The sequence below is a fragment of the Hyperolius riggenbachi genome, chromosome 4 (genome assembly GCF_040937935.1).
Source record: "Hyperolius riggenbachi isolate aHypRig1 chromosome 4, aHypRig1.pri, whole genome shotgun sequence".
NCBI classification, from domain to species: domain Eukaryota; kingdom Metazoa; phylum Chordata; class Amphibia; order Anura; family Hyperoliidae; genus Hyperolius; species Hyperolius riggenbachi.
Genome location: NC_090649.1, coordinates 62131976 through 62276154, shown reverse-complemented (window position 1 = coordinate 62276154; position 144179 = coordinate 62131976). Strand labels below are relative to the sequence as shown.

The 144179-nt window shown below is 44.7% G+C and overlaps 2 protein-coding genes and 1 pseudogene across 3 annotated transcripts in view; 1 reads left to right on the top strand and 2 right to left on the bottom strand.

Moving 5' to 3' along the window:
- LOC137570370 (cytochrome P450 2K6-like) overlaps nt 1–15699 on the top strand; it is a 126588-nt gene extending 110889 nt beyond the window's left edge. The window contains exon 10 of one of the 2 annotated variants that reach the window (XM_068279029.1): nt 15368–15699. In XM_068279029.1, the coding sequence (XP_068135130.1) occupies nt 15368–15573 (206 nt within the window). In that variant the 3' untranslated portion in view covers nt 15574–15699. Of the gene's footprint in view, nt 1–15348 lie in introns of both variants that reach the window. The other variant, XM_068279033.1, reaches the window with a different exon arrangement.
- Nucleotides 6789–28919, bottom strand: LOC137570371 (cytochrome P450 2K6-like). Its single transcript, XM_068279034.1, has 9 exons — nt 28737–28919; nt 24839–25001; nt 23102–23251; nt 20491–20651; nt 18207–18386; nt 12327–12468; nt 10925–11109; nt 8514–8655; nt 6789–6993 (listed from the first exon to the last, which is right to left on the bottom strand). Exons 1-9 carry the CDS (start codon nt 28917–28919, stop codon nt 6815–6817), a joined length of 1485 nt encoding a protein of 494 aa, XP_068135135.1. The 3' UTR covers nt 6789–6814.
- Nucleotides 28920–55829: 26910 nt separating this feature from the next.
- On the bottom strand, nt 55830–121371 carry LOC137570369 (cytochrome P450 2K6-like; annotated as a pseudogene).
- Nucleotides 121372–144179: the final 22808 nt, after the last annotated feature.

Sequence of the window (144179 nt, the reverse complement as noted above, 5' to 3'; positions counted from 1 at the left end):
AATTAAGATGTTCACCAAAATTTTGCACAGCGGTTTTGCATTGTAATTGTGAATTATGATGCAAAATTATGTGAAATTCATGCTCACTAGGTGCAATACTCTTTATCTAGCAAACAAGCTACCTACGTTTTACGTAGTGTCAATACACACAGTTCTACCTATATTCACTTCAGCACACAATAAATACTATAAAGCACAGTTCTGCACACAATAAATCCTAGTGCAATCGCATTCAAGTTGCTAACTACCAGCTATCTCTCCCTGCAGGCATACAGTTCACTCCCCCTGGCCCATATGCAATTAGCTTTTTCTCCTGAAATCATTTTCACATTCTCTTTAAAATAACTTTTCAGCTGTTTACAATTGAGAAAGTACCCAAAAGTTACAGAAAAAGTACTATCTACATTCATTTAAAGGAACTCCGAGCAGTGCAGAAACTATGGAAAGATGCATATCATTTTAAGGCTCTCTTTCTCCTCTTTCCAATGATATATAAACCAACAGCCTATGCCTTTTAGTTTTCGCTATTTTTGCGATTGAAATTGCCACGGCCGCGATTTCGATCGCAAAAATCGAGAAAACTAAAAGGCGTAGGGCGACGATTTAAGGGTCGTCAGAAAGAGGAGAAAGAAAGCTTTAAAATGATATCCATCTTTCCATAGTTACATTGTATTACACAGGGCGACTTTTTCCTAAATTCTGCTGAATGGAGCTGCTGACTTTGAGAAAAAGTCGCCCTGTATAATACAATGTAACTATGGAAATATGGATATCATTTTAAAGCTCTCTTTCTCCTCTTTCTGACGACCCCTAAATCGTCGCCCTACGCCGCTGCAATTTTAACCGCGAAAATAGCGAAAACTAAAAGGCGTAGGGTGGCGGTGTATATATCATTGGAAAGAGGAGAAAGAGAGCTTTAAAATGATATGCATCTTTCCATAGTTTTTGCGCTGCTCGGAGTCCCTTTAAGTATTTTCTTGCTTTCTGGTGGTTTAAAAGGAATTTTATGACAAAGTGTGAAGATATCACCTATAAGAAAACTCAGGAGAAAAAGTGAATTGCATATGGGCCCCTGTCTTTTTGCTTCTGAACTGAAGGTGCGTACACACATGCGACTATAGTCGTTTGAAACGATCGTTCCCCGATCCTTTCAAATGACGATCGTTTGAAAAAAAGCAACGACCATGAAGTCTTACGACGGACGAGCTAGATCGTTCGAAACGAATGATCTAGCTTGGCGGATTTTTCCCAACGATGATCGTTTGCAAAAGTAGTACATCGTTGGAAAACGGTCGTTCGTACTAGGCTTGACATGCGCATTTCACTATTTCTCCATGGAACTTTTCATTTTTATGCGCAGGCGCAATAGTTACTTTTACGTGATGTAACGTTCGTTCTAACGATCAGATCGTTACACACCTTTTAAAACTAACTTTACTTAGGTCGTTCTTTCATCAATTAAAAGTTTGTTCGTCGTTGATAACGAACGATCGTTGTCGCATGTGTGTACATAGCTTAAGGCCCATATGCAATTCACTTTTTCTCCTGAGTTTTCTCCTGGGTGATATTTTTAAACTTGTCAATAAAATGCCTTTTAAGCCACCAGACAGCAAGAAAATGCTCAAAATAATTTTGTTAGAACCTTTTCACCTCAGTTTTGGTACTTTTTAAGTTGAAAAGTGCTGGAAAATTATTTAAAATTAAAGATGAAAAATTATCTCCTAGGAAAAAACTCATTTGAAAAAATGAATTGCATATGGGCCTAAAATTGCAAGATGGAGTGAAAAAAAAAAACCTCCACCCTCATTTATATCTGTTGTGCTGGGGACTGCTGTGCATCCTGAAAGCAAATGATTCAGAGTAGATTCCCATTCTGCAATTCCCAACAAAATGGTGTAGTAATGCCCCCTACGCTTTGCCCTCGGACATTTTGTGAGAAAGCGACCTCATGGTTAATCACTGGGCCTTCCTTCCTTCCTTGTGGAAAAGTTCAGTTAGGCCTTGTTCACATTGCGTTGTGCTATTGCCCGCGCTGAGCGTGCGTTTATTTTTCTCCTAATCGCTCTGCTTGTTATAAGCACTTTTGTAAGCGCTTTAGCAAAGTAAATATTTAAATCACTTCCTGACATCAGTCAGGAAGTGATGACTTTGCCCCAGAAATGAATAAATACAATGGGCTTGATTCACAAAGCCGCAATAACTCTTATCACGGTCGCGCTAGCGTTATAGCGCACGTAATGTTTTTTGCATGAAATCGCAGCCATTTTCGCACAAAATTGCTAATTTTCTCGTGAAAAAAGTCGTGATTTTGTGCGCAAATTTGCATTTGCGTGCAAAAACATTATGCGCGTTATAGTGCACACAAAACGCTAGCGCGACCGTGATAAGAGTTATCACGGCTTTTTGAATCAAGCCCAATGTATTTATTCATGAAAGCGCTGGGAATTCGCTATACAAAGCGCTTTTTCAAGCGCTTTGCGATTTCCCTATACCTTCCATTCAGGGCAAATCACCCTGAAAATGGTCCATGCAGGGCTTTTGTCAGCGGCAAGCAAACGGAACGCCCCAATGAGAACTATCGCATTGCAAAGCATAGTGTAAGCTCTTTTAGGGGCTCAAAAATTCCAAAAAGCGTCTCTAGTGTGAACGAACCCTAAGTGAGAAGGTTAATATTCGCACTCACTCATCCTTAGGGCTTGATTCACTAAGCCATGATAACCCTTATCACGGTCGCGCTAGCGCTATAATGCGTGTAACTTTTTTGCGTGCAAACGCGTTTTTGCGCACAAAATCGCGTCCGTTTTTGTGCAAAAATTTGCGATTGTGTGCGCTAATTTACGTTTGCGCATAAAAAACATTACGCACCGTATAGCGCGAGCAAAAACACTAGCGACCATGATAAGAGTTATCACGGATTTGTGAATCAAGCCCTTAGCCTTTAAGTGGCTGAATGGTGTAATGGTTAAGGGTTCTGCCTCTGACACGGGAAACCAGGGTTCGAATCTTGGCTCTGCCTGTTCAGTAAGCCAGCACCTATTCAGTAGGAGACCTTGGGCAAGTCTCCCTAACATGGCTACTGCCTTTAGAGCGGGTCCTAGTGGCTGCAGCTCTGGCGCTTTGAGTCTGCCAGGAGAAAAGCGCGATATAAGTGTTCTGTGTTTGTTTGTTTGTTAACCCCCAGGGGCTATATCGCAATTACACTGATATGAAGCATGTCAGAAGGTTGGGCTCAATAGTTATTCCCGATGCTATAAAATCACTATAAAAGAGAATCTGCATGATGATGCTCAGCAGTACAAGCACTGTTAGATTTATACTTTTTCCACAACTAAGCCAAGTATGTTGGGGCACCCCTTCCATGTGCAGCAGCCCCTTAGCATTTCATGTGCAACTCCCCCTTCCATGTGTATCATCCATGTCCTGAAGCCCATTTCTTTTATGTACAGCTCTCTTGGGCTTCAGCTCCCATTTTTTATTGCTTCCCATATTTTTCATGCGAGGGCCCATGCCTTTTTGGCTATTCCACAAATTTGTCGCTGCCTGAAAGGCAAAGGAGTGTGTCTGACACCAGGCTTAACCAGTTCAGCACTGAGGGTTTTTTCCCTTTATGTACCAGAGCAATGTTCACCTGTCGGAGCTCCTCCCTTTCATTCACCAATGAAATTATCTATATCTTGTTTTTTTTTGCCACTAATTACACTTTCTTTGGGTGATACATTTTGCTAAGAATTATTTTATTCTATTCTAAATGCATATTAACAGGAATAATAATAATAAATTGTTAAAAAATAATTATTTCTTAGTTGTCGCCCATTATAGTTTAAAAATAAAACGTTGTACTATGAATAAAACCCACACATTTTATTTGCCCATTTGTCCTGGTTATTGCAAAATATTTCCCTAGTACACTGTAAGGCAGAAAAATTTTATTTGGAAATAAAGGTGTTTTTTTTCTGTTTTGCGTCCATCACTTATTACAAGCACATGTATGCAAAAATAACAGTGATATACCCTCAAGACATGAATATTAAAAAAAAAGTTTAGTTCCTAAGGTAACTATTTATGCATTTTTTTATTTGTCTTTGCTTTTATTAATATGCAAATCATTTATTTGTGTAACTATGGGAATGTGGGGGAGGTAAGGGGTTCATTTTAATGGTATATGTAGGTGTTTTATTAAATAAAATGCATGTAGGTGTAATTTTACTATTTGGCCACTTTTATTTCCTATGCGAACAGAAAGTAATGCCTGCATGTGTTATTGCTTTTTGTTACAATGACCGTGGGCATCTCACTGATGCCGGCAATCATTGACACAGGGAGTGAGATTAATGAATAGGAACGCAGTTCCCATTCATTGATCTCCCTACTAACCAGCGGGACAAGAACGAGCATGGGAGTGCGCCAGGGAGACAACGGGGAGCGCGCTCATCGGCAATGTGGCGAGGTATGTTTATCTATGCCCCTGAAATGGGAACAGTCCTCCTGTGGGATGTAGATATACTGCCTCAATACCAGCAAGTGTTTATAGGATACCTTAGTCCTTATTAAAATCCTAAAAAGACTGTGTGTGTGTGTGTGTGTGTGTGTGTGTACAGTGTGTGTGTGTGTGTGTGTGTACATACATGCGCATAGGCTTACCACACCTCCAGTGCCCTGGCATCTGCCTACATTCCCTCTGTTCACCTGCTATTACTGCCATTGTTCAGGTCCAGGTTGGAGCAGTCAGCATCATTTGTCCCCCACATACTAACCCGTACATGTGCAGTATGTTCTCTTGGGCGGCTCGTGAGCGCGCCAAATACATCATTGTGTGGGCATGTGTATGTACAGCACACTTGGTCCCCAGTGAGCGCGATCCCAAGCCCCCCAAGTGAACATACTGAGCATGTGCAATGTAGTATATCTGGGTCAAAGAGTCCCGACACGCTGACCAGGACCTGGACAATAGCAGCAATAGAGGGTGAACGGAGGCAGAGGCTGGGCTATGGGAGGTGTGGTAAGCCTATGCGCACCTCCCAGTACACACAGGGTGTAATTTGTGTGTTTTATTTAGGACTAAGGTATCCTTTAAGGGGCTGCAGAGCAAAGAGTGTGGTCTCATGATTGACAAGAACAGTTCTAATGGATGATTATTATTATTACTATTACAGGGAGTGCAGAATTATTAGGCAAGTGGTATTTTTGAGGAATAATTTTATTATTGAACAACAACCATGTTCTCAATTAACCCAAAAAAACGCAATAATATCATAGCTGAATATTTTTTAAAGTAGTTTTTAGTTTTTTTTAGTTTTAGCTATTTTAGGGGGATATCTGTGTGTGCAGGTGACTATTACTGTGCATAATTATTAGGCAACTTAACAAAAAACAAATATATACCCATTTCAATTATTTATTTTTACCAGTGAAACCAATATAAAATCTCAACAGTCATAAATATACATTTCTGACATTCAAAAACAAAACAAACAAATCAGTGACCAATATAGCCACCTTTCTTTGCAAGGACACCCAAAAGCCTGCCATCCATGGATTCTGTCAATGTTTTGATCTGTTCACCATCAACATTGCGTGCAGCAGCAACCACAGCCTCCCAGACACTGTTCAGAGAGGTGTACTGTTTTCCCTCCTTGTAAATCTCACATTTTATGATGGACCACAGGTTCTCAATGGGGTTCAGATCAGGTGAACAAGGAGGCCATGTCATTAGTTTTTCTTCTTTTATACCCTTTCTTGCCAGCCACGCTGTGGAGTACTTGGACGCGTGTGATGGAGCATTGTCCTGCATGAAAATCATGTTTTTCTTGAAGGATGCAGACTTCTTCCTGTACCACTGCTTGAAGAAGGTGTCTTCCAGAAACTGGTAGTAGGACTGGGAGTTGAGCTTGACTCCATCCTCAACCCGAAAAGGCCCCACAAGCTCATCTTTGATGATACCAGCCCAAACCAGTACTCCACCTCCACCTTGCTGGCATCTGAGTTGGACTGGAGCTCTCTGCCCTTTACCAATCCAGCCACGGGCCCATCCATCTGGCCCATCAAGACTCACTCTCATTTCATTAGTCCATAAAACCTTAGAAAAATCAGTCTTGAGATATTTCTTGGCTCAGTCTTGACGTTTCAGCTTGTGTGCCTTGTTCAGTGGTGGTCGTCTTTCAGCCTTTCTTACCTTGGCCATGTCTCTGAGTATTGCACACCTTGTGCTTTTGGACACTCCAGTGACGTTGCAGCCCTGAAATATGGCCAAACTGGTGGCAAGTGGCATCTTGGCAGCTGCACGCTTGACTTTTCTCAGTTCATGGGCAGTTATTTTGCGCCTTGGTTTTTCCACACGCTTCTTGCGACCCTGTTGACTATTTTGAATGAAACGCTTGATTGTTCGATGATCACGCTTCAGAAGCTTTGCAATTTTAAGAGTGCTGCATCCATTTGCAAGATATCTCACTATTTTTGACTTTTTTGAGCCTGTCAAGTCCTTATTTTGACCCATTTTGCCAAAGGAAAGGAAGTTGCCTAATAATTATGCACACCTGATATAGGGTGTTGATGTCATTGGACCACACCCCTTCTCATTACAGAGATGCACATCACCTAATATGCTTAATTGGTAGTAGGCTTTCGAGCCTATACAGCTTAGAGTAAGACAACATGCATAAAGAGGATGATGTGGTCAAAATACTCATTTGCCTAATAATTCTGCACTCCCTGTATTATTATAAAATAAGGCAGAAGACAACAATGCTTAAAAATTACAATTACATTCTTAGTTAAAAACCACTTTGAATATTTGTATGCGAATGGATACTTTGAGTCAGCTACGAGAAACTGCACAAATTTCATGTTTTAGTGGATGAGCTGTTAAGCCAACGGCAGGCGTGAGGTCCAGTGTAGCTCCGGGTGGTGGCTGGAAGGTAAAGTTTTGCAGCAATGTTGTAAAAAAGAGGAACAATTCCATTTTAGCCAAGTTCTCTCCAACACAAATTCTCTTACCTTACAGAGACAAAGAAAGTAAAGTATAAAAATAAATGTTGAAATGGAAAAAAATGCATAAACAAGCTGAGGCTGACATTTTCCTAGGTTAATATCACTGTAGTTAATTTTGGGACAGCATCCCCTGGGGTCAGAGGCATAAGAGCAGTGCTGCTCAGATACCCCTTCTCAAAATCCGAATTTCTATCTCTCTCTCTCTCTCTCTCTCTCTCTCTCTCTCTCCGTAAGAGGGGAGCAGCTCCTGTGATCGCATGGGGGTCCCAGACCCAGAGCTGTGGGGGTGCCCAACTACTAACCTACCCTTTCTCCGATACAGGGGACTATACATTAGATCAGTTGTTTTGTGGCTACGCTTGTTATGGGTGTGACGATCATGATAGCCACACTTCTTTTATGACCCTTGTGAGATGGGCCTCAAGGCTGTGAAGAGCACTAAGGGGAGGCAAAGAAAGGGGTGTGAATATTGTAGAGGTCACATTAAAGTTTCACTTGGGGTACCATGAATTGAAGTTACGCCTTGGTTAGTTAACAAACTCTGTATTCAGTGTTCCTTAAAGTGAACCTCCGGACTAAAAATCGACCCAGCAGAGCTAAAAAGGCTTGGTGTTTCTTTAACAGTTTCACAGCATCAGAACTTTGTTTCTCTTATACAAACCTCATTTTTAGCTGCACAGAAGAAAACTGCCTTGTTTTTTTTCCCCTGATGCTGTGCAAAGCATGATGGGATTTCTGATGTTGTTGTTCTCTTTCTGCTGTTTTGGTGCAATTTTTTTTTTTTTACATTTTTAATTTGACATTTGAAGCCTAGCGTGTGCAGCTGGGAGGGATAACCAGGACACAGGATCGTTGGAACTGTGTCTCCTGCTCCTTGTCACCTCCTTTCAACCAAAAATATGGCTGCCCCCATGACAAAGATGGCAGCCCCCATGAATCACAAACATTTGCCTGTTCTTTTAAAACAGGGTGGGTAAGAGATTGTATTACCTATCTATTCTAAATAACATAACTAGTGTAACTTGATGACAGTATGTTTGTTTAGGCTGAAGTTCCCCTTTAAAGTATACCTGACCCAAGACAAGGCTACCTGAGGTTAGCATGGAGGTGTGTTCTTGCTGGAGCCACATACCTCTGGAAATAGTCTGTTCCTCTCCTCGTTCTTCCCAGTCACTGTAATCAATCCTTGAAAAATGTGACTTTTGGCTAAAGCTGAATATTCACACAGGAAGAAGGCGGCTTGTGGCGATGTTCCTACCTATCACCCTCCCATTTCCTCCTCTTCCCCACTCCATTTAATTACTGCTAATAAATACAACTGGCTGGACAGCAATGTGCAGTGAACTAATGGCTGCCGCGCCTTCTGCAGAGACCACTCGCTCACTCGTTCCCCACACATCACTGTTGTTCACTGAGCTACAGTCTATGTCCCTTATTGTTTCCCCCTATTAACTCAGTCTTTCCTTTTTTTGGAAAAAGTTGTATTGGACCCGGAATATGTTTATAGTACTGCTTGAGTTACTCACCAGCAGAAAATGGTAGAAATGCTTCATTCTTTACAAAGTTCCCATCTGAATCCAAGAAGTGCTGAGGGTAAAACTCATCCGGTTTCTCAAAGTATTTTCTGTCTCGAAGGACTGAATGCAGTAATGGGATGATATGAGTCCCCTGTGTAGCATAAACAAAGTAACTTCTTGGAGGAAAGTTTGACCACAGTTATTAGTTGTGAAAACTTGTTCATGGAAAACTGGCACAGATCTATGCTGTAACAACGAAGTATGCAATGAGGCCGATTGATTAAGCCTTGGCATACGATTTTGTAATCTTGGCTGTATTCAGTACAGTAGAAATAAAGAACGTCAGGGACGTAGCAATAGGGGTTGCAGAGGTTGCAACTGCATTGGGGCCCTTGGGCCAGAGGGGCCCCGAAGGGCCTTCCCTCAACTGCTGTATTAGCTCTCTATTGATCCTGTGCTCATAATAATCACTTCTATAGTTACTTTGAATAGTGGTAATCATTAACAAACTGTTCCCCATCCCCTTCTTGCACCTCTGACACTGTAGTTACCATTGGCAGGTTTTGGTGTGCCGTATCAATTGTTATGTTGAGAGTGCTTAGGGGGCTCCATTGTAAAACTTGCATCGGGGCCCACAGCTCCTTAGCTATGCCACTGAAGAAGGTCTTCAGGTAAGTTCACTCCCGAACTTTATTGTCCACATAGATATGTGTCCTGCTGTGTATGGGCTTGATTCACAAAAGCGTGGTAAGTGTTATTACGTCAGTGAAAAGACACTTAGCACATGCAAACTGGCTCTTCACGCGCTAATATGCGGATAAGAGTTTACGCATTTTGCACGCAAACTTTTTTGCGTGCAAAATCAGCTGCTTCATGTGCCAAGTAGCGTCATAAGCAATGACTTCACATGCTAAGGAGACTTAGCACACCAAGTCACAGCTTATCATGCGAACGGAGCATAGCGCGCACCGCGTAACGCCGTAAGCGCGCTAAAATAGCACATGAACAGCAACAGCTTTGCCCCTGGAAACTACTTAGCACCCTAGTTTGCACGTGCAAAGCCTTAACACGTGCTAACTGAGTTAGCACTAGTTAGTGAATCAAGCCCAATGTCTCCCTCGCTGTTTCTGTAGGAAGGAAATGTTTGGTTCCACTGCTAATGTAGGGACATCTGAATGAGATTGATCTTGCAACACCACTTTAAGTACTGTATGTAGAACCAGCAATTTCTGCTTTATTGGAATTAAATGTATCCACTGGCTTCATGGAAGTTTCAGTTGAAGCATCTTTAATCCTTTCTCTTAGAAAATAAATAAAGATCTTGGGCTGTTGGTTCCATAATGCTAAAAGTGAAAAAGAATGTTTTTTAGTGCTTGGTTAACCTCCTTGGCGGTTCAATTTTTCCGCCAAGGAGGCTGCATTGCACTTTTTTTGAATTTTTGTTTTTGTTTCATGTAGCTACCTGAGTGGTAGCTACATAAAACACCACTAGAGGGCGCATGTGTCCCTCTAGTCCGATCGCCGCCGGCAACAAAAGTAAACAGGAGATTGCGTATAGAACGCGATCTCCTGTTTGGCTTCTCCTGTCGCCATGGCTACGATCGGAATGACGTCATGGACGTCAGCCGACGTCCTGACGTCAGACCCATCCGATCCAGCCCTTTGCGCTGCCCGGGACTGATTGGTCCGGGCTGCGCAGGGCTCTGGCCGGGGGGCCGTCTTCCGCAGCTGCGTGCGGACGATCACCGCAGAGCGGCGGCGATCGAGCTGGACGTGCAGCTAGCAAAGTGCTAGTTGCGCGTACAGCACTTTACAAAACAGAAATCGCCCCACCAGGGGCTGAGATATCCTCCGCGGCGGCTTACCCCGAGCTCAGCTCGGGGTTACCGCTAAGGAGGTTAAGGAGGAGCTTGAATGGCTGATGAGGTACAGGTACTGTATTCATTCTTTCTGCTATGTCTTCAGAATAGCCAAATGTGAAACTTTGATCAAAACGGGTAATTCCGGCACAAGCCAGGTCAAGACCACTAGAAATGTTAAATTACTCAGATGTGAATAAGGGCTACAGCCGGTGGCACCCCCTATTTTAATAGCAGCTACAGCAATGGCGCCTGAAGCTACCTATACTGGGGGCACCTATGCCTGGCTAAAAAAACTGGGGGCATCTGTGCAGCCTCCATATACCTCTCATTGTTGTCCTTTTAAGGCTTTACTTTCTTTATGTGTTAAAGAATACTTTGTTAAAGAAGTAAGGACTCTTTATTTTTCAATTATAAGAATAAGGAGTTTGGATTACTAAGTTTCTTACGTGAGATTTGAGATTCACAAGGTTTGAGATATTTGAGAACCTTTTTGGATTCAGATTTAAAGAAATTGTGGTTTCACCCCACCTTTAATATATTACATTAAGCAATACTTACTTTGGGTATTAAAAATCCCTTCAAAGTCACATCTTCATTGGTGCAGTGTGGCGTACCCATTGGTACAAGGTCGACAAACCTTTGAATTTCATGGATGACGGCATTAGTGTAGGGCATATGTTTCTGGTGGGGTAAACAAGGTTCTCCTGAGCCAATGACTTTTTCAATTTCATTCTGAACATTTTCTGTTAGCGAGGCAAAGAAATACAGGCTTTAAAAAGAGAGAATCTCCACTTTACCTTAAGATATATTTAAAGCAAATCTAGTATTGGACATTGACAAGTTATCACCCTGTTGTCTCCAGCTGAAAAAAAAAGGTACAGAGGGGAACATCTTATGGAGAGCTTTGTATGATAGGGTTAGAGGGGAACTTTGGGTGGATTAGCAGAGAGGGGCAGCATCAGAGAAATTGGAGGAATGGTGGATTAGACAGGCAACAGAGTTCAGGAGAGATTGTAGAGGTGTCAGTTTTTTTTTTTTTTCCCGATAGGCTGTAGCGCCATAGAGTAGGATGTTGCAATATTTGAGATTTGAAATAAGGAACACAAACCGATGTATGCTCTTTTAAACTTATAGGCCTTAACTCACAGAGCAAAATATACACAAATGCTGCAGACACCTTCTGGAAAGATACTTAAACCTGAATGCACTTAATTGTGGTAAGATTGCAATGCATAGGGAGCACACTGCAATTCTACTATTTTTATCAATTATAGCGTAGCCAGAGTTGCCTAAGTAGCATGATCAAGGTTACCTAAGTTGCTAGGATAACACAAACTACAACACATGTTGGGCTATCTTCGCCTATTCTCAAACTTATTCTCCCCCCCATTAGACCTCATCTACAGCTGGAGGGCCAAGTTTGCCCATGCCTGCTCTAGAGCAATGAAAATTGCTGGTGACCACTAGTGTTGGGCGAACAGTGTTTGCCACTGTTCGGGTTCTGCAGAACATCACCCTGTTCGGGTGATGATCGAGTTCGGCCGAACACCTGATGGTGTTCGGCCAAACCGTTCGGCCACATGGCCGAACTAAGAGCGCATGGCCGAACGTTCCCCGAACGTTTGGCTAGCGCTGTGATTGGCCGAACGGGTCACGTGGTTCGGACCCGAACGCGCTCTGATTGGCCCGAACTGTCACGTGGTTCGGGTAAATAAATACCCGAACCACGTCATATCTCCGCCATTTGTCTGTGGGTTTAGCTTTGGGTAGGCAGGCAGGGTAGTTCGTGCTCCAGCCATGCTAGCCAGGGTCCCCCCAGTCATTGTGTCGCTGCTGGGAATAGTAGTACACTTCACCGCTGTCCCCGCTCCTGTTTTAGCCACTACTTTAGCTAGATAAGTGGGAGGTTTGAAGTGAGTGACCCATGCCAAGAGGAAATTGCATAAGATGGTAAACTTACTCTGGATTTCAGGGTATTTCATCATTAGCAGAATAGCCCATTGGAGGGTGGCTGAGGTGGTCTCTATTCCAGCAATGAACAAGTCCGCCACAAGAGTTGTCAAGTTTGCATCATGGAAATATAACTCAGGATTTGGCCTCTCCTGCAATTAATACAACACACAATATTTTTGCTATAGAATTGGTATGGTAATTACCAACTTAAGAATCACATTAAAACACAAAAATTACTCTTAATCCAAAAGCGAGTCTGGAAAAATAATTCTCAGTGTTATCTTTGCAATTTAAAGGATATTCCATTCTCTATTGAACTGTGCTTTAAAACTGTACTCCTAGATATTGGCCTACAGGCTGTTCAATATCCTACCAGATTTGGTTGCAATGGACCAGGTGAGGTTTACCAAGGTCCAACAAGCGGCCGATGGAATTAGACGGGTAATCAGTATACTTCATTGGGCTCGACTTGAAGGTCTTCTCTGCTTTTGGCTTTGGATGCAGAGAATGCCTTCAATAGAGTCCACTGGGGATTCCTGAACGAGGTCCTTTTAAAATTTGGAATTACTGAGAGGTTCCACCAGGCAGTAATGGCCCTTTATAAATCAACCTCAGCCAAGGTAAATGTGTCAGGGTTCCCATCAAAACCAATTCGCTATCACCAATGGCACACGCCAAGGCTGTCCACTCTCTCCCTTAATCTTTGTCCTATTGATGGAAACTCTGGCTGAGAGGATACGCTTTAATACATGTATCAAAGGTAAAAATATAGCTTCTTCTAACCCTAAAAAAAAAAGATCTACCAATAAAACTGATATTGAAAATATACCAAGTGTGCCTATATTAACCATCCTAAGAGCAAAGATGCCTTGAAGTGCTTGCAAATACATCCTATCACGCTTGGTATAAGACAGATACACAAGAGTCTAGATAAATTGTAGTCAAAACGTAAGCTTGGGTCATACACGAGTAATCAAATAGCTACGGTGCAATGGGCTGAGACAAAGGCTAGATCGTTTAACAGGCTAGGATCATACACGGGTGGTCAGATGGTTGAGGTACAGATAGGCTGAGACAAAAACTAGGTCGTTTAACAGGATAAGATCATACACGGGTGGTCAGATGGCTGCAGTACAATAGTATGAGACAAAAGTTGTGGTCAAGGAGTAGCAAAAGTTATACACAGTATATCAGGAACATAACAAAGCTAGTCTAAAGGATAGATATATATATATATATATAGCAAACACTGCATATATATCTATCAGAGCAACTAAGCTATGTATACCAGTACAATATAATCACAAAATGACAAAGTGCCCAGCACCAGCGGGCACTTGAAGGCTATCACGGACAAGGACTGAATGAGAAGCAGGGATTTAATATCCAAGAGCCCGCCCAAAGCCGTCCCCCAGCAATCAATCATGGTGTCAGCTGACAGTGTGTCAGCTGACACTAAACCCTATGACGTTTCAATGTGTAGGACGGGCGTCCGCCGGCAGACGCCCACCTACTGATGTCAGCAGGGACTCCCCTAGCATCATGATTGCTATGGATGCTGGGGGGGGGGGAGGAAGCGCGTCATCCTGAAGAGGAAGTGCCAGGACACAAGAGCAAGGGAGCAGAGGACGGAACATCGCGGGATCCAGCAGGTGAGTTCCTTGCACATCCATTACTGTTCAAATCAGTTTCTTCCTATGTGGGTGGAGCCTTATTCACACCATACAAGTAAGCCTGGTAGGATTGGCAAAGGACAGGCAAAGGTGGTCAGGCGACAGATTAGGGTAGGGTGGAAGCAGACGGAGTTGGGAATTACAAATTAACTACTTACCGCACCAAGTGCAGTATAATCACAGCCTGGGAAAACGTAAATTGAGGTCACAGGGCCATGAATACACATCCTCAGCGTTAATAGGGAGATGAATGAATGGGAACGCAATGAACGCTGGCATCTATTAGATGCCTGCATCATTGTATCTTCTTGGAGTTACAGTGCCACGCATTACTTCCAATTCACGTACTTACTTACGTCAATGAGAAATGATGAGTAAAACTACATCGAAAGACATTTTATTAAATAAAAATACCAACACTTGCCATCTAAAATTAACTATTTCCCTCCCACACTCTCCCATAGTACCCAAACATTTTTTTTATTTTTTGTATAGGAAAAAAATGACATTAAAAAAATACATAAATCGTTACCTTAGGGTCTGAACTTTTTTAATAGGCATGTCAAGAGGGTATATTACTGTTATTTTTTTATTTTTTATTTATGGACTTGTAATTAGTGATGGACGTAAAAACTGAAAAAAATGAACCTTTACATAAAATATTGGTGCCATACTTTGTACTAGGGAAAAATTTTAAACGTTGCAATAACTGGGAAAAGATGGGCAAATAAAATGTTTGGGTTTTATCCACAGTAGAACTTTTTATTTTAAAACTATAATGGCCAAAAACGGAGAAATATTTTTTTGGGTGTGCATGGATGGAGGGCCCTGTAAGTGTGTGGGCATCTATTCCGGCTCATTTGTATAAAAATATGGGGGGTAAGGGTAGTATGGGCCTATAGAAGGTGAGGGGGAGGGGTGTGTGAGGAGGGTAAATAAGGATTTTGGAGGTTTTTTTGAGGTTGTGCTGGAATGGATGCGCTCATACAGAGATAAAATATATGTTATGCATAGAGGTACACTTAATGTCTGTGTGAGTATGAAGAGTCAAAGTAAATAAGGTGGTAAGAACATACAAGTGTTGCTGATTGGTAGTGTAGCTTTAAATTATATATTAATTTGATAGGGATATAGAAAGTATAATGGATGGTACATAACCTAGTGGGAGTAATCTCCCTAATAGGAAGAACTCCCAATGAGTGATTATATAGATACACGGAAGGAGTGAGGGTGTGCAGTGTATAGGCTAGCACATTAGTGCACATGCAAATTGTTTATATAATGTGAAAATTATGTGGATTGATATAGGTTAGGCATAAGATTTTAGATTGATATTTTTTAATAACAGACATGCAGTGTGATTCTATTTTGATAGTATGGCTTCTGATAATCTGTAAGGGTGATGTCCTTCTGATGGCGGAACTACAGACTGCGGAGGGGAGGCGGGTTAACGATGACGCGGGTGGAGAGAGGATGTACTTATATTACGTCAGATGCACCAGACTCCGTGCCCCTGATGAGTCACTTGTGACGAAATCGATTGGGCGGAGTCTGATGCGGAAGCAGCAACAGCGTTCCTGAGCAGCGGTGAGGCGGGCACGGACGGTACACATCCCCAACCGAGCGCGCAGCGGAGGTGGAGTGGAACCATACGGAAGCCCGGAGCCTGCCAACCTGGCCGTCAGTACAGGGGAGAGCCCGTTGAATAAATTACTCTAGGCGTACTTACTATCGAGGAGCATGTGAGTGAATCAGTATTTTAACAATAAACTTTTTAAAGCGATATTGCACTATATGGAGCTTTTTTATTGAGGTTTGGTGACAAAAACAAAAGGGAAGTAGAAGGCTATCTGGAGGAATGAAACTCTGATACTTGTTGCCTGAGAGGTGGGGGACGACCCGGGAACGGTCCCAAGGCTCATTTAGACCACTCAGTTGATCTAGACTTGCGGTGAGTGGCACACAAAGGGTGTTGGTGGTGGCCTATCCCTATATGAAGAATAGCAGGCATATAACTCTGGATATATTGATTGATGAAGACCAGCCTCTTATTTGGACTTTTATGATTGATTTTTAAATATTTTAATGTCATTCTATTGCCTATATTATTAATGTATTAATGATGTTTTGACCCACTGTGAGCGCTGCCTCTTAAAGAGACACTGAAGCGAAAAAAAAATTATGATATTATGATTTGTATGTGTAGTACAGCTAAGAAATAAAACATTAAGATCAGATACATCAGTCTAATTGTTTCCAGTACAGGAAGAGTTGAGAAACTCCAGTTGTTATCTCTATGCAAAAAAGCTATTAAGCTCACCGACTAAGTTAGTCGTGGAGAGGGCTGTTATCTGACTTTTATTATCTCAACTGTAATTGAACTGTTTACTTTTCCTCTGCCAGAGGAGAGTTCATTACTTCACAGACTGCTCTGAAAGACTCATTTTGAATGCTGAGTGTTGTGTAATCTGCACATATTATAGTATGATGCAATGTTAGAAAAAACACTATATACCTGAAAATAAAAGTATGAGAATATTTTCTTTGCTGCTAATCTTCTAGTAATTATTCATAGTACACAACCAATTCATTATATCATATTTTTTTTTTCGCTTCAGTGTCTCTTTAAAGAGACTCTGTAACATTCAAAAGATCCCCTGGGGGGTACTCACCTCGGGTGGGGGAAGCCTCCGGATCCTAATGAGGCTCCCCACGCCGTCCTCTGTCCCACGGGGGTCTCTCCGCAGCCCTCCGAACAGCCGGCGACTGTGCCGACTGTCATTTCAATATTTACCTTTGCTGGCTCCAGCGGGGGCGCTGTGGCGGCTTTCCATTCCGAACTACACGGAAATACCCGATCTCATTCGGGTCCGCTCTACTGCGCAGGCGCAGGAAACTTGCGCCTGCGCAGTAGAGCGGACCCGACGGCGATCGGGTATTTCCGTGTAGTTCGGAGCCGACAGCCGTCAGAGCGCCTGCGCAGGAGCCAGGAAGGTAAATAATGACGTCACCGCTGCCCGGACTCCACGGAGGGCTGCAGCGAGACCCCTGACGGATGGAGGACGGCGTGGGAAGCCTCATTAGGATCCGGAGGCTTCCCCCACCCGAGGTGAGTACCCCCCAGGGGATCTTTTTATGTTACAGTTCCTCTTTAAGTTTGTATTTCTTTTATGTGGAGGAGGCGAACCGGTGTTTTAGAACATATGTTGTGTGGACACTGAGGTGTCATCACGTGTGCTGAGAGCGCAGACCTCTTGTGGATGATATTCTACAAATGCCTAGCGATTTTTGGAGCATTTTGGTGTAGCGTTTTTTATATTTTGTTACAGTAGAGCTGTAACTGAACAGCTTCTGTAACGAAAATGCTTGGAAAACCGCTCTGATCTAGCACTTTTCAGGGAAAGTTTCCTCATTCCTATACTTAACATAGAGGCTGAATCACCTCAGAAAACCACAAAAATGCTGCAGGACCCGAGTTTGCGTTTGGGGAAAAAACAAATCGCTCTGGTGTGCTCCATCCCGTTGAAATACATTAGCCAATCGCTTTTCAAAGCGCACACATTTTTAACAACGCTCAGAACCACTCTTTGCGTGCACCAGCCCATATTCTGAGTAATTTTTTTTTTCGTTTTTGTTTGCTTGTGGCTTAAAAGGCATTTTATTGTTAAGCTGTGAAAATATCACCAAGGAGAAAACATAAGTGAATTGAATAAAGGCCATAGGCCCATATGCAATTCACTTTTTCTCCTGAGTTTTCTCCTAGGTGATATTTTTACAACTTGCCATAAAATGTTTTTTAAGCCACCAGCAAGCAAGAAATTACTAAAAATAAATTTGATAGTACATTTTCACCAACTTTTGGCTATTTTTTCAATTGTAAAATGCTGAAAATTTAGTTTATAGAGAAGATGAAAATTATCTCCTAGGAGATAACTCAGGTGAAAAAATTAATTGCATATGGGCCATAGTGTGTATCAAGAAGACAGCAAACTGTTACCTCATCTGCCACTTATTTATCGAACACATGTGGGAGGCGGGGCTTTTTTGGGGGTGAGTCTTTATTTGCGACAGGGCTTTGCTTGGGGCGGGGCTTTATCCAAGGGCATGGCGCCCCCAGGACCAATTGCACTCCAGGCAATGGCCTGAAATGCCTTTTCCTAAAAGCAGCCTTTATCATAACAAACAGTTAGATTACATAAACAATACAAGTCTACCTCTTTCTGTTTGACAAGGAAAATATCAATTAAATTCCTCTGATGATCATTAACATCCAGCTGATTTCTCTGTTTGGTGAATGTTTCTCTAATAAAGTCATGCAACTCTCTGGCATTTGCAGAAATGTCTTTGTGACTTCCAGGCAGCCATTGAAGAAGAGATGGAAAAGCACTGTACAGCTGAAAGAGAAACATGAGCCTGTTTCATTATATGGTAACCTGGACTTTATCATCTGCCAGCCAAATCTGCACGTAGAAAATGCATTTTACAATAAAAACAGAAATTTGCAGTACAAAGAAATCTTAATTACTGAGGTGTTGTGAGTAGGGATGGCCTTGATTAGGAGAACTCATGGAGAAGCATGTGATCAGTTTGATCAGCTGATAGATTTGCAAGGTTCTGATTTGCTGTGAGGACTTCTTGGTTTAACACATGATCAGGACCAGCAAATCAGAACCTTACAAATCTATCAGCTGATCAAACTGATTACAAGCTTCTCCATGAGTTATCCAAAGCAGGGCCATCCCTAGTTGTGAGCAGGGCCGGAATTTACCATAAGGCACTGTAGTGCCTGATGATGGAAAGGCGGCTACCGTAGTGCCTCTATCCCTCCATCCCTATGCATAGTACTGATGTAAATGAGAGGTTACTCACCCAGCTCTTGGCATTCCACTTATGAGATCTCCCTTCAGTCATAGACATCTCCAGATACTTAATATTGAGATTCCTCTAGGTACATAATAATTGGGGACACCTCTAGCTACTCAATATCAAAGGTACTTCTAGCTGCCTAATACTAAGGGGCTCCTGTAGCTACCTATGATGGGCAAGGCAATTAAGGGAGAAATGACACTTCGGACAGCCAACACAATTGCAGCGCAGTCTGGTGGGGCTTTTTAGGTCCATGAAGGGTGAAATCTAGGGTGCCAGGACATATGTGCCTATAGGCTGCTGTGAGGTAAATCTGGGCCTGGTTGTGTGCATTTTCTGGCTTACTGTGTGAATTGTTTATATAGCAGTTTATTGGCTTGTAATCTGTGAGTTCCTCATGCCTGAATTTAGGCTGGTTCATATGGGCATTAAATGATGGGCACAGCGCTCATCAATTAAGCACTGTCCGATACCATCATTTACCAGAGTTTTAAAATAATTTCCCTTATACATTTTTTTTTTAATACCATATATACTCAAGTATAAGCCGACCAGAGTATAAGCCGACCCCTCAACTTTTGCCTTAAAAAAACTGGAAAGAATGTTTGACCCGAGTATAAGCTGAGGTGGCAAAAGCCCCAACCACAACATCACTCAAAGCCATGGCCGGCCACAGCCATATATTAGAAAAGCAGCATAAATTCAGCAGGTTGCAATAATAAGCCAGGATTTAGGACTACAATGGAGATGTACATGCAAAGAACTCCTGTTGTAAAGTTAAAGCTGGCATAAAGATAAAGCAAGGAATGCAGATCCACATAGTCATGCATCTAAATCTTGATATAGGAATGCAAGGATTCTCACCACTCAGTAGACACTGTCCAAAGCTACAACTCGAGATTAAGTTAGCTGGGACCTCCCATGGAAATGTCAAGCATGTGGTCTCCCTCAGATGATGCACCACTGTGCATATAGTGGTGGTTACTCAAAAAGTAGTGACTCGAGTATAAGCAGAAACCCCCACTTTTGGGCCACTTTTTTGGCCCAAAATTAGACTTATACTCGAACATAGGCAGTAGTTATTTTTTTTAAAAAACTTTTATTTTTGGCACATTTGGCACATTTCCACTATTGACGCTAAGACCTGGTACCCTATTGAAGCACTTTTCTGAGCCTTTTCTGAGTGGTTGTGATTTGAAAAGCTCTTGCTAATATAATGTTGTGTGTTTGATCCCACTTGAGGGATGTGATTTTATAAAAAAAAAAAAACATAGCATTGCATTAGCATTAGCTTTACAAATCACAAACACTTAGAACTATGCTGCTAGTGGGTCCCAGGGCAAATGATCAAATATCAATTCCCAGTTTAGTCTGCCTTGGGCTTCTTGCACCTACCTAAAGCTGGCACGAAATTACGTGTGGATTACACAAAATCAGTTTAATTTCGAAATTGTAATTACATGTGGCCGTAAATGCAAAATGTTACATACAATTTTGCAACTTTTTCTAATCGTAATTAGCAGATTATACTCATTACTGTTGATAGTGCTGACAATGATGAATGCCTGAATATCCAGAAGCTTTTTTTTCTCAATAGTTTTCCTTTAGAATACAGCAATAAAATTAGCTCACCATTCCCATAGGGGTGCCAGTAAGTCTGAAAGTCCCGTTGGCCAATACCATAAGCCTGTGAAGTTTTGGATCATTGTAGTCAAAGCGATGGTCAAGCAATATGGACACAATGATATTGGCCACAGCTGCATTGATGATTTTCTTGTTTTCAAATGGATTTCCTACAATCAAAGGCAAACATCTGTAAGAATTATTAAAGTGGACCTAAAATCTTGCACAGGACAGAAGGAAAACCTACTCCCCCGACCTGTCTGAAATCAGTCGGTCATCAAATGCGCATCTAACTTCCCTCTAGGCTAGTGATGTGTCTCTACATAACTTGGACCTAAACTGCATCTTGAAGGACGGAGTTTCAGTTCCAATGGTCAACAGTCCTTGTAGAACTAGTATGTGTGTACAAGCCTAGTTTAAGCTAGTCACACAAGGCTCGCTTATAAGCCAATATGCTTGTCTGATCTATCACTCTCCAAACCATGACAAACAGATCGCCCATGAGACAGATCTCTCTTTGATTGAATTGAAATTGGGGGACAGTGACTAGAGGGTTTGTCATGACAGTCAACACAGTATCACCACCATTACTGCCACACACCTGATTGTGCACTTTCCACCGAGATTTTTCAGCATGTTCGATCAATGATTTCAACTGATTTTGGCTCAAATGTTGCAATCTTTGATTTTCCTCCAATTCGGAAAAATCTAATTGGTTGGTCATTTGGCCCGCAAAATCATTGGATGAGGGGCCACCTTTAGATGCACCATATACACACCAGTCTCCTAGACAACTAAAGACATAAACCCTACATGTTTCACCTCCAATTTGAGAGCTCTATCAAGTGTGAAATGTGTATTAAGACAAGTGGCTCCACGCTCCATGTATAATTTAAAAATCAAGATAAACATTCCATTTAAATAGTTTAGTTTAGAATGGCTTCTATCCAAAAGCTAATGGGAAGGAGACAGAAAAGAAAAGCCCTCTTCCTTTAGTATTGAAAATTGATAGAAATTCCAGAAGACATTTTTTTTATGTTCTTTTTCAGCTCATTATTCACAAAAAAAGACACTAGATATGTGAGTGTTCCCGTATCAAATCAAAGTCAATATAACAGCAACTCACATGAAAACCCCGCCTATTCTGCATCTAATGGCATACCTTACAGCATTTTTAACCACTTCCCACCCGTGGGATGAGTAACTATATCCCTAAAAATGTAATTTAAGCTCCCAGGGACGTAGACACTAATCTCTTCCTCTTTATGAGTGCCATGCGGCAATGCATAGGTTGGTGAATGGGAACATGTGTTCCCAAAGCCAATCAAAATGTCTATTGATTTAAAGTTCATTGGTGCAATGAGTAACAGTGTGATGATTCAATGTACACAATACAAACTGTCACTTCCTGCCAGTGTACAATGCTGTGATTCAGCATTCTAAGTAAACAGGAGACTGTGCGGGGACATCTAGACAAAATATTGCTAAATAAATTGTCCATACCTGTAATATGCTCATTAACCTCTTCTGCCCCCTCCCTCGCCCCAATATAACACCCTTGTAAAAAAAAAGCCAAAGTCACAGAATTTAAAAGACAATGCATACACTGTTACCTTAGGGACTTCGCTTTTTAAATCTGCTTGAATAACAGTAATACATGAGGCTGTATTATTATTTTTGCAAATAAGTACGAGAAAACAAAAATCATAAAATGAAAAAAATAAAATATTGTCACCATGCATTGCAATAGGGACACAAATTAAATGTTTTAATAACCAAGACAAATTGGCAAATAAAATGTGTGGGATTTATCTACAGTAGCATGTTTTATTTTAAAATTATAATGGCTGAAAAATGAAAAATAAGGATTTTTTTCCGTTTTTTTTCCTATTCATCTTAAATGCATACCAAATAAAATAATTCTTAGCAAAAAGTACCACCTCTCCCCCCCCCTCCCCCCCTCATGTATAGATCATTTGGATGTGATACAGTAAGTAGTGATAAAGTTACTGTCAAAAGTATGGAAGCAGCGCTGAAATGCGAAAAGAGCTCTGCATTTTAAGGGAAGAAACCCTTAGTGGTGAAGGCAGAGAGAGATGGCCATGGCAACTGGCCTGGATTTGTACATTTTACCGCCCAAGGCCCACAATAACAAGCTGACCCGAGACTGACAGCATTCTAAATACCACCACCACCACCGCAAATAGCAGAGATTAGATTTTAGGTCCCTCTGAGGACAGTTAATGACGTGATGGCAGGGATTAGTTTGTAAACTTCTGCGCGAGTGGCTCATTCGGTGAGTGACAGCTCAGAGAACACTGTAAGTTTCTGTTCATTGCCCCTTCATTGTCCCTTCGTTGCCCCTTCATCCCCCGAGTGTCAGATCCGGCTGTTGGTAGCCGCTGACCACTATGTGAAGACTCTATGTAGCAGGACAAATGTAACTACTGCCACCCTCCTGCCCATAGCCTGCCCCTTGCTTTCCGGTTGTCATAGATCATGGCCTTTGTGGCCTTGCCAGAAATCCGTCCTTGCATGACAAGGAGATGTTACACATAAACATCCAATATGAATCCATGATCCTACAGTGGAAGTTTAAATGTCAAATTACAGTACTAACCTTTGTAGACTTTGAATGCTTTTACCAGATTTTTGCCTTCTTCAATAATTCTATCTTCTAATATTCTCTTTCCCACCCCTAAGTCTTTAAAGGCAGTCATAGTGAAACGCCTCATAGCTTTCCAGTTATCGCCATTGGAAAAAGCGAGACCTAAAGAAAAAATACATGCATTATTTTTGTGTATTACCTTTTAACAATCTTTTCCTTCTTGGAAACAAAGGCATTGCAAGTGATACTGATTTACATGGATGGGTTAGAACATGTCACTACAAGTCTGTTATTATTTTAGAAGAGTAGTTTGATATGCCTAAACCTCCTCCTCCTTATTCTGCCTCGTAATTTTGAAATTTGTGCAGAATTTCACTTTATCCTTAAAAATTCCGCCATTTTACATTAACCTCCCTGCCGTTCTGATTCCGCGGGAGGTTTCTTTTTTCTAATTTTTTTTTTTAGCATGTAGCTAGCCTAGCGCTAGGTACATGCTTCCCCCCTCCCTTCGCTATCCCACCCACCCCTCCGATCCCCACCGGCGCAAAATCCCAACAGGAATTCCTGTTCTGAACGGGATTTCCTGTATGGGCTTCCCCCGTCGCCATGGCGACGATCGGACTGACGTCATTGACGTCATTGACGTCATGACGTCAGAGGGAGTACCGATCCACCCCATAGCGCAGCCTGGCGGTGATTGGCCAAGCTGCGCAAGGGGTCTGCAGGGGGGGAGCGGTGCGGCGGGTAGCGGCGAATCGGCGGCGGCGATCAAATAATACACGCAGCTAGCAAAGTGCTAGCTGCGTGTATAAAAAAAATTATGCTAACCTGAGGAATCCTCCGCGGTGGCTTACCCCGAGCTCAGCTCGGGATAACCGGCAAGGAGATTAATAGTAGAGGATAGTAAGAACATGTGCAATAAAATGTTTTAAAAAGACCTTTTTAACCGATTGACGGGCTCACATTGATCAGGCGATCAGGAGGCGGTAACTAAAGGGGAAAAAAAGAGTTTTACTTGCCTGTGCCCACGCCATCCTTGGACGATCCTCTGGTGCCCTGCAGTGGCTAAGTTTGGTTTTCAGTGACTGGCCAGTCACCGAGCCACTGCACCTGCGTTGCCCTGGCCGTGCATGTCCTTGCGTGCATGTGCAGGATGGCGATAATGGCGATGGCGACGTGAATGAGGGACACAGTGGCTTAACAACTGGCCAGTTCCCGAAAGAGAAACTTAGCTGCTGCAGGGCACCAGAGGATTGTTCCAGAATGCCTCGGGCACTGGGTGGCTGCAGGGGCTGGTCAAAGCTCCAGGTAAGTGAAACTTTTTTTTTAAGTTAAGGTGCCTTGTGCCTGCACCGGTACTCAACAATCCTTTAGTCCCCCACCGCGGCTCAGTTTAACTTTCGCCGACTTGTAAGTCGACGGCCACTGCGCCTGCGCAGCCCTATCCATGTGCATCCTTGTTTTCCCTCCCTTCGCCAGGAGGCACAATAGAGATTTTGTCATACTGTGTCTGTGCAGGACAATCCTGACGGTGGGAGGAAATATGGGGTTGAGCGCGGCCAGGGCCACGCAGGCGCAATGGCCGGTGACTGAAGAAAGCAAAACCAAGCAAAACTGAGCCCTGGCAGAGGATCGTTGAGTACAAGGGTAGCTGCAGGGGTCTGGCAGAAGCACAAGGTAAGTGATTTTTTTTTTTAATCATTACTGGTTTCCTGTACGGTAACCATCAAAAAAGTCCCATGCACCTACCATATCCTTTGGTCAAATCCATAAAAGCTCTCACATTTGGTCTGTCTCTAAATTCCTCAGCATGATTGACAAGAGCCTTTTTCACAGTCTCATAGCCACACAGGACAACCATCTCCTGGGTCCCAAGCTGTAGGCTGTATATTGGACCATATGCATCAGCAAGCTGCAAAATAAACAAACATGATGATGATTTATGGAAAGCCACCCAGACATATATGCTGAAAGGTAAAGTAAAGCAAAGTGAAAGTCGTTGACTTTTTAAGCTATGCAGCCGTCAAAGAATCAGTGCGGATGTCAAATTCTGCTAACAAGGAATCTGTACAAGTGTCCTAAAGCCCCATGCCCAGAATTTGTTTCATCTAGATAATCTTTTCCACCTTTAACAGTTTAACAGTCCAAACCCACCCCTACCGCCACCAACTTCCCAAAATAACCTCATACTTATTTACCAGGTAATAGCAACAAATTACCAGGTTCACTTCCTGCTCTAAACATTATCTCTGTGCCTTAGGTCATGCTCCTTTTCTTTGTCTTACACTGGAGAGAACATGAGTGGAAGACATAGTCCTTCATTCACCACCTTAAGGCTCGTACTTACCTCGCAATTCTTTGCGAGATTCTTCCGTCGACCAACTCTTTTTTGAGTGATCATTTCCGCAAGGTGAGTACGAGTGTGCAGTCAGGCAAATGAGGCTTAGCAACATGTGGTGATAATGACCGTCGCAGCAAATCGAATCTTTAAGATCCCCGATTGCTCCTGCACAAAGTGCCGCAATCGTTTGAACTCTCAATCGCGCCAGTTGTGTGCCGTCATGTGACGTCACATATTCCTGCAGGCACTGAAGATGGATTGGGGGACCTCGTTCATCAGGAGGTGTGACAACTCGGAAATCGGAAAACATAAATCAGTAATCTGAATTGTCGGAAATAGGAATGTCCACGGAATCGAAAAATCTACATTTCCAACCGTCCCTTCTTGTCACACACTTTTGCTTGATGGCAAAGCAGTTAACATTCTGATAAACAAAGTTGTGATTTGGGAATACATTAGCACCACTTATGTACATTTTATGAGTTTTGACAGCAATGTGTGGGTGGATTTATTATTCTATCTATAATGCACAGTTTTTCAATGCCAGATGCAGTAAAAGATGGTCAAATCAAGCACCCTGATGAAGGTCCACGTGACTAAAAATGCATTGGTGGGAGTGACCAGTGCACGCTAATGCTCAGATGCCACCACCGGATTCCCCATGTTCTGCACAAGTGTTGAATGCCTTCTCGCTCAAGTGCTTCGCGTATTCAGATTCTGGAAGGTTTAAAGTTATCTGCTAGCCAATAGGGATGGTCGGAAATGCCAATGTCCGATTCCACGGTAAATCCGCATTCTGCCATTGGCAATTACCGATTCCGATTTCCGCTACCTATTTCCGCATTCCGATGCGGAATTTCCGCTGGAAAACGTGGAAATTCCACCGGACTTTGACATCGATATTCTCAAAAACTATAAGGTCTTTTTGAAAACTTTTTTTACATCTTGTTCACAAGATTCTGTTTAATTAACCAAAACCTGAAAATTTGGTGTTTCTAGGACTTACGGCGGCTTTGCTGTTGACCGCTAAAGTCTGCAGATTTTTACTGTAATGTAAAATGCAGAAAACGGCAGATGTTTACATTACAGTAAACATCTGCCGTTTTTAGCTGTTAATAGCAAAGCCCCCCTAAGTCCTAGAAACACCAAATTTTCAGGGTTTATTAATCTGAATCGTGTGAACAAGATGCAAAAAAGTTTTCAAAAAGACCTTATAGTGTTTGAGAAAATCTATGTTAAAGTCAGCAGAAATTTCCGCGATTTCTGGCGGAAATCCGCCTACTGCACTTGCATTACTGATTTCTGCATTCCGATGTGGAAATGCAATTTCCGATCGGAATTTCGGAAGTTGTATTTCCGCGGAATCCAAACTGAGAGAAAGGTGAAATGAGGGACAGTTGAATCAAAATCACAGATTCATAAACAAGTGAGATAGTTATTTAGAATGCTAAAGTAAACATTGAGTCCTGTTTGCCTTCTATTGAGCAAGATTATTATCCTCACTTTAAAGGTTTTCTATTGCTCCACATACCTTAACAATCTCGTCATTCAAACATTCTGCACTACAGCCATTGTGACCGAGTGTCAAAGTCTATGTTGCTCCCAGATTGCAACACTTAAAGTGGCCATACATCTGTAGACTTGGTGGTCGATAAGATTTGGTGCTGCCAAGAGCATGCCTGATCAGCCATGCAACCAATTTCAGTCCGAAATTGGTCGCATGTATTGATTGGACATGCTGGAGAATCTCGGCAGTCTAGTGCGCAGTAGAAACGGCGTGTGCGATAACTGCAAACGACGAACACGACAGAAACCCCAGGTCGCTGTCCCCCCTAATTTTTTATGTAAAATATAAAAATAAAGAATTGATTTTTGATTTTATGCCTGCCAGTTACTGTTTAAGCATTGTCATCCCTATCAGGCAGCAAGCAGAGGCCTAGCAGAACTGAAGTTTTGGCAACTTCCGTGTAAGCGCAGGGTCTTAAATTAGCAGTTCCGAGCTGCTGCAGGATTAATACTGGAAAGCAATGTTGCTCAAATCCAATTTTTGGGTGAATCCGGATAGCTGTTATCCGGATTTCACCCTGTTAATGGCAATCCCCTGTGCAGGCTGGGCGGGGGGGAGGGGGGGGGGTGTCAATCTCACCTCTCTGATGTCTTCTTCGGTCCGTCCCTCGGCACCTCCCGCGTTGCGTTCCACTCGCGTCACCTGAGTACAAACACTTACTCCTTCAACCCGGAAGGAGGAAGTGTTTGTAATCACGTGACCGCCGTGTGGAACACATCGTGGGAGGCGCCAAGGGATAAACCAAAGAAGACGTCAGAGAGATAAGATTGAACCTTCCTCCCCCCCCCCCCCCCCGCCCAGCCTGCACAGGTGATTGCCATTAACAGGGTGAAATCCAGATAACAACTATCTGGATTCACCCAAAGTTCAGATTTGAGCATCTCTGCTGGAAAGTACTGCTGAGTACACCTGGTGTTGGTCAGTGAAAGGCCAAGGTAGTCTAAGTCCAATATACCACCCACAGGTAAAACACAGAATTAAAGTCTTCCATGACAGCCTCAGGAGTGTCTCCTACTGTTGAGCCAAAATCCTAAAGTACTTTAAAGTGAACCCAAATTAAAAATACAAGATTTCAGAAATAACATGTATTTTCTAACTTATAATAATAAATAGCAGCCTGCATGATGACAAATATAAAATATTTTACATTTATTGGAGGAACCCCTCCCTTCCTTTCATATTGCCGGGGCAGAATCCTGCAGACTTGTGGAGGAGATAAAAGACAAAAACAAAACACAGGCTGCTACTGATGATGTCACAGGGGAGGTGATCTCAGCTTGTTTGAGATTTCACAGACGACACCCCTGTGAGGGAGGGTAGCTGATGACAAACACACCCATGATCTAAAACCTCCTACTAAGCTCAGAAGTAATGGCTGCCACCTGTATAACCCTAGTTATGAAAAGAGAAGGGTGAAAAGCATGCACTGAAATGCTCATAGGCTTGAAGGAGTGTTTATTTATCTTTGTATGTGTCAGAGTGGTGCAACTAAATATTTTGAATTTAAAAAATGTTTGGTTTGGGTTCGCTTTAAATGTCCAATGCTGCCAGCAGGTAAGACAGGGAGTTGCAGGATTCCTAACAGACACAACCTGTCATACCACACATGAATTTTGTGGAATTTTTCTTGCCAGTCTTTAAATAAGACCCTTCATGTTACTTCATAGAAGGGGGCTGTCAGCTTCTTTCAATTCCAAGAGTTTTCTATCAACTACACAGCTAAATGATCAGCACTTTACCTTGTGCAATGTCAGGTAAGGTCTCTTCACATCTAGCATGTGCATATTCCCAATGATCGGCCAGCGTGGTGGTCCAGGAGGATAGTTTGGATGGACTTTTCTCTTCCTTCCATATAAAACAATAGCCATTAAAACACAGGTCACGATGGAGAGGACAGTGGTGACCAGATCAGTAAAACACATGCCTGTGGGTAAAGCTAGAGAAGTAAATGGAAGATAGAACAATTATATAAGCATATTACACAAAGAAATTTGGGACAGGTTAGTGGAAACAAAGTTGGATGACTTGAAGACTTGAAATATGTTATCATTTTAGAAGCTTGCAACATTATAGTTTTTGTCATATTATTTCGTTTGTATGTACAGATGTTGCATTATCAAAGATATTTATTGTTTCTATGAGTAAAAGGGTGTTTATGCAGAGGGATTGGTTAGGGTTAGGCACCACCCGGGATGCGGTTAGTTTTTTGCAGCCCCGGGGTGGGGGCTTTGCTGTTGGTGGTTAGAGTTAGGTACCACCAGGGGGTGGTTAGGGTTAGGTACCACCAGGGGGGTTAGGGTTAGACACCTCTTAGGGGAGTGGTTAGTTTTAGGCACCGCCAGGGAAGAGTTCTGTGTGAGAGTAGGGTTGGGTTAAGAACTAGCTGGCAGCGGGGGACCGGAGGAGCCATGAGTGACTGCGAGGGCACAGGATGGCTGCAGGGGGCTGGTAGATGCCCCAGGTAACTCATGGGTTTGTTTTGAGTTAAGGTTCCCTTTAAAGCAGACACAAAAACTGTCAATTTCAACAAGCATAAATGTATTGATATACTCTCCAAAGTGTTGCTAGCAACACTTTGTGGAGTATATAAATACATTTATGCTTCTTGAAATTGACAGTTTTTGTGTCTGCTTTAAGGAGGTAAGTCCACCACTGCCTTCCAAGCATTTTTAACTATTTTAGCCTTTTTATACTTCTGGAGCCTCTGTTTAAATCACAGAACACGTGTATCCACCACAGGTGGAGGGGTATACCCCCTTTCTTCCAATCTACAGAGAGTTACCATGGAGGATGTCGGCGGGGCAGCAGCGCGTAATTACCGCAAGGCTGCCATCTGCAGTGAAGACGATCTGGCGGCTGGGACACTGAAGAGCCGGGATTCTGGATGGGATGGCTGGGACCCTCAGATGACCACAGCTGCAGCTGGGACCCTCAGATGACCACAGCTGCAGCTGGGACCCTTGGATGACCACAGCTGGGACCCTCGGATGACCCTCGGATGGCAGCAGTCAGGCGGAGGAGGATAGGATCGCAGCGGCAGGATCCGGCAGAGCCGGGACAAGGTCCTCCAGCACCCAAGGCTGAGACACCAAAGTGCGCCCCCCCATCCCTGCCACCCCAGTCGTCACACACTTATTGCTATTAGACTAAGAGGCGCCACAGGGCCCACAACCTCCCCAACACCTTAATCTCTAGTTATCTGGCTTGCAGTCACTGCCATGTATCCCCTTTTCTTATTTCTTTCTGCTTCAAACACAATTAGGAATGATAGCTGAATGAATTCTGCGCCCCCTCCTACACTGTGCCCTGAGGCTGGAGCCTCTCCAGCCTATGCCTCGGCCCGGCCCTGGGATCCGGTAAGTATGTTTTGGGGCTCAAATACCGTATCTTTAGAATATAAGATGCACCCACTTTTTCCCCCTAGTTTTGGGGAAGAAAATGTGCGTCTTATATTCCGAAAAATATGGTACTATTTTTCCCCAAATTTCACATTACAATTTCGTATCGTAATTGCTAATTTTGATGCAGAATTACGTCTGTGAAAAATTGTGCTAATTTAAGTTGCAGAATAATTCTGTATGTCAACTCACTGCCCATACAACTCAAGGGGGCTGTTCTCACAGTACTGCATTGTAGCTGATTACGTTATTCTCGCTGCATGCAGGCTTTGCATTTGTATTCACACTACAAGAGCTTTTTAAGCGCTAGAGATTTTAAAAGCTCTTGCTAATGCAATGCTATGGGAACTTTTTGCAAAATCACATCATTTCAGTGTGAACTCACACATAAGATAACACTAACAAGAACATTTAAAATAAAATAGAGCTTAGAAAAGCTCTTGTAATGGGAAGGGTCCGGAAAAGTGTATATCCAGTCTCCATTGCAGGTCACACTTATTATAAAGCATTATAACACACGTGTAATGCATCTAACCACTGTGAACCTAGCCTATCACATTGATCGCTGTGCAGTGTGGTGCATCACAGTGCAGGGGGGAGGGGGGTACATGCAATGCATTAACAGTGGGACATGTGTGTTTATCAGATAAGTGAGGCATACTTTTATTGTACTGTGTGTCTCACTGTATGGTTGCCCCGCAGCGGCAACATGCGGCAACGTTTTTGGACCATTGAGGTGCGATTGTTAGGTATGCTCATTCGGATTCCGTAGCACATAAGTTATCCCCCCCCCCCTTCCTTTTATGCCCACCAAGCTTATTGCTCCCCATCTTTATTTTTTTCATACATATTTTTTTTTAATTATTATTATTAAATATGTCTATTTTTTTATACCTCCCTCCCCCCGCCAGCCAATCAGCACGATCGGCTGTCATAGGCTTCAGCCTATGAAAGCGGACCCCAGTACAGCGCTGCCATAGATCGCAGCACTGTACATACTAAATAGACAGTGGTTTCACCGGGACTGGATTTACATCACAGGAGCCTATAGGCACAGATGTCCTGGCACCCTAGACCTCGCCTCCCATGAATCTACAAACCCCTGCCGAACCGCACCACAAGTGTGCTGGCTGGCCCAGCTGTCACTTCTCCATTACTTCCCATGCCTGTCATAGGTAGCTACAGGTACCCCTTAGCATTAGGAAGCCAGAAGTACCTCTCATTTATGCTCTGCTCAGGACTCTGCATAGGGAATGAGGGAGGAAGGCACTAGGGGATAAGAGTAAGCCGCCTTTCCATCATCAGGCGCCTATAGGCATGTGCCTACAGTGCCTTATGGTAAATTTGGCCCTGGGTTTAACCATTTAACAGTCTCCTGGGGAGACTGATAGCGGAGCAGAGCTCCGTCATTCATGCGGAGATGCGCGCGATCTCCTGCAATCCCCACCCCTAGCACTTCGTGCAGAGAAGCGCGTGATCTCCTGCAATCCCCACCCCTAGCACGTGATGCCAATTGGTGTGGAGTGGTCCTGGAGCTACCGCACTGCTCATGCCAATAAGCGTGGAGCAGTCATTAGTCAGTTAGAAACCGCCACCTGCTGTAGCACATGCATTTGCATGCTCCCGCGTGTACTGTAAACAATTGTTGCTAGCTAAAAACAAAAATCATTCAGTAGAGTTAGGGGGAAAAAAAAGTATTAACCCTCCTGGCGGTCTAATGTTTTCCACCTGGAGGCAACGCAGCAGTTGTTTTTTTTTTTTTTTTAAATCATGTAGCGAGCCGAAGGCTCGCTTCATGATAGCCGCTGCTCAGCGGCATCCCCCTGCCCGCTTCGATCAGGAAATCCCGTTCAAAGAACGGGATTTCCTGGAGGGCTTCCCCCGTCGCCATGGCGACGGGGCGGGATGATGTCACTGACGTCAGCGACGTCTTTGGGAGTCCCGATCCACCCCTCAGCGCTGCCTGGCACTGATTGGCGATCGGTGTGCTGACGCAGCTAGCAAAGTGCTAGCTGCATTCAGCAAAAAAAAAATTGAGCAAATCGGCCCAGTAGGGCCTGAGAAAACCTCCTGCGCGGCTTACCCCGAACTACATTCGGGGTTACCGCCAGGAAGGTTAAAAAAAATTAAAGTGGCATGGTGCCGATATTTTTTTTTATTCACCAGTTAATTTTTAACCCCAACCTAGCCTAACCCATCATTAAAGGGAACCTGAGGTGAGAGGGATACGGAGGTTGCCATATTTATTTTTTTGTAAACATTGCTAGTTGCCTAGTAGCACTGTTGATCTTCTGGCTTAAGTAGTGTCTGAGTCAAAACCCTGGAGCATATGGCTATTCAGTAAAAACCTGAGTCACACCTGATCTGCTGCATGCTTGTTCGCGGTCTACTATGGCTAAAAGTAATAGAGGCAGAGGATCAGCAGGGCTGCCTGGCAATGTGCACAAAATAAATATGGCAGCCTCCATGTTCCTCTCACCTCAGGTTCCCTTTAACCCCTACAATACCTATACCTGTTAGTAAACTCTGAATAACTGCCCCCTGTATCAGATGTGATTTCTAGTGTGAAAGTTTGGGGCCCAATGTTTTACAGATGTATTGCTCTGCCGTTGCCTAGCGATGCATCTGTACAGCACTATAGCCCCTGAACTGTCACCCTAGCAAACGCATCTGATTGCCACAAACGTGCAGGCTGAGGATAACAGTCCACCACATGCTCAGCTAGAAATAAAATATGGTCTACGGGGTAATATTTTAATTGGGAAGGGCCAAATAATTCATTTTTATGTGATTTATAACTCTGGGATGTGTCATGTGAAAATGAGGAAGGGTGAAAATGAATTTTTCCCTAATAAAATAAAATAGTTTTGGGACAAAAATATTACCTAAAGAACCTAGATTGTACTGAAAATAAACAAAATATATCACTAAGATGGCATAAGTAATAAAAAAATAACAGCTGTATCAAAACGACACAACTAAAGTGTCAAAAATGTCAGGAACCTTAAGGAGTAAAATCCATGGAACACAAAACAGTTAATCAATAGGATCCATTCACATTACTCCACTAGAATGTATCTGTTTGCCCTGTTCTGCCGACCAGACTGCAAGTTTGAGGTAAGAGCAATTTTTCAGATTGACGTGCCTGTCGCCAGGGCTGGATTTTTACTCTTTACCGCCCAAGCAGTGCCCCCCCCCCCCTAAATATAGGTAACCAGATCTCCCCTCCCCCCTCCAATTTAGGTATCCAGATGACCCTTTCCCCTCCCTCCACTATAAGTAGCTAGTGTTGGGCGAACAGTGTTCGCCACTGTTCGGGTTCTGCAGAACATCACCCTGTTCGGGTGATGTTCGAGTTCGGCCGAACACCTGACGGTGCTCGGCCAAACCGTTCGGCCATATGGCCGAACTAAGAGCGCATGGCCGAACGTTCCCCGAACGTTCGGCTAGCGCTGTGATTGGCCGAACGGGTCACGTGGTTCGGACCCGAACGCGCTCTGATTGGCCGAACTGTCACGTGGTTCGGGTAAATAAATACCCGAACCACGTCATATCTCCGCCATTTGTCTGTGGGTTTAGCTTTGGGTAGGCAGGCAGGGTAGTTCGCGCTCCAGCCACGCTAGCCAGGGTCCCCCCCAGTCATTGTGTGTCGCTGCTGGGAATAGTAGTACACCGCTCGCTCAGCATTCTGTTTACTGCCACTCTGTGTACCTCGCTCAGCCACACTATATAGCATTCTGTTTACTGCCACTCTGTGTCTGCTGGGAATAGTAGTACACCGCTTGCACAGCCACACTATATAGCATTCTGTTTACTGCCACTCTGTGTACCTCGCTCAGCCACACTATATAGCATTCTGTTTACTGCCACTCTGTGTCTGCTGGGAATAGTGGTACACCGCTCGCTCAGCCACACTATATAGCATTCTGTTCACTGTTCTGTGTCTGCTTGGAATAGTGGTACACCGCTCGTTCAGCCACACTATATAGCATTCTGTGTACTGTTCTGTGTCTGCTGGGAACAGTAGTACACCGCTCGTTCAGCCACACTATATAGCATTCTGTGTACTGTTCTGTGTCTGCTGGGAACAGTAGTACACCGCTCGCTCAGCCACACTATATAGCATTCTGTTCACTGTTCTGTGTCTGCTGGGAATAGTGGTACACCGCTCGCTCAGCCACACTATATAGCATTCTGTTCACTGTTCTGTGTCTGCTGGGAATAGTGGTACACCGCTCGCTCAGCCACACTATATAGCATTCTGTTTACTGTTCTGTGTCTGCTGGGAATAGTGGTACACCGCTCGCTCATCCACACTATATAGCATTCTGTTCACTGTTCTGTGTCTGCTGGGAATAGTGGTACACCGCTCGCTCAGCCACACTATATAGCATTCTGTTCACTGTTCTGTGTCTGCTGGGAATAGTGGTACACCGCTCGCTCAGCCACACTATATAGCATTCTGTTTACTGCCACTCTGTGTACCTCGCTCAGCCACACTATATAGCATTGCGTACTCTGCCAGTCAGTGTGTATATTGCTGGGATCAGTAATACTCCACTCACCGTCAACCACTATATGAGCTCAACATGAGTTCCCCAGAGACCTCCGCTGTGAGCAGCACTCCCAACAACAGCAACAGCCAACGCCCCACGCAAGCTATAACATCCACCCCAGCAGCCAGTGGTCAGCAGCAGCCCTCCCCGGAGGAGAACGTTGTGTCCATCAGTCCGTCGCCAGAGCGATTAATGAGGGCTGCCATTGAGGAGATGATGGGGCCTGATGTGGAGGAGGAGGTCTGGCTCAGGCCAGCATCCCAAGTTAATGTTGAGGACGATGAGGGGTCTGTGTCTGGGGATGTTGGGGTGGCAGAGGTGGTGGGTGGGTCAGACTCAGGAGAAGAGTTGTATGATGAGGATGATGATCGGGACCATCTGTATGTGCCTCAGAGTCCGACCCCGGAAAACATGTTGTATCGTGTGTTTAGGTACTAAAATCTGCGTTCCCTCCCAGTAGTGTTGGGCGAACAGTGTTTGCCACTGTTCGGGTTCTGCAGAACATCACCCTGTTCGGGGTGACTATATAGCAGACTATATAGCATTGTGTTTAATGCCACTCTGTGTACACGGCTCAGCCACACTATATAGCATTGTGTTTACTTCCACTCTGTGTCTGCTGGGAACAGTAGTACACCGCTCACCCGCCACTGTATAGCATTGTGCTCTGTGTCACTGCTGACAATAGTGGTACACCGCTCACCCACCACTGTATAGCATTTCTGTACTGCCACTGTACTGCTGCCAGTCAGCGTGTACTTTAAGGATAAGTGAAATGAGGAAGAAATCCGGTGAAAGAGGGAGGGGCAAGGGAAGAGGTGTTTCCCCTGACGGTTCACGTACAGGCCACAGGGGAGCACCCAAGAAAACCCACTCAATACTGCCCATGTTGTCCAGGACAACAACCCTCACAGATCCAAAAGAACAGGACCAGATAATTACTTGGATGACCTCTCAAGCGTCCAGCAGTGGGTTAAGCAGCACCAGCACATCACGCACGAGGTCCGAGTCCTCAGCCAGTTAAAGTCTGGGCTTTCTTTGAAGACTGCACTGAGGATGTTACCATGGCGATTTGCAAGGTGTGCAAGACCCGCCTGAGCAGGGGGAAAAGTATTAACAACCTCTCCACCACCAGCATGAGCCGCCACATTCTATCCAAACATCCCACTCTGTGGGCAAACGCGGCAGGACAGGGTACCACCAGCAACACTGCCTCCCTTGGGTTCACCAGACTCACCACCAGACCCGCCTCAGCAGCAGCAGTAGCCCAGCCATTGCGTGGTTCACAACATTCACAAACATCAGACGATGCTGACACTGTCACTTTCCGGACTAGTGCTCTTGAGGTCTCCCAGTGTTCATCAAACACAACAACCAACAGCCCTTCGGTGTGCAGCGCTACGGTTGAGTTGTCTGTTTCTGAGATGTTTGAGCACAAGAGGAAATTGCCAGCAAATGACCCCCGGGCCGTGGCAGTAACAGCCAGCCAGCATAGCCAAGCTTCTGGCCTGCGAAATGCTGCCATATCGAGTGGTGGAGACAAACAGCTTCAAGGGCATGATGTCAGTGGCCATCCCACGTTACGTGGTTCCCAGCCGCTACCACTTTGCGCGCTCTGCAGTGCCTGAGTTGCATGAGCACGTGGTCAGCTAAATAACCCGAAGCTTGAAGAATGCCGTTGCCTGCAAGGTTCACCTCACCACTGACACCTGGACGAGTGCGTTCGGCCAGGGTCGATACATCTCCCTTACCGCGCACTGGGTGAACCTTGTGGAGCCTGGCAGCGATTCCTCACCTGCTACGGCGCGGGTGTTGCCCACGCCGCAAACAGCTGGATAACAACAGCAGCACCTACCTCTCTGACTCCTTCTCCTCCAACGCATCTCAAAGCTGTACCTCATCCGGAAATGCTAACCCAGCACCAGCAGCAGTAGGATCGTGGAAGCAGTGCAGCACAGCTGTTGGCATGCGTCAGCAAGCGTTGCTGAAGCTGATCTGCCTTGGGGATAAGCAGCACACAGGGGAGGAAATTTGGAGGGGAATAAAGGAACAGACGGATTTGTGGCTGGCACCGCTGGACCTGAAACCGGGCATGAAGCTAGACACCTGGCACGAACTGGCAATGTACGCAATAGAGGTGCTGGCTTGCCCGGCAGCCAGCGTTATGTCGGAACGCTGTTTCAGTGCTGCCGGAGGCATCATCACAGATCGGCGTATCCGCCTCTCCACAGAAAATGCAGACCGTCTGACTCAAATTAAAATGAATCAATCCTGGATTGGAAACGACTACGCAACACTCCTGGACCCCAACCAAGTAACATGACCGATGAACATCTGGGATGGTTTAGCGTTTCCGGTCCCTGTTTATTGAACCTCTCATCTGTATTACATTTATGACTGCATGGCGGCAAAAAGCATTGCTGCTATATCCGCACGCTTTTTGTCCTCATGCAAGGCCTGGGTTGTTGTGTCTCACAAAGCGTGGCCTTCTCCTCCTGCGCCTCCTCCTGTTCCATCACGTGTGCTGCTGCTGCTGCTGGGTTACCGTTGCCGCGTGGTCCCTGTTTATTGAACCTCTTATCTTTATTACATTTATGACTACATGGCGGTACAAAGCATGCTATCCGCACGCTTTTTGTCCTCATGCAAGGCCTGGGTTGTTGTGTCTCACAAAGCGTGGCCTTCTCCTCCTGCGCCTCCTCCTGTTCCATCACGTGTGCTGCTGCTGCTGCTGCTGCTGCTGGGTTACCGTTGCCGCGTGGTCCCTGTTTATTGAACCTCTTATCTTTATTACATTTATGACTACATGGCGGTACAAAGCATGCTATCCGCACGCTTTTTGTCCTCATGCAAGGCCTGGGTTGTTGTGTCTCACAAAGCGTGGCCTTCTCCTCCTGCGCCTCCTCCTGTTCCATCACGTGTGCTGCTGCTGCTGCCGGGTTACCGTTGCCGCGTGGTCACTGTTTATTGAACCTCTTATCTTTATTACATTTATGACTACATGGCGGTACAAAGCATGCTATCCGCACGCTTTTTGTCCTCATGCAAGGCCTGGGTTGTTGTGTCTCACAAAGCGTGGCCTTCTCCTCCTGCGCCTCCTCCTGTTCCATCACGTGTGCTGCTGCTGCTGCTGGGTTACCGTTGCCGCGTGGTCACTGTTTATTGAACCTCTTATCTTTATTACATTTATGACTACATGGCGGTACAAAGCATGCTATCCGCACGCTTTTTGTCCTCATGCAAGGCCTGGGTTGTTGTGTCTCACAAAGCGTGGCCTTCTCCTCCTGCGCCTCCTCCTGTTCCATCACGTGTGCTGCTGCTGGGTTAGCGTTGCCGCGTGGTCCCTGTTTATTGAACCACTTATCTTTATTACATTTATGACTGCATGGTGGTACAAAGCATGCTATCCGCACGCTTCTTGTCCTCATGCAAGGCCTGGGTTGTTGTGTCTCAAAGCGTGGCCTTCTCCTCCTGCGCCACCCTCCTCCTGTTCCATCACGTGTGCTGCTGCTGGGTTAGCATTACCGGTCCCTTTTCCTGGAACCTCTTATATGTATTACATTTATGACTGCATGCCGACAAAAAGCATGTTACCTGTGCAAAGAAAACAGACATTTCCCGCATTTAAAAGACAGTTTTCCCTTTGAAACTTTAAAATCGATTTTCTCAAAAACTATAAGCTCTTTTTGCTAAATTTTTTTTTCCTCTTGTACCCACTCCCAAGGTGCACATACCCTGTAAATTTGGGGTATGTAGCATATAAGGAGGCTTTACAAAGCACAAAAGTTCGGGTCCCCATTGACTTCCATTATGTTCGGAGTTCGGGTCGAACACCCGAACATCGCGGCCATGTTCGGCCTGTTCGGCCCGAACCCGAACATCTAGATGTTCGCCCAACACTATAAGTAGCCCATTGACCCTTCCCTCTATTGTAGATATCCAGATGACCCTTTCCCCCCACAATTCAAGTTAAGGTAGCCTGATGACCCTCCCCCCTCCCCTTTAATATAAGAAGCCCAATGACTCTCCCCCGTCCATAAAGTTGACCTGATAATCACCCCTCCCTCAAATATAGGTAGCCAGGTGACCCTTCTTTTCTTCCCCAGTTTAGCCTGCTGCCCACCCGCCCCTTGATCTTGTGGTGCCCTAGGCCATGGCCTATGTGGCCTTGGCTTAAATCCGGCCCTGCCTGTCGCATTGACCGCGCGCTAACCGGATGGAGGGTTATGCATGAAAAACTGATGCCTTTTCAAAACAGATCAGTTTGCAAGGATCCATTTTTAATCCTGTAGTGTGAACCACCCCTGGATGAAAAAAATCATATGACAATATTTCTGCTAATACAGACAGCAAATGGAACATAGTATATCTAAGGTAATCCATGGGTGAGATTATCTGCTTCTGCATGAATCCTAATGCTGGCTTACCTTTCACAGTATGATCCCAGTTGTCAGTCAGTCCTCTAGATAAAAATAGACAGTTCACGTCGATTACAGTTATATACCTTACATTGAATGCCGGGAAGCTCCACCCACATATGTTGAAAGCAACAACAGAGACATCATGTTTCATTAATGCATGACCTAACCTTGAAAAACCTTGTATGACCTGAGTTTAGAAAGAAAAGGTGCATAAGCCAAGTTAGAAAAATACAGAACAAAATAAAATAAAACAAAAACTCAAGAACCTGGAGAAACTTAAAAAGAAATGTTAGCTTTATACATTTTATTATGTTGATATTTTACACTAGACAGCCCATTAAGCCTCGTTCACATCTAAAAATGAAAATGCAAATGCAAGTGTTTTGTGTTTTTGTGCGTGTTTTTTTAGCGCCTCCTTGCACTCCACTGCGTGCTGCGCTTTTGTTAAAAGCGCTTTTCTAAGCGATTTTCCAGAGCGTTTTTTTTCACTGACCTCCCAGGTAAGTGAAACTTTTTTTTTTTTTTTTTTTTATCCAAGGTTAAGGTTCCCTTTAAGAGTTACTTCTGGACACTGAAATTTGCCTGCTGGCCACTGCAATCCACCTATCACTACCTGGCTGCAGGCCACTTCAGTCTACCTTTAGGTGGCCACTAATGATACAATTTTCCAAACAATTAATTACGAACGACTTTTTGTATGAACGATCATAAATGATCAATTGGGACCACTAGTGGACATAAATCTCATAACCAATCTGATCAGAATGATGGGATCGAACCGAAATTCGGATCGATTTAATTAATCTGATCAGATTGGCTAGGAGTTTCTTGTCCATTAGTGGTCTCAAACGATCATTTACAGTCTTTCTTACAAAGAATCGTTCATAATCAATCGTTTAGGAAATTGTTTCATTAGTGGCCACCTTATCACTACCTGATGGTCAGTGAAATCTCCTATAACTGCCTGCCACTGCAATCTACCTATCACTACCTGCTGGCCACTGCAGTCTACCCATCATTACCTGCCGGCCACTGCAGTCTACCCATCACTACCTGCTAGCCACTGCAGTCTACCCATCACTACCTGCTGGCCACTGCAGTATACCCATCACTACCTGCCGGCCACTGCAGTATACCCATCACTACCTGCTGGCCACTGCAGTCTACCCATCACTACCTGCCGGCCACTGCAGTCTACCTATCACTACCAACTGACCACTGCAGTCTACCTATCACTACCTGCTGGCCACTGCAGTCTACCCATCACTACCTGCCAGCCACTGCAGTCTACCCATCACTACCTGCCGGCCACTGCAGTCTACCTATCACTACCTGCTGGCCAATGCAGTCTACCCATTACTACCTGCTGGTCACTACAGTCTACCTATCACTACCAACTGGCCACTACAGTCTACCCACCACCTGCCTACTACTACAACAATCTATTGTGATTTGGCATGCTGGGTCAAAGTTTAGTGGGGTTGTTGGGGGGCCCATAGATTTGCCCAGTATGGGGCCCAGGAAATTGAAGCCTGCCCTGACAGCGGCTATCATGTAGCGAGCCCTGGGCTCGCTACATGATTTAAAAACTAAAAAAATTTAAAAAACTGCTGCGCTGCCCCCTGGCGGTTTTTAATAGACTGCCAGCAGAGTTAAGCCATCTGCTTATGGATGCCTCCACTCCAAATTTTCATCTTTGTATTCATATTTGAATGCTTCTTTCAGGTGAGTCCTTATATTTACAGCTGTCGGAATTCACCATTACATCAAATGTCTGCCCACAGCCCATGTGCACCAACAACCAATTAGCTTTCGCAAACAGAAGAATATCCCACTGCACCAAATGATACAGTGAAGTAGAAAAACGTTATTCTTTTAATTCAACATCACGGCATACAGATAAAAGCTCACGTTTATCAGAGCGAATGGCTCCTTAATCATAATTATTATTTATCGTACAGCGCTGCGTAATATGTTAGCGCTATATAAATCCAATAAATAATAATATAATTAACCTCCTTAGTGGTACAGTGGCTTGCAAAAGTATTCGGCCCCCTTTAAGTTTGCCACATTTTGTCACAATACTGTCACAAACATGAATCAATTATATTGGAATGCCATGTGAAAGACCAATACAAAGTGGTGTACACGTGAGAAGTGGAACGAAAATCATACATGATTCCAAACATTTTTTACAAATCAATAACTGCAAAGTGGGGTGTGCGTAATTATTCAGCCCCCTTTTGTCTGAGTGTAGTCAGTTGTCCATAGACATTGCCTGATGAGTGCTAATGACTAAATTGAGTGTGTAATCTAATGTCAGTACAAATACAGCTGCTCTGTGATGGCCTCAGAGGTTGTCTAAGAGAATCTTGGGAGCAACAACACCATGAAGTCCAAAAAACACACCAAACAGGTCAGGGATAAAGTTATTGAGAAATTTAAAGCAGGCTTAGGCTGCAAAAAGATTTCCAAAGCCTTGAATATTCCACGGAGCACTGTTCAAGCAATCATTCAGAAATGGAAGGACTTTGGCACAACTGTAAACTTACCAAGACAAGGTCGTCCACCTAAACTCACAGGCCGAACAAGGAGAGCGCTGATCAGAAATGCAGAGGCCCATGGTGACTCTGGATGAGTTGCAGAGATCTATAGCTCAGGTGGAGGAATCTGTCCATAGAACAACTATTAGTTGTGCACTGCACAAAGTTGGCCTTTATGGAAGAGTGGCAAGAAGAAAGCTGTTGTTAACAGAAAGCATAAGAAGTCCCGTTTGCAGTTTGCCACAAGCCATGTGGGGGACACAGCAAACATGTGGAAGAAGGTGCTCTGGTCAGAACAGACTAAAATTGAACTTTTTGGCCAAAATGCAAAACGCTCTGTGTGGCGGAAAACTAACACTGCACATCACTCTGAACACACCATCCTCACTGTCAAATATGGTGGTGGCAGCATCATGCTCTGGGGGTGCATCTCTTCAGCAGAGGCAGGGAAGCTGGTCAGAATTGATGGGAAGATGGATGGAGCCAAATACAGGGCAATCTTGAAAGAAAACTTCTTGGAGTCTGCAAAAGACTTGAGACTGGGGCGGAGATTCACCTTCCAGCAGGACAACAACCCTAAACATAAAGTCAGGGCAACAATGGAATGGTTTAAAACAAAACATATCTATGTGTTAGAATCAGGGTTGCTCGTAAACTACGCCAGCGCGAATCTACGCGTTGTAGTACGCAACTACGCATCGTAGTTCGTAGGCGAAGTTTAAGAACTACACGTACGCATTTCCGCGTAGTCGTAGTCCCGCTATGCGAAGCTTCGCCCGCTACGCGTAGTTGACGTATGTATTGCGAAGTCAACTACGCGTGCGGTAACTGCATCTATATGAATCATTGCGCATGCGCAGAAATATTATTGCCCTTTTATCCATATACAATTCTGCATTGGAAGGTGGAATGTACGCTTATAGTAGTTTATATATGCACATAGGTAGCAAATTATTGCGGAAATTTTTTCCGCATAAGGGCATAAGCGGTCGCATCAACTACACTTTGCACTACGCGCAGCTTGCGTATTTTAGCGCGTAGTCTACGGAATGCAAACGTAGTGAAGTTTCTGATTACCTAGCCGTAGATTGCGAAGCGTATTTGCGTAAAAATACGCGTAGTTCCAGCGTAGCGAAGTTGGCTGACTACGACCATCCCTGGTTAGAATGGCTAAGTCAAAGTCCAGATCTAAATCCAATAGAGAATCTGTGCCAAGATCTGAAAACTGCTGTTCACAAACGCTGTCTATCTAATCTGACTGAGCTGGAGCTGTTTTGCAAAGAAGAATGGGCAAGGATTTCAGTCTCTAGATGTGCAAAGCTGGTAGAGACATACCCTAAAATACTGGCAGCTGTAATTGCAGCAAAAGGTGGTTCTACAAAGTATTGACTCAGGGGGCTGAATAATTATGCACACCCCACTTTGCAGTTATTGATTTGTAACAAAAATTTGGAATCATGTATGATTTTCGTTCCACTTCTCACATGTACACCACTTTGTATTGGTCTTTCACGTGGCATTCCAATAAAATTGATTCATGTTTGTGGCAGTAATGTGACAAAATGTGGAAAACTTCAAGGGGGCTGAATACTTTTGCAAGCCACTGTATGCCCGACACTGTGTTGGGCATACCGCTCTGTGGCCCCAGGAGTCCCCCGTGCAGAAAAAATGGATCCAATGGTTGTAAATCCTCTAGCTAGCACTAGGCTAGCTAGTAAGAGTATCCGGCACCCTCCGCTCCCCGCCGATCCCCCGCGATCCCCCTATTTATACGTTACCCCCCTGGATCAAGCGATCGAGCAGCCTCCCGGCCCTGCTCCGGTATCTCTATGGGGAGGATTGGGTTTGCGCATGACATCATGACGTCAACGACGTCATGACGTCATCTGCTATCCTCCCTATAGTGAAGACCGGAGCTGTGCAGGGAGGCTGCGCCGATCGCTGGACCCAGGGGGGGTAACGTATGAACGGGGGAGTGGCGGAGATCGGGGGGTGCCAGAGACTTCTTCTAGCTAGCCTAGTGATGGCTAGAGGATTTACAGACATTTAGCACAATTATTGTAAAATCGGGAGGTTAAGGAGCCATTCGCTCTGATACGCGTGAGCTTTTATCTGTATGCCTTGATGTTGGATTAAAAGAATAAAGTTTTTCTACTTCACCGTATCATCTGGTGCAGCGGGATATTCTTCTGTTTGTGATTGGACATTGAGATATGGTCTTCCTGCTCCCATTTGCTGGGTGAGTGTGTGTGTAGTGTTGTTTTTTTTCTGCTCTAAACCAATCTATATATATAATAGACTAAGTGCCTCAACCTTCAAACAAGAAGAAGAAGTACTTTGCATGAGAAAATGTATGCGTGCTCAAACACCAAGTTTAAGGCCTCTTTTCCACGGACTGTTGAGGTGTGTGCTCAGCAAGCAGTTACCAGGCAGCAGTGAGCAGATACCAGGCAGCAACAAGCAGTTACCAGGCAGCAGCAAGCAGTTACCAGGCAGCAGTGAGCAGATACCAGGCAGCAACAAGCAGTTACCAGGCAGCAGCAAGCAGTTACCAGGCAGCAGCAAGCAGTTACCAGGCAGCAGTGAGCAGATACCAGGCAGCAACAAACAGTTACCAGGCAGCAACAAGCAGTTACCAGGCAGCAGTGAGCAGTTACCAGGCAGCAGTGAGCAGATACCAGGCAGCAGCAAGCAGTTACCAGGCAGCAGCAAGCAGTTACCAGGCAGCAGCAAGCAGTTACCAGGCAGCAGCAAGCAGTTACCAGGCAGCAGTGAGCAGTTACCAGGCAGCAGTGAGCAGTTGTGAGAGTTTGAGAGCCATTTCACTGCCTATTCACAGTCCATGGAAAAGAGGCCTTACCCTAGCAAGTCTGACATTGCAAATCTGGCCTAATTGGCTATTCATGAGGCAATGCTCATGCAAATGCATGCACAAACCAATACCACAAAGCAGTCACCCTGCTACATTTGCACTATCCGGCTTAGTGCACACCAGAGCGGTTCGGCAGCGTTTTGCGATCCACTTGCGGCTGCGGATACGCTTGGGTAATGTATTTCAATGGGCTGGTGCACACCAGAGCGGGAGGCGTTTTGCTGAAATGCATACTCCCGAGGTGAGGCATTTTTTGGATTGCGAAGGCGTTTCTGCCTCCAATGTAAAGTATAGGAAAAACGCAAACCGCTCTGAAAAACGGCAGTTCAGAGCGGTTTTGCAGGCGTTTTTGTTACAGAAGCTGTTCAGTAACAGCTTTACTGTAACAATATATGAAATCTACTACACCAAAAACGCTTTACAAAACCGCAAAATGCTAGGTGAAATGCTACAGAAAAATAAGAAAAAGCGTTTCAAAATCTGCTAGCATTTTGCGGATCTGCTAGCAGTTTTTGGTGTGCTCCAGGCCTCCAGGAGCGCCACGGGGAGGATTCCCAACTGGTGGGACCACAGGGTCCCAGGCTCTCTCACTGCCTGGAAACCACAGCGGCACCCCGAAGGGGGAGGCTGGGTGGCGTGGACGACCCCCCCCAAGTGTGGCCAGCGTCTGGGAGAGCCGTCTGCACCCACCTCCCAATATTAAAAACAGGCACTTGCCTCATGAATAGCCAATAAGGCCGGATTTGTAAAGCCAGACTTGCTAGGGTTAAACTTGGTGTTTGAGCACGCATACATTTTCTCATGGAAAGCCTACTTCTTCTTGCTTCAAGGTTGAGGCACGTACTCTATTAGATAGATAGATGCGGCATATGCTACGACGCGGGTTGGCTAGTTAGCTTTAATTGGGAAGGTAAATGACAGTGAAAGGGAAAGAAAATGAACTGTTCTGAAATATGTGCACCTCCAGACTAAAAATGTACTTAGCAGCACTGAAAAGGCTTGATGTTTCTTTAACAGTTTCACAGCATTAGAACTTTGTTTTTCTTATCTAAAACTCATTTTTAGCTGCACAGAAGAAAACTGCCCGGGCATTTTCCCCCTGATGCTGTGCAAAGCATGATGGGATTTCTGATATTGTTGTTCTCGTTCTGCTGTTTTGGTGCACATTTTTTTAAAATTTTTTTTTAATTTGAAATTTGAAGCCTAGTGTGCGCAGCTGGGAGGGGTGATCAGGACACAGGACAGTTGGAACTGTGTCATATGCTCCGTGTTACCTCCTTTCAACCAAAAAGATGGCTGCCCCCTTGAACAAGATGGCTGCCCCCATTAATCACAAACATTTGCCTATTTTTTTTTTAAACAGGGTGGATAAGAGATTTTATTACCTATCTATTTTAATTAATCTAGCTAATGTAACTTAATGACAGTATGTTTGTTTAGGCTGAAGTTCCCCTTTAATCTTTCAGTGCATATCTATAGTCATGGTGGAAATGGTTTTATTCTTTTCATAAAAGTTTAGCAGCACTTACATGAATTATGTGAACTGAATAATATCTATTAGGCTTATTAGAATATTATCGTTACCTCAATATCATTGTTACCTAATTAATTGATTAAACATGTAAATTGTGAACATTTATTTATTTATTAAGTACTAGCTGATGGCCCGGCGTTGCCCATGTATGTATTTGGCTGGTGTTGGCTCCGCCCACTTTTTCTAACCCTAACACACAATTACTTAGTTACTCAATGACCAAGTTTGTGAGCTTTGGGATCTTTGGCATCAATAATTTGCACCGAAATGAAACAAATCTGATTGGCTGTTTATGGCTCCACCCCCTTTTTTGAACCCCAGTCACCCAATGACCAACTGTACCAGGTTTGAGGTTTGTACCATTAACAGTGCAAGAATGGCAGCAATGAAATATTCCCCTTGAAAATCAATAGGTGAATTTTGATTGGATTTTGAAGGCTCCACCCACTTTTCTGAATATTAATCCCAGTCACCCAGTGACCAACTGTGCAGTTTGAGAACCCTGACATTAACAGTGTAAGGATGGCTAAAGTTTACATTTCCCCAGTAAAATTTGTATTTATCTCTGCCCACTTTTTGGCTATGGGTTTAAAATGTATCCTATATGTTGTTCCAGGTAATGTACTATGTGTGTGCCAAATGTCATTCAAATCCATTCAGCCATTGTTGCATGATTGAGTAACAAACATCCAAACTTTCACATGTATAATATTAGTGTAAGGCCTGGTAGATTGTTCACCAGCAGATCAGCCCCTATGTCCCAATCTAACACCACCTTCTTCACCCTATGCGGTGTGTCCCTGCTTGAATGGGAGGTGAGGAAGCAACACCTGCCCGACTTTGGTTACACCCAGGTCTTGTAGGTGCAAAATATAGGAGCTGGTCGTAGAGCCGGCAAAGCAACAGACCAGGACCCCACTGAGCAAGTCCAGGAGCACAGGAGTACTGATATGAATATCACGGTACAGAAGGGTTAGGCAGAAATCGAGGTCAGGCAGTCCAAAGGTCAGGGCAGGCAGCAAACAGGCAGAGTCCAGTAACAAGCAATAGGTCGGTTCAGGCAGCAAACAGGCAGAGCCCAGTAAAAGTCAATTGGTCAGTTCAGGCAGCAAACAGGCAGTAACCAGTAACGAGCAATAGGTCAAAGTCCAGAAAGACAATCCACAAGTTCAAAGAGCACCCAGCAGTAGGCAGAAGCATACGCTAACACAGGCAAAGTCATAGTGCACTCAGCAAGCTAAAATATATCAGTCATCCAACCAGTGGCCAGCCACATGCACACAACAGCCAATCACATGCAGGCATTAATCTTGTTTAGGTGTAAGCTGACGAGAGATCAGCTGACACAGGTGGCAGTACATGTCAGCTGACTAACCAGTACTGACCAGCAAAACATCCTGACTGAGTGTCAGCCATAGCATACTGGTTAAGGGCTCTTTCACACTAGAGGCTGCAGTAGAAAAGGCTGAAAGTCAGCCTTTTGCTTAACGCCAATACATAGCATTTTCAAAGCATTTTCAAAGCGTGTTGAAAGCGTTTTACAGCTCATATGAAAACGTCCTTTTTTTTTTTTCTAGAAAAATAAGTGAACAAGTCAGCTGTAAAACGCTTTGAAAAAGCTTTGAAAACGCTGAAGTTGGCGTTTTCCATTGACTATCATTGAAACGCCAACAGCCAACTTCGGCTGTAAACAGCCCTGAAAAAGCTCCTGAGAGCGTTGAAACGCAACGCTCCAAAACGCCGAGTTAGATGTGAAAGGTAAAATAAAAGTCTATGGACTTTCATTTTACCTTAGAAAACGCCAACTTCGGCTGTGGCGTTAAAACGCCGAAAAAGTCCTCTGGTGTGAAAGGGCCCTAAGAGCATCGCCAGTGATGTGAGAGACCAGGGTTTAATCCTAGCCAGGATCATCATCCGCTATTTTATATTTATAAACGAAACCCCTGCCTAAGTGTCAGCTGACTCTACCTCTGTCACCGCCTCAGACCATACTGCGGCCGGAGAGGATGCTGCGTCCGCCCACCAGTGACGTCACGCGCACGCTGGTTAGCAGCCGGCACACTATGCAGAGCGGGCGGCTGAGACCCGGAAGTGTGGCGATTATCGCAGGCACGATCGGAAGGGGAGTTTATTACAATTAGTAAGATTAGATTAGATACATAGACAGATGGACGGATGGATAGATAGATAGACATATTGATAGATAGAAAGACAGACAGACATATAGCTAGAATGAGAGAGAGAGAGAGAGAGATAGTAGATAGATAGATAGATAGATAGATAGATAGATAGATAGATAGATAGATAGATAGATAGATATCAAACTGTAATCAAAAATGTCTTTCAAGTTACTGCACTTGTAATGCTTAATTTAGCCGGACTACTCATACAATCATTCATTGTGCCTGCAAATGTCATGGACTGGCTAAAGCAAAGGACAATGACAGCTGCCAACCAGATTATTTCTTCTTTTGCCCTGCAAGGATCATGCTTCCTATTTCTTAAGCCCAATCTACACGATACGATTCTTTGTGCGATTCGATTATGATTCTATTTACGATCCAATTAAATCTGACATGTCCGATCGGGATTCGATTCGATTCAATTCGATTTGCCATTGCAAAACAATGACAAATCGAATTGAATCGAATCAAATTCCGATCGGACAAGTCGGATTTAATCGTAAATAGAATCGTAATCGAATTGCACAAAGAATCGTATTGTGTAGATGGGGCTTTACATCATTGATTTCTTTTCTAATGCCGGGAATACACGGTTCGCTTTGAATCGTGTAATTGAGTGCTGATGGCAGCACTGATAATTTCAGACCTGTCCGATACCCACGGGGATCGATTCCCTGCTTGATACCACGGGCAGGACAATGGTCAGAAACAAAGAGAAGATAAAGAACTGCCTGCGGGAACGAGCGGGAATGGATCTGGCCGTGCGCGGGCACGAGTTAGGAAGCGCTGCAATCTATTGTGCAGCTCGATACACGGTTCAAAACAAACCGTGTATCCCCAGCATAAGGGCTAGTTCAAACTCGGCACTTGGAGCGCCGCTTGCCCGTGATCGCGTTTGGCTCCGCAATTCGTGGGCAAAATCTTGCGATTCAGCGCAAACAGTGCAGTGTGAATGTATCCATAGGGATACATTAGTAGCAGCGCTTTGCTGATCATCGGCGATCAGCAAAGCGCTGAAAAATTGCCAGGTTTGAACCAGCCCTTATTCCTGCTTTGAAAAGCTGACTGTATCACTCTTTCTGTGTTCTGTGATTGCTGCAACCACAGTTCTTTTTTTCAGCATCTGGTTATCGGCTCTGCTTTCCTCTTTCTTCTGCTTTAAGATCTCCACCTTCAACACTATCTTTTTCTTACATCTGAAGATCATCATATCTTAGAGAGTCATCTGTCTGGTTATGGCTTCTGTGCTTTTGTCCTTTGGATATCCTATGGCCAGTACTTTAAAGGAATACTTAAGGCAAAAAAAATGATATTTACTCACCCGACAGGCTGGGAACGCGGCTGATATATATATACGCTATAGCAGCATAGAGGGTGATATAGCGGCTGGGAACGCGGAGAAACAGCCGCGTTCCCAGCCTGTCGGCGGCTGTCGCCGGACCCGGAAGTAGCCGCCGGCGGGGACAGGACGATCGGAGCGGGGCTGCGAGAGCACCATCCAGCTTCAGGGAGCTGAGGGATGCCCCGGGTGAGTAAATATCAATTTTTTTTTTTTGCCTTAAGTATTCCTTTAATCAATCTTCCTTAAAGCTTTGGCAAGTCAGCTGAAGATGATGCTTCAGGCTATACTCAAACTGTTTATATCATGTCAGTAGCAAACCTAGGATTTTTTTTTGGGGGGGGGGGGGGGGGGATTCCTGAAAGGTCTCCCTTAGCCATGCACGATCCAGTATAATAATATGGTAGGACATCATGCTGTGTACACATAATGCAATTTCCTGTCCGACTGACAGGATCTGACAATTATTTCCCAAATGTCCGATCTGCTCCTGATCGACAACGGGATTAATCAGGAGCAGCTTGGATACAGATAATAATGAGGACAGCTGAAACTACTAATGAAGGGGAAAGTAAAGCATGCACACAGCAGGGCACAGGGCTGTGCTTATACCTGACTCTGTTTAAGCTCCCCAGAGCTGCTCCATGCTCTGTACACACTCTGCTGCTTCATGTCTGTACACACGCTGCTGCTCCATGCTCTGTGCACATGCTGCTGCTCCATGCTCTGTACACATGCTGCTGCTCTATGCTCTGTACACACACTGTTGCTCCATGCTCTGTACACACACTGCTGCTCCATGCTCTGTACACACTCTGCTGCTCTATGCTCTGTACACACACTGTTGCTCCATGCTCTGTACACACACTGTTGCTCCATGCTCTGTACACACACTGTTGCTCCATGCTCTGTACACACACTGCTGCTCCATGCTCTGTACACACGCTGCTGCTCTATGGTCTGTACACACACTGTTGCTCCATGCTCTGTACACACACTGTTGCTCCATGCTCTGTACACACACTGCTGCTCCATGCTCTGTACACACACTGCTGCTCCATGCTGTACTCACACTTCTGTAGCAGGGAAAGCGAGAAGGCAGTCCTGTGAGCTGCAGGATGCCTGTAGATATTCTGGTGTCTCAACTTGTTCCTGTCCCCAGACACTGCATCGGCCCTGGTCTGAGGGGGGATTCTGGGCAGCTGTAATCCCCCCATGCGTTTGCCTATTCATGTGGACTCTTTAATGCACTGGGGAGTATTTTTCCTCTGCTTGCATTCTTCATATCTTCGGTTCTTTTTACTTTTTCCCTCAGCTTCCACATAAGCAGAATGAAGTCTCATAGAAACGTGATGAGCAGTGCAGGCACCTACTTGAAAACCATAACATTCACCATTGTCTTGTTCATGACCTGTTTTTTTCTGTGTAACAGTGGATGTAATTAGAGTTTGTGAAATTAATATAATTGAGATTGCATACTTTGCTTTTAGTATTTTTCCAGTTCTCTCTCTTTGATTTAAAGCGAACCTTAAGTCTACTAAAAAAAATGAGATTTACTCACCTGGGGCTTCCCTCAGCCCCCAGCAGCCGATCAGTGCCCTCGCAGCTCCGCTCCGATGTCCCAGGACCCGCCGGCGAGCACTTCCGGTTTGGCCGTCACCGGCCGACAGGCATGGGAACGCGAGTGATTGGCCAGGAGGTCGCAATAGCAGCATAGGGGGCGATATACAGGCTGGGAACGCCAACAATCACTCGCGTTCCCATGCCTGTCGGTCGGTGACAGCCAAACCGGAAGTGCTCGCCGGCGGGTCCTGGGACATCGGAGCGGAGCTGCGAGGGCACCGATTGGCTGCTGGGGGCTGAGGGAAGCCCCAGGTGAGTAAATCTCATTTTTTTTAGTAGACTTAAGGTTCGCTTTAAGTTACATCTCATTAAAGAAATAAGTTATTTCAGATTGTCTGTTGGGGAAATGAATGTTTATTCAACATAAAAGCGTATGCGCCTAATGCTAGAGTGCAGCAGGTGGAGATGATCCAAGAATGATGAGTTTACATTATAGGACAATTATTTAGACACAGACCTTAAAGTGTAACCTGAGACAAACGGAGGAAAGCATTTTTACTTACCTGGGGCTTCCACAAGCCCCCTGTAGTCCATATGCTTTCTCCCCATCCTCACGGTCCCTTCTGTTGTGTTGCTGAAAGCCTTGCAAAGTCCATGACTCGGGCCGAGGCAGAGGCGAGAGAGGCTGCAGCCTCAGGGCGCAGTGTAGGAGAGGGCGCACAGCTCACTCAGCTATCGTTCCCCTATTGTGTTTGAAGCAGAGAGAAACAAGAATAGGGAATACATGGCAGTGACTTCAAGCCAGGTATTAAGAGATTAAGGTGTTGGGGGCCCTGGGGTGCCTCTTAGTCTAATAGCAATCAGCGTGTGACGGCTGGGGTGGGAGGGATGGAAGGGTGCACTTTGGTGTCTCAGCCTTGGGTGCTGGAGGACTTTGTCCCGGCTCTGGCCAGCTCCGTTCTATAGATGCACAGTTTGTTAAGACTGTAGTGGTGTGCAGATGGTGCTTATGACCAGGATCACCCACGCGCGGTAGTCCGTGACCCAGCTGGATAGCACAGGAGCACCCCAGGTAAGTAAAAACAATTTCCTCCCTTTTGTCTTAGGTTTACTTTAATGCACCAAACTTTTTATCTTACGTTACTACTCATCTCTTTCTCACAGCCAATATCATTCATAAAGGGGTGTTCGGTAAATAAAATCAGTGCGGGAAAACACAGCATTCAGTAGTTTAGACTAGAAAGCAAAACAGAAGTCCATATTGAACCAAAAAATCAGCGCAACTCCAAGCAAGATCAATAATAAGTTTTATTTAAGGAACACTAATAAAAGCAATTAAAAACATACAGAGCCCAACACTCTGCGTACAGCAGACGAATAATAAGTACTGTGAAATGAATTGTAATACAAATATATTACATGCATCATGGGAAATGTTCACATCATGAATATGTACAGGAAACCAAAGTGGGCTACCTTAAAATTGTGTATCCATAATGCATGGCAGCTCGTGGGAAATACCCTATCTAATAGATCCACTTACCCCCAAAGATGCCACCATCTGCTGAGCGAGGCTGGGCTCAAAAAGCTGTCTAACGCGTGTCGGACTTCCGTCCTTCGTCAGAGCTCCGACGAAGGACGGAAGTCCGACACGCGTTAGACAGCTTTTTGAGCCCAGCCTCGCTCAGCAGATGGTGGCATCTTTGGGGGTAAGTGGATCTATTAGATAGGGTATTTCCCACGAGCTGCCATGCATTATGGATACACAATTTTAAGGTAGCCCACTTTGGTTTCCTGTACATATTCATGATGTGAACATTTCCCATGATGCATGTAATATATTTGTATTACAATTCATTTCACAGTACTTATTATTCGTCTGCTGTACGCAGAGTGTTGGGCTCTGTATGTTTTTAATTGCTTTTATTAGTGTTCCTTAAATAAAACTTATTATTGATCTTGCTTGGAGTTGCGCAGATTTTTTGGTTCAATATGGACTTCTGTTTTGCTTTCTAGTACTTTGTTGGTCCATGAACATGGATTTTTTGCATTATATTCTTATTGTGCTCAAATTGTTGTTGTATTCGGTAGTTTAGACTTCTGGGTGCTCATTCATAAAAATGTTTACAGTTGCGCTAGCACTGCAGTGATTTCCCGAACTAGGCTGGCTCTAGGCTGTCGGTAGGCTGGCGTAACAGGAGAAGCTGCCTGAGTCCCTCCGTGCGCTGCTCTCACTGGTGCTGCTTGGGAGGTCTGTCCATTAACTTAAATGTAATCCGCATGCTTATCGCTACTTCCAAGGGAGCGGTATTCCCCGTCCGCATACCGCTTGCTCTAATCTTTATGAATTGACATTTAGGAACATTTGTTAACAAAATCACTGCACACGGTGGTAATTTATCGCTCTGCTCGGGAATGTCAACTTTTGCTGCGGAAACAGCCTTTATGAATAGACATTTTGCTATGTGCTCGGTAAAGTCACCTGTTTTCAGCATTTCTGCATGCGGAAATGCTTTATGAATGATAGCCATTATGTATATAATACCTTTCAGGGGCGTAGCAGTCGGGATTACAGAGGTTGCGACCGCATTGGGGCCCTTGAGCCAGAGAGGCCCCAAAGGGCCCTCTCTCAACTGCAGTATTAGCTCTCTATTGGTCCTGTGCTCATAATAATCACTTCTATAGATAGTTTGAATAGTGGTAATCAGTAACAAGCTATTTCCCATCCCCTTCTTGCACCTCTGACACTGTAGTTGCCATTGACAGATTTTGGTGCGCTGTATCAATTGTTATGTATAGAGTGCTTGGGGGGCCCCAATGTAAAACCTGCATCGGGGCCCACAGCTCCTTAGCTACGCCACTGATACCTTTCAATAATTAGCAAGTAATATATGCTAAAATAAGTTTTAAAATTAATATCCAACATTTGTTAGTCCGAGGGAACTTATTTTTCACAATGTTTTTGTTTGCTTTGTTTTGGATTTGTCATTGTATAGATGAGGTGAGAAGTAAATAAAATGGCATAACTCACTGGATAGTAAGATAATAAATGAGCCTTGATGTTCATAATGCATCAGTGCTAAATATGGAAATAATCTATTTGTAACCACTACTACATGCAGAACTGCTGCAGTGCAAAGTGTGCCTGTGTGGCATGTATTCATGAAAAGAAGAGAGACAAAAAAACTAAAATGTATACATACCTGGTTCTTCCTCCGGCCCCCTTCAGGCTGATTGGTCCCTCACCCTCCTCCCGGGCTGCCTGGATCTTCTTGATGCCCTGGTAACTCCACAAACCGGGGCATACTGCACACGTGCAGCCTGGCTCTGCTCATGTGTCCCATTGGCGGAAGCGTTCTGAACAATCCCAACCATGGAAGCTCGATAGGGGTATGGTGTGGCTGGACTGCACCTGCACCGCCTGGCCCTGACTGGTGGAATTACCAGCCCGTCTAGCAGATGATCCAGGGCTAGGGCCTAGGCATTTGTGACCATTACAGAAATGTGTCTCTGCCTGTAAGGCAAAGGATTGATGTGTGGATAGTAAGTTGAGGCCTACACCAAACGCTCAAGCTGGCGACCTAGCTAGCTGTCCACTCCTCTGGATGTGCACTCGCAATAGAAACAATGTGCAGAGTAGATAACAGGCGAGGCATCAATCTATGCAATTAAGAATTTATTGTGTACTTTTAATATTGTGTAATTAACTGTGCACACTGTAAGGCAAAGGGGTGTGTCTGTCTCCAGGCTCAAGGGACTGCAGAGCAAGGAAAGTGGTCTCCTGATAGACAAAAACAGTTCCAACAAGTGTTCTACAACCATTCATGCAAAACTGCAGGAATGCTGGGTAATTATTATTTTCTAAGGTGAAAACAGATAACCATGATTAAAGTGAACCTTAAGCCAGAAAAAAAAATGAGTTTTACTGACCTGGGGCTTCTACCAGCCTCCTGCAGCAGTCCTCTGCCCTCGCAGCCACTCACTAATCATCTGGTCCCCCTCCGTCAGCTAGTTTCGTTTTTGCTGACAGGCCTGTCAGGACTGGCCACTCGTAGCTTTTTTCGCATTCCCAACTGTAATTAGCGCTATTGCGGGCCGCAACGCGTACAAAAATACTCGTTGCCGCATTACGAACGCATAGATATGCGGCAACGCGTATTTTTGTACGCGTTGCGGCCCGCAATAGCGCTAATTACAGTCGGGAATGCGGAAAAAGCTACGGAAAAATCTACACGTGGCCAGTACTGACGGGCCTGTTGGCAAAAATGAAACTAGCTGGTGGCGAGGGACCGGAGGATCCATGAGTGGCTGCGAGGGCACAGGACTGCTGCAGGGGGCTGGTAGAAGCCCCAGGTGAGTAAAACTCATTTTTTTCTGGCTTAAGTGTCTCTTTAAAAACTTCAATTGCATTCTTGCTTAAAATTCAGTTTGAGTATTTGTATGCAGATGGATACTTTAAATTAGTTAGCTACGAGAAACTGCACATGTTTCATGTTTTAGTGGAAGAGCTGTGAAGCCCACGGCAGGCATGAGGTCCAGTGTAGTTCCGGGTGGTGGCTGGAAGGTGAAGTTCTGCAGCAATGTCGTAAAAAGGTGGAACAATTCCATTTTAGCCAAGTTCTCTCCGGCACAAATTCTCTTACCTTATAAAAAAAGTAAAATATTAAAGTAAATTTTGTAAACAGAAAAAATTGCCTAAACAGTATACAGTACTGCACTTCCTAAGCTCTCAGGCTGACATCTTCCTAAGTTGATACCACTGTAGCTTATTTTGGGACAGCACCCCATGGGTTAGGCAGCAAGCTCTGTGTTCACTGTTCCTTAAAGTAAACCTTAACTAAGTAAATATAAAAAAAGTTTCATTTACCTGGGGCTTCCACCAGCCCCCTGCAGACGTCCTGTGCCCTCACTGGTACAAAATGATCCGCCGGTCCCCCGCAGCCAGCTAGTTTTATATTTGGGGCCACTGCGTCTGAGCGGCCCTGGCCGTATGCATCCTCGATTGTGCTCCCGTCACCATTGGCTGACCTGGCCAGTACATGTACTACATATATACATACACAAAGTAAGCATACTGGGCATGCGCAGGATGGCCACAGCGATGGGAACGCAATTGAGGGTGCGTGTGGCCAGGGCCACGCAGGCAAAGACCGAAGGATCGGTTTGTCTCTGCGCAGGCACAGGACATCTGCAGGGGGCTGGTGGTCTTTGAAGCCCCAGGCAGAGGCGTCTGAGCCATTAGGCAGGTATAAATTCTTGCCTAGAGCGACAGGAGGAGGGAAGGGCGCTGCTGCACTGAGTAGTGAGAGAAAAAATGCCTCTCAGCTCACTCAGGTATCAGTTTACACAGCAGCAGCTAACAGCAGCGCCTGACTTGACTCATAACTGATTCACTGATTCATTCATTTCCTTTATCTCAATGATTCAAAGAACCACAGTAATGAATGAGTCAGTGAGAGAAGGCACTTATCCTAGTCAGGGATCTGAGTACAGCATCAGCTCCTGAGTCCTGAGATTCATTCAGTCCCTCTCTCTCTTCTACTGGTAACTGCGTGGAAGTAGAGACTGTGTAGCAGCCAGGCATGGACTGCCCCCCAGGCCGCCTTTTATTCAGTGATTTAGGGTTGGTCCAGTGTCTGGTGTATTCAGGTTTGTTGATGTAAGGCAATGTGAAACACTAGGCTAGCTGATAAAAGTGCAATTAGAGGGCAGGCAAGCTGGTAAATATACACAGCATGATGCAGAGGAGGGTCTGTGGGAAAAAATCTGTCTGGTCTCTCCCCATTGTTAAAATGACTGCATGTGCAGATAAGGTGTTAAACAGGTTGAAAAATTTTGACAGTCCCTAGACTCCAGAAGGGCTGCTTTCTGACTTGTGTGAGAGACCAGCAGGGACAGCAGTCCTATTACCGGCAACTAGCCTCTGTGTAATGTGGGATTGCAATACAGATTAGCTCTCTGCTCCATCTCAGGCTATTCTCAGTCTCACTCCATTCTTCCTCTTTCTGGGCTAGTGCACAACAAAATCGCAATAGAAATCGCTAGCAATTCGCAAATGCAACTTTGTGAAGCGATTTTTGAAAGAATCGCTCCAATAAATGCTACCTGCAGCATGTTTGCGATTTTAAAAAATCACAACGCTGCTGTGGGAACACCCTCATAGGGTAACATTAGCCCAGAGCTTTTCAAATTGCTGTAAATTTGAAAGGCGCTCAGAAGCACTCTTGGTATGCACCAGCCTCCTTCATTCACCTTTGTTTCCCCCTTTCCCTAGTGCTGGGTGTCTGTTTCTTCTTGTCATACAGGAAAGCTAAATAAAAGTGCAATCCTGAGGAGGCAAATTTCTTCTTCCTTCTCTTTCAGCTTATCTCTCCTCATTATTTCTCTGCATAAGGGATCAGACACACTATAAGGTAGTGAAAACCGGGATTAGTAGAGATGGTGGTGAAGGGGAGGACATAGGTAGGTGTATGTGGGGGGTGGGGGGGGGGGGGAGTGGGGGGATTGGCCTTGAGGGAAAGGGAATTACAGTGGCCATACTTCTGTTGACTCGACAGCCGATCGACCAACCGTTTTGATATTAGCAAATTGGCAAAAAAATTTGGGGTGGAAATTGGTTGAATGTATCAATCTGAGATGTTGGGAAATATTGGGCCAATGTGGTTGTCAGTAGTGTTGGGTGAACACCTAGATGTTCGGGTTCGCGAACGTTCACTGAACATCGCCGCGATGTTCGCGTGTTCGCGCCGAACTCCGAACATAATGGAAGTCAATGGGGACCCGAACTTTCGTGCTTTGTAAAGCTTCCTTACATGCTACATACCCCAAATTAGCAGGGTATGTGCACCTTGGGAGTGGGTACAAGAGGGAAAATTTTTTTTGAAAAAGAGCTTATAGTTTTTGAGAAAATTGATTGTAAAGTTTAAAAGGAAAAACTGTCTTTTAAATGTGGAAAATGTCATGTTTCTTTGCACAGGTAACATGCTTTTTGTACAGAGAAGAGGTTCCAGGAAAAGGGACCGGTAACGCTAACCCAGCAGCAGCAGCAGCAGCACACGTGATGGAACAGGAGGAGGCGCAGGAGGAGAAGGCCACGCTTTTTGAGACACAACAACCCAGGCCTTGCATGAGGACAAGAAGCGTGCGGATAGCATGCTTTTTACCGCCATGCAGTCATAAATGTAATAAAGATGAGAAGAGGTTCAATAAACAGGGACCGGCAACGCTAACCCAGCAGCAGCAGCACACGTGATGGAACAGGAGGAGGCGCAGGAGGAGAAGGCCACGCTTTGTGAGACACAACAACCCAGGCCTTGCATGAGGACAAGAAGCGTGCGGATATAGCAATGCTTTTTGCCGCCATGCAGTCATAAGTGTAATACAGATGAGAGGTTTAATAAACAGGGACCGGCAACGCTAACCCAGCAGCAGCAGCAGCACACGTGATGGAACAGAAGGAGGCGCAGGAGGAGAAGGCCACGCTTTTTGAGACACAACAACCCAGGCCTTGCATGAGGACAAAAAGCGTGCGGATATAGCAGCAATGCTTTTTGCCGCCATGCAGTCATAAATGTAATACAGATAAGAGGTTCCATAAACAGGGACTGGCAACGCTAACCCAGCAGCAGCAGCCCACGTGATGGAACAGGAGCAGGCGCAGGAGGAGAAGGCCACGCTTTGTGAGACACAACAACCCAGGCCTTGCATGAGGACAAAAAGCGTGCGGATATAGCAGCAATGCTTTTTACCGCCATGCAGTCATAAATGTAATACAGATAAGAGGTTCCATAAACAGGGACCGGCAACGCTAACCCAGCAGCAGCAGCACACATGATGGAACAGGAGCAGGCGCAGGAGGAGAAGGCCATGCTTTTTGAGACACAACAACACAGGCCTTGCATGAGGACAAAAAGCGTGCGGATATAGCAGCAATGCTTTTTGCCGCCATGCAGTCATAAATGTAATACAGATGAGAGGTTCAATAAACAGGGACCGGAAACGCTAAACCATCCCAGATGTTCATTGGTCATGTTACTTGGTTGGGGTCCTGGAGTGTTGCGTAGTTGTTTCCAATCCAGGATTGATTCATTTTAATTTGAGTCAGACGGTCTGCATTTTCTGTGGAGAGGCGGATACGCCGATCTGTGACGATGCCTCCGGCAGCACTGAAACAGCGTTCCGACATAACGCTGGCTGCCGGGCAAGCCAGCACCTCTATTGCGTACATTGCCAGTTCGTGCCAGGTGTCTAGCTTCGATACCCAATAGTTGAAGGGTGCAGATGGATTGTTAGACACAGCTATGCCATCTGACATGTAGTCCTTGACCATCTTCTCCAGGCGATCGGTGTTGGAGGTGGATCTGCACGCTTGCTGTTCTGTGGGCTGCTGCTGCATGGGTGTCAGAAAATTTTCCCACTCCAAGGACACTGCCGATACCATTCCCTTTTGGGCACTAGCTGCGGCATGTGTTGTTTGCTGCCCTCCTGGTCGTCCTGGGTTTGCGGAAGTCAGTCTGTCGGCGTACAACTGGCTAGAGGAGGGGGAGGATGTCAATCTCCTCTCTAAAGTCTCCACAAGGGCCTGCTGGTATTCTTCCATTTTGACCTGTCTGACTCTTTCTTCAAGCAGTTTTGGAACATTGTGTTTGTACCGTGGATCCAGAAGAGTATAAACCCAGTAATTGGTGTTGTCCAGAATGCGCACAATGCGTGGGTCGCGTTCAATGCAGTCTAGCATGAATTGAGCCATGTGTGCCAGAGTCCTACCAGAATCCTCATCATCCTCTTGTGAGCGTTGTGATAGTTGTTGTGATGCATCATAGTCGTCACCTTCTTCCTGGTCTGCTTCTGCTGACCATTCGCGCTGAATTGTGGAAGTCCAACGTGCACCGCTCTGGCCCTCGTCAGTGGTGGCAGGAAATTCCTGCTCCAACTCCAGCTGTTCCTCCTCCTCTTCTTCGTCATAGCTGCTGGGGCCAGCGTTTCCTGATGCGGATGGCCTGATGTTGGTACCATCACGCTGATAGTTTTCTCCTTCAGATTCCCCCAGTTGCATCATGACAGCTGTTTCCTTGATTTTCAACATTGACCTCTTCAGTAAACACAGCAGTGGTATGGTAATGCTGACTGAAGAGTTGTCACTGCTCACAAGCAACGTGGATTGCTCAAAATTTTGGAGGACTTGGCAGAGGTCCAACATGTTGGCCCAATCAGATCCACAGAAGCTTGGCAGCTGGCCGGATGCGCCTCGGTACTGCGCCGTCATGTACTGGACCACTGCACTCTTCTGCTCGCAAAAGCGGGCTAGCATGTGCAGCGTAGAATTCCAGCGCGTAGGGACATCACACAGCAAGCGATGGTGGGGGAGATTGAAGCGCTCCTGCATCTTGGCGAGTGCCCCCGAAGCAGTACTGGAATTTCTACAATGTTTGGCCACTCGTCGCACCTTCAACAGAAGATCGGCCACGCCCGGGTATGTCCTCAGGAACCGCTGAACTACTAGGTTCATCACGTGCGCCAGGCAAGGGATGTGTGTCAGCTTAGCCAACCTTAAAGCGCGAATGAGATTACTCCCATTATCACACACAACCATGCCCGGTTTCAGGTCCAGCGGTGCCAGCCACAAATCCGTCTGTTCCTTTATTCCCCTCCAAATTCCCTCCCCTGTGTGCTGCTTATCCCCAAGGCAGATCAGCTTCAGCAACGCTTGCTGACGCATGCCAACAGCTGTGCTGCACTGCTTCCACGATCCTACTGCTGCTGGTGCTGGGTTAGCGTTTCCGGATGAGGTACAGCTTTAAGATGCGTTGGAGGAGAAGAAGTCAGAGAGGTAGGTGCTGCTGTTGTTATCCAGTGGGAGGGACGGCAGTGCAGCTGTTTGCGGCGTGGGCAACACCTGCGCCGTAGCAGGCGAGGAATCGCTGCCAGGCTCCACAAGGTTCACCCAGTGCGCGGTAAGGGAGATGTATCGACCCTGGCCGAACGCACTCGTCCAGGTGTCAGTGGTGAGGTGAACCTTGCAGGCAACGGCATTCTTCAAGCTTCGGGTTATTTTGCTGACCACGTGCTCATGCAACTCAGGCACTGCAGAGCGCGCAAAGTGGTAGCGGCTGGGAACCACGTAACGTGGGATGGCCACTGACATCATGCCCTTGAAGCTGTTTGTCTCCACCACTCGATATGGCAGCATTTCGCAGGCCAGAAGCTTGGCTATGCTGGCTGTTACTGCCACGGCCCGGGGGTCATTTGCTGGCAATTTCCTCTTGCGCTCAAACATCTCCGAGACAGACAACTGAACCGTAGGGCTGCACACTGAAGGGCTGTTGGTTGTTGTGTTTGATGAACACTGGGGGACCTCAAGAGCACTAGTCCGGAAAGTGACAGTGTCAGCGTCGTCTGATGTTTGTTAATGTTGTGAACCACGCAATGGCTGGGCTACTGCTGCTGCTGAGGCGGGTCTGGTGGTGAGTCTGGTGAACCCAAGGGAGGCAGTGTTGCTGGTACCCTGTCCTGCCGCGTTTGCCCACAGAGTGGGATGTTTGGATAGCATGTGGAGGCTCATGCTGGTGGTGGAGAGGTTGTTAATACTTTTCCCCCTGCTCAGGCGGGTCTTGCACACCTTGCAAATCGCCATGGTAACATCCTCAGTGCAGTCTTCAAAGACAGCCCAGACTTTGGAGCACCTGCCTTGCTGTCGATTTCTGTTTGCGCCTCTTTTGCCTCTCACTTGAACTTCCACGCTTGTGGTGTCTGAAATTGCGCGCCGCCTACCTTGTGGCACAAGGCGAACTCGTGCAGCAGTGGGTTCTTCAACAGACTCATCTGTGCTGCTGCTACGACGGCGATGTTCTCGTTCACAAACAAAATCTGGGTCTATGTCCACATTGTCCATACCCTCCTCTTCCATCTCCTCAAACTCGTCATATGTCATTGTGGGGGGCCGCCGCCGTGGAGTAGAGCTCCCCAGAACAACCTCTGCGCAGCTCACTCCAACGTCGTCTTCCAGAGCTTCTCGGCCGACCTCCTGCAATTGCAACCCCTCCTGCCCAACTTGCTCTGGAATTTGGGTTTCAAAGTCCTCGGACTCGCCTTGTATTTCAGTGCCCGGTGCATTTTCCACAGTTAATGGTTGTGAATCCGGGCACAACATTTCTGGCTGTTCCTCCATTGACCTTTCAAAGGTGGAAGTTTGTTGGCCTGGGAATAGCTCCTGCGAATACCCCATTGTGTCCTGAGGTAATTCATCGGACTGGTTATATGGCAGTTGTGTGCGTGGTGTCGCTGCCGGTTGTGTCAGCTTTGTGCCCACTGGCTCCTTGTAACTGGCTGAGGACTCGGACCTCGTGCGTGATGTGCTGGTGCTGCTTAACCCACTGCTGGACGCTTGAGAGGTCATCCAAGTAATTATCTGGTCCTGTTCTTTTGGATCTGTGAGGGTTGTTGTCCTGGACAACATGGGCGGTATTTAGTGGGTTTTCTTGGGTGCTCCCCTGTGGCCTGTACGTGAACCGTCAGGGGAAACACCTCTTCCCTTGCCCCTCCCTCTTTCACCGGATTTCTTCCTCATTTCACTTATCAGTACACGCTGACTGGCAGCAGTACAGTGGCAGTACAGAAATGCTATACAGTGGTGGGTGAGCGGTGTACCACTATTGCCAGCAGCGACACAGAGCACAATGCTATACAGTGGCGGGTGAGCGGTGTACACAGAGTGGCAGTACACACAATGCTATATAGTCTGGCTGAGCGGTGTACACAGAGTGGCAGTACACACAATGCTATATAGTCTGGCTGAGCGGTGTACACAGAGTGGCAGTACACACAATGCTATATAGTCTGGCTGAGCCGTGTACACAGAGTGGCAGTACACACAATGCTATATAGTCTGGCTGAGCGGTGTACACAGAGTGGCAGTAAACACAATGCTATATAGTGTGGCTGAGCTGTGTACACAGAGTGGCAGTAAACACAATGCTATATAGTGTGGCTGAGCGAGCGGTGTACTACTGTTCCCAGCAGACACAGAGTGGCAGTAAACACAATGCTATATAGTGTGGCTGAGCGGTGTACACAGAGTGGCAGTAAACACAATGCTATATAGTGTGGCTGAGCGAGCGGTGTACTACTGTTCCCAGCAGACACAGATTGGCAGTAAACACAATGCTATATAGTGTGGCTGAGTCGTGTACACAGAGTGGCAGTAAACACAATGCTATATAGTGTGGCTGAGCGAGCGGTGTACTACTGTTCCCAGCAGACACAGAGTGGCAGTAAACACAATGCTATATAGTGTAGCTGAGCGGTGTGCACAGAGTGGCAGTAAACACAATGCTATATAGTCTGGCTGAGAAGTGTACACAGAGTGGCAGTAAACAATGCTATATAGTGTGGCTGAGCCGTGTACACAGAGTGGCAGTAAACACAATGCTAAATAGTCTGGCTGAGCGGTGTGCACAGAGTGGCAGTAAACATAATGCTATATAGTCTGGCTGAGAAGTGTACACAGAGTGGCAGTAAACAATGCTATATAGTGTGGCTGAGCCGTGTACACAGAGTGGCAGTAAACACAATGCTATATAGTCTGGCTGAGCGGTGTACACAGAGTGGCAGTAAACACAATGCTATATAGTGTGGCTGAGCCGTGTACACAGAGTGGCAGTAAACACAATGCTATATAGTCTGGCTGAGTGGTGTACACAGAGTGGCAGTAAACACAATGCTATATAGTGTGGCTGAGCCGTGTACACAGAGTGGCAGTAAACACAATGCTATATAGTGTGGCTGAGCCGTGTACACAGAGTGGCAGTAAACAATGCTATATAGTCTGGCTGAGCCGTGTACACAGAGTGGCAGTAAACAATGCTATATAGTCTGGCTGAGCCGTGTACACAGAGTGGCAGTAAACACAATGCTATATAGTGTGGCTGAGTCGTGTACACAGAGTGGCAGTAAACACAATGTTATATAGTCTGGCTGAGCGGTGTACACAGAGTGGCAGTAAACACAATGCTATATAGTGTGGCTGAGCCGTGTACACAGAGTGGCAGTAAACAATGCTATATAGTCTGGCTGAGCCGTGTACACAGAGTGGCAGTAAACACAATGCTATATAGTGTGGCTGAGCCGTGTACACAGAGTGGCAGTAAACAATGCTATATAGTCTGGCTGAGCCGTGTACACAGAGTGGCAGTAAACAATGCTATATAGTCTGGCTGAGCCATGTACACAGAGTGGCAGTAAACACAATGCTATATAGTCTGGCTGAGCGGTGTACACAGAGTGGCAGTAAACACAATGCTTTATAGTGTGGCTGAGCCGTGTACACAGAGTGGCAGTAAACACTATGCTATATAGTCTGGCTGATCGGTGTACACAGAGTGGCAGTAAACACAATGCTATATAGTGTGGCTGAGCCGTGTACACAGAGTGGCAGTAAACAATGCTATATAGTCTGGCTGGGCCGTGTACACAGAGTGGCAGTAAACACAATGCTATATAGTGTGGCTGAGCCGTGTACACAGAGTGGCAGTAAACAATGCTATATAGTCTGGCTGAGCCGTGTACACAGAGTGGCAGTAAACAATGCTATATAGTCTGGCTGAGCCGTGTACACAGAGTGGCAGTAAACACAATGCTATATAGTCTGGCTGAGCGGTGTACACAGAGTGGCAGTAAACACAATGCTATATAGTGTGGCTGAGCGAGCGGTGTACTACTGTTCCCAGCAGCGACACACAATGACTGGGGGGACCCTGGCTAGCCTGGCTGGAGAGAGAACTACCCTGCCTGCCTACCCAAAGCTAAACCCACAGACAAATGGCGGAGATATGAAGTGGTTCGGGTATTTATTTACCCGAACCACATGACCGTTCGGCCAATCAGAGCGCGTTCGGGTCCGAACCACGTGACCTGTTCGGCCAATCACAGCGCTAGCCGAACGTTCGGGGAATGTTCGGCCATGCGCTCTTAGTTCGGCCATGCGGCCGAACGGTTTGGCCGAACACCATCAGGTGTTCGGCCGAACTCGAACATCACCCGAACAGGGTGATGTTCTGCAGAACCCGAACAGTGGCGAACACTGTTCGCCCAACACTAGTTGTCAGGTGCGATAATCATGGAGTGCCATAACCACGAATTATAGACAAGACGGAAACCCCGGCCATTGTCCCTCAAAATGTATTGTGCCTCCCTGATGCCTGTACTTTTCCTGTCACACTGTTCGCAGAGTGTCCTTGCTGTATTTCCGCATTGACACTCCACGTGATTACTGGCATATACGACATGGGGTGAGTGTGTGACATAATTTGGGCTGAGGCTGCCATGATAACGGGAATATAGTCTGTGTTTCCCCCCAGGCCAGAAGGTCCCAGTCCTCCCCTGGTAGCAGCATAGTGTGTGTGCTGTGTAGTGTTGGGCGAACATCTAGATGTTCGGGTTCGGGCCGAACAGGCCGAACATGGCCGCGATGTTCGGCTGTTCGACCCGAACTCCGAACATAATGGAAGTCAATGGGGACCCGAACTTTTGTGGTTTGTAAAGCCTCCTTACATGCTACATACCCCAAATTTACAGGGTATGTGCACCTTGGGAGTGGGTACAAGAGGAAAAAAATTTTTAGCAAAAAGAGCTTATAGTTTTTGAGAAAATCGATTTTAAAGTTTCAAAGGGAAAACTGTCTTTTAAATGCGGGAAATGTCTGTTTTCTTTGCACAGGTAACATGCTTTTTGTCGGCATGCAGTCATAAATGTAATACATATAAGAGGTTCCAGGAAAAGGGACCGGTAATGCTAACCCAGCAGCAGCACACGTGATGGAACAGGAGGAGGGTGGCGCAGGAGGAGAAGGCCACGCTTTGAGACACAACAACCCAGGCCTTGCATGAGGACAAGAAGCGTGCGGATAGCATGCTTTGTACCACCATGCAGTCATAAATGTAATAAAGATAAGTGGTTCAATAAACAGGGACCACGCGGCAACGCTAACCCAGCAGCAGCACACGTGATGGAACAGGAGGAGGCGCAGGAGGAGAAGGCCACGCTTTGTGAGACACAACAACCCAGGCCTTGCATGAGGACAAAAAGCGTGCGGATAGCATGCTTTGTACCGCCATGTAGTCATAAATGTAATAAAGATAAGAGGTTCCATAAACAGGGACCGGCAACGGTAACCCAGCAGCAGCAGCAGCAGCAGCAGCAGCAGCAGCACACGTGATGGAACAGGAGGAGGCGCAGGAGGAGAAGGCCACGCTTTGTGAGACACAACAACCCAGGCCTTGCATGAGGACAAAAAGCGTGCGGATAGCATGCTTTGTACCGCCATGTAGTCATAAATGTAATAAAGATAAGAGGTTCCATAAACAGGGACCGGCAACGGTAACCCAGCAGCAGCAGCAGCAGCAGCAGCAGCACACGTGATGGAACAGGAGGAGGCGCAGGAGGAGAAGGCCACGCTTTGTGAGACACAACAACCCAGGCCTTGCATGAGGACAAAAAGCGTGCGGATAGCATGCTTTGTACCGCCATGTAGTCATAAATGTAATAAAGATAAGAGGTTCCATAAACAGGGACCGGCAACGGTAACCCAGCAGCAGCAGCAGCAGCACACGTGATGGAACAGGAGGAGGCGCAGGAGGAGAAGGCCACGCTTTGTGAGACACAACAACCCAGGCCTTGCATGAGGACAAAAAGCGTGCGGATATAGCAGCAATGCTTTTTGCCGCCATGCAGTCATAAATGTAATACAGATGAGAGGTTCAATAAACAGGGACCGGAAACGCTAAACCATCCCAGATGTTCATCGGTCATGTTACTTGGTTGGGGTCCAGGAGTGTTGCGTAGTCGTTTCCAATCCAGGATTGATTCATTTTAATTTGAGTCAGACGGTCTGCATTTTCTGTGGAGAGGCGGATACGCCGATCTGTGATGATGCCTCCGGCAGCACTGAAACAGCGTTCCGACATAACGCTGGCTGCCGGGCAAGCCAGCACCTCTATTGTGTACATTGCCAGTTCGTGCCAGGTGTCTAGCTTCATGCCCGGTTTCAGGTCCAGCGGTGCCAGCCACAAATCCGTCTGTTCCTTTATTCCCCTCCAAATTTCCTCCCCTGTGTGCTGCTTATCCCCAAGGCAGATCAGCTTCAGCAACGCTTGCTGACGCATGCCAACAGCTGTGCTGCACTGCTTCCACGATCCTACTGCTGCTGGTGCTGGGTTAGCATTTCCGGATGAGGTACAGCTTTGAGATGCGTTGGAGGAGAAGGAGTCAGAGAGGTAGGTGCTGCTGTTGTTATCCAGCTGTTTGCGGCGTGGGCAACACCCGCGCCGTAGCAGGTGAGGAATCGCTGCCAGGCTCCACAAGGTTCACCCAGTGCGCGGTAAGGGAGATGTATCGACCCTGGCCGAACGCACTCGTCCAGGTGTCAGTGGTGAGGTGAACCTTGCAGGCAACGGCATTCTTCAAGCTTCGGGTTATTTAGCTGACCACGTGCTCATGCAACTCAGGCACTGCAGAGCGCGCAAAGTGGTAGCGGCTGGGAACCACGTAACGTGGGATGGCCACTGACATCATGCCCTTGAAGCTGTTTGTCTCCACCACTCGATATGGCAGCATTTCGCAGGCCAGAAGCTTGGCTATGCTGGCTGGCTGTTACTGCCACGGCCCGGGGGTCATTTGCTGGCAATTTCCTCTTGTGCTCAAACATCTCAGAGACAGACAACTCAACCGTAGCGCTGCACACCGAAGGGCTGTTGGTTGTTGTGTTTGATGAACACTGGGAGACCTCAAGAGCACTAGTCCGGAAAGTGACAGTGTCAGCATCGTCTGATGTTTGTGAATGTTGTGAACCACGCAATGGCTGGGCTACTGCTGCTGCTGAGGCGGGTCTGGTGGTGAGTCTGGTGAACCCAAGGGAGGCAGTGTTGCTGGTGGTACCCTGTCCTGCCGCGTTTGCCCACAGAGTGGGATGTTTGGATAGAATGTGGCGGCTCATGCTGGTGGTGGAGAGGTTGTTAATACTTTTCCCCCTGCTCAGGCGGGTCTTGCACACCTTGCAAATCGCCATGGTAACATCCTCAGTGCAGTCTTCAAAGAAAGCCCAGACTTTAACTGGCTGAGGACTCGGACCTCGTGCGTGATGTGCTGGTGCTGCTTAACCCACTGCTGGACGCTTGAGAGGTCATCCAAGTAATTATCTGGTCCTGTTCTTTTGGATCTGTGAGGGTTGTTGTCCTGGACAACATGGGCAGTATTGAGTGGGTTTTCTTGGGTGCTCCCCTGTGGCCTGTACGTGAACCGTCAACGGAAACACCTCTTCCCTTGCCCCTCCCTCTTTCACCGGATTTCTTCCTCATTTCACTTATCCTTAAAGTACACGCTGACTGGCAGCAGTACAGTGGCAGTACAGAAATGCTATACAGTGGTGGGTGAGCGGTGTACCACTATTGTCAGCAGTGACACAGAGCACAATGCTATACAGTGGCGGGTGAGCGGTGTACTACTGTTCCCAGCAGACACAGAGTGGAAGTAAACACAATGCTATATAGTGTGGCTGAGCCGTGTACACAGAGTGGCATTAAACACAATGCTATATAGTCTGCTATATAGTCACCCCGAACAGGGTGATGTTCTGCAGAACCCGAACAGTGGCAAACACTGTTCGCCCAACACTACTGGGAGGGAACGCAGATTTTAGTACCTAAACACACGATACAACATGTTTTCCGGGGTCGGACTCTGAGGCACATACAGATGGTCCCGATCATCATCCTCATCATACAACTCTTCTCCTGAGTCTGACCCACCCACCACCTCTGCCACCCCAACATCCCCAGACACAGACCCCTCATCGTCCTCAACATTAACTTGGGATGCTGGCCTGAGCCAGACCTCCTCCTCCACATCAGGCCCCATCATCTCCTCAATGGCAGCCCTCATTAATCGCTCTGGCGACGGACTGATGGACACAACGTTCTCCTCCGGGGAGGGCTGCTGCTGACCACTGGCTGCTGGGGTGGATGTTATAGCTTGCGTGGGGCGTTGGCTGTTGCTGTTGTTGGGAGTGCTGCTCACAGCGGAGGTCTCTGGGGAACTCATGTTGAGCTCATATAGTGGTTGACGGTGAGTGGAGTATTACTGATCCCAGCAATATACACACTGACTGGCAGAGTACGCAATGCTATATAGTGTGGCTGAGCGGTGTACACAGAGTGGCAGTAAACACAATGCTATATAGTCTGGCTGAGCGAGCGGTGTACTACTGTTCCCAGCAGAATCAGAGTGGCAGTAAACAATGGTATATAGTCTGGCTGAGCGGTGTACACAGAGTGTCAGTAAACAATGGTATATAGTCTGGCTGAGCGAGCGGTGTACTACTGTTCCCAGCAGAATCAGAGTGGCAGTAAACAATGGTATATAGTCTGGCTGAGCGGTGTACACAGAGTGTCAGTAAACAATGGTATATAGTCTGGCTGAGCGGTGTACACACAATGCTATATAGTCTGCTATATAGTGTCAGTAAACAATGGTATATAGTCTGGCTGAGCGAGCGGTGTACTACTGTTCCCAGCAGAATCAGAGTGGCAGTAAACAATGGTATATAGTCTGGCTGAGCGGTGTACACAGAGTGTCAGTAAACAATGGTATATAGTCTGGCTGAGCGAGCGGTGTACTACTGTTCCCAGCAGAATCAGAGTGGCAGTAAACAATGGTATATAGTCTGGCTGAGCGGTGTACACAGAGTGTCAGTAAACAATGGTATATAGTCTGGCTGAGCGGTGTACACAGAGTGTCAGTAAACAATGGTATATAGTCTGGCTGAGCGGTGTACACAGAGTGGCAGTAAACACAATGCTATATACTCTGGCTGAGCGAGCGGTGTACTACTGTTCCCAGCAGACACAGAACAGTAAACAGAATGCTATATAGTGTGGCTGAGCGAGCGGTGTACCACTATTCCCAGCAGACACAGAACAGTAAACAGAATGCTATATAGTGTGGCTGAGCGAGCGGTGTACCACTATTCCCAGCAGACACAGAACAGTGAACAGAATGCTATATAGTGTGGCTGAGCGAGCGGTGTACCACTATTCCCAACAGACACAGAACAGTGAACAGAATGCTATATAGTGTGGCTGAGCGAGCGGTGTACCACTATTCCCAGCAGACACAGAACAGTAAACAGAATGCTATATAGTGTGGCTGAGCGAGCGGTGTACCACTATTCCCAGCAGACACAGAACAGTAAACAGAATGCTATATAGTGTGGCTGAGCGAGCGGTGTACCACTATTCCAAGCAGACACAGAACAGTGAACAGAATGCTATATAGTGTGGCTGAGCGAGCGGTGTACCACTATTCCCAGCAGACACAGAGTGGCAGTAAACAGAATGCTATATAGTGTGGCTGAGCGAGGTACACAGAGTGGCAGTAAACAGAATGCTATATAGTGTGGCTGAGCAAGCGGTGTACTACTATTCCCAGCAGACACAGAGTGGCAGTAAACAGAATGCTATATAGTGTGGCTGAGCGAGGTACACAGAGTGGCAGTAAACAGAATGCTATATAGTGTGGCTGAGCAAGCGGTGTACTACTGTTCCCAGCAGTGACACAATGACAGGGGGGACCCTGGCTAGCGTGGCTGGAGCGCGAACTACCCTGCCTGCCTACCCAAAGCTAAACCCACAGACAAATGGCGGAGATATGACGTGGTTCGGGTATTTATTTACCCGAACCACGTGACAGTTCGGCCAATCAGAGCGCGTTCGGGTCCGAACCACGTGACCCGTTCGGCCAATCACAGCGCTAGCCGAACGTTCGGGGAACGTTCGGCCATGCGCTCTTAGTTCGGCCATATGGCCGAACGGTTTGGCCGAGCACCGTCAGGTGTTCGGCCGAACTCGAACATCACCCGAACAGGGTGATGTTCTGCAGAACCCGAACAGTGGCGAACACTGTTCGCCCAACACTAGTGCTGTGTATAGTGTGCTCTGTGTGTGCGTGTGTATAGTGTGTGTGTGTATAGTGTAATGTGTGTGTATGTATAGTGTGTATAGTGTGTGTGTGTGTGTGCGTGTGTACTGTGCGTGTCTATAGTGTGTGTGTGTGTGTGTGTGTACTGTGTATAGTGTGTATGTTGTGTGCGGTGTGTGTGTGTGTACTGTGTGCGTGTGTATAGTGTGTGTGTGTGTGGTGTGTGTGTACTGTGTGTGGTGTGTGTGAGTGCATGCCGCAATAAGTATTCTTTAAGGTGAAACGCTCTGCTGCATTACAACTATGTTCTGGTGAACCCATGCCGCAATAAGTGTATTTTCTGGTGAAACGTAGCTGCATTATGATTTTCAAGGGTCTTGGGGGTGGGGTTCACAGGGGGTGGGGGCGCCACAGGATTTCGCGCCTGGAGTGACAAAATGGCTAGAGACGCCCCTGGCCCCAGGTATATGAAACTTTTTGTTATTTTTACTCAGTTAAAGTTTACTTTAAAGTATACCTGACCCAAGACAAAGCTACAAGGTGAGCACTTAGGTGTGTTCTTGCTGGATCCACAAAGCTTTGTGCATTGTCTCCTTGTTCCTTCCAGTCACTCAGGGGGAGATTTATCAATGCATTACCAACAGTTTTTTTCTTCCTAATCTGTTCTAACCAGCAGGGAGAACAGTTCTGCATGATAATAAGAACCTTCTTAAATCCTAGTTAATAGTGGCAATTTAGCATGAATTTCTAGAGCTGCACTACAGTTAAGAAAAGTGCAAATCCATCCCTAAACTGGCGCAGATTAAGAAGTGCTTGATAGCAGTTCTACAGATGTAGAACTGCAGGCTAGACATGATTGCAGAGTGCAGACTAGACATGGTTTGTGGTGCTCCTCCCCCTTGCTGAATTCCTCCTCAGAGCCTGCTGGTATCAATACAGCAGGTGTGTTGGTTACCTCAGCAACAGCAATTCCCCTCACATACTGCACTGTCTGAGAGACCTTCCTAGCTCCTCCTATTTTACAACATCTATAAAGGTTTGTATGGATATCCTGCGCCTATGGACAATTGCAGCAGCTGAGTGGACCAGGCAAATCCTCCAATACCTGACTCTGTAAAATTGTAAATTGAAGGTCCACAGCGCTAAGTTTAAAATTAAACACCTTTAATAATACAAATTGTGTTGGCATTGATCTTAAGCTCACTTAGAGCACCTTCCCCTTTAAACACCCCTGTCGCACACAAACACTCACACAATATCACTGCAGTGAGCACTCGCACAAAAATGTAAAAAAGGGATCCCAGTAAAAGATCAAGGATGAGGATATAAAAAGCTTTTGTTGATAGAGCTAATGATGGGCATAAAACTTTTTGTGCCGCTCAATAAAGTCCGCAATAAATGGAGTTTCCGTTAGGATTAAATTCATGCATGCATCAATGGCAACTTCTGCTTGTATATATGATACTGCACCAGTTCCTCCGGCGTGGGTGAATCCTCGCTCCGCTGTCTCCCCTCACCGTATGATCTGACACTGGCCTTGTGTATACGGGCACGGAGTCAGCTGATGCCGCCAGGAGTAGGTATTACTTCCGTAGACGCCGCTTCCGTCCTCTGCAGATGGACGGTTCCGTAGGCGGCTTGTTAGTTACTTGCTGGCTTGGGCAATCCCACAGTGACGTCACTGATAGCGTATGTGCGTAGGACGCTGACGTTTCAGGAGGTAACGCCTCCCTTCTTCAGAGCTGCCCAACGATCGCTTCCCCCAGCTTATAAACATTCCTCTTATTCTTAGGATCCACCCACTTCTCCTTGGAAACCAGTGCTGCCGTTTATCTTCCTCCAATTTTCACAACAGCAAGCATACATGTCAGAGTTCATCCACAGCAATTGCTGTGGCTTTTCCACTTCTCATATTTTTGTCATAATAGAGAAAAATAGTTGTCTCCAGATCTTTTTATATTTATCCGAGAATAAAAATGAAAAAATTAAAATAAAAATATGAATAATGTATATGAAAATTCCCCACATATCAATGTGTTTTATTCTATTTTAAAAAAGCATAAAACTCAAAATCACAATTTAACCCTTTGGGGGTCATAGTGTCCAGTGCATATATCCAAAATGATTCCGTACGAGATAGTTTACTTATAAAGTCTCCTCCCCTCCAGTCTTTCTCTACTTTCTGTAGTCCACAAAATGTGGTACCCCGTACTGAGCATTTGTGAAATTTCTTGTAATGTGCAGATAAGGGATGTTTTTCATTTCCTTTTTCTATATTATATAGATGTTCCCCTAATCTTTTTTTCAGAGATCTTTTTGTCCTCCCCACATATTGCTTTTGACATGGGCAGCATATCACATATACTATCCCTTTGGTGGAACAAGTAAAGTTACCTCTTATGGGGAATATTTCACCATTGCAAGAGGAGACAACCTCCTGCATCACTCTGTCACCTTTAGTAGCCGCACACATTCCACAATCACCACATCTTCTAAATTTGTTTCCCCTTTTCACCCTTAGCACCCACTATTACAGATCCTTGCCCAGTGAAAAGGGGAAACAAATTTAGAAGATGTGGTGATTGTGGAATGTGTGCGGCTACTAAAGGTGACAGAGTGATGCAGGAGGTTGTCTCCTCTTGCAATGGTGAAATATTCCCCATAAGAGGTAACTTTACTTGTTCCACCAAAGGGATAGTATATGTGATATGCTGCCCATGTCAAAAGCAATATGTGGGGAGGACAAAAAGATCTCTGAAAAAAAGATTAGGGGAACATCTATATAATATAGAAAAAGGAAATGAAAAACATCCCTTATCTGCACATTACAAGAAATTTCACAAATGCTCAGTACGGGGTACCACATTTTGTGGACTACAGAAAGTAGAGAAAGACTGGAGGGGAGGAGACTTTATAAGTAAACTATCTCGTACGGAATCATTTTGGATATATGCACTGGACAGTATGACCCCCAAAGGGTTAAATTGTGATTTTGAGTTTTATGCTTTTTTAAAATAGAATAAAACACATTGATATGTGGGGAATTTTCATATACATTATTCATATTTTTATTTTAATTTTTTCATTTTTATTCTCGGATAAATATAAAAAGATCTGGAGACAACTATTTTTCTCTATTATGACAAAAATATGAGAAGTGGAAAAGCCACAGCAATTGCTGTGGATGAACTCTGACATGTATGCTTGCTGTTGTGAAAATTGGAGGAAGATAAACGGCAGCACTGGTTTCCAAGGAGAAGTGGGTGGATCCTAAGAATAAGAGGAATGTTTATAAGCTGGGGGAAGCGATCGTTGGGCAGCTCTGAAGAAGGGAGGCGTTACCTCCTGAAACGTCAGCGTCCTACGCACATACGCTATCAGTGACGTCACTGTGGGATTGCCCAAGCCAGCAAGTAACTAACAAGCCGCCTACGGAACCGTCCATCTGCAGAGGACGGAAGCGGCGTCTACGGAAGTAATACCTACTCCTGGCGGCATCAGCTGACTCCGTGCCCGTATACACAAGGCCAGTGTCAGATCATACGGTGAGGGGAGACAGCGGAGCGAGGATTCACCCACGCCGGAGGAACTGGTGCAGTATCATATATACAAGCAGAAGTTGCCATTGATGCATGCATGAATTTAATCCTAACGGAAACTCCATTTATTGCGGACTTTATTGAGCGGCACAAAAAGTTTTATGCCCATCATTAGCTCTATCAACAAAAGCTTTTTATATCCTCATCCTTGATCTTTTACTGGGATCCCTTTTTTACATTTTTGTGCGAGTGCTCACTGCAGTGATATTGTGTGAGTGTTTGTGTGCGACAGGGGTGTTTAAAGGGGAAGGTGCTCTAAGTGAGCTTAAGATCAATGCCAACACAATTTGTATTATTAAAGGTGTTTAATTTTAAACTTAGCGCTGTGGACCTTCAATTTACTATTTTACAACAGTTTGATTTCTTAAGATGCCTATGACAGTTCTGCACGGATTTCTAAAAACCCACCAATATTTTGTCTCAGACACTCTTGATAAATGTCCCTCCTGTCACCCTCCCATTCCTTACTCTTCCCCACACCATTCACTAACTGCTAATAAATACAACTGGCTAGACAGCGATGTGCGGTAAACGAGTGACTGCTGCGCCTTCCACAGAATAGTGATGAGCACACATTTTTCATAATTGTAATTTTGCATCGTAATTCGCAATTATAATGTAAATTCTTCATGCAAATTTTTGGAAAAAAATTGTAATTAATTATGCATGTAAACGTAATCCATCTGCAATTTTGCGTAATTATGCGGTAGTAGCAAAAAAGTTTCTGTACGTACATAAATAAATTATTTAGGTAGAAAAAACTGTTTTCTAAAAACTTGTTTTTGCTACCTGCGTAATTACGCAAAATGTTGCATAATTTTGTGGCAAATTTAGCAGTTAACAGCAAAGCCCCCATACATGCTATCATCACCAAAATTGCAACGTATGTTAAGACGAATAGTGGGAACAAGTGGGAAAAAGTCAAACATTTTTTTGCAAACAGACCTTGCAGTTTCTGAGATAATCGATTTTGAATATGCAAAGGAAGAATGGTTTTTAAACTCAGAAAAATGACAGTTTAATAGCATTTTTTCCTTTGCATTTTCAAAATTGATTATCTTAAAAACTACAAGGTCTTTTTTGAAAAATTATGTTTTTGACTTGTTTACACTATTCCCCTTAAAGTGGATCTGAGGTGAACTTTTACTCATTGCATAATTGTGTTCCTTTCCTATTGTTTATAGGGCATTCCTCAAGCCAAATACTTTTTTGCTTTTGTTTTAATACTCTAATTCCCTATAAAGTTAATAAACCACGCCCACAGGTTTTCAGAGAGCCTTGGCAGTAGCAAGGGCTCATGGGAGCTCAATCTGGGCAGGGGGAGGAGGAGGTGTTACTAGCCAGAGATTTCAGAGGCAGAGGGAGGAGGAAGGGGGGATTAGGTTTTTTTCACAGTCTGAGTGCTGATGGTGCAGATAAGCCTGCCTCTGTGTAATGTTTACAAACAACATGGCTGCTGTCATTGTATCACAGGAATAAATAATCATTTTCTATTAAAGCTGTTTGCAGCTAGATTTGCGGTGTAAACCATCTAAACTTTAGATAAGATATATAGACAAGTTACTTGTTATAGTTTGTTTTTCATCTTGGATCTGCTTTAATATTCATACCACATTTTATGATGATAACATGTATGGGAGCTTTGCTATTAACCGCTTATGTAAGCACACAATTACATCATTACCAAAATTAGGGATGGATTACGCAAAATCAATTAAATGTCCAAATTGCAATTACAAAAAATTACATGTAATTTTGCGTAATCATAATTAGCAGATTACGATCATCACTACTGTAGAGGCCATTCATTCAACACGCATCACTGTTCACAGAGCCACAGTCTATGTCCCCTATTGGTCCCCTCTGTTAACTCAGTCTTTCCTTTTCTGGTAACAGTTGTGTTGGACCCGGGATATGTGCTGCTTTTGGAACTACTCACCAGCAGAAAATGGTAGAAATGCTTAATTCTTTACAAAGTTCCCATCTGAGTCCAGGAAGTGCTGAGGGTAAAACTCATCCGGCTTCTCAAAGTATTCCTTGTCTCGAAGGACTGAATGCAGTAATGGGATGACATGAGTACCCTGCAGAGGACAAACAAAGTGAGAACTGTTCACGGAAAGTTGTCAGATCTATGCTGTAAAAACTAAGCATGCAATGAGCCCGTTAGGTTGAAACATTAGGCAAGCTTTGGCATAACATTTTGTAATCTTGGCTGTACTGTAATCAGTACGGTAGAAATAAAGAAGATCTTCATTGAAGTTCACTCTCGAACTTTATTTTCCACATACATATGTGTCCTGCTGTGTATGTCCTCCTCACTGTTTGTGTAGAAAGTGTTTGGTTCCACTGCTGGTGTAGGGACTGCTGAATGGAGGAAGGCAATTTGGATGCCTGCTTGCGGTGGAAGTTAGGAACCCGGCATAGGCGCCTATAGAAATATTGGCATTGAGACGTTATTTGGGTGCCTATAGAATTATCGGCAATGTGCCATAATCTGGTACAGTGCCCGCTATATGTCAGGAACCGTGGACACCTAAATTATGGTTCAATGCCAATAATTCCATAGATGCCTATGGCAGCAGCTGAAAACTGGTTAGCGGTGGGGGAAGTTAAGGTTAGGCATGGGGGTGTGGGAAGTTAGAACTAGGTGTCAGGTAGGTAGTTTGCGCAGGGAAGGGGGTGGGGGTCGATGTTTGCTCCAGGGGGAAGGTTCTGTGTAAGAGTAGGCTTAGGTTTAGTGTAACGATCGGTGTAACACAGAGAGGATCTGATTACCGGCGATCTGCAGTATCACCGAGAATACAGATATATACCCGATTATTGATGATCTGCAGTATCACCGATAATCAGATATATCACTAACCTCTGGACACCAGGGAGATATGAGTGTAGGATGTAACAGGAATACTTTAAGGATTGCACCTGAGGAGCAGGTGCCAGCAGTAAAGATTACTGCACAGTAACACGTTCCTTCCACAGGCCTGAGACTCTCCCGAGGGAGGAGTCAGGCTGAGAGTAGGAAGGACAGAGTGGGAGTGACACCAAGACAGGGTGTCACTCTCAGGTCTGTGAGCTATCTCTAAGCAGAGGAGATAGCTCTCGAGGTCGGACAAGCCGGGTCGGCAACAGACAGACAAATCAGGGACAGAGACAGGAGACAGAAACGGAATCCTAAGACAGGCTGAGTTCGGCAACAGAGTATCAGATATAGCGAAGTACCTAATCAGCGATCAGAAGAATAGTCAGGAAAGCAGAAGGTCATAACAAATATACGACAATGCCTAGTCTTGGGTGTGAGCTCCTTGATCATCAACACCCTGGAACTAGTCTAGATAATAACAGGCTGGTAAACTGTATCCTAGTCTTGGGTGTGAGCTCCGTAGTCATCAATGCCCTGGAACTAGTCTAGATAATAACACAATAATATTCAGGTTTCCCTAGACTGAGGTGTGCGGTCCTTGGTCATCAACACCCTGGAACTAGTCTAGATAATAACACAGATAGATCACAGATTCTGACAAGGTCTGAGTGCTACCACGTAGTGATCACAACGCCCGACACCAGAGAAATGACCAGCACCCAGTATATATACACTAGCACTCTCCAGCGCCTCCCCTAAGTGCTGGACCAATAAAACCTGAAAGAATCGTCAGCTGATCGGCTGGATCAGCTGACATCCTTCTGACTGCCATAAAGGCTCTGCCTCTTAGCGCGCGCGTGCGTCATCCTGAACCTATGCGGACTATCTGTCCCAGCCACACCAGACATGTGTTGCAATGTCTCTGCTGACTTGAACGCGGGGCAAGCCGCACCGCTGTCAGGACATGCGGCGGTTTCCCCGCGTTCGGCCATCCCACTAGCGGCAGGTCCCTGTGTGCAAACTTCCTTGTCGGACGTGGAATCCGCCGCTTTGTCGACTAAGCATGCGGCGGTTTCTCCGCGTTCCGCCAAGCTAGTGGATGCAGGCCCATGCGCACAAGTAGTCATGCTGAACGCGGAATCAGCCGCCCTCCTAGCGGCGGTTTTTCCGCGTTTTCTCACATTTAGCCATAGTAAAATATTGTTATTCAATTTCTATATTTTACATGTTAATAGTAAAATATTGGTATTAAATACTGATATTTTACTACTGGCATTACTGGGCGTCCAAATTTCCGTGTGCCTTTTTTTGACAGACACCCTCTGAATGAAATTGGCCTTGCAACACCACTGCAAGTACTGCATGTGGAACCAGCAATTTCTGCTTTATTGGAATTAAATGTATCCACTGGCTTCATGGAAGTGTCATTTGAAGCATCTTTCATTTGTTCTCTTAGAAAATGAAGAAAGATCCTGGGCTGTTGGTTCCACAATGCTAAAAGTGAAAATCGTTTTTAAGGGCTTGGTTAAGGAGGATTTTGGATGGCTGATGAGGTACAGATACTGTATTCAATGGCGTAACTAGACCTCACTGTGCCCCTTTACGAAACTCTGGATGCCTTCCCCCTCGACACTGCTGAACACTGAATAGGGAATGCCTACAAATCTTTGTCTGCAAAACTTTGTATGATTCCTTTCAGTGGTGGAGCAGATGCAGTCATTAGAACAATTGTGCATAGAGCAGAACGTTTTTTTCTCTCCATGCCCTTAGTTGTCAGTCTCCAAGGACAGGGAAAAGCAACTTTTCCCCCCACAGGGCCCTCGATCAGGCTGCATTAGTTATGTCTGAGGGGAAAAGGGGAGGAAAGTAAAGAAGAAAAAAAAAACAGCATACACTGCAACTTTTTTTTTGTGCCAGATGTATCAAATAAGAGCCAGGGGACCTGGTAAATGATATTCTGCTGAGAAGAAAAAAAAGAATGATTTTTAACTTTTGGATTGCATGGTTAGCATCCTTATTACTTGTTTACTAGATAAAAATAGAGAATTGATTTTTGATTTTATGCCCGAGAGTTACTCTTTAACCACCCAACCCCCAATGCCTAACCTTAATCTTCACACAACTAACCTTAACCACCCCCTACCCATGCCTAGCCTTATCCCTTCCTCTCCTTAACCTTTCACCCAGCCCACATCTAACCTTATCTGTCAAAAAGAGGTAAGCGCTCACAGCTAGACAAATATGATACACAGCACCTGTTCGCCTCCTCTTCTAAATAGTAAGCATATACACTAAGAGGTAGCGCTCAAGGTGTCTAAGTTTTCAGCACAGCATTGTGTCAGAATTCAATAGTGCTCATAAATAATTTCACCTAAACAGAATAAAGACCTCTAAAAAACAGTCTAAAAAAGTCATTGTGCCAACACATTAAAAGTCCAAGTGCCAAGGCCCTAATGTTGCAAATTGTTGCTACTGGTTAATTTCCTTCTCCATAAGGGGATTGTGATGATCCGCTCAGCTGGCTGCACAGGCAGACAGCTGTTTGTCCATTGCTCTAGTCTGTGGGCTGCAGGTCTCTGGAACAGAGACCTGTCTTTCCATTGCAAGTTTCTGGTCTGTTCTCTTGCTGGGGAATTTGCATACATTCGTTATGCAAATCCCCTACCTGCCTTCTTTGATGACTGGCACTATAAGAGCTTTATGTTTCCCAGAAGGCTTTGCTGGTCATTTCCCTTCCATGGTCTGTTCCTGATGGACACTGCTGGAGTGTCAGCCGTTGCTATCTAGTATAGTTAAGTCCTGGGGGTTGCTTTAGGCTCCCCTTCTAGCCCAGTCAGGTTGTATTATCTGTTTGTTTGTTCTGTTGCCATTGTCCTGTCCCAACGGTGGTCGACAGGAAATGGTTCTGATCTCTGTTCTTGGAGTATAGCTGGTGCAGCGGTTGCTACCAGCTATCTCTTCTGTTCTGTCTCCTGGGATCGCGCTAGCTACTTTTCGCTAGCGCTGGGGATCCTTCTGTTCTGTCTTCTGGGATCGCGCTAGCCACTTTTCGCTAGCGCTGGGGATCCTTCTGTTCTGCTACTCTGTACCTGGATCGCGCTAGCCACTTTTCGCTAGTGCTGTGGATCCTATCTCTCGCTTGTCCCTGTTTTCGTGTGTCTGTTTTGTCTGCTACGCTTGCTGGAGGCTCGGTGAGGTAACCGTTAAGCAAGCGCTCGCGTCCTCTGTTTCATGTTTGTCTGTTAATGGTTAGTTAGGCGTGCTTGTCTCTATTGTGCTTATCACGTGTAGACCGCGCATAACCGCGTGCACTGTTGCGAATGAGTGCGGTGTTCGCGGTTAGCTAGCGTTTGTTATTTTCCGTATCTCCTCATTGTATTATTTGCTCTGCCTTTGCTACCCTCGTGCCCTGTTTTGCTCAGTCTTGTGTCTCTGTCGGCAATCGCCATTCTTGCGATTGCATTCCCACTTCGTTTCCGCCGTTGTGTGTTCACCGTCGCTGGGTGGCGACTAGTTTGGTGGACACACATTGGTTCCGTACCTTTGCTCTGTTTCTTGTGGGCTATCCAGCCCTGCCTGATCGTACCTTGTCCTGGATCTGTACAATTCCCGTCTGGCATCTGTGGCTGTGCAGCGACTGTGTTCGCCTGCACTCCACAGCGCCATCTGCCGGAGGGAATTGCCCTCTGCGGGTGCATAGCACCTAGCCTGGGTGTCCTCAAATATACGCTTGTGGAGGAAATCCGCCGTGTCAGCGCACGTCTGTTGCGTTGACCGCGAATACGATTCCACAATCGTTACAGGGATGCAGTGTTCAACCTTTACATCTGCTTGCTGATCACATACACAGACCTCCACCAACACCCTTTGTAGTCCAGTCACCGCTGGCCTAGACCAACCAATGGTCTATATGCGCCTTGGGACCGTTTCCGGGTCGTCCCCCACCTCTCCAGCAAAGACCTTCACAGATCACCCCAGATTCTTCATAAATCTTGTTCACACCTCATTGAAAAAGAACTACCATAGCGTAATACTGCTAAAATATGTTTATTGTTAAAACGCAATTGCACTCACATGTTCCTCATAAAACTATCGCATGGAGTAATTTGTTAGACGGGCTCTCCCCCGTTCAGGTAGCCAGGCTGGCAGGCTCGTCTGCACGTCTGTCCCCAAAACTTCCGCTGCGCATACGGAATGAAGAGACACCGCACGTGTCCTCCTGTCGCCGCTCACACTAGCTTGTACCAATCCGCTTCCGCATTGAACTCCGCCCTATCGATTTCGTCACACAGTGACTCATCAGTGTGAGCGGCGACAGGAGGACACGTGCGGCGTCTCTTCATTCCGTATGCGCAGCGGAAGTTTTGGGGACAGACGTGCAGACAAGCCTGCCAGCCAGGCCACCTGAACGGGGGAGAGCCCGTCTAACAAATTACTCCATGCGATGGTTTTATGAGGAACATGTGAGTGCAATTGCGTTTTAACAATAAACATATTTTAGCAGTATTACTCTATGGTAGTTCTTTTTCAAAGAGGTGTGAACAAGATTTATGAAGAATCTGGGGTGATCTGTGAAGGTCTTTGCTGGAGAGGTGGGGGACGACCCGGAAACGGTCCCAAGGCGCATATAGACCATTGGTTGGTCTAGGCCAGCGGTGAGTGGACTACAAAGGGTGTTGGTGGAGGTCTGTGTATGTGATCAGCAAGCAGATGTAAAGGTTGAACACTGCATCCCCTTATGGAGAAGGAAATTAACCAGTAGCAACAATTTGCAACATTAGGGCCTTGGCACTTGGACTTTTAATGTGTTGGCACAAGGACTTTTTTAGACTGTTTTTAGAGGTCTTTATTCTGTTTAGGTGAAATTATTTATGAGCACTATTGAATTCTGACACAATGCTGTGCTGAAAACTTAGACACCTTGAGCGCTACCTCTTAGTGTATATGCCCACATCTAACCTTAACCACTCTTCCAAGGTTAACCTAAACCCTCCTCCCTATGCCTAAACTTACCCCCCCCACCCTGACTTAACAAAAGTTGGCAGCCTTTTACTAACCTGGAGCCTGTAATCTGTAGCCAGATAAGGTTAGGAGCGGCACACCTTACCGTGTGTATTCAGGGTGCAGAACCTTGGATGCAAAGCCAACATCCCATTCAGTTCTATAAAGTCCAAGGATAGGTTCGCACACCGACTTTTCAATAAGCATAAGTGTTGTTTATTTCTTTATCATATGTCAAACACTATGTATGACAATTGTTTCGGGGCCACATGGGTCCCCTTCATCAGATACGTGCAGACAAACCTCTGCACTTGTCTGGTTTGTCTGCACTTATCTGATGAAGGGGACCCATGTGGCCCCGAAACAATTGTCATACATAGTGTTTGACATATGATGAAGAAATAAACAACACTTACCGTATATACTCGGATACAAGTCGACCTCATGTATAAGTCGACCCCAATATTTGACCCTCTTAAACAGGAATTTATTAATTACTCAAATATAAGTCGGTGCAGCAAAGTTAAGGGCTGTGTGGCCCTTCTAGCAGTGTGGCCCCTTTGTCCCCCTGGCTGTGTGGCCCCTCTAGTTGTGTGTCATCTGTGTCCCACTGGCTGTGTGGCCCGTTTCCCCTGGCTGTGTGGCCCCTGTTTCCCCTGGCTGTGTGGCTTCTGCTGTGTGGCCCCTGTTTCCCCTGGCTGTGTGGCTTCTGCTGTGTGGCCCCTGTTTCCCCTGGCTGTGTGGCCCCTGTTTCCCCTGGCTGTGTGGCTTCTGTGTCCCCCAGGCTGTGTGGCCTCTGTGTCCGCCTGGCTGTGTGGCTCCTGCTGTGAGGCCCCTGTGTCCCCCTGCCTGTGCAGTCACTGGTGGGCAATAGCTATTCCCCTGTGTCCCCTTCCCAGCAGTGTTAGCAGACAGCTTGCTAAAAAGCCCCCCTCCCTCCCACCACCATGCAAAGAGGCCTCTTCTCTCTACCTCTCCCCCCTCTGTGTGATCACTGAAGCCAGCAATCACTCACTGAGCTATCCCGCGCTGCAAAGCAGACAGTTTACTGAAAATCCCTCTCCCTCCCACCAGCCACAACCACGCAAAGGAGCCTCTTATCTCTATCTCTCCCCCGTGTAATTGCTAAAGTGGAAGCTTCAAACTCACACTAATTCATCCGAGCACAGCTCTCTTCTGCCTGTAGTCACGCTGACTGGGCTGTATGCATAAGCTACAGCTCCCGATGTAATGTGATACATGAAGTCACATGACATCGGGGCTCGTAGCTGTGAGCTGATGCACACACAGCCCAGCCAGCGTGACTACAGGGAGAAGAGCGCTGTGCTCCGATGGATTAGTGAGTGAGAAGCTTCCACTTTAGCGATTACACAGGGGGGAGAAATAGTGACAAGAGGCTCCTTTGCATGGTGGTGGGAGGGAGGGGGATTTTCAATAAACTGTCTGCTTAACATTACAGGAAGGGGGAGAGAAAGAGGTGCCTCCCCATTCCTGGCTATAAGTGGGGAAATTTTGGACTATCTCGAGTATAAGGCGACCCCCCCACTTTTATACTTTGAGTCAGTCCAAAATTTCTCGACTTATAGCCGAGTATATACGGTATGCTTATTGAAAAGCTGGTGTGCGAACCTATCCTTGGACTTTATGGGGCCTGTAATCTGTGAAGTCCCTCAGCATCCTTTTGGACCCCTCCATTCTCACGGGTTGTGACGACTGTATGGCCCCATCTGTGCACCTAGCTCAATCATGCTCCTGGCGCCTTGAGTGCTCTGCACATGCGTGGTTCATTCTTAAGAGAACCACACATATGCAGAGCACTCCTCGCACTGGGAGCGGGTAACAGGAAAAAAGGGCGCAGGCAGCTAGTAGACAAAAAGGGTGCCACCATTCACTCCTATAGTAAATATTGTTTAATGGGCGCTGAACAGGAAAAAATGGCGCCTGAGATTAATAACGTTTTATAAACGGCGCCCAGAGATTTTTTAATGTTTTATAACTGTGCTTGTGATGATTTACGTTTAGAAAATGCACCCGGGACGAATAACGTTTATAAAAATACTAAACATATTTATCCTATTTAACTAAAACATTATCTAAAATTTTATCCCTTACTGTTTGTAAAACATTATTATTCACAAAATAAAGCGATCAGTACGTGACGTAAATTGCAATATATTTTTTACAGTCACTATTTGTAAAACATTATTATCCACATAATAAAGCGATCACTAAGGGGGGTGGTTAGAGTAAGGCACCACCAGGGGGGGTCTTAGGTTTAGGCACCACCAGGGGGGTCTTAGGGTTAGGCACCACCAGGAGGGTCTTAGGGTTAGGCACCACCAGGGGGGTCTTAGGTTTAGGGTCTTAGGTTTAGACACCACCAGGGGGGTCTTAGAGTTAGGCACCACCAGGGGGGTCTTAGGTTTAGGCACCACCAGGGGGGTCTTAGGGTTAGGCACCTTCAGGGGGGTCTTAGGGTTAGGCACCACCAGGGGGGTCTTAGATTTAGGCACCACCAGGGGGTTCTTAGGTTTAGGCACCACCAGGGGGGTCTAGGGGTTAGGGATAGGTACAGGGAGGGTTCTGTATGAGAGTAGGGTTGAGTATAGTTTTAGTAACATTTTAGTAATACTTACTAATATTTTACAACACTTATTACGAACATACTTATATTTATATAATCGTAATAAATAATATTTTCAGATTTTATTATAAGAAGAAACGATAAATGAAGGTTATTCACAATAATATACAATTATAACGATTAAACATATATTACCGTTTTTTTAAGAAACGTAATTATAAGTTTCACTTTTGAAACAGGGAAGATTAACGTTTTCACAATGGCCGATTTCATACACATTATTTAATGATTTATAAATTTGTAAAACATTATTTGTAAACAAAATACAGTACAATATTTTATCATTTTCACCCCGCGCCCTTTTTTCCTGACGCCCTTTTTTAACGTATGCCTGGGAGCATGATTGTACCAAGTGTGCAGTCAGGGCCACACAGGCGAAGTTGCTGCAACCCACATTTAGGTCACACATGTAAAACACACATGTATCAAAAAAGGGCGCCTGGAAAAAAGGGCGCGGGGTATAGCCGAAATTGTAAGTTTTAATGCAAAACCATATTTTCCGTTTAAGAGGTTGTAAATGAAAATGTTGTGCTAAATAGGTTAAATAAACAGAAATGAAATGTCAAAATACCGTCTATAACAACAAATGAATTCGGAAAAGGAACGTCAAATAGCGTCTATAACAAAAACGATATTAACACTTGTATGAAGCATAGCAATGCAATGGTAGGTTTTACAGATATTTTACTGTAATTATACCTAACTGTAGGCTCACACAGATCTCTCCCTATCCCTATCCCTAACCCCTAGACCCCCTCTTTGTTTATATATACATAATTTAATAAATTGTATATATTACATATATTGTGCTGTAACTATACTTAAAGAGACACTGAAGCGAAAAAAAAATTATGATATTATGATTTGTATGTGTAGCACAGCTAAGAAATAAAACATTAAGATCAGATACATCAGTGTAATTGTTTCCAGTACAGGAAGAGTTAAGAAACTACAGTTGTTATCTCTATGCAAAAAAGCCATTAATCTCTACGACTTTCAAAGTCGTGGAGAGGGCTGTCTTCTGACTTTTATTATCTCAACTATAAGTGAACAGTTTTCTTTTTATCTGCTAGAGGAGAGGTCATTAGTTCACAGACTGCTCTGAAAGAATCATTTTGAATGCAGAGTGTTGTGTAATCTGCACATATTAGAGAATGATGCAATGTTAGAAAACACACTATATACCTGAAAATAAAAATATGAGAATATTTTCTTTGCTGCTAATCTTCTAGTAATTATTCATAGTACACAACCAATTCATTATATCATATATTTTTTTTCACTTCAGTGTCTCTTTAACCTTACTCTCACACAGAGTCCTCCCTGTACCTATCCCTAACCCCTAGACCCCCCCTGGTGGTGCCTAACCCTAACCACCCCCTGGTGGTGCCTAACCCTAACCACCCCCCTGGTGGTGCCTAACCCTAACCACCCCCCTGGTGGTGCCTAACCATAACCACCCCCCTGGTGGTGCCTAAACCTAACCACCCCCTGGTGGTGGCTAAACCTAAACACCCCCCTAGTGGTGCCCAACCGTAAATCTCCCCTGGTGATGCCTAACCCTAACCATCCCCCTGGTGGTCTATATTGCACTATAACCATACCTAACCCTCCCTGTACCTAACCCTAACCCCTAGACCTCTCTGGTGGTGCCTAACCCTAACCACCCCCCTGGTGGTGCCTAACCCTAACCACCCCCCTGGTGGTGCCTAACCCTAACCACCCCCTGGTTGCGTATATTATACTGTAAGTATACCTAACCCTCCCTGTACCTATCCCTAACTCCTAGACTCCCCCTGGTGGTGCCTAACCCTAACCACCCACCTGGTAATGCCTAACCCTAAGACCCCCTGGTGGTGCCTAACCCTAAGACCCCCCTGGTGGTGCCTAACCCTAAGACCCCCCTGGTGGTGCCTAACCCTATGACCCCCCTGGTGGTGCCTAACCCTAAGACCCCCCTGGTGGTGCCTAACCCTAACCACCCCCCTGGTGGTGCCTAACCCTAAGACCCCCCTGGTGGTGCCTAACCCTAACCACCCCCTGGTGGTGCCTAACCCTAACCACCCCCCTGGTGGTGCCTAACCCTTACCACCGCCTGGTTGTGCCTAAACCTAAGCACCCCCCTGGTGGTGCCTAAACCTAAGGACCCCCTAGTGGTGCCCAACAGTAAATCTCTCCTGGTGATGCCTAACCCTAACCATCCCCCTGGTGGTCTATATTGCACTATAACTATACCTAACCCTCCCTGTACCTAACCCTAACCCCTAGACCTCCCTGGTGGTGCCTGACCCTAACCACCCCCTGGTTGCGTATATTATACTGTAACTATACCTAACCCTCCCTGTACCTATTCCTAACCCCTAGACCCCCCTGATAATGCCTAAATCTAACCATCCCCACCGCACAAACACCCTAAACACATATAAACAATAATATATTTAATCCTTAAAATACTTCTCTACAAATAACATGACTAAAATAATTTATAACAATAATATAGTTAATCCTTAAAATACTTCTCTACAAATAACATGAATAAAATAATTTATATATTTGTAATAGAATAAATAGCCTTAAAATAGCCTTAAAACACGTATACATTAATATTATAAATAGAGAAAAGTATATATAAATATATACAATATAATAGATAGCCTTACAATCATGTACGCATTAGAAATCTTAAAATAACAGTAATATTAAAAGCGATATTTTAGTAACTATAATCAACACATTATAAGTGTAAAAACAAAGTTAATACCAAAAGTGATGTATTTCTAATACAATAAGGTTGAAAACAGTATTTAACCACTTTAGGATCCTTGGTACGCATATCCACGCCTCTTTAAACTACACGGGCAGATCAGGGGCATAGATATGCGTACTGCTGCCTTACCGTCACGTTAACGATCCTCGCGCTGTTTACCGTCAATCTACCATCGCAGTCCCCTCCGTCTGTGATCAGGATGTGAGAATCTTTTGATTCTCAATCCCGATCACCGTTCCCGTGTCTTCAGAGAGCTTGTAAATGTGATACAAGCTCTGAGACCCGACACTTCCGTGTTTGGCTGTGTTCTATTAATAGAAACACGGTCTCAGTAGCACCATCTTGTGGCCAAAACGTAAAATACACCTATTTATGCCACTATACTGTTTTACATAGAACGTTTATTATTATTTTTTTTAATTTCATTACTTTTAACCCCTTCCAACCCTGCCCCACAGTTATAGAATAAAAACACTTGTTAAAAATAAATAAAAAAAAATTACATCATTTAATTTTTTTTACATAAATAGTTACCGTAGAGACTTTTCTAATACGGATGTCATGAGAGTATATCACTGTTAATTTTGCAAAAAAGTTCTTGTAATAAGTGAAAAAGTATTAAAAATCCCCAAATGGAAAAATGCTCCTTTATTTCCAGATAAAATATTATCACCATACATTGCACCAGGGACACAATTTAGACGTTGTAATAAACCAGACAAATGGGCAAATAAAAGGTGTGGGTTTTATGTACCGAAGCACATTTTATTTTAAAACTATAATGGCTGAAAACTGAGAAATAATCTTTTTTTTTCTTTTTTTCCTTATTATTCCTTCTACAATGCATATAAAATAAAATAATTCATAGCAAAAACTACCACCCAAAGAAAGCATAATTTGTGGCGAAAAAAAACTATAAATAGATAATTTCAGTGTGATAAGTAACAATAAAGTTATCGCTGAATGAATGGGAGGAGCGCTGAAATGTGAAAGTTGTTTTGGTTTTTAAGGTAAAAAAACCTGTGATCCTGAAGTGGTTAAGCATTATACATACGAAAACAAATTTTTAAATGATCAAAGAAGTGTAAACGAAAATTTAGTTGTTATACTTTTGTAAGCGAAATTTTAAAACTAAAAAAAATAAGTAAAAACTGATATAAGCGAAATTTAAAAACGAAAAAATAAGTTTAACACAAACTCAAGACGAACTTGTAAATGATATTTGTTATAAACCTTATTCTGTAAATGAAAACTTTTGTTAACACAATCCCTGTAACCGCTATTTCTCGGGCGCCCTTTTTTTCCTGTCGGTCGCCGAATAGCCAATATTTTGCATTGCAGTCTATGGCGGCGCCCTTTTTGTCCACTATCCCTGTGCGCCCTTTTTTGCTAGCACCGTAAAACACAGTTCCCCAACCCTGTCCTCAAGGCCCACCAACAGTGCATGTTTTGCAGGAAACCGCACACAATCACAGGTGGGGTAATTAGTGTCTCAGCAGAGCTGATTAACTACCTCTGTGGATTTCTACAAAACATGAACTGTTGGTGGACCTTGAGGACAGGGTTGGGGAACACTGCTGTAAAGGATCAACCAGCAGTGCTGAGCAAAAATGCCAGTATTCAGTTTGCATTCATTTTCATAAAAATAAAGTAAAATTTGATTTCTTTGACCAAATTGCAAAATACAATGTATTTTCGCAAAAACAAAAATAGCATTTTTGATGCAAAACAACACAGTCCACCAGCAGGAGAATGGATCAAGAAGATGTCGGGAGACCTCACAGATTATGGGGGACTGGAAGAAGCCCCAGGTAAGTACAAGGCTGCTAATTTTGGTTCACTTAGGTTTCCTTTAAGTATGCACTGATATACCAAAGATCATTTTGCAGCTGTCTTCTTGCCGACTCTCTTCCAATAACTTCTCTGGTTTTAACAAAGAAGGAGGGATGGGAGGGCGGCGCAGAACGGAAACATGTCATGCCCTAGCAGGGCAAAAGGGAGATGCCGTGTTTGGGCAAGATGGGCGGCATTAAAAACCTGGAGGCAGGGAACACACTTGACTGTTTTCGTACGCGTTTTGTGCACAGAAAAACTGAGAACTCATGTTAATCAATGGGCTAGTACACACTTAATATTTTGTTCGCGCGCAGAAAAAAAACTGACATTCTGCATTCAGACATTCAGTTTTTTGTATAAATTACATCAGCTGCTATGAAAAAACGTGCACGTTTTCCTGCATAGAGACACACTTGGTGTGCAGAAAAAGTATGCAGGAAAACGCGCGCAGAAAACTGAAAGACAAGTGTGTTGCCTGCCTGAGGCTCACAGGGCTGGCCACACCTCTGATGAGTCACATGATGTGACATGTCAGACGAGACCCAGTGAGCGCTTCCAGGAACAGCGTGAAACTTGCAAGGACAGAGCAGCAAGGAGTGCGGACAATCACCAGCCTATCCCAGGAGGCAATGGGGGAGAGCCCTCTATCTAATACTCTAAACTTTGAATAAAACCCCGGAGCAAGTGGGTGGTCACTTTTAATAAAGTTTATCAAGTTTTTACGGAATTAAGCTATGTTAGCGGTTTTTATTAATGAGGTTTACTGAAGCACTGGTCTGTGATCTGGAGACTGCACTTTATAACCCTGGGGAGCCGTTCTACAGTATGGAGTGATTGAGGAGGCTGATAGAGCCATTATTGACCAGTCTAGCAGTGGTCCATACAACCGGGTGAGTTGCTTCCCACAAGGGGTGAAAGGTGGTGGTGCTTTTAAGAAGGCTAGAGTGCTTTTATATATACACAAAATACTGTCCTAAGCTTCACCTAGAGCCATATAAAGCAAACGCCACAAACAAATATAAGTGGACTGTACTCTGCTGAAATGCATTATATGGCAGCAGGCAGGACTTGCTAATAAATGCTATTTACTGCACTGTTTTCTAAGATTGTAGCGCTCCATTCAAAGAATTTGTATTTGTGTACAAGGAAGCAGCTCTTCTCCAATCTTCTTGAAGAACGTGATGTGGATCTGCATAATTCACTACAGGACATTTGCTACAATTACTTTTTGTATATTGCATTATGCAATACTTACTTTGGGTATAAAGTATCCCCTCAGTGTCACATCTTCAGTAGTGCAGTGTGGGGCACCCATTGGTATAATGTTAGCAAACCTTTGAATCTCATGGATGACGGCATCGGTGTAGGGCATTTGTTTTCTATGAGCTGTGCAAGGCTGTGCTGAGCCAATGACTTTTTCAATTTCATTTTGAACATTTTCTGTTAGCGAGACAAAAACATATAGGCTTTAAAAGACAAGAATCTCTACTATACCTTAAAGGATACCTTAGCACAAACACAATTTAAAAACGATGGGAGCAGGATTGTGTAGTGGGCTTTCCTCATGCCCACCGCTCCAACTGTGCTCCTCCGTCCCCCTTCACTACTGTGTACCGTCCCCCCAAATTTAATTGTTGGTCGGGGTGGTCGCGGCTGACTGCGCAGACACTGACCAGTGATGCATGTCCTTAATCACGCCCCCACGGCCAGGATCGCCCTGCTCACTACGTCACAATTGTTTTTGCTCTGAGGTATCCTTTAAAGCGGATCTGAGATGAAAAACTAACTATAACAAGTAACTTGTCTATATATCTTATCTAAAGTTTAGATAGTTTTCACAGCAAATCTAGCTGCAAACAGCTTTAATAGAATATGATTCTTTCTTCCTGTGATACAATGACAGCAGCCATGTTGTTTGTAAACATTACACAGAGGCAGGCTTATCTGCATCGTGAGCAAAAAAGACTAATCCCCCCTCCTCCTCCTCTCTCCTCCCCTCTGCCTCTGAAATCTCTGGCTAGTAATACCTCCCCCTCCTCCTGCCCAGACTGAGCTCCCATAAGCCCTTGCTACTGTCTGAAAGTGCCTTGGCTCTCTGAAAACCTGTGGGTGTGGCTTGTTTAGTTTATAGGGAATTAGAGTATTAAAACAAAAACAAAAAAGTATTTGGCTTGAGGAATGCCCTATAAACAATAGGAAAGGAACACAATTATGCAATGAGTAATAGTTCATCTCGGTTCCAGTTTAAGATAAATTTAATGCAAATCTAGTCCTGTACTTTGACAAGTTATCGTCCTCAGGGCCGGATTTCTACTTTTCAACACCCTAGGCCAGCTATCACCAGGCGCCCCCCCCTGCAGAAGAGGCCAGTGCTATATAAAAACATAATATTAATATGGCAGGACATTAGACTATGACTATGGTAGGATTAGAGTGTGGGCCCCTCTCAGGACAGTCAGTGACATGACTATGTACTCTGTAATGTGCTGCAGGAGATGTCAGTGCTATATAAATACATAATAATAATATGGTAGGACATTAGAATATGACTATGGTAGGATTAGATTGTGAGCTCCTCTGAGGACAGTCAGTGACATGACTATGTACTCTGTAAAGTGCTGCAGAAGATGTCAGTACTATATAAATACATAACAATAATATGGTAGAACATTAGAATATGACTATGGTAGGATTAGATTGTGAGCTCCTCTGAGGACAGTCAGTGACATGACTATGTACTCTGTAAAGTGCTGCAGAAGATGTCAGTACTATATAAATACATAACAATAATATGGTAGAACATTAGAATATGACTATGGTAGGATTAGAGTGTGAGCTCCTCTGAGGACAGTCAGTGACATGACTACGTACTCTGTAAAGTGCTGCAGAAGATGTTAGTTATTAATTAAATACATTGGAAGACATTTACAGATAGTGCCAACAGAGCATGAAACGGAGAATGGGTAGAGAAAGCAACATAGCAAGGGTTGGTAGGCAGTATGAGACAGGACAAGTGGGCATAAAGATGAGAGGAAAGGTGGGAAAGCTAGCCTAGAGGCAGAGGAGAGAGTGGGCAATGCAATAATACAACTATTATGTCAGCTGTTAGTACAAGTATATGCCAGCTGTAGATGATAGACCAAAACCATTCTGCCTTTACAGTCCCCCACCAATATCACACACACAGTACGTACACACACACACACACACACACACACACACACACACACACACACACACACACACTGCCTGCAGCCCCAGTGTTTCCATTTCTCCCCCCAAACATTGCCTTGACCAGTGTGAGGAAGGAAGTTTAAGACAGCAGCTATGCAGGACAAGCAGGCATAGGATCTGTAGAGCTGAGCAGCAGCCTGACATCCCTGACGCTGCCTGCAGAGTCTGTGCTGCACAACAGGAGGAGGAGAGGCTGCAGCATGATTCCACAGTGTAAAAATGCTTGTGGTGGTAAATGCAGAGTTGCTCACACTCTGGTCTCCATTTGCATCCCAGCCTCTATTCTCCCTCCCCCCTGTGCAGAGCTGGCTGTGCTGACTCTTTCATGTTTACCTCTCCGTGCAGGCACTATTTCACTCCTCCTCCAGTAAATCTGCTCGGCTCTATACAGCTTCACACTACCACAATGCCAAGGGGGAGGGGCGGAGAGACGAGCAGACCTGTTGGAGGAGGAAGGAAGTAGAGCGTGCCCGGAGAGGTAAATATGAAAGAAGAAGCCCTGCAAACAATAGAGAAGCCTCCCCGGCCTCTGCGGAAATGTAGGCTAGAAATCATTACCTCCCTGCTCGCACAGTTTGCTGGACTCACACACCCTGTCCTGCAGAAATAGGCTGGAGCTGGGAAAGTGCAGAGGCTCCACCACGATCGCTGCCTGCTCACAGTGCCCTGCAGGGATCTTTCATCCCCCACCGCAAACAAGTGAGTCATGTGCCACCCGACTCAGCCTGCCCGCTGCTTATTTGCAAACAATGCAGTGCGGTGGAGGACAGATCTGGTGTGGCTGCAGGAGGAGGTGCAGTGGAGGCTTCAGCTGGCGGCTGGGCACTTTGATGTTCTTTTCTCCCGACTCTCCTGTCTGCACTGCACACACGTTCCTGCCCCTCAGCCGCCCCAAACACTGCTGAAATTCTGGCGCCCTAGGCCAATGCCTAGGTTGGCTTGCCAGAAATCCGGCCCTGATCGTCCTGACATCTCCAAATGAAAAGAAATGGTATGGTACAGAGGAAACATCTTATGGAGAGCTTTGTATGATAGGGTTAGAGGTGAATTGGATCCTTTGGGTAGATTAGCAGAGAGGGGCAGCATCAGACGAATTGGAGGAGAGGTGAATGAGACAGGCAGCAGCGTGCAGGAGAGATTGTAGTGGTGTCAGTTGGGTTTTTCGGTAGGCTGCAGAGTAGGATGTTGCAGTACTCAAGATTAAAATAAGGAACACAAACCCATGTATGCTCTTTTTAAACTTATAGGCCTCAAGACACAGAGCAAAATATTCACAAATGCAGCAGGCACCTTATATATACTTTGGCCCTGATGCACTAAACTGTGGTAAGATTGCAATGCTTAGGCAGCATACTTCAATGTTATCATTACTACCACTGACAGCGTAGCCAGTGTTGCCTAAGTAGCATGATCTAGGTTACCCAAGTTGTAACGCGAACTACAACACATGTTGGCCAATTTAAGCCTAATCTGGCATTTACTTTCCCTGCCTCCCCCCTACTAATGCATAACTCTAATGTCCCCATCTATGCCTAACACTAATCCCCCCTACCTACACCTAGCACAAATGTATACCCTATGTACACCCAACTAACAACACTTTAGTCAGATAAGTGGAAGACCTGAAGTGAGTGAACAATGCCAAGAGGAAAAAAACATAAGATGGAAAACTTACTCTGAATTTCTGGATATTTCATCATCAGCAGAAGAGCCCATTGGAGGGTGGCTGAGGTGGTCTCCATTCCACCAATGAACAAGTCCGCAACAAGAGTTGTCAAGTTTGCATCATGGAAATGTAACTCAGGATTTGGCTTTTCCTGAAATGAATACAACACACATTATTTGCCATAGACTTAGTATGATGTTAATCAGAAACATCTGTTTTTTAGCGACTTAAAATCACATTAACCACTTAGCAGCTTCAAACAAATATGGCGCCCTTGAAAGCTGCTAGTGTAGGGTGTGCCTCTTTTGGCATATCTGGTTTGGCTGCCTAGTGCAGTCAAACCAATGCTTGGCAGTAAGCAGTTATATTTACTTGCTCCGGACGGCTTCTTCTCTTTCTACAGCGGTGGCTTAGAGCTTCCAGCAGGGTTCTGGTTTCCCGATCACATGATATGACATATGGTTGAGATCCAGGAGACTGTGTCAGCATTACAGTGCCACCCGGTAGTGGAAGAGGGGTGATGGAAGAGATGGAAAAGACTCTTCTATCTCTTCTATCATCCCTCTTCCACCACCGGGTAGCGCTGAATTGTTGACATGGTCTCCTGAACACATGTGATCAGGACCTAGAATGCCTCCTTCCAGAAGTTCAGAGCCACCGGTGAAGCAAGAGAATAGTGAGAAAAGAAGCCGGGAGTATGTCACCGCTGCAGTGGAGGAAGAAGAGGCCGATCCAGCTGTCCGGACAGGTATGTATGAAAGCTCCCTGCTGCCACTCTACCATGCCTAGCCTGCCAGACTAGGGAAAGCACACTTCCCCAGCGGCAGGAAAAATTCAGCCCTGCAGCCAAATAAAGTGTTACTTTATTTGGCTCCTAAAGGGTTAAAACACAAAAATCACTCCTAATCCAAAGCAAGTCTGGAAAAATCAGTTTTTAGTTTTGTCTTTGCCATTAAAAGGATATTCCATTCAAACCTTATATTTAAAATGTACCATATTATAAGTGTGCCTATATTAACCATGCTAAGAGTGGGGATACCTTGAAGTGCTTACAAATACATCCAGTATTGTTTAAATCAATTTATTTGTACCCGGGTTGATCCTTATTCACACCATACAGGCAAGCCTGGTAGGATTGGCAAAGGAAAGGCAAAGGTGGTCAGGCCACAGATTAGGGTAGGCTGGAAGCAGAGGAAGTTGGGACTGGCAAATTAAGGTGGGCAATTGAAGGGATGCACCAATAGTAACTAATACATTATAGAGTAATGGAGGATGATAAAAGAGGATCAGCCATGGTAACTAGTTAAGTTGCGTCAGTCGTGGTTTTCTGCGTATGCTTGGACCTCCCGTGCATGCGCAGAAGATCACGACCGACGTGAATGAACTAGTTACTGAGGCTATGGTAAACTTTAAGCCACTAGTTAGCAAGAAAATACTTTTAAAAATTTTGACAGTACTTGTTCGCCTACTTTTTAGCAATTTTCCAATTGTAGAGTGCTAAAAAGTTATTTTAAACATAAGATAAAAAATCATCTCATATGTAATGCAATTTTCCTCCTGAGATCCCAGGTGATATTTTCATAACTAGCTAATAACGTGTTTTTCAAACTGCAAGCAACTAAGCAAGCAAAAAATACTTAAAATAATTTTGATGGTACTTTTTCCCCTACTTCTTGGTACTTTTTAAATTGCAAAGTTCTGAGATATTATTTTAAAGAGAAGATAAAAAATGATCTCCTAGGAGATAACTCATGATAAAAGTTAATGTTAATTGCGTATGGGCCTTTTTCTATTTTTAAATCTTAATAATAAAACACTGTTTAAACGAGCAGAAAGCAAGACAATATTAAAAATAATTTTGATAGCACTTTTTCAATTACTTGTTGGTCCTTTTTTAATTGCAAAGTACTGAAGAAAGAGTTGTTGTTGTTTTTTTTAAAGACAAGATGAAAAATTATCTCCTAGAAGAAAACTCAGGAGATAAAGTGAATTGCATATGGCCCATATACCCTTATTCAATTCACTTACAGTATTCTTCTAAGTTTTCTACTAGGAGATAATTTTTCATCTTCTATTTAAAATAACCTCTCAGAACTATGTAGGCTATATGCAATTAATTTTCTCACCTGAGTTTTCTCCTAGGTGATATGTTCATACCTTGCCATAAAATGCCCTTTAACCCTCCTGGCGGTAAGCCCGAGCTGAGCTCCGGCTATGCCGCGCAGGAGGAGATCTCAGCCCCTGGTGGGGCGATTTGCACCATTTAAAGTGCTGTACGCGCAGCTAGCACTTTGCTAGCCACGCGTACAGCGTGATCGCTGCCGCCCTGCGGCGATCGCCCGCACGCAGCGGCGGAAGAGGGCCTCCCCCCTGCCAGAGCCCTGCGCTGCCTGGACCAATGAGTTCCGGGCAGCGTTATGGGCTGGATCGGAGGCGTCTGACGTCAGGACGTTGGCTGACGTCCATAACGTCATTCCGATTGTCGCCATGGCGACAGGAGAAGCCAAACAGGGGAGCGCGTTATATACGGGTTCCCCTGTTTGCTATTGATGCCGGCGACGATCGAACTAGAGGGACACATGCGCCCTCTAGTGGAGTTTCATGTAGCTACCACTCTGGTAGCTTTACATGAAACATAAAAAAAAAAAAATTGGTTTTCTGCAATTTTTGCAGAAAAAAATAAACCGCCAGGAAGGTTAAACCACCAGCAAACAAGAAAACACTCAAAATCAATTCGGTAGTACCTTTCCACCAAGTTTTGGGTATTTTTTCAATTGTAAAATGCTGAAAAGTTATTTTTTAGAGAAGATGAAAATTATCTCCTAGGAGATAACGCACATGAAAACATTAATTTCATATGGACCCATGGCTTTTACACCCCCAGCAAGTGAACAAATAATTAAATTAATTTTGACAGCTTTTTTTCACCTACTTTGTGGTACTTTTTACATTGTAAAGTGCTAAAAAAAAGTGAATTTAAATTGAAGATGAAAAATTATCTACTAGGAGAAAAAATGAATTGCATATGGTCCCATAATTGAAAAAAGTACCAAAAAGCATGTGAAAAAGTACTGTCAAAATAATAGTATTTTTTTTGCTTGCTGCTAGCTTTAAAGAGATGAATTAAGATAATAGATTTATACATACCTCAGGCTTCCTCCGGCTCCATCCGCATGGATCGTTCCCACGATGCCGTCCTCAGCCTTCTCTATCACTGGTAGCGGGTCCCGTAACTTCGACTAGTCGCGGCCACTTTTACGCATGCACAGTGACTCATTTTACGCATGCACACTGCCCTTGTGTTGACTGGCCCAGACTGGCCAAAGTTACGGGACCTGGTACCGGCAATTCAGAAGGATGAGGATGGTGACGTGGGAGCTATCCATGTGGATGGGGCTGGAGGAAGCCCCAGGTATGTAGAGATCTGTTATCTTAATTCATCTCTGAGTCTCAAAGGCATTTTACTGATATGGTTTACAAATGTCATGTAGGAGAAAACTTAGGAGAAAAAGTGAATTGAATAACGGTATTTGCAGGTATCAATCTGTTACCTTATCTGCCACTTACCCTGTGTGACCAGCTTCACTCCTAAACAAGAATCATAAAATACACAACAAGCCTACCTCTTTTTGTTTAACAAGGAAAATATCAATGACATTCCTCTGATGATCAATAACATCCAGCTGATTTCTCTGTCTGGTGAAGGTTTCTGTAATGAAGTCATGCATCTCTCTGGCATGTGCAGAAATGTCTCTGTGACTTCCAGGCAGCCATTGAAGAAGAGATGGAAATGCATTGTACAGCTGAAAGAGAGATATGAGCCTGTTTCATAATATGGTAACCGGGACTTTATCACCTGCGTGTCAAATGTGCATGTAGAAAACTGATTCTACAATAAAACCAGGTATTTGTAGAACAAAGAAATCTTTATTACGGAGGCGTCATGTATATGTGCTGGCTTAATGTGTGAATTGTTTATATAGCATTTTATAGCATTTTACTGGACTGTGATCTATGACTTCCTCATGCCAGAATTAGGGCTGGTTCACATGGGCACTAAATGACAGCCGCGGCAATCATCACTTAACCAAGTAAGCCTTTTGGACGTAGCTATCCAAAAGGCTGCTGCCACGCTGCTGCGCTCTCCCGTGGCTGATCGTTCTCGTCTGTGCGCTCCCGTGCCGCCGCCCGTTTACCCAGAGATCAATAGTTCCCATTAATTGATCAAAGTACCCCTTAGAAAGACCGATGGCTTCTATGAGAAGCTGCAATCTTTCTGAAGAAAAAAGAAAATTCACATCCTCCCTTCACTTCGTTTAAGCGTGATCGCTCACTTACAGGAAAAAAAATGACTGAGGCTATCTTGTGGCCAAATAATAAAACTACATCTACATACATTTTTTAAATAAACGGACATACAACTAGATTTCTAAATTAACTGTTTACCTTCCACACTCTCCAAAAAATACCCAAATGAAAATTTTAATTAAAAAAAATACAATAAAAAAACATAAATAGTTACCTAAGGGTCTGGACTTCTTTAATATGCATGTCAAGAGAGCATATTGTTATTATTTTTTTAATTATAAACTTGTAAAGAGTGATGGACGCAAAACTGAAAAAATGCACCTTAATTTCCAAATAAAATTGTGACGGCATATATTGTGATAGGGTCATCATAGCCTTATGGTTATTCAAGTATAATATTGTATGATATACAGTATATTGAATCAGGAGAATTTTGTTTAGTTGGATTCCTCCAGCTATCTAAAGTTGGAACAAATTACATATGGATTACACAAAATCAATTAAACTTTAAAATCACAATTACGCGTGGCCATAACTGTGAAATTGTACTCAAAGTTATGCGTAATCCTAATTAGAAGATTATAATCATCAGTATTGTTAATGCTGAAAATGATGACTGCTTGAATATCCAGTAGTAACGAGAGGCTATTTTTCTCAATAGTTTTCCTTTAGAACACAGTAATACAAATTAGCTCACTATTCCCATAGGGGTGCCAGCAATTCTGAAAGTCTCATTGACCAATACCGTGAGCCTGTTAAGTTTTGGATCATCATAGTCAAAGCGATGTCCAAGCAATACGGACACAATGATATTGGCCAAAGCAGCATTGATGATCTCCTTGTTTTCAAATGGATTTCCTACAAGCAAAGGCAAACATCTGTAAGAATTCTTAAAGAGAAAACCCTGAATTAAACTTTATCACAATCATTAGCTGATACCGGCTTTCCCATGATAAATCTTTACCTATTCTCGAATAGATCATCAGGGGTTCTGTATGACTGATATTGTGGTGAACCCCTCCCACAGTTTGAAGTCATGATCATGGTCCTGACAGTTTTTTGTCTGTGAACCTCATTGCATTATGGGAAATAACGGCTTTTCCCAACTACCAAGCAAGCAATATCACCCTCTGTGTATAGAACTCTCTGCAACAAATATTCCATACAGGTCAACTGGCAGAACTAAAGATGTCACCACCCGTGATACATTTCACAATATAAATCAGGGAGAGGAAAGATTTTACAATGGGCAAACACTGACTAAATTATCTATAAATTAATATTGTAAAAAAAAAAAGCAATTGTATTAATTATGTTATTTTCACTACATCTCCTCTTTAAATGAAAACCCAGTGGAGATTTGTGGTATTATACATTGAATAAGAATGACCGTTGTAATTAATACCAATGATTTTTTCAGTCTTCCAATGATTGGACACAAAACATTTAATTATTTTAAAACTTAGCCGCTGTTAAGTATTGTAACTAGAACCTGGTAATTACGGTAAACAACATACACACAATGGATTATACTTAACTGAAGGGAAGATTCACGCAGACTATAAAAAACAAACTGCACTTACCTGGGGCCTCTTCCAGCTCCTGGCAGTCGATCTGTGCCCTCGCCGCAGCTCCTCTCCCTCCCGGTGTCCTGCTCCTCTCCCTCCCGGCATCCAGCGGTGAAGAAGCCGTTGTCACGTGGGTCACACATAATTGACACTATCTGGTCTCTACAGCGCAGTAGTTCTGCGCCTGCGCAGTAGAGACCCGATGATGTCCCCACACCACGTGACCCCCTGCCATGGAGCTCACAGAAGCCGACCTGGAAGCCGACCTGGCGTGGTCGGCTTCTTCACCGCTGGATGCCGGGAGGGAGAGGAGCTGGACACCGGGAGGGAGAGGAGCTGCGGCGAGGGCACCGATCGACTTCCAGGAGCTGGAAGAAGCCCCAGATAAGTGCAGTTTGTTTTTTATAGTCTGTGCGAACCTTCCCTTTAACTGATAAATGTGCTAAGTGCGTGTATGGGAGCCCACATGATGCTTTATCATTATCGACGTTCAACTTCCCCTTAAGTGCATTGTACTCCTATTCATCCCTCCTGTCAGAAACCAGTCTGTCATTCACTGTGAATCGTCAACTTCCATCTAGGCTAGTAATGTGTCTCTACAGAACTTGGACCTAAACTGCATCTTGAAGCATGGGGTATCAATTTCAGTGGCCAACAGTCCTTGTAGGAGTCGTATGGGTGTACAAGCCTATAAGCTAGTTTAACTCCTTCCCAACTGCCTAACCCTGATAAGCGTCGGGAAGGTGGCAGCCCCAGGACCGCCTAATGCCGAAAGGCGTCAAGAGAGATAGGCGGAGTTTAGTGGGGATCAGGCGCGCCAATGCATGCACATCCCACATTAGTAATGGAGTGGAGCTCCGTAAACAGCCTGCAAGCTGCGATTGCAGCTGGCAGGTTGAAAAAAAAAAAGAAAAAACAACAAGAACCCATGATCACTTGTACAGCTCTGCGATCTACTGCAGCAATGTATCAGGGACATCTCTGTCACTCACTAAACTGTACCCAGGGGAGGCACAGAAAGTGATCCCTCTCATAGGCTGAGGCCTATGAGAGGGATCACGCTGATTGGATCTGGGGGGGGGGGGAGGAGGGGGGAGGAATATTTTTTTGCAGCAGCAATCAGATGCCACCAACAGAAAGCTTTGTTGGTGGCAAGAAAAGGAAGGGGGGGGGGGGGTAGAGAGATCCATTTGTGTGCTAAGTTGAATGGCCCTGCAGCTAGCTGTTAGAACTGCAGTGGCCTGAGTTGCAAAAAAAATGGCCAGGTCACTGGAAGGGTGTGAGCCTTAAGTGATTATGCTAGCCATACAGAGCTCGATTATAATACAATGTGCTTATGCGATCTATCACTCTTCAATCCATGACAGACAGTTCATCCATGAGACAGATCTCTCTCTGATCAAATCTGATCAGAGAGGGTTCTATTACTTTAAATGTAAAGGTTTCATCTTGCGCTCACTATACGATTTATCCTTATTGAATGTCTGGAATGCTACAGCTAATAAAGGGAATGACAACCCTTGTGAACTAACAAATATATGCAAAGCTGGCATGCCCAAAAGTATTCTTTATTGTTTCTTGTATTAAATAGGCCAACATTTCGGAGCCCTGTAGGGCCTCTTTATCAAAGCATAAACTGGAAGCACATCACGTTAGTGAGTGCTGTTGAGGAGTTCTATCGCCCAGATTCTTGAGACATTTAATTTTTGATCTTGGTTTTTGAGCAGCAGACAGATGGTTGTCTAGAGCAATTTATGCCTTAACCTCCTTGGCAGTATGGACGAGCTCAGCTCATCCATAACCGCCGGAGGGCACCTGCTGGGTCGATTTTCTTAATTTTTTTTAAACACACATAGCTAGCACTTTGCTAGCTGCATGTTGGTGACGATCACCGATGCGCCGCTACCTGCCACGTTACAGCCCCCCCCGAGACCCCATGCGCAGCCTGGCCAATCAGTGCCAGGCAGCACTGAGGGGTGGATCGGGACTCCCTGTGATGTCATGACGTCGATGCCATGGCGACGGGGGAAGCCCTAAAGGAAATCCCATTCAGAATGGGATTTCCTTATGGCTTACACGCCGGCAGCGATTCGAGGGGTGGGAGGGACGCCGCAGGGAGGGGGCATCATGTAGCTAGCGCTAGGCTAGCTACATGATTTTAAAAAAAGAATTCAAAAAATACTGCGCAGCAGCCACCCTGGCGCATTTAATAGAACACCAGGGTGGTTAATAAAGCAGCCCTACCTGGCTCCAAAACGTTGGCCTTTTTAATACAAGAGTTCTATTACCTGCCCACACACCACATACTTTCACTGTGTCCGCCATTACTATAAGCATGTGTACCATGCGGCATGTGTGGTATCACATGTGCACCTTATGTCACATGGTACATGTGCTTGCAATAACAGGGGGTTCATCACGTACATCGATCATCGCAATATCGTCACTATTACTGATGCACACCCGATTGCGCATATTTTGCTCAAGATTTTCCAGAATTTAATAAGCTAAGTTCTTAAGGCAACAATTTATTTATTGTCTTTTAAATTCCGTCACTTTTGGCTTTTGACTAAATTGTTGGGCATTTTCATTATGCAAATAGCTATTTGCATATTTGCAGGCATTAATCTCAAAGTGGAATGAAACCCAGCATTTTTTCTTTGGTCTAAAAAATTATTTATAGCATATTATATACAACCAGCATTTTTTTTTTTTACTAAAACAGCATTCAAAGGGTTACACACAGGGCTGGAAAGTTCAGTGCAGAGAAATGTGTGTGCATCAGAAGTTGTAGATAATGTTATCTTGTGTTTTACTTAAATGTATCCAGTGAGGAATGTGACACATTCTCTGACTGTGGAGAAGCTGCTGGACACAGAGAGACACTGAAAGCATTTCTGCCTTCAATACAAGATGAATAAAACCAGTTATGAATAAAATGCTAAAGTCAGCTCACAAAGCAAAAAACTGTACTTTTGGAAACCTATAACTTCTAAATGAATATTAATAATTATGCACAAATGCAAATATGATAACCGTATGGCATATAAAAAGAAGGAACATGTTTTATTGAATATTATGTCAGGGTTTTAAACCACTTTAAGGTAATCTAAAAGTTCAAATATACTGTATATAAGTTGCTTGGAGTCACATCAGAGATGATCCTACTTCTAATGCATGTTGTTGTATCTCCATGGTCTGCATGCAGTTGAATTTATTTGTGGCTTTCATCAACTGTGCAACTCCCTAGGTGTCTACCCTTTACTTGGCTGGACCACAGCCACATTACAGATGAGAAGGCTGAGAATAATGAGCATGGCAGTGAAATGTTACAAAGATAAACATCCAATATAATTCCATGATTATACAGTGACAGTTTAGAGCATGTCAAATTACAGTACTAACCTTTGTAGAATTGAAATGCTTTTACCAGATTGTTGCCTTCTTCAATAACCATATCTTCCAATGTTCTCTTTCCCACTCCTAAGTCTTTCAGGGCAGAAATAGTGAAACGCCTCATAGCTTTCCAGTTATTGCCATTGGAAAAAGCGACACCAACAGAAAAAATACATATGCTGTTTTATTTATTACCTTCCAACAAATTATTCATTCATGAAAACCAAAGAGTTGCAAATGATACTGATTTTCCAAGTCTACACAGACAGGTTAGAAAATGCCACTAAAGGCCTGTTTTATGGAGGAGGAGTTTAAGATAACTGGCAATATTATGTAGACCATGCTTAAAGGAATACTGTAGGGGGGTCGGGGGAAAATGAGCTGAACTTACCCGGGGCTTCTAATGGTCCCCCGCAGACATCCTGTGCCCGCGCAGCCACTCCCCAATGCTCCAGCCCCGCCTCCCGTTCACTTCTGGAATTTCAGACTTTAAAGTCTGAAAACCACTGCACCTGCGTTGCCGTGTCCTCGCTCCCGCTGACGTCACCAGGAGTGTATAGCACAAACCCAGTATGGTCTGCGCCTGCGCAGTACGTTCCTGGTGACATCAGGGGAAGCGAGGACACGGCAACGCAGGCGCAGTGGTTTTCAGACTTTAAAGTCTGAAATTCCAGAAGTGAACCGGAGGTGGGGCCGGAACATCAGTGAGTGGCTGCGGGGGACCATTAGAAGCCCTGGGTAAGTTCTACTCATTTTCCCCCAACCCCCCTACAGTATCCCTTTAAAGATTAACTCCAGTGAAAATAATGTAATAAAAACGTGCTTCCTTTTTACAATAATTATGTATAAATGATTTAGTCAGTGTTTCCCCATTGTAAAATCTTTTAAATCCCTGACTTACATTATGACATTTATCACATGGTGACATTTTTCCTGCTGTAGTTGCTGCTTGCTTTTTTTTGGCAGTTGGAAACAGCTGTAAACAGCTATTTCCCACAATGGTTCACAGACAGGTAACTGCCAGGAGTACCATGGTCCTCAGAGTTTCTTCTGAGAGAAGTTTCACCACATTAACAGCCATACAGAGCACCCTGATCAGTGCTGCTTGGATACCCCTTTTCAAAATCCGAAATTAATTTGGATCCTGATACCCAGATATCTGGATCCGAATCCGATATCTGAATCCAAACTTTTGGGTATCCAAGTAGAATCGGATATCCGAATCGAATATCCAGTTGGATTCAGATATGCGGATAGAAAACCGGAAGTGGCCTTTAAAATGCTTCCAAAACTTTTTTGAAGGTAAAAAGGGTCTCTCTCTCTCTCCCTTTCTCTCTCTCCCTGCCTCCGAAAGGGATTTTACCATTGAAGGATTCTACACGGATATCCTAACTTACTATCCGCCCAGATTTCAGAATTTAAAAAAGAAAAACGAGTTTGCTCGGATAGTGCTATTCGGATTTACAAAGATATCCAAATTCCAATTCAAAGTTCGGATAGTGGAAAGTTCGGATTATCTGGGTAGCTCGGATACCCGAACATTGGATGAGCACCACTGCCCCTGATGATCCGTTTGTGAAAAGAATTGATTTCTCATGTAAAAGGGGATATCAGCTACTGGTTGGGATAAAGTTACATTCTTGGTCACAGTTTCTCTTTAAATACTTGACTGAAGGTGTGTACACTTTTTCCAGGATTGGGAGGTGCCCATTTTTGGTCAGAGAATTAAATTGGTTTGAAAAAGCGGTAAAAGTGGCCATCTATGTCAAACTGCAATGCTCATCCTTATACAGAAGAGGGTGACTTCAAGACCATTTGTCACCAACCTCTGAAGCTACTGTTGTTTATCTACTAGGGATGGTCAGAATTGCCAAATTCCGAATCAAACAGAATTCTGAATTTCACCTAGTAATTCAGCAAAATTCTGCCATTTAACATTGCTGGTAAGAAAAAAATATAAAAAAGACCTTATTGTTTTTTAAAAAATGAATTTAAAATTGGCATACCTAAAAAAACATTCCAAGTCCATTAGTCCACCGCTACCATCTTCTGAATTGTAGTTTTTGTAAAGTCTAAAACGCTTGCACACAGACAGTCACAGACCTGTAGATCATCAGCGATGCTGACCTTGTCTCACAGTGTTGAGAGAGCGGTGCCTATTGACGGCGCTGTATATTGGAGGTCATCACTGGGTACTCTTTTCTCTCTCATCACCGGCGCCACAGATGATCTGCAGCTCTGTGTATGCAGTGCACCAAGCGAGGGAACCTTCATGCAGGAGCGGTGAGCAGGGCTATATGATAGACTGACATCAAGTGGGAAGACAGCCAATGCTCAGGTGGTACAAGATCATAAGTGAAGCACCACACACGGGTCTTTATGATGAAACATTTTATGCAATGTTGCCCCAGGCATCCTGCCGCCAAAAGCCACAGCCTATGTGGCCTGCCCACAAATCCAGCCATGACCAAAAGTATTTTGTATTTCTCACAGTGGTGAGTCTCCAGATATCCATCAACTAGGAAGGTAAGTTGTGGGCCCCATTGCTTAGTAATAGGGATGGAATTCATCACAGCATAGATTTGCCATTGGTGGACTTCCAATTTATAATGACCAGTATGACCTCTAATCTGAAGTCAGCTGCCAAAAGGAATGGAGTTGAGGAATAATCCCTGTTCTCGTTGGAAGACATAGATTTGTGAATTGCACAAGCCAGGTGACTTCTCTGGGGATCCTTATTTTGGCTATTAAAGAGACTCTGTAACTAAATTTCCATCCTTATTTCTTCTATCCTATAAGTTCCTATGCCTGTTCTAATGTGGTCTGGCTTACTGCAGCCTTCCCTACTTGCACAGTGACTGTCTTATCTCTGTTATTTGATCTAATCTCCTCTCCTCTGTTGGCTCTGTCGGGCTGAGGCAGTCACTCAGACTGGAATGTGCAGGGCTGCTTGTGATTGGCTAGAAGCTATACCCAACCTCTCCAGGCCCCCTGCAGGCTCTGTATGACTCACACACTCTGCTTATGTAAGCCTATCACAAGCTCTTTAGTTTGTTTGTAAACACTGCCTAAAACTGGCAATTACAAGCCAGGTTTACAGCAGAGAGTGGCAGAAACAGCACATAGGGGCCCAGGAGATCATAATGAATAGAATAATATGCTTTTTGTTGTAAGAAGTTTAGAGTACAGATTCTCTTTAACACATTTACCAACTTCATTTTATACAACTTAAGTTTCCCTTTATATTTGTTCTCCTGTCTTTTCCTTCCTCTCCTCTGTGGTGGTCATGCTGGATGATGTCAGAATGCTAGCAGGCCACTGGTCATAGCACAGTACACACTGCATAATGTGTCTGGGTTGGTAAAAACAATAGGGGTATTTATTTATTGATTTTGTTTATCAAGTGTACCAACCATACCTGTATTAAATTACTCTCTGTATTCTTAGCTATAGTATAGTGTTTTATATGCCTGTTATGGTAGGTCTGTCATGTCTAGTTGCTCTGCATTGTTGGTACAATTTTTGCGCTGTTCTAATTCTGCATTGCTTTGAAAAAAAAAATGAATCAAGTGTTACTGTTAAATGAAATGGCAGCAGAGTCAAGTAATTGCAGTTCCCATCACAAAACCCTGTCTCAGTCAAGTTGCAAATTTGTCAGCAGAGCTGAAATGGTGTGTGCAAGTGAGGAAGGCTATAAACTTCTTCCATTACACCAGTTCTGTCGTGAGTAGTAATGGATGAGCACGTTCCATGCAATAACCTACCGTAACCTTTGGTTAGATCCATAAAAGTTGGAATAGTCGGTCGGTCTGTAAATATCTGAGCATGATTGACAAGAGCCTCTTTCACGGTCTTGTAGCCACACAAGACAACCATCTCCTGTGCCCCAATCTGTAGGCTGTATATTGGACCATATGTCTCAGCAAGCTGCAAAATAAATATTTAGAATTATAAACCATGGAAAGCCACCCGAACATAAATGCTGAAAGTGAAAGTCATTAACTTTTTAAGCTATACAACAGCAAGAGGGTAAATATCAAAATCTGCTCACCAGCCTGTGGACCTCTACAAATGTCTTAAAGAGAATCTGTACTGTCCGATTTGTACAATAAAAAACATACCAATTGAGTCACTGTGATCTACTGGATCACTCTTTGCCATTTCTGCCGCTCCGCACCATGATCCCGGCTTTTAACCACTTCAGGATTCTGCGTACGCTTAACTACGCCCCTGAATCCTGAAGTGGTTTCCATCCATGTCAGTTCACGGAGGGTGTCTCCGTGAACACCCTGCGAGCCGCCGATCGCAGCTCGCAGGGTAAAGCCTATCCTATCCGGCACAGGATGGCTTTCCGTCCTGCGCCGCACACAGGGGACGGGAGAGGGAGGGAAGGAGGCAGAGGGAGGACTAGTGCTGCGGAGGGGGGCCTTGAGGAGCCCCCCCCCCCGCTAGGCACAGCAGCGCGGCGGCGATCAGACCCCCCCAGCAGGACATCCCCCTAGTGGGGAAAAAAGGGGGGAGGTCTGATCGCCCTGCCTGATTTCTGATCTGTGCTGCGGGCTGAAGAGCCCCCGCAGCACAGATCAGCCAAACCACCCGGTATCCGGAAGTGGTTAATCGACAGTTTTAGGCAGTGTTTACAAACAAAAAACACGGCCGCTAACCAGGAAGTGATGTACTGTAAGTGTATATATGGTATATATGATCATGTTACAGTATGGTACAAGTTTTTATTACATAGTGAATTTTCTGCCCTCCAGTAAGGGATTCTCACAGTTTCTCAGCATGGGCAGCTCCCCCTCCCCCCCCCCCAGACAAGCTGACATTGAGAGCAGAAACCTGTCTGTGAGGGATAAACCAAGCACACACACAGAGCCTACAGGGGGCGTGCATAACTTCTCCCCACAACAGCAGAGGCAGTGCATTGCTCTCTGGGTCGACAAAGCTTGACAAAGAAAAGAAGATTAGATATATTACAGAGACCGTGCAACTAGAAAAGGCTGCAGTAATCCAGACCACATTAGAACATGTATAGGAACTTATAGGATAGAAGAAATAAGGCTGAAAATGTTGTTACAGAGTCTCATTAAAGCCCTTGGACAGGATTTGTTAAGTTCAACTGAAGTTTTCCACCTTTTTAACATTCTGGTAATAAAAAACAGAACTTGGATCTCGGTATATATGAAAGTGTAACACAGCAAAATGTCCTTTTATTACTTTTATAAACCAATTTTGCATTGGATTTTTTTCATATCAATTTTCTCAAAAACAACGACTCCTCTGCCTTTCTGGGTTGCGCAAATGTTATTTCACAATCTACGTTTATGACTATCATATTTGTAATTTCATTTTTCATTTTCGATTTAGAACAACTTTTTAGCACTCTGCTTTGAAAAAAGTACCAAAACGTTGGTTAAAAAGTACTATCAAAACTATTTTGAATATTTTTTTGGGGCTTTACTGGTGCATTTTATTGGCAAGCTTGAACGTATCACCTAGGAGAAAACTTAGGAGAAAAAATTAATTGTTAGGCTTTGTTCACATGTAAAATTGAAATCGCTGATGCCAGCAATTTAATTTTTTTTGCACGTTTCCCCCAACCCCGTCCTCCTCCTGGTGCTCCACTGCACACTACGATTTTGGACAAAATACTTTGTAAGTGCTTTTTCAGAGTGATTGTGTTTTTTCACTTTCTGACGTCAGTCAGGAAGTGAACTCTATATACGTTACTTTGCTCCAAATCTGTATTACGGTACTTTCCCACAACAGTAAAAATGTGTGAAAGATTGCCATTATTGGGGCATACAATGAGGAGCTGAAAGCAACCCACTGTGCCGGAAATGATTCAGTAACATTGACAAAGGTTTGTGAGCTGTGTCACGGGTGAAAGATGATTTTACAGCAGAGTTGTGTACAGTGTCCCAGCACTAGTGGCAATGTGTACCCCAATAAAGGATTTTAGAATAAAATGCTTTTAGCAATAGTTGTCCTTTAACTAAGACCCTTCATGTCTTCAATGACCCTTCAAGCGATGGATAATGGGTTTGGTTTAAAATGTATAAAATGTGTATGCAGAAATTGAACCTTGCCATATAGTATAGTGTGCAAGGTTCAAGTACCAAGTACCAAGTGCAGAAGTACCAAGTTTTAAAAACATTTTTTTGTTTGAACTCTTTTAAATCGATTTTCTCAAAAACTACAAGGGCTAATATATATATATATTTTGTCTTGTTACCGAATTCCGGACATTTGTGTCAGCGAGTCATTCCTAAGTTGGGCATCCCATTCATAAGTCAGAACTACCTGTACTTAACCTCTTGAGCTGTATGCCCGACACAGTGTCGGGCATACCGCTCGCTAGCATCAGGAGTCCCCCAGTATAAATCTAATAGATTTATTTCTTCCACAAGGTTTAGCTAGCACTAGGCCAGCTAGTACATGTTGCCAGCACCTCTTGATTTCCTCCGATCTTCCTGATCCTGCCATTTATACATTACCCAGCCTGGTTCCAATGATCGGCGCAGCCTCTCCGCACAGCTCCGTTCTTCTCTATCAGGTCTGCGCATGACGTCATGTACGATCCTCCACATAGAGAAAACCGGAGATGTGCAGGGAGGCTGCGCCGATCGCTGGCACCAGGCTGGGTAATGTAAAAAAGGCTGGATCGGGGGAATAGTAGGAAATCAAGGGGTGCTGGCAACATATACTAGCTAGCCTAGTGCTAGCTAAACCTTGTGGAAGCAATAAATCTAGGGATGATCGGAAAGAGCAAATTCCGTTCCGCCGGAATTGCGGAATTCCGCCAGTGTTAAATTCCGTCGCCATTACATTTCGGCAGAATTTTGTGGATTTCCGCAGAATTCCGCATTCCGGCGGAAAAATTAAAGTAATCGCAAATGAAACCTCGTTTTTGCTAAATGGTAGCCCATGGGACCTAGTGGCTGTTTCACCGGTCATTTTTTTTAAATTTATTTATTTATTTTTATTTTTTTTTTGCAGCAGGAGGTGTCGCTTACGCCATGGGACCTAGTAGTGGTCCCATGGCAATCATTTTGGCACCGCAGGAGAACAGAGGCGCCAAAAGGATAAAAGGAAGCAAAATGAGCTTAAAAACCAAATTCTTGGTAAATAGAGGAGGTAGTGGTGGACTTACCTGCTTCAAGTAGACACACAACAACTGTAGTAAAGACAGTCAATATATTTTATTTATGCACTTCAAATATGCAACGCGTTTCGCAGGTTTGATCCCGCTTCATCAGGCAATAACAACGGAGCAATAGCCTATGTGGTCAGTAGAAGAGCCAGGCACCTCTGAGAGGTGCCTGGCTCTTTTTGAAAACTTTTTTTTGCATCTTGTTCAGAAGATTCTGTTTAATAAACCCTGATTTGGTGTTTCTAGGACTTACGGGGGCTTTGCTATCAACTACTAAAGTCGGCGGATTTTTACTGTAATGTAAAATGCAGAAAATAGGCAGATGCAGATTTTCTGCTTTTACATTACAGTAAAAATCCGCCGAGTTTAGCGGTTAATAGAAAAGCCCCCATACGTCCTAGAAACACCAAAGGGTTTCAGGGTTTATTAAACAGAATCTTCTGAACAAGATGCAAAAAAAAGTTTTCAAAAAGACCTTATAGTTTTTGAGAAAATTGATGTTAAAGTCGGGTGGAAAGCCGCCTACCGCACTTGCATTACCGATTTCCGCATTCCGATGCGAAAATGCAATTTCCGATCGGAATTTCAGAAATTGCATTTCTGTGGAATTCGAATGAGCACTCCTAAAGGGGGCTGACACCTACTTTCTGTTCCAGGAGGCTCTTTTCAACCATACAACTGAATGACCAGTACTTTACCTTGTGCAATGTCAGGTGAGGTCTCTTCACATCTAGCATGTGCATATTTCCAATGATTGGCCAACGTGGTGGTCCAGGAGGATAGTTTGGATGGACTTTTCTCTTCCTTCCATATAAAACAATGACCAGGAAAACACAGGTGATGATAGAGAGGATAAAGATGACTGGATCAGTCATGATGTCCGTAGTAAAAGCTGGAGAAGGAAAAAGAAGATAAAAAAATTGCTACACAAATAAATATGTAACAACGAGTTACTGGAAACAAAGTTGAATAACTGATGGAGATATTATGTAGTATGGCTACAGAGGCAGAAGAAGGATAAAAAGATCTAAAATTTTAAAGAGAACCCAAGGTGGATTTTACAAATCCTATTAGCACACAGAGGCTATTTCTGCATATAATGCCCAGCCTCTGTTGCTATATTATCTCCCCCCAGGCCCCCCCTGAGCTCTGCTGTGCCCCCCAAAGTAAACCCCCATGCTAGCGACATGCAGTGTTTCACCAGCAGGCTGCTTACATGTATACTGTCACTCTGCGCCGCTCCCCCACCTCCTCTATATCGCTGATCCCTATCCGCGTCCCTTCTCCCCAATCAGCAGGGAGGGAACGGTGGGGCAGGGAGCAGCGACACAGAGGAGGTGGGGGAGCGGCGAAGAGTGACAGTGTACATGTAAAGAGCCTGCTGGCGACACACTGCATGTCGCTAGCATGGCGGTTTACTTTGGGGGGCACAGCAGAGCTCAGGGGGGGCCTGGGGGGAGATAATATAGCAACAGAGGCTGGGCATTATATGCAGAACCAGCCTCTGTGTGCCAATAGGATTTGTAAAACCCACCTCAGGTTCTCTTTAAAAGTGAGGAGGTAATGGTGGACTTACCTCCTCGGATACCCCCTTTTACTATTCAAGTTGCCGCAAATTCGGAACTGTGAAAATTCGGATTCGGCCATGTTCGCGATCACGCGGAATCCGGAATCACGATTCGTAATCACGAATTTGGCCTTTAAATTGCTTCCAAAACTTCTTTTAGAATAAATGATGCATAAAGCATCATGTTTTTTTTTAAGTAAAAATGAAATTAATTATGTAAAAACTTGATAAAAAACATTTGTTTTGTGTATTTGTTTGCAGGTTGTTTGTTTATTCTTCTTCACCATCTTCTTCTTCTCCTTCTTTTTCCTCTTCTTGGTTTGCTAAAGAGATTTCCAGCCAGCCATCTCATGTCCCCCTGTCGCCGACAACAGGGACCAGGAACGTGCCTTCATTCCAGGCCTGGTTGATTTTTCAGGAATGTCAGCCTGTCCACAGACTCTGGGGACAGATGAGAGCGCTTCTTGGTGACCACGCCACCGGCCGTACTGAAGCACCTCTCGAAAAGCACACTGGAAAGGGGGCAAGACAGTCACAGGACTTCCATGGCGTACTGCGCCAGCTCACTCCAGATCTCCAAGCGCTTGACCCAGTACTCCAAGGGGTCCACAGGGTCATTTCCGGTGTTGAGCCCACTGAAGGACCCCATGTAGTCTGCCACCATCCAGGTCAGGTGCTGGTTATGACTTTGAGAAAAGATTGCTGCTGCAGCCGACACCTCCTCTCCCTGCAGCTCTACCGTCTTGTAGAGTGCCTTACTCAGAGACAGCAGGTCTCCTGGGCGCTGCCTGCTTCTGCTGCTGGCCGCAGGCACTGGCTGCTGTGCTGGCTGGACAGGGACAGGGGGGGTGGAAGGCTGGGGGAAGGCTTCCACCAATCGACAAACACAAGGACCCGCTACAACCCCCTTGTTCGCTGCACAGGGTCTCCAGTAGGCAGGAACTGACCCAGCTTTCCCTTCAGCCATGGGTCCAGGATCATGCTGATGCAGATGTCCTCCTGAGCACGCATCTGCTGCACCCTGGGGTCCCTGTGCAGGCTACGCAGCATGTGCACTGCCATGGGGAACAGTTCTGACGCAACAGGGATGTCATCATCAGGGTCATCGTCGGCGGCACCCCCAGAGCCGACATCGCTGCTGTCCTCCTCCTCTGGCCCCTGAGCCTCGCCCTGCTCTTTCAACCTTCGCACCACTGCAGCTGTGCTCAGCTGTTCCCCCTCAACAGCAAGGTCAGGGACCTCCAACTCCTCTCCTCCTCCAACAACTCAAACTCCTTCTCAGAGGTGGACTGCGCAGCCGCCTGCTGATCCAGCTGGGTCAGGACCTCCTCTCTCGCTTCCATCAGATCACACAGGGCCCTGTCCAGCAGATAAACTATGGGCAACCACTCACAGAGGGATGCTTGTTCCTGGCTCACCAGGTTTGTTCCCTGCAGGAAGGGAGCCAGCACCAAGCACACCTGCTGCATCTGCCCCCACTGTGCGTTGGTAGGGACCTGTAAGTTGGTGGTGCCGGAAATAGTCGCCTTGACAATGTAATGGCTGACAGCCCTCCTCTGCTCAAGCAGCCACTCCAACATTGCCAGGGTGGAATTCCAGCGAGTTGGCACATCCATGACAAGCCGGTGTTGTGGCAGGCTCTGGCGCTGCTGCAGGTCGGCCAGGTTTGCTGAGGCGCCGGCTGAGTGGCGGAAATGGCGCACAATTTTCCTTGCAACTTCCAGCAGATCATCCATCCCTTGGTAGGTGCGCAGGAACTTCTTCACCACCAGGTTCAGGATGTGGGCCAAACAGGGGATGTGGGTCAAGTGTCCCCTGGCGATGGCAGCCAGCAGGTTGGCCGCATTGTCGGACACCACCAATCCAACTCTGAGGCCTCTGGGGGTCAACCACCTCTTCTCCAGCTCCCTGAGGTTTAGAAGCACGTTGGCTGCTGTCAGTTTGGTCTTCCCCAGGCAGACCATCTCCAGCAGCGCTTTTCAGTGGCGGGCCTTCACGCTCCTGCTGCTGAGGCGGGGACACTTGGTGGCGGTGGGTGTGCTGGTGGAGGAGGGACCTGGATCAGAGAAGCCTGCTGCAGCTCCCCTGAACCCGCGGGGTGCCACCACCCACTGGGATGCTGCTGCTGCTGTGCCTGACGATGGACCTGCTGCTTCCTCACGCCTTTCCACCAGGCTGACCCAGTGAGCCATGATGGACAGGTAGCGGTTTGTCCTGAAATGGCTGCTCCAGGAGTCCATGGTGATGTGGACCCGCTCACTCACGCGTGATTGAACGAACGGGCCACGTTCACCAACACAAATTGGTGCAGTGCTGGGAGTGGTAGTGGTGGCTGGGGATTCACCACTCCGGGATCCCATACTGCATGAGCGCTCTCATGTCACTCCCCTCCTGAACAAAGGAGTACGGCAAGAGCTGGGTGCACTTGGCCTGGGCAAGCAACCCGTTCAGCATCCGGACACACCTGTTGTGGGAGCCAGAGCCTTGATCAAACCGGGAAAGGACTCGCTGAGCAGGGTCTGGCGGCCTGCATGGCAGGATGAGGAGGCAACTGTGGAGGGAGCAGAGGAGGCCACTGAGCACTGGCTGCACGAACCAGCCTCAATCATGCCGGGACTGACAAAGTGCACAGGGAGGGAGGAGGAGGGCAGTGCCAGTGAGTGTCCCCACTCCTGCTGCTGATGGTGATGCAGGCTCAGTGCCACTGTCCTGCAGCCTCTTAAACTCCTTGTATTTCTGCGGGTGCTTGGTCTGCAAGTGGGTCTGCATACATGAGGTATAGAGATGGCCTGAACGGTTCGCCCGCGAACGGTTCCAGGCGAACTTTAGGTGGTTCGCGTTTGCCGGCGAAGGTGAACTTTTGCGGAAGTTCGATTCGCCCCCATAATGGTCCATTGAGCAGAACTTTGACCCTCTGCATTACAGTCAGCAGGCACATTGTCACCCATCAGACTGCACTCACTCCTGGAGCCCCACCCCCCCTTATAAAAGGCAAGATTCTCCTGTCATTTTACTCAGTCATCTGCCTACAGTAATTAGTTAAGAGACAGCTGCTGACAGACTCCGCTACGGAGAAGTTAGTTAGGATCTTGTAGGTTTGTTCCTAGCTTATTGTTGTTCTTTATATTTCTCTCTCTCCCTCCTCCCAGAGGGAGGAGAGTCTTGTCTTCCAGGGAATTGTAGTATTTCAAAAGCCAGCTTACATACCTTGGCTGGGAATTGAACCCAGGTCTGAGTGCGTGGTAGGTAGCTCACTTCACCACTATACCACCACCAACACTACATGCTGAAGCCAGCCTAGCATGTACCATTATGATATATCCAAGAGAAAATTGCTTAAGGAATTGTAGTATGGCAAAGGCTAACTCATATTGGCCAGGAATAGAACCCAGGCCTACCGCTCTATAGGCTGCTATCCTAACCATTATACCACCAACACCACACACTACAATGCCACTAGCTGAAGCCAGCCTAGCATGTACCATTATGATATATCCAAGAGAAAATTGCTTAAGGATTTGTAGTATGTCAAAAGCTAACTCACATTGGTCAGGAATAGAACCCAGGCCTACTGCTTTGTAGGCTGCTATCCTAACCATTATACCACCAACACTACATGCTGAAACTTCTTGGAGCAGACTTACTTCCTCCCTCCAAAAGACACACATACATCCCCATAAAATCATTCAACTGCAGCTGCGTGCACAGTCTTTGTGGTACACAGTCTTTGTGGCACAATTGGTTAGCGTGTTTGGCTGTTAACTGAAAGGCTGGTGGTTCAAGCTCACCCAAGCATGGCCTTTCCTTTTGTTGTTCGAAGAGAACCCCATCTAGCCATGTAGATTCATATCTCTCTCTCTCTCTCTCTCTCTCTCTCTCTCTAGTAGGGATGGTCACCGCTTTCCGAGGAATTGTATTTTCCGCAGTTTTGGGCGGAAATTGGTCATTCCATTCCGTTTGGTCGGAACGGAATTGCTTTTTCAATCCGGCGGAATTCCGAAATTGCCTGTGAAATTCTGCCGTTATCCGTTGATGGTTTTAAAGGGGAACTGACGAGAGAGGTATATGGAGGCTGTCATGTTTATTTCCTTTTAATCAATACCAGTTGCCTGGCAGCCCTGCTGGTCTATTTCCCTGCAGTAGTATCTGATGAAAACCAGAAACAAGCATGCAGCTAGTCTTGTCAGATCAGATTTATAAGTCTGAACCACTGAAACACCTGATCTGCTGCATGCTTATTCAGGGGCTATGGCTAATAGTATTAGAGGCAGAGGATCAGCAGGGCTGCCAGGCAACTGGTGTTGTCTAAAAGGAAATAAACATGACAGCCTCCATATACCTCTCTCTTCAGTTCCCCTTTAAGCTGAAAATTAACTTCAGTGGCATCAAGTCTTAGAGAGAGAGAGAGAGAGAGAGAGAGAGAGAGAACTCATTTTTCTCTTGGGTATATCACAATGGTACATGCTAGGCTGGCTTCAGCATGTAGCATTGCAGTGTGTTGTTTTGGTGGTATAATGGTTAGGATAGCAGCCTACCATGTGGTAGGCCTGGGTTTGATTCCTGGCCAATGTGAGTTGGCTTTTGACATACTACAATTCCCTAAGCAAGCATTTTTCTTTTGGATATATTATAATGGTACATGCTAGGTTGGCTTCAGCATGTAGTGTTGGTGGTGGTATAGTGGTGAAGTGAGCTACCTAACATGCACTCAGACCTGGGTTCAATTCCTGGCCAAGGTATGTAAGCTGGCTTTTGCAATACTACAATTCCCTGGAAGACAAGACCCTGAGAGGGATTACACTTCCTGATGTTGTAAAGCAGTGTAGGCCTGCAATTGAACATTCAATGAGATTTCTGACCTTAAAACACTGCTTAGTATTAAATGCAGATTTTTTCCTGGGAATTTTGATTAGAGATGCCGGCGAACTTTGGGTGGATCGCGTTCGCCAGCAAAGGCGAACTTTTGCGTAAGTTCGATTTGCCCCATAATGCTCTATTGAGCAGAACTTTGACCCTCTACTTCACAGTCAGCAGGCACATTGTCACCAATCAGACTGCACTCACTCTTGGAGCCCCCCCCCTCTTATAAAAGGCAAGGTTCTCCTGTCGTTTTACTCACTCGTCTGCCTCCAGAAATTAGTTAAGGGAAAGCTGCTGACAGACTCTGCTAGGGATAGTTTACTTAGGATCTTTTAGGTTTGTTCCTAGCTAATTGTTATTCCTTAGACTCCCTCCTCCCGGAGTTACCTACCGCACACTGAGACCTGGGTTCAATTCCCAGCCACGGTATGTAAGCTGGCTTTTGATATAGTACAATTCCATGGATTAAGCAAGCTAATTTTTTCTCTTAATTGATCATAATGGTACATGCTAGGCTGGCTTCAGCATGTAGTGTTGGTGGTGGTATAGTGGTGAAGTGAGCTACCTAACATGCACTCAGACCTGGGTTCAATTCCTGGCCAAGGTATGTAAGCTGGCTTTTGCAATACTACAATTCCCTGGAAGACAAGACCCTGAGAGGGATTACACTTCCTGATGTTGTAAAGCAGTGTAGGCCTGCAATTGAACATTCAATGAGATTTCTGACCTTAAAACACTGCTTAGTATTAAATGCAGATTTTTTCCTGGGAATTTTGATTAGAGATGCCGGCGAACTTTGGGTGGATCGCGTTCGCCAGCAAAGGCGAACTTTTGCGTAAGTTCGATTTGCCCCATAATGCTCTATTGAGCAGAACTTTGACCCTCTACTTCACAGTCAGCAGGCACATTGTCACCAATCAGACTGCACTCACTCTTGGAGCCCCCCCCCCCTTATAAAAGGCAAGGTTCTCCTGTCGTTTTACTCACTCGTCTGCCTCCAGAAATTAGTTAAGGGAAAGCTGCTGACAGACTCTGCTAGGGATAGTTTACTTAGGATCTTTTAGGTTTGTTCCTAGCTAATTGTTATTCCTTAGACTCCCTCCTCCCGGAGTTACCTACCGCACACTGAGACCTGGGTTCAATTCCCAGCCACGGTATGTACGCTGGCTTTTGATATAGTACAATTCCATGGATTAAGCAAGCTAATTTTTTCTCTTAATTGATCATAATGGTACATGCTAGGCTGGCTTCAGCATGTAGTGTTGTTGGTGGTATAGTGGTTAAATGAGTTACCTACAGCACACTGAGACCTGGGTTCAATTCCCAGCCCAGCCTGGGTTCAATTCCCAGCCACGGTATGTAAACTGGCTTTTGATATAGTACAATTCTGTGGATTAAGCAAGCTAATTTTTCTCTTGGATTGATCATAATGGTACATGCTAGGCTGGCTTTAGCATGTAGTGTTGTTGGTGGTATAGTGGTTAAATGAGTTACCACACTGAGACCTGGGTTCAATTCCCAGCCCAGCCTGAGGTCAATTGCCAGCCACGGTATGTAAGCTGGCTTTTGATATAGTACAATTCCATGGCTTAAAGGGATACTGTAGGGGTCGGGGGAAAATGAGTTGAACTTACCTGGGGCTTCTAATGGTCCCCCGCAGACATCCTGTGTTGGCGCAGCCACTCCCCAATGCTCTGGCCCCGCCTCCGATTTACTACTGGAATTTCAGACTTTAAAGTCTGAAAACCACTGCGCCTGCGTTGCCGTGACCTCGATCCCGCTGATGTCACCAGGAGCGTACTACGCAGGCCTAGTATGGTCTGTGTCTGCGCAGTACGCTCCTGGCGACATCAGCGGGACCAAGGACACAGCAATGTAGGCACAGTGGTTTTCTGACTTTAAAGTCAGAAATTCTAGAAGTAAACCGGAGGCGGGGCCGGAGCATCGGTGAGTGGCTGCGCAGGCACAGGATGTCTGCGGGGGACCGTTAGAAGCCCCGGGTAAGTTCAACTCATTTTCCCCCAACCCCCCTACAGTATCCCTTTAAGCAAGCTATTTTTTCTCTTGGATTGATCATAATGGTACATGCTAGGCTGGCTTCAGCATGTAGTGTTGTTGGTGGTATAGTGGTTAAATGAGTTACTTACCGCACACTGAGACCTGGGTTCAATTCCCAGCCCATCCTGGGTTCAATTCCCAGCCACTGTATGTAAGCTGGTTTTTGATATAGTACAATTCCGTGGATTAAGCAAGCTAATTTTTCTTTTGGATTGATCATAATGGTACATGCTAGGCTGGCTTCAGCATGTAGTGTTGTTGGTGGTATAGTGGTTAAATGAGTTACCTACCGCACACTGAGACCTGGGTTCAATGCCCAGCCTGGGTTCCATTGTAAGTTGGCTTTTGAAATACTACAATTCCCTGGAAGATGAGACCTCCCTCCCCCAGGAGGAGGGAGAGAGGGAGGAGCAATCAGCTAGGAACAAACCTACAAGATCCTAACTAAACTCTCACTAGCAGAGTCTGTCAGCAGCTGTCACCTTAACTAATTACTGGAGGCAGACGAGTGAGTAAAACGAATGCAGAACCTTGCCTTTTATAAGGGGGGGGGGGACTCCAGAAGTGAGTGCAGTCTGATTGGTGACAATGTGCCTGCTGACTGTGATGTAGAGGGTCAAAGTTCTGCTCAATGGAGCATTATGGGGCGAATCAAACTTCCGAAAAAGTTCGCCTCCGCCGGCGAACGCAAACCACCTAAAGTTCGCCTGGAACCATTCGCGGGCGAACCGTTCGGGACATCTCTAGTGCCCAGTAGGGTAAAACTATTAGCACCAGCACCTCATCAGAGGAAATCCTTGTACCTTATTTATTGTCATTTTGTCATTCAGTGGTCTAGAGGTGATTGTTTACTTACAATGTTGGGGGATTTTAACTGTATTAGTTTTTATTTTTTTTAAAGGGATATGTCCCTAATAAATTGATGATTATTTGGAGATATCTTTGATTCATTATTTAATTGACCTAATTATCTTAGTGTTCTGATACCCTCCACCAATCAGAGGCAGTCTTTTCTTGTGAATGTGTATATATGTTTTTTGCCTAGGTGGGCCTCTAACATTGAATTGACTCTCTTGCTCATTATGTATATGTTAGTAGATTTGACAAACATGTCAGAAACACTTGGTGTGCTATTAGAAGCAGAGGATAAACAGGCCAGCCAGGCAATCAGTATTACTCAAAAATAAATAAATATGGCAGCCTCCATATCCCTCTCACTTCAGTTGTCCTTTAAGTCTAGTACACACTTCCAATGTTGATTGCCTGATGAATGGCCAATCTTACCTCTTCCATGCAGTATGAGAGCATACCTACACAATCTGTTCATATTGTTCCAAATTCATTGGCCCTCATGCTACACAGAGGTGGTAAAACAAATACATTACATGAACATAGTTCTGCTGATACAGGCTGCAAATGGAACATAGTAAATCTAAGTTTCCTGGGTGAGATTACCTTTCACAGTATGATCCTTGTTGTCAGTCAGTCCTATAAAATTAAATATGTACAGTTAATTTTGGATGCAAACATATATTGTACAATGCTAATAAAACTTTGAACTCAGGGAAGCACCACCCACATATGTTGAAAAAGCAGCAACAGAGACATCATGTTTGGTCAATACATGACCTTAACTGTAAAAACCTTGTACGACCTGAGTTTACGAAAAAAAAAAGTATACGTCAAGTTAGGAAAAAACTGGAATGATGTGAGAGCAACTTAACCTCTTAAGGACCGTAGGCTTACACCCCCATAGTGACCAGGCTATTCTTTTTACAATGTAATGCTCTGCAGGTTTAATGGCTTCCTGCAGAGCACTACAACTTAGCACACAAATGAAAGCCTCCCCCTTTTCTGCCCACCAACAGAGCTTTCTGTTTGTGGGCACTGGTCGCTGCTGTGGGCTGTTTTTTTTTATTTTATTTTTTTTATAAATGTATTTGTTATTTATTTATTTTTTTTATAAAAATGCATATTATTTTTATTTATTTTATTCCCCCCTTCCCTCCCTGCTGCCGCCAGCCAATCACAGCGATCGATCGTCTCTCATGGACATCAGCCTGTGAGAGCCGATCGCTCTCTGTGCCTCCCAAGGGGACAGCTGAGCTTCACGGCAGTCCCCAGTACAGCGCTGCTGTAGATCGCAGCGCTGTACAATGTAAATAGATGGCCGTATAACAGTCTGTTTGCAGCAATCGCCGCTGGCAGACTGATGACTGCTCTGCTCCGTCCTTCACGCGATCCTCTGCAATCTCCGCCCCCAGGACTTCATGCCAGGTGGCGTTGAGCGGTCCTGGGGGTGCCGCCATGCTCACGCCAATTGGTGTGGAGCGGTCGGCTAGAGGTTAAAAGTAATTTTAGCTTTGTACATTTTATTATGCTTAGATTTTAAAGTGGTATGAAACTCAACATTTCTTATTTACTTTAATAGATTCTTTACAGCAAAAAATGTCCAACCAGAAAAAGCACTGGTAGTAGAACAGCATTCAAACAGTTTAATACAACACTTTCTTCTTTAGTCAGAAGCTTAGTGCCCTTGCTGAACTTGAGGAAGTAATTTCATTAGTAGCTGATAAAAAAACAAAACAAAAATGAAATAACATAAACAATGCTAGCAGCGTCTCAGTTGAATACAAGCCAATAGTGTACACAGTAGAAGACACATTATAGGAATACAGCAGTTATGCAATACGTTGATAGCAGCTTTCAGAGCAGATAAACTGTACTTTGGGAACTTGTAATTTTTAAACAGACAATATTACTTGTGCACAAAAGCAAATATGATAACTGTATAGGTCATAAAAAGTAGAAAAACGTGTTTTTACTGAATGTTATGTCAGCGTTTACTCCATCTTTAACTTTGAACACACAATAGTAAATATATTATTTCCCTGCACCTCTACGGCTACGCAATTGAATGCATGCTTTTCTGCAAATACTAAAAGTTGTTACCTCTGCTGGGCCCCACCTTGCAATTGCACTTTTCTTTTTGACTGTAGCTATATTTTTCTCCTCAAGTGTTTTTTTCCCCTAATACTCCACTTATAGTGTTAAAATTCAACAAATCGGACAATGTTTTTGTTTTTTTTCTGGGTGAACTTGATGGACGAATGTCTTTTTTCAACAAAACTAACTGTAATATTTATAACCATTTCACCGTATGTAACCAGGGGTCAGCAGCACACAGGTCCCAAGGTGTGGGTGCAAGCAAACAGCGGGGGTCCCCACCTCCGCACGATTATAGCAATAAACACAAGGGTTTGCAGCACACCAGCTCTTTTATTCAGAGCAAAGAAATAGGATAACAAGCAGCAAGCATTCGGACACTCCCTGTCCTTTCTCAAGCCAACATACAAATGAAACAGCAAAGGTATATATGCACATAACAGCAGGAAATGACATCACATGGAGTCTTATTGAGCTCAATTAGCCCATGCAATTAACCCTATAATCACAAAATAAATTAAAAAGGAACATATTCACGTCATCCTGCAGCTCTCCCTTGCATGTAGTATAGTCCATACCCTTCTTTCCCTTTCATAACTGTGGAAAGCAAAAAAGTTCATATATCACCTGTAAGAGAAAATTAAAGAAATAGATGTAAGTCAAAATCATGATTCAAGCCCTGTGGGCTTAACGTATCCAATTCGTTAATCCAAAAGACCTCTTTCCTTTTTAAAAACAATGTGCGGTCACCACCCCTATTCAACCTGGGTACATGATCTATAACCATAAATTTGAGGTCATCACAAGAGTGCCCCCTTTCTCTACAATGGCGGGGGATAGGTAAATCCGAGGTGCCAGATCTGACAGTGGATCTATGCTGTGAAATTCTCCGTTTAACAGGTTGGGTCGTTTCACCCACATACAGGAGACCGCAGGGGCAACGAATAATGTAAATAGCAAAATTCGTTAAACATGTCAAAAATTGACGAACTTTAAATTCCTTTGTCCCTGCGGAGTTCCTGAATGTGTCGCCCCTGAGTATGTTGCCACACTCTGAACATGACAGGCAGGGAAAACATCCCACATGCCTAGGGATTGGGGCCAAAAGGACCATACCCGAGGGTTTGACATCTGCCCTCACTATCCTATTGCCAATGGTGGGATTTCTGCGGAATGCCTGCAAAGGAGGAGCAAGAAATTCCTCTACATGAGGATATGCATTGGTAAGCAAATGCCAATTTTTTTTAAGGATAGCAAAGACTCTGTCTGAAAAAGAATGGTACTGGCATACAAAAGGTAACCGTTTAGTATTGGACTTCTTAACCTCAGATCTGTCCCTACATTTATCAATAAATTCAGCCGGGTAACCCCGCTCAGAAAATTTATGACACATTTCCAGTTTCCTCCTCTCAGCCAGATCGGCAGGGCCAACAATGCGCTGAACCCTGTCCAGCTGGCTGCGAACGATGGAACTGAAAACTCTGGGATGATGATAACTGTCAAACCTCAAAAGTTGATTACGATCGGTCGGTTTCTTATACAGATCTGACCAAAAGGCATTGTTCTCAAAATGAATGGTGGTGTCCAGGAAGGAGACTTGAGTATGATGATGCTCAATATTGAAAGTGATTGATTCATGAATGCCGTTAAGGTACTCATTAAATGCCATGAGGGAACCAATGTCACCCCGCCACACCGCAAAAATGTCATCAATGTAGCGCCACCACGCCACACAGTGGGTGGTGAACGCCACATTGGGAAAAATGGAGTTAACCTCCAAACGATTCATGAACGCACCCGCGAACGACGGGGCGACATTGGACCCCATGGCTGTACCTTTCCGCTGTAAAAAGAAGGAGTCCTGAAAACGAAAATAATTGTTTTCAAGAACAAAATGGAAAAGACTCTCAAAAAATTGCAATTGTTGGTCATCATAAACATCACTTTCACGTATGAGATTCATGGCAGCTTGAATACCCTCCTCCTGTGGTATTGATGTGTACAGGCTAGAGATATCCCATGTAACCAGAATGATATTATTCGCTTCCCCTATATTCAGGGACTGTAATTTCTCCAAAAAATCTCCCGTATCCCTTATGTAAGCTGTTGTTTCCTTAACCAACGGATTCAATACCCTATCTAACAGGGTTGCCACTGGCACAAAAATGGATCCTGTACCCGCCACGATGGGCCTACCTGGGGGGCTCAATAGGTTTTTGTGCACCTTAGGGAGAGTGTAGAGGACGGGAGTGCGTGGATGTGACACAGATAAGTAATTGTATAGATCCTTAGCAATAACATCTTTCTTTAAAGCGTCATCCAAGATAACCTTAATCTTTTTCTGTAATGCAAACAATGGATCAAGCGACAATTTTTTGTACACCCCTTCATCTGAGAGTTGTTGCAAAATCTCATTTCTGTAATAGTCACTGTCCAATATCACCGTGGCCCCACCCTTATCGGCTGGTTTCACGGTGATATCCCTCCTCTGAGATAGTTCCATCAAGGCCTCCCGTTCTGTAGAGCAAAGGTTATGCGGGGCATGATCCACAGGGTCAGTAGCAATAAAGCGTTTAATCTCACCATCAACTTTGTTAATGAACATCTCGACCGCTGGATATATGGACGGAGGGATAAAACTACCTTTGGTATAGAGTCTATACCTCTCACTATTGAGATTGGGTACAGGAGCGCTTGGAAGAAATTTAGGACGGGCAGCATAATATGCCTTTAATCTCAATTGTCTATAGAACCTGTATAGATCCTGTTTAAGTACAAAGGTATTCATAGGTACACGTGGGGAGTAACCAAGGCCCTTACCTAATACGGCAGTCTGTGCCTCAGTCAGCTCCATAGTTGAAAGATTGATAATCAAATCTGTTGGTGCTGGCTCCGTGTCGCCGGACGGTTCCGTGGTGCCGTTATTCGCTGCGGGCGTCCGTGGGATTGACCCTGGGTGGTGTCTCTTCCCACCCCTTCTTGTCCTCCTCCTGGTTCCCGTCCCCTCCCGGCGGGCGGGCGTCGCTCGTCTAAAAAACGAGTGTCGACAGATGATGAGGAGTCACTTGCGGAGGAATACCCAGTACGGGGATTCTGACGTCCCGTGCGGCGGAAGCGTCTCTCCTGTGGGCGGGTCCAAGCGTACACGGAATTCCGTGGGGTCCAATGTCACCCCGTCGTTCGCGGGTGCGTTCATGAATCGTTTGGAGGTTAACTCCATTTTTCCCAATGTGGCGTTCACCACCCACTGTGTGGCGTGGTGGCGCTACATTGATGACATTTTTGCGGTGTGGCGGGGTGACATTGGTTCCCTCATGGCATTTAATGAGTACCTTAACGGCATTCATGAATCAATCACTTTCAATATTGAGCATCATCATACTCAAGTCTCCTTCCTGGACACCACCATTCATTTTGAGAACAATGCCTTTTGGTCAGATCTGTATAAGAAACCGACCGATCGTAATCAACTTTTGAGGTTTGACAGTTATCATCATCCCAGAGTTTTCAGTTCCATCGTTCGCAGCCAGCTGGACAGGGTTCAGCGCATTGTTGGCCCTGCCGATCTGGCTGAGAGGAGGAAACTGGAAATGTGTCATAAATTTTCTGAGCGGGGTTACCCGGCTGAATTTATTGATAAATGTAGGGACAGATCTGAGGTTAAGAAGTCCAATACTAAACGGTTACCTTTTGTATGCCAGTACCATTCTTTTTCAGACAGAGTCTTTGCTATCCTTAAAAAAAATTGGCATTTGCTTACCAATGCATATCCTCATGTAGAGGAATTTCTTGCTCCTCCTTTGCAGGCATTCCGCAGAAATCCCACCATTGGCAATAGGATAGTGAGGGCAGATGTCAAACCCTCGGGTATGGTCCTTTTGGCCCCAATCCCTAGGCATGTGGGATGTTTTCCCTGCCTGTCATGTTCAGAGTGTGGCAACATACTCAGGGGCGACACATTCAGGAACTCCGCAGGGACAAAGGAATTTAAAGTTCGTCAATTTTTGACATGTTTAACGAATTTTGCTATTTACATTATTCGTTGCCCCTGCGGTCTCCTGTATGTGGGTGAAACGACCCAACCTGTTAAACGGAGAATTTCACAGCATAGATCCACTGTCAGATCTGGCACCTCGGATTTACCTATCCCCCGCCATTGTAGAGAAAGGGGGCACTCTTGTGATGACCTCAAATTTATGGTTATAGATCATGTACCCAGGTTGAATAGGGGTGGTGACCGCACATTGTTTTTAAAAAGGAAAGAGGTCTTTTGGATTAACGAATTGGATACGTTAAGCCCACAGGGCTTGAATCATGATTTTGACTTACATCTATTTCTTTAATTTTCTCTTACAGGTGATATATGAACTTTTTTGCTTTCCACAGTTATGAAAGGGAAAGAAGGGTATGGACTATACTACATGCAAGGGAGAGCTGCAGGATGACGTGAATATGTTCCTTTTTAATTTATTTTGTGATTATAGGGTTAATTGCATGGGCTAATTGAGCTCAATAAGACTCCATGTGATGTCATTTCCTGCTGTTATGTGCATATATACCTTTGCTGTTTCATTTGTATGTTGGCTTGAGAAAGGACAGGGAGTGTCCGAATGCTTGCTGCTTGTTATCCTATTTCTTTGCTCTGAATAAAAGAGCTGGTGTGCTGCAAACCCTTGTGTTTATTGCTATAATCGTGCGGAGGTGGGGACCCCCGCTGTTTGCTTGCACCCACACCTTGGGACCTGTGTGCTGCTGACCCCTGGTTACATACGGTGAAATGGTTATAAATATTACAGTTAGTTTTGTTGAAAAAAGACATTCGTCCATCAAGTTCACCCAGAAAAAAAACAAAAACATTGTCCGATTTGTTGAATTTTAACACTATAAGTGGAGTATTAGGGGAAAAAAACACTTGAGGAGAAAAATATAGCTACAGTCAAAAAGAAAAGTGCAATTGCAAGGTGGGGCCCAGCAGAGGTAACAACTTTTAGTATTTGCAGAAAAGCATGCATTCAATTGCGTAGCCGTAGAGGTGCAGGGAAATAATATATTTACTATTGTGTGTTCAAAGTTAAAGATGGAGTAAACGCTGACATAACATTCAGTAAAAACACGTTTTTCTACTTTTTATGACCTATACAGTTATCATATTTGCTTTTGTGCACAAGTAATATTGTCTGTTTAAAAATTACAAGTTCCCAAAGTACAGTTTATCTGCTCTGAAAGCTGCTATCAACGTATTGCATAACTGCTGTATTCCTATAATGTGTCTTCTACTGTGTACACTATTGGCTTGTATTCAACTGAGACGCTGCTAGCATTGTTTATGTTATTTCATTTTTGTTTTGTTTTTTTATCAGCTACTAATGAAATTACTTCCTCAAGTTCAGCAAGGGCACTAAGCTTCTGACTAAAGAAGAAAGTGTTGTATTAAACTGTTTGAATGCTGTTCTACTACCAGTGCTTTTTCTGGTTGGACATTTTTTGCTGTAAAGAATCTATTAAAGTAAATAAGAAATGTTGAGTTTCATACCACTTTAAAATCTAAGCATAATAAAATGTACAAAGCTAAAATTACTTTTAACCTCTAGCCGACCGCTCCACACCAATTGGCGTGAGCATGGCGGCACCCCCAGGACCGCTCAACGCCACCTGGCATGAAGTCCTGGGGGCGGAGATTGCAGAGGATCGCGTGAAGGACGGAGCAGAGCAGTCATCAGTCTGCCAGCGGCGATTGCTGCAAACAGACTGTTATACGGCCATCTATTTACATTGTACAGCGCTGCGATCTACAGCAGCGCTGTACTGGGGACTGCCGTGAAGCTCAGCTGTCCCCTTGGGAGGCACAGAGAGCGATCGGCTCTCACAGGCTGATGTCCATGAGAGACGATCGATCGCTGTGATTGGCTGGCGGCAGCAGGGAGGGAAGGGGGGAATAAAATAAAGAGAGGTTTCGAGGATATTGGATAAGCATTGGCACATCCTCACTAATGATGCCAAATTGAGCACAGTGTTAACACAAACTCCCCTCTATTCATTCCGGAGGGCACCGTCCCTACGGGATCTTTTGGTTACCAGTCATTTTGTCGATCCTCGGGCCAACAAGAAGCACTGTAAGGTGACTGGTACATATACTTGTGGTGGTTGTTCGGTATGCCGTTACATTCAGGTGGGCAGATCGGTCCGCCTCCCGGATGGCCGGGATTGGTGTTTCCCACACTATGTAAATTGTAGTACTACTCTTGTGGTTTACTTGTTGCTCTGCACTTGCGGGGCCTTTTATGTGGGAAAGACCAAGAATGAATTTCGTACACGCATCTCGCAACATATCACAAGTATCAAAAGTCCAAATTATAATAACCTTACTCCCGTGGCGAAACATTTTAAGTCCGCTCACGGTGGCAGGTTTCAACATGTGCGTTTTGTTGGTCTGGACAGAATTCATAACTCTGCAAGAGGTGGTAACATGGATCGCTTGCTTCTACAACGTGAAGCAAGGTGGATATTTGATTTGGAGGCAACTAAGGAACCAGGCCTCAATGAAAACACAAGTTATGTTCCCTTTCTGCCACCTTAGGGAGTTTTGGCGCAGCATCCTACACCTGAAGGGTATGTGTTGCTTTTCTAGTGGGAGGGGCTTTGGGGGCTCCCTGCTGGGGCATCTCACATCTAATTTTCCGCATGATGTTTAGGGAGAAAGAAATTTCTTGATTTGTGTTTATGCCATAATTGGCTTGATCCCCATCTGGACAGGGATGTGCAGGCATGCACATCTCTTCCTTTTTTATGGTGGGGGGTAGTCAAAATGTAAGAGTGAGCGGAATTATGTACTGTGATTTAAATTACCTATTTAAATTCGTGGTTTTGTAAAGCCACATATACATATGATAGGCGGTTTCTAATTACGAATAATGATTACTACGGTATAGTCACTTTGTTCTTGTGATGTTGGTTTGGGATGGGATGTGGAGCGCTTGTGTCTGCTTGTGCTGCCGCCGTCTGATCCGGCTGCTCTGGCGTCTCCCGCCCCTTCCCCGGGGCCTGCGTGCGGGGGGGCGGGGCTCGGCGGACGCGCCGGGTGTGCTATTGGGCGCGCCCGTCGTGTCTGCCCGCTCCGCCCCTCCGCTCGCATTGGCCCTGGTGTGGGGGCGGGAGGCGCCGTACATGCGGTCGGATTGGACGGCGGCTTGCACATGGGCGCAGCGTGGTCCACAGAGAGACACGCCTCCTGAAGAAGCCAGCAGAGTCCGGCGAAATCGATCGAGGACGCCGTCCTCCACCATGAGGTCTTCTCCTCCACGCCTCCATGCTGCCTAAACCAGGTGCTGCATCCCTCTCTCCATACCTCAGAGACTCGGCCAGTCTTTCCAGGCTTTGTCACAGCAGACCAACAACAGACCGGTGGATACAGTAAGAGCCCTGAGGGCACCTCAACTGCACATGCACATGCGGCCTGCACAGAGACATTGTTAATATTGCCATGCGCCTTGTCTGCTTGCTTTGCATTGTGAATTGGCTAGCACTGGATGTGCCTTGCTGCTGCTTCAATCTGACACATGCTGCTATCTGATGTGCCTGTTTGTTAAAAGTTCCCTAGGAATCATACTGCATGTGCTGTGCTATGCTATATTACAGGACTGTACTCTGCCATATCAGTATACTATACTGAGGTGACTTGTTATCCTGATGGGACGCTGAGCACTCCATTTATTTTTGGAAGATCGTATGCACAATATAGGAGGCTATATGACATGAAAGAATCATTATGTACTGGATGAATGCTCTGGAATCCATTTTTCAAATGAACTTCCTATGATATCCATAAGTCTTTACTTGTGAGGGATTCGGCAGCAATTTTTCATAACAAGGTTTTGATCTATTTTTGCAGGGCTGCGCAGCCATTAATACGTGTGCACATATCTCTGTTTAGGAGGGGGAGAGTATAGGGGACGCCTGGGCGGGTATGTGCATGGATGGGGTGGGGGATGGGCTATATGGTGGGATTTTTATCTTGCAGTTTTTAATAATGAGCATATGTTTGAATAAAGTTTTGTACTTTTGAATAAGACTGATTTGTATTCAATCAGGTCTCACTCCTCCTTTACTCTATCTCATAGTTTGTACTATTGTCCTTTTTAATTTATTTTGTGATTATAGGGTTAATTGCATGGGCTAATTGAGCTCAATAAGACTCCATGTGATGTCATTTCCTGCTGTTATGTGCATATATACCTTTGCTGTTTCATTTGTATGTTGGCTTGAGAAAGGACAGGGAGTGTCCGAATGCTTGCTGCTTGTTATCCTATTTCTTTGCTCTGAATAAAAGAGCTGGTGTGCTGCAAACCCTTGTGTTTATTGCTATAACCATTTCACCAATGCAAGTTGCCTGGTTATCCTATTGATCCTCTACATCTAATACTTTTAACCATAGACTCCGAACAAGCATGCAGAACAGCAGTGACGTAGCTAAGGAGCTATGGGCCCCGGTGCAAGTTTTACATACAGCCCCCCAAGCACTCTATATATAACAATTGATATGGTGCACCAAAACCTGCCAAGGGTAGCAACAGTGCCACAGGTGCAAATAGTGGATGGGGAACAGTTTGTTAATTATTACTACTATTTAAAGTATCTATAGAAGTGATTATTACCAACACAGGGCCAATAAAGAGCTAATATTGTGCTTGAGGGAGGGCCCCTCGGGGCCCCTCTAATGCAGGGCCCCCGATGTGGTCGCTATCTCTGCAACCCCTATTGCTATGCCACTGCAGAACAGTTGTTTCTAACTGAAGTCTGACTGGATTAGCCAAATGCTCAGGTATGTGATTCAGACACTACTGATATATGAAAGATCAGCAGGATGCCAGGAATCTGGTGTTGTTTAGAAGGAAGTAAATATGGCTGCCTCCATATCCCTCTCACTTCAGGTGTCCTACTGTCCTTTAAAGTCAACCGAGCACTATTTTAACATCTGATCTGCATCATACAGGTTAACTACTCCAACTTTTTTTACCGTTAGTGTTTACAAAGAATAAAGTTATAAATCAATTTCTCCCGTCCGAACAGACTGTGCGATCGGCAGCACGCAGGGATTCCTGGGATGCCAGGAAGGACTTGCAAAGAATCCTGGGTAGAGTAGTTCGTCGTAGAACTGCGTGTTACCGCGAGATAATTCCCAGGTACACGTTTCTGCAAGAACCGGCTGGTTAGCTGTGACAAAGATAGTGAGATCGAGCCCACACAAGATTTATTGCTGGAGGAGGGGTAACTCATTTAACTTCGTGAACAGAGGAAACCTTGCTGGTCTTTCTGGCACTTATTATGCTCAAGGTGTCAGAGCAATGTGAAATAGAGCAAGGAACTTGATGAAACTAGTGCCCCCCCCCTTGAGAATACTGGCCTTGTACTAATAAACCATGTCACTGTCCAGCCCTGCAAGTGTGTTCCCTGTCAGGGAGGTGCTGTAGCAACTCTCATGGGCATGCCTTTAAGCCAGATGACTTCCAACAAAGTCGTGCTATGACCTCTCTGGAGGAGCCTCTTGCAATGGTAATACATGTCATTTCCTCTTCCTACTTCATTCAGTGATGCACTTCTCTAACAGAGAAGACAGGGGTGACCCAAAAGTTATAACATAGCCAAGATGGCAGCCGCGATTTTTAAATTGAATTCGAACGAAAACTATGTGCTGTAGAATGGCGATTCAGGCATCAAATGAAAGAGGAGAGCAAAAGCTACATAAAGGTATGCATCTTTAAGTACTTTGCAGTACTGGTCGGAGTCTTTAAGGCATGCCCATGAGAGCTGCTCAGAGTCCCTTTAAGAACAGGCAGCACCAGCCGCCAGACTTGATTATTCACATAAGCAGCTGCCAGTGCCACGATCTTGTACCGTGGCTACAGGCAGGCAGCCTGCTCCCCGGGCTGTAGCTCAGACTTCTCTTTCTCCATTCCCATATGCCCTCCAATCAGTAGTGATCTTTCTGCTGCTGCTGCCTCTATCCTGTCAATAAGAGAGAGCGACAGAGAAGCAGCCAAGTAAGCCCACTGCTCTAAACTCCCGCCCAGGAAGCAGAAGCTATAGCAGAGAGTGAGTGAGAGAGAGAGAGAGAGAGAGAGAGAGAGAGAGAGAGAGATGCATGCTCCTCCTGCAGGATGGTTGTCTACTGTCTTTTCCCCCAGCCAGCCAGGTAAAGGAATTTGATTTTAGTGCATCTGGGGCATCTGCTCTGCGGAAATATGACCTCTGCAGCCAGGATCGGAGCAAAGGGCACAGCATACCCTGTGTGTGATGAAATACAGAGCCCTGACAGTCAAGGCAGGGCTGCATGTCACACACACACACTGCTGCCCGTGCTAATTACTGTAGGAAGTCTGGTGTTATATATAAGCTGATGGCCCGGGTTTGGCCGGGTATGTATGTGGCTGGTGTTGGCCGCGCCCACTTTTCTAATCCTAACCAGTGGTGCTCATCCAATATTCGGGTATCCGAACTACATAGATAATCCAAACTTTTTCAGCTATCCGAACCCGGATTAGGATTCCAGAAACCTGTTAAAATCTGAATCTATCTGAAATCCGGATATCCGGTTGGATACTTAGTTCTGATATCCAAGCAGAAGGTGTTCAGGTCAAAATAATGTTTGGAGAGGGAGAGAGAGATAGGTTCGGAAGCAATTTAAAGGCCACTTCCACTTCCGGTTTTCTATTCGGATATCCGAATCCGACCGGATATCCCAGATATTGAGTTCGGATATCCGATTCTACTCGGATACCAAAAAGTTTGGATTCGGATATCCGATTCGGATCCAGATATCTGGGTATCCAGATCCAAATTCAATGTAGATTTTTAAAAGGGGTATCCGAGCAGCACTGATCCTAACACACAATTACTCAATTACTCAGTTGTTAAGTTTTTCACCTTTACAGACTTTGGCATCAATAATTTGCATTGAAATGAAACAAATCTGATTGGCTTGTTTTGACTCCACCCCCTTTTCTGATTTTGAACCCCAGTCACCCAATGGCCAGCTGTACCAGGTTTGAGGCTTGTTTGAGAACCCACCAAAACAGTGCAAGAATGGCTGCAATTTAGATTTTCCTAGTGAAATTTTTATTTGTCTCCGTCCACTTTTTGGTTATGGGGATAAAAAGTATCCTATATATTATTCCAGGTTATGTACTCTGTGTGTGCCAAATTTCATTCAAATCCGTTCAGCCATTGTTGCGTGATTGAGTAACAAACATCCAAACATCCAAATTTTCGCATTTATATTAGTAAGATAAAATGATATTTACAGTGGGATGAGAAAGTTTGAGTAATCTTGTTAATTGTCGTGATTTTCCTGCATAAATCCTTGGTTGTTATGATAAAAAATGTCAGTTAAATCCTACTAATATAATAAATGGGAAAGTTCGGATGTTTGGATGTTTGGATGTTTGGATGTTTGTTACTCGATCACGCAAAAACGGCTGAACGGATTTAAATGAAATTTGGCACACATATAGTACATTACCTGGAATAAAGTATAGGATACTTTTTATTCCCATAACCAAAAAGAGACAAATACAAATTTCACTGGAAAATGTAAACTGCAGCCATACACTGTTACACTGGAGGTGTGTTTAGCTTCTAAGGGTAGAATGGTTAATTTGCATATATTCAGCAGTGATGCTCTGGGAGACATCTCAAGCTCACTCCAACCTGAATTATCGCAAATTCTTTCTGTTTTAAGAAAGCAAACGTTTGTTTTTCTTAACATCTTAGTAAGGGGGCTTTTAGGACCATTGTAGTCCCTTACACACTCCAATGAGTTCTGGGTCACCATGAGCTTGCTGGGTAGCATGTCCCTCTCGGTGTTACAAGCCCTACTGCATAGAGCCAAATTAATCTATGCCATGCACTGATAAGGATCAAGCAATCAAAAACAGTCTGTTTGCGTGTTGGATTATTATGGCTCTGTACAATTTAACAAGCTGACACATCATTGCATTCCAGCGGTTCTGGAGGTGTGTTTAGCTTCTAAGGGTAACAATGGTTAATTAGCATTTTTTCAGCAGTGATGCACTGGGAGACATCTCAAGCTCACTCCAACCTAAATTATCGCAAATTCTTTCTGTTTTAAGAAAGCAAACTTTTGTTTTTCTTACACTGTTACTGGTAGGGTTCTCAAACTTTGCACAGTTGGCCGTTGGGTGACTAGGGTTATTATTCAGAAAAGTGGTTGGAGCCTATAAAAACCAATCAAAATTCACCTAATGATTTTCAAGGGGAATATTTACATTTCTGCCATTCTTGCACTGTTAATGGCACAAGCCTCAAACCTGGTATAGTTGATCATTGGGTGACTGGGGTTCAATTTCAGAAAGGGGGTGGAGCCACAAATAGCCATTCAGATTTGTTTCATTCCAATGCAAATTATTGTTGCCAAACACCGCAAAGCTCACAAACTTGGTCATTGAGTAATTGATTAATTATGTGTTAGGGTTAGGAAATTGGGCACAGCCAACACCAGCCAAATACATAAGCGGGCAACGCCGGGTCATAAGTGGGTGGAGACAAATACAAATTTTACTGGGAAAATGTAAACAGCAGCCATTCTTACACTGTTAATGGTAGGGTTCTCAAACTTTGCACAGTTGGTTACTGGGTGACTGGGGTTAATATTCAGAAAAGTGGGTGGAGCCTACAAAAAAACAATCAAAAATTACCTATTGATTTTTCAGGGGAATATTTCATTGCTGCTATTCTTGCACTGTTAATGGCACAAGCCTCAAACCTGGTACAGTTGATCATTGCGTGACTGGGGTTTAAATTTATATAAGGGGGTGGAGCCCCAAACAGCCAATCTGATTTGTTTCATTTTAATGCAGGTTATTAATGCCAAAGACCGCAAAGCTCACTAACTTGGTCATTGAGTAATTGAGTAATTGTGTGTTAGGGTTAGAAAAGTGGGCGCAGCCAACACCAGCCAAATACATAATCGGGCAATGCTGGGTCATCAGTAGGCGGAGACAAATACAAATTTCACTGAGAAAATGTAAACTGCAGCAATTCTTACACTATTAATGGTAGGGTTCTCAAACTTTGCACAGTTGGTCACTGGGTGACTGAGATTAATAATCAGAAAAGTGGGTGGAGCCTACAAAAGCCAATCAAAATCCACCTATTAATCTTTAAGGGGAATATTTAATTGATGCCATTCTTGCACTGTTAATGGCACAAGCCTCTTGCACCGTTAATCACCTGTACCTGGTACAGTTGGCCATTGGGTGATTGAGGTTAAAATTCAGAAAAGGGGTGGAGCCACAGCCAATCAGATTTATTTTATTTCAATGCAAATTATTGATGCCAAAGACCTCAAAGCTCACAAACTTGGTCATTAAGTAATTTTGTGTTTGGGTTAGAAAAAGTGGGCGGAGCTAGCACCAGCCAAATACATACCTGGGCAATGCCGAGTCTTCAGTGGGCGGAGACAAACACAAATTTCACTGGGAAAATGTAAACTGCAGCCATTCTTACACTATTAATTGTGGGGTTCTAAAACTTTGCACAGTTGGTCACTGGGTGACTGGGATTAATATTCAGAAAAGTGGGTGGAGCCTAAAAAAAACAATCACAATTCACCTATTGATTTTCAAGGCAAATATTTAATTGCTGCCATTTTTGCACTGTTAATGGCACAAGCCTCAAACCTGGTACAGTTGATCATTGGGTGACTGGGGTGAAATATTTAGAGAAGGGGTGGGGCTACAAACAGCGAATCAGATGTGTTTCATTTCAATGAAAATTATTCATGCCAAAGACCACAAATCTCACAAACTTGGGCATTGACTATTGACAATTGTGTGTTAGGGTTAGAAAAAGTGGCCACAGCCAACAGCAGCCAAATACATACCCGGGAAACATCAGGACATCAGTGGGTGGAGAAAAATAAAAATTTAACTGCCAGAATGTAAACTGCAGCCATTCTTACACTGTCTGTCAATGGCAGGGTTCTTAAACTTTGCACAGTGGGTGACTGGGATTAATATTCAGAAAAGTAGGTGGAGCCTACAAAAGCTAATCAAAATTCACCTATTGATTTTCAAAGTAGTGGAGCCAAAGCCAATTATTGATGCCAAAGACTGCAAAGCTCACAAACTAGGTAATTGTGTGTTAGGATTAGAAAAAGTGGACAGAGCTAACACTAGCCAATTACATACCCGGGCAACGCCGGGCGACCAGCTAGTATATAATATAGGAGACACAGTGATATCTGAGAAGTGAAATGAAGTTTATTGGATTTACAGAAAGTGCACAATAATCGTTTAAACAAAATTAGGCAGGTGCATAAATGTGGGCACTGTTGTCATTTTATTGATTCCAAAACCATTAGAACTAATTATTGGAGCTCAAATTGGTTTAGTAAGCTCAGTGACCCCTGACCTACATACACAGGTGAATCCAATTATGAGAAAGAGTATTTAAGGGTGTCAATTGTAGGTTTCCATCCTCTTTTAATTTTTTTTCTAAAGAGCAGCACCATGGGGGTCTAAAAACAACTCTCACATGAGCTGAAGACAAAGATTGTTCACCATCATGGTTAAGGGGAAGGATACAGAAAGCTGTCTCAGAGATTTCAGCTGTCTGTTTCCACAGTTACGAACATATTGAGGAAATGGAAGACCACCAGTTCAAGTTAGGGCTGAAGTGGCAGACCGAGAAAAATCTCAGATAAACAGAAGCGAAGAATGGTAAGAACAGTCAGAGTTAACCCACAGACCAACACCAAAGACCTACAACATCATCTTGCTGCAGATGGAGTCACTGTGCATCGTTTAACCATTCGGCACACTTTATACAAGGAGATGCTGTATGAGAGAGTGATGCAGAGGAATCCTTTTCTCCGCCCACAGCACAAACAGAGCCACTTGAGGTATGCTAAAGCACATTTGAACAAGCCAGCTTCATTTTGGAATAAGGTGCTGTGAACTGATGAAACTAAAATTTAGTTATTTGGGCATAACACGGGGCGTTATGCATGGAGGGAAAACAACACAGCATTCCAAGAAAAACACCTGCTACTTACAGTAAAATATGGTAGTGGTTCCATCATGCTGTGGGGCTGTGTGGCCAGTGCAGGGACTGGGAATCTTGTCAAAGTTGAGGGGCGCATGGATTCCACTCAGTATCAGCAGATTCTGGAGATTAATGTCCAGGAATCAGTGACAAAGCTGAAGCTGCACCGGGGCTAGATCTTTCAACAAGACAACGACCCTAAACACTGCTCAAAATCTACTAAAGCATTCATGCAGAGGAACAAGTACAACATTCTGGAATGGCCATCTCAGTCCCCAGACCTAAATTTCGGAACCCTGGAAGCGTGAACAAGGATGTGCACAGCCAGGCCCATGCAGGCACAGTGGCCATCACCTTGCAAGTTGGCGATACTGAAACTGAGTAACAACAGGGGACCAAAGGATCAGTAAGTGATGCCATGGGCTCAGGGTGGCTGCAGGGGGCTGCAGGGGCCCCAGGTAAGTAAAACTCTTTTTTTTTTTTTAAACTATTTTCAAGTTTGCTTTAAATCTTGATGTTTCCTACAAATAATTATTCAGTCTAGTGAGATCATTTGGTTTTATAACCACATCCCTGTGCAAGGAACTTAGTCAAATATGCTCCCATCTTCTTAATTTTCACAAAGCTCTTACCAGGTAAGTATTATGCATCCCTTTTTGCATCCTACATTCAAGTAAGCCATTCTAAGCCAATAAATGAAGAACATTTCTATTTTTTTATTGTACAGACACATCTCTCCTCAAACTAGACACATGGCCAATTCTATAGAGGAAAGCTGTTATCATATTATAATAAAACATTCCCTTCCAGTTACTTCCCTTATTGTTGTACCTAATTTGGCAGGGCTGTTTGTACAAACATTTATTGTAGCTGTGAATATCATTGGCTGGCCAAAGCAAAGGAAGATGACAGCAGCCGACCAGATTATTACTGCTCTTGGCGTTTCAAGGATCTTGCTTCATTTTGGCATGATACATTTTTTTTTTCCTGATTTGTGCTTTGGAAATGCGATTGTAACATTTCTGAGTGTTCTCATTTGTATAGCCTCAGTTTGTTCCAGCATCTGGTTATCAGCCCTGCTCTGCTTCTTCTTCTGCTTCCACAATGTCTTCCTCTTACGTCTGAAGACCATTGTTTCTCAGAAGGTCACCTCTCTGATTATGGCTTCTGCGCTGTTGTCCTTTGGACATTCTATAGTGGATAGTTTGATCTGTTTTCTTCCCTGTTTTGGAAAACCCAGCGAACATGATACTCCATACTTTGAGTACAATCATCCGATTGCATGGACTCTTCATGGAGTATTTTGCTCTGTTTGTCTTCTTCCTACTTGTGTTGTTTCTCAGTTTCCACCTCAGCAGAATGAAGACTCGTAGCGTTGAAATGAGCAATACAGGCATCTATCACAAGACTATCGCATTCACTGTTGTCTCTTTCCTGATATGTGCACTGTATTTTATAATGGATATAACTGAACTGGAAATGACTGACATAGTATATTTTATTGTAAGCATATTTTCTGTTCTTCATCCTGTTTTGTTGATTTATGTTGTAACCAAGTTGAGGGATCATTTCTTACAAATTGTCTGTTGCAGAACTAGGCCTCAGTCCAGAAATGATTCAAAAACAATGAATAAACTAAATGATGAATAAAAACAGTGTGAGAGTGTGAAGACTCAACATACTAAACTTTTTGTTTTTCTCTCTCTTAATTGTCTCACTTATATACTGTATAATACCTTTTTTTAAAGGATACCACAACTGACATGTGACATAATGAGATAGACATGTGTATGTACAGTGCCAAGCACACAAATAACTATGCTGTGTTCCTTTTTTTCTTTCTCTGCCTGAAAGAGTTAAATATCAGGTATGTAAGTGGCTGACTCAGTCCTGACTACAGTGTGACCTTCACTGATAAGAAATGCCAACTATAAAACACTTTCCTAGAAGAAAATGGCTTCTGAGAGCAAGAAAGAGATAAACAAGGGGGAAATTCTTATCAGTGAGGGTCACACTGTAGTCACTTCCTGTCTGAGTCAGGACTGAGTCAGCCACTTACATACCTGATATTTACCTCTTTCAGGCAAAGAAAGACAAAAAGGAACACAGCATAGTTATTTGTGTGCTAGGCACTGTACATACCCATGTCTATCTCATTATGCCACATGTCAGTTGTGGTATCCTTTAACATTTCATAAACAACAACAACAACATTAAAACTATAAATACAGAAAAAAATAATAAAATAAAATTTAGTTTATCAGGGTTAAAATGTTCTTAAATTTTGTATTAAAAAGTTTTAGTGCATCAGAACAATAGTAGTGAGTACAATGGCCTCAATTCTGGTAGGCTTAGCATCTGTTTTACAGCATACGCTGTATTTTACCACATGCAGTAAAAGCCTTTTACTATTATTGTTGGGTTTTAGTCAGAATTTACCGCATGCGGTAAATTAGGTCATACAATGTGCCATATTTTGTGGTGTTTTACAGAAAAACGGAATTCTCATAAAAAATTGGGGGCATGTTAGTACATAATTTACCAATCAGTTTAAAGAGAACCCGAGGTGGTGCGTAAGGGGGGAGGCAAATGGGACACCCATGCATGTTCTCTGCCTCATGACATGCCTCTGTGTCGCCACACCGGCGCTCTCTGCCCCCCCCTCACTGCCGCACTATAACCCCCTGACCACCTCGCATTTTAGTTTGTAGTGGTGTTCCTATTCAGTTCCTATTCCTGTTTTACTGGAGCTCCTATTCAGGATGTGTAATAGAGAAGAAAAGTAGAAAAAAAGCTCCAGATATTTACTAGATTTTTTTTTTTAATACAGGGGATGCCTATAAACTACTTTCCATAGGTTGCTTCATAATCAAATTCACCCAAAAATCTAAAGCTGGAGCTGCCGTTGATTATAATTGCGAAAGTTTGGATGTTTGTTACTCAGCCACAGGTGATCTGGCCCTAGCCGCTGCTCCAGTGTCCCGGGATCCCATCCGTTCATGATGACGACCTCGCCAGGTCGGGATCTTCTGCGCCTGCGCGATAGCCAATGTCAATCACATCCATGTAGTCTGGAGTGTACTGCACACGCGTAGTAGTTAAAGTGAACCTCCGGACTAAAAATCGACTCAGCAGCACTGAAAAGGCTTTGTGTTTCTTTAACAGTTTCACAGCATAAGAACTTTGTTTCTCTTATACAAGCCTCATTTTTAGCTGCACAGAAGAAAACTGCCCGGGCTTTTTTCCCCCTGATGCTGTGCAAAGCATGATAGGATTTCTGATTTTGTTGTTCTCGTTCTGCTGTTTTGGTGCGTTTTTTGTTTTTTTTTACATTTTGAATTTGACATTTGAAGCCTAGCGTGTGCAACTGGGAGGGGTAATCAGGACACAGGACAGTTGGAACTGTGTCTCCTGCTCCTTGTCACCTCCTTTCAACCAAAAAGATAGCTGTCCCCATGACAAAGATGGCAGCCCCCATGAATCACAAACATTTGCCTGTTCTTTTAAAACAGGGTGGGTAAAAGATTATATTACCTATCTATTCTAATTAACATAACTAATGTAACTTGATCACAGTATGTTTGTTTAAGCTGAAGTTCCCCTTTAAGTATATAAGTGTAAACCTAGTAAGTGGATAAGTAGTAAGTAGATAAGTGTACCTGGGTCCTACTGGTTTCTGACATTTTGGTGCTGAACATCTTCCGATTTCAAGGAGTAATACACTTGATGTGTCTTTCATCTGCTGTACTAAGTTTCCTTGGCCAGCCACTGTGTCTATGATCCTCAATGTTTCCCGTTCTTTCTGCTTCTTCAAAAAGGCTTGAACAGCACATCTTGAAACCCCAGTCTACTTTGAAATCTTTGCCTGGGAGAGACCTTGCTGATGCAGTAGAGCTACCTTGTGTCTTGTTGCTGTGCTCAATTTTGCCATGACATGAATCCGTCTTCCACAACCTCACCTTGGTAGCAGAGTTTGGTTGTTCCTCACCCAGTTTTAAAGGACAACTGTAGTGAGAAGTATATGGAGGTTGCCAGTTCCCTGGCAGCCTTGCCCGTCTATCTGGCTGCAGTCATGTCAGAATCACACCATAAACAAGCATGCAGTTAATCTTGTAAGATCGGACAATCATGTCAAAAACACCTGATCTACTGCGTGCTTGTTTGGGGTCTATGGCTGAAAGTGTTAGAGGCAGAGGATCAGCAGGGCAGCCAAGCAATCTGCATTTTTTTAAAAGGAAATCCATATGCCAGCCTCCACTTCCCTCTCACTACAGTTGTCCTCTAAGCTTCCTACCCAGCTGTTTCAGTTAAAGGACCACTATTGTGAAAATGCTCACATTTAAGATTCATGTAAACACATGCAAATGAGAAGTATGTTTCTTGCAGAGTAAAATGAGCCACACATTACTTTTTTTCTATGCTGCTATCAATTACAGGAGGTACTAGAAATCTGACAGAACGACAGGTTTTGGATTAGCCCATCTCCTAATGGGGGATTATTAGGGTTTTCTGTATATTCAAAAGCACTTAGTAAATGGCAGTTGCTCCATTCAACTGCCAAAAAAGTGTGCAGTGAGCAGGGGAGATAAACAGACAAACCGAGAGCCCAGTATAGTGTAGTATGTATTGGAACGAGGAGGAAAAATGACAAGTAAGTATTTGTCAGGAACCTTGTATTGCCACTTTCTGCCTGCTGGTGGCAACATGGAACAGGACTGTCCTGGACTTCTTTTATTCCACCAGCAGAGGGCTCTGGGGACTTTGAATTGTCCTGAACCTCCACCATCCACCAGCAGGGGGCCTGTGAATACTATTTTAAGGACTTGCAGTTCCTTGTTTGGCCTCCGGGTGGTTTCAAGTGAACTCTCACCACCAGCTGCATCCTGTTTGCTATCACATGGACTATTTAAGGACTGCCTCTTCCCCCTGCTAATCGCCAGAACTTTATGTTCCCAGGTCTGAGTTCTGGACACCCTGGTTCCTGTTCCTTGCCCTGATTCCTATGTATGCCTTCCTGTTGCCAAACCTGTTTATGCTGTCTGAGACCTTGCTTTTGTCTAATCCCTGGTACTGTGCTTTCTGATAACCTGTTGCTGACTTTGCTCTCCTGTTTGACTCTGATATTCTGCCTGATCCCTGTCTGTACTGCGATTGTGAATATATTTCCTGTATATATTATTGTGCACTTTAGATAGATAGATAGTCAGGTGTTACACATATTTGTCACTGCTTCCCGGGTTATTCGTATATATTGTGTGCTGTACATATGTTTGTGTGATATTTGCATTACGCTTGCATGTATGCTTGCTCTATTGCATTTGCAATAAATCATTATTTTTGCACCTTAATTCCTGGTTCCAGTGTCTGTGTACTGCAAACTGTGGTCAAACCCTGTTTCTCCGCTCAGGCCCCTGACAGTATTATACTTACAAACATGGGTTACCGCTCAGGCAACCACTGTATAAGCAGGTGGGGAGATTAGACCTGTCCCCACTCAGGATTATAATGTCGCTCTCTGTAGAAGAAGGAAAAGAGGGTGTATCACCCCTCCACCAAGGGTGGAAAACTGGATATATCGATGTACAGAGGCTCCAAACGGATAAAACACACTAAAACGTTTAAAATATTCAGGTGGTGGTGGTGGACCAGTGTAATGAATGTGTTAGACACAGGATCCCTGATCACTAGTGATCTGCAGTATCACTAGTAATGCAGAGGCTAACTGATTATATGGTGATCTGCAGAATCACCAAATAATGCAGGTAATAGCACAGGAATGAACACACAAAAATACAATTCAAGATGAGAGAAGCTTTGTGGAAATATCCACCACACTGCGATTCCTCAGAGGTGTGGTTACCTCTGAATGGGAACCCCGTGTGTGAGATCCTCACAGGGAAGCAGTGGAGGAGTCACAGCCTCTAGTAATAATGGTGTACTAGAGGCCAGGCGTCTCAGAGAGGTGAACCTCTGTAACGGAAACCCCTCAGTGGGAGACGAGCCACTGAAGAGAGGAAGGTCGGACAGAAATAGGTTCAGCAATGATACAGGCAGTGAGGTACAGAATCAGGAGACGGATATCAGAGTCGGAAATGAGCCAAGGTCAGCAGGAGATCAGAGAGGCAAAATACAATATCAGAAGGCGAGAGAATAGTCAAGAAACAGGCAAAAGTCAAATACAATGAGATCAATCAGGCTAACTGCGTGTGCAAGTAACGGGGTCCTGCCGCACTTTACACACCGGGAACTGACTAAGGTCTGAGCGCTAACACAGGGTGTCGCAAA

Coding starts and splice junctions, on each gene's coding strand:
- LOC137570371 (XM_068279034.1), bottom strand. CDS start 28,919: ATGTGTTTTACTGATCTGGTCACCACTGTCCTCTCCATCGTGACCTGT. Junction 12,469..18,206: donor TCCTTGTCAAACAGAAAGAG/GTAGACTTGTAT, acceptor TATTAATTGCAG/GAGAGGCCAAATCCTGAGTT. Junction 11,110..12,326: donor GAAATACCCTGAAATCCAGA/GTAAGTTTACCA, acceptor CCTCGCTAACAG/AAAATGTTCAGAATGAAATT.